This window comes from Lepisosteus oculatus, chromosome 7 (assembly GCF_040954835.1).
Source record: "Lepisosteus oculatus isolate fLepOcu1 chromosome 7, fLepOcu1.hap2, whole genome shotgun sequence".
In the NCBI taxonomy this organism is placed as follows: domain Eukaryota; kingdom Metazoa; phylum Chordata; class Actinopteri; order Semionotiformes; family Lepisosteidae; genus Lepisosteus; species Lepisosteus oculatus.
The window spans coordinates 37,513,068-37,657,246 of NC_090702.1; the positions used below are offsets into that span (position 1 = coordinate 37,513,068).

Consider the following 144,179-nt stretch of genomic DNA (forward strand, 5'->3'; position numbering starts at 1 on the left):
GGTTCCAGAGGCTTCCATTTTACTTGTTTGTTTTTGTTGTATTTTATCTGAAAGGATTTGTACAGGTGTGAGTAAATGTAACACAGTCTTGTTTTTTGGAAGGTAGTTGTTTATTGCAAAAATGATTTTCCTTGAACTTGAACTTGATTGTTAGAAAACAAGTGTATGCTGCGATATGCTATAATAATTACAGACTAACAGATATATTTTTAAATAAGACATCCAGGAAGGCACTGTGGCACAGTGGATAGCATTGCTACCTCACAGCATTGCTGCACTGGGTTCAATTCCTGAGGTGCCACAAGTGTGGTGTTTGTATGTTCTTTCAATTTTCACATGGGTTTTATCTCACAGTTAAAATACATTAAAATAACCTAACAGATTAATTGGCTTCTGGGGAAAACTGGTCCTTATATGTGTGTTTGTGTCTGTGCCCTGCAATGAACTGGCACTCACGGACACTGGGTGTATCCTGACTTGCTTGCTCCCGTTGCTTGCTGGTATAGGTTCTATCTTCCCCATTACCTTGTATTTGATAAAGCAGTTAAAAATTTGATGGATGGACAAATAATGCAATCTTGCATTCTGCTACAGCATGTTATTGGTTGTTCCTATTTCATGAGAGTGTAAGCTCCGAGTGAAGCACCACAAATCACAAAATGTAACTCCATGTCATCATCTTAACACTTGTACATTGAAGTGTGGTACTGTATGTCACAGTCTTGTGGACAGAACCCACTGCAGGCTCCTGTATGTACCAGTTGTCCCCTTTTGATGAAGCATGTGCAGTCCACAGTTTAGTCACTCATTCTTCAGAACCATTCAGTAGCACGCTCACTTTAATACTTCCACTCTTCAAATCAACCTTTCCATCACACTTTCGGTTTTATTAGACCCTCTCTGACACACAAAATACAAGTCTCTCTGCTTGTGGTAAAAGACAGGACCTGAAAGACCACACGTGAGTTATCTAGACTCTTTACAGTCCATTCTAAAAACTCAATCTCTTCTACTCCTGCCGGATGTTAAATTGTCCTCCTGGTTTCCAATATACAGTATATCATTTTTAATTAATCCAGGACAGTGGCCAATTATCCACAGAGCCAATCAAACATGCTCTTTTTCACCTGTGGAATGGTTTCACACTGAATGTCAGTTACACTGTGTGTCTTTAATTTTCACTTCAATAGGTTCCTTTAAATTAACAAAATCCCTACATTCATAGAGGGGTATGAAAAATTCTGGGAGGTACTGAATATTTTTGTTCTGATTGGACACTTGGTAGTAACTTATAGTAAGTCAATTTTAAAATTGTTATCTGAAAAACTAAAAAAAAATGCAAATTCCATTGCAGAGCACATTGGCTCATGTGCCAGAGCTCATCCTGGTTACTAGTAGGACTGGTCAGCAGCTTTGTGGAGTGGTGTGGGGTGAACCACTTGGAACTGAATGTTACAAAGACAAAGGAACTGGTGGTAGATTTCAGGAGGAAAAAGGTCAAACCTACTCCTGTCTACATCCATGGGAGTGGCGTGGAGATGGTGGACTCGTACAAGTACCTGGGAGTGCACATCGACGATAGACTGGAATGGTCTAAGAACATCGAGGCCATCTATAAGAACGGACAGAGCCGACTTTACTTCTTGAGGAGGCTCAGGTCCTTCAATGTGTGTAGTAAGATGCTACACATGTTTTATCAGTCGGTGGTAGCGAGTGCCATTTTCTACGCAGTGGTGTGCTGGGGCTCTGGGATTAGAGCAGTAGATTCCCAAAGGCTGATCAAGCTCATCAGGAGAGCGAGCTCTGTCATTGGGTCTGACCTGGACCCCTTGGAGGTAGTGGCAGAGAGGAGAATGATGTCCAAACTAGAGGCCATCATGGACAACTTCTCCCATCCCCTCTATGACAGGCTTGCAGGAATGAAGAGCACGTTCAGCAATAGACTGATTCATCCACGGTGCGACAGGGAGCGCTACAGGAGGTCATTCTTGCCGTCTGCCATAAGACTGTACAACGCATCCACCTTGCGTCTTGGCAGAGGCAACAGCGACAGTGACCTGTTTCTGGACTAAACGCTTATACACATCTACTGCTACATCTGTTCTCTTTCTTTTTTTTTTTCTTTTTCCCGTTTACAACCACTTTTGTGCAATATATGCCAGGGACCTGTGCAATACATTTATATTTATATTTATATCTATGGTTACATCTATATTTATATTCATACGTGTGATATGATTTTCTGTGTACTGTTCTGTTCTAGTTTCCTCTTGTCTGTCCGGACTGTGAGTAACTCTTGTATTGTATTGTATGTATTGTGCTATTAGTATATAATTCGTTACACTGTGGCTGTGTTGTGTGTGTTAAGCTGCTGTTGCACTGCAGTTTCCCTCACGGGATCAATAAAGTATCTATCTATCTAGTAATAAGTGTTCTGAGGGACTGTGAATCCTCCAATGGATGGGACGCCATTGTATTACAGGATTACCTCCAGCAATGCTGGTCTTCACTCATACGGATGATGATAGAATCTGAGGTTTTTAGATGTGTCTAACTGTCACTTATTTAAAGTCTTGTTTCTTTGTAAATCTATAGTTCTCATCACAGCGTCAGATGTTAACATGGAATTAAGTATTTCAAGTACATCAACACAGCTTCTTTATATTGTGTAATGTGGTTTTTAAAGGAGAAAAAGTTAAAGGGGAACTGCAGTCCCACTTTCTTAGACTGGTTATTAAATTAATTGACGGTATCGCAGAATTTTACAAATTCCGAATTAAGCATGAAATCATAATTTTTGTGAAAGTACAGGATAGTCACTATGTTGTCGAAAACCCTTGGTCTCAACAGGGGTGAGAACAAGAGTTTGGATGTGATGTGAAGTGGCCCTTCCTCTTATTAGTCACTGTCTCTGTCTAATGTAATGCAATGTGCAAGCAGATAGGTACTGGTTGTGCTGCAGACATTTCCCAATGGAAATGTTCCAACGTGATCTGCATGCAGAGTTAACAAGTAATTTGATTTTCCTTGAGAGGTACTACCTCTACTCTTTTTGAGAAATGCATTGGAATTTTTAATGACCACGGTTTTATATCTCATCAGAAATACAGCGCCTTTTTACAGTATAGTGTCCCTCTCACTATACTGGGGCATTGGAACCCACCCAGACTATAGGTTGAGCACTCCCTACTGCTCCCACTAACACTACTTCCAGCAACAAAGCAACAACATTCGTTTTTCCCAGGAAATCTCCCATTCAGGTACTGACCAAGCTCACACCTGCTTAGCTTCAATGGGTTGCCAGTTATGAGTTGCAGGGTGACATGGCTGATGGTACATTCTCAATTGTTGCCACATTCTGAACAGAAAAATATGAAGCTGCACAATCTTGGACATTTTTGTCTTTTTTGTGATGTAAATTGGAGGCTTTACATGTTACTGTGTACATTTTACTTTCATTGTGGTATGAAATGCACTCACCAATGCCAATTCTTTCTAACCCCAAAACATAAAATAGTGTTGCAGTTCCCCTTTAAGTGTGTCAGTGATAAAAAACGTTGTAGGACAGGATGCAGGATTTCCTAATGTTTTTCAGAACAAACATTGTTAGTAATAAGTTATTTATGTGTCTTTGTAATTATGATGAGAATAATAAGACACACCCCAAAAGATTTTCGTATTGTAATCATACACACTTCTTGGAAAAGGCTAACTGACAAGTTTTAATAAAGAAACTAGGCAGAGTAAAATCATTGTTATGTAAAGAAACTTTAGAAATGAAAATATCTAGAAAAATCTAGAGGAGGGATGACAATCGTGACAGAAGACTTATCTCATATTCTTCATCAGTTTTATGATCTATTGCCTTTAGATAGACGTTTTCATTGTCTATAGTGTGTCTACAAAATTTAGCTTTGTTCCAAAGGCCAGCAGGCACATAAAACAATGACTGCAAAGAACTTTTATCAATAATGATTGCTTTAATATAGTGACATCTCTACAAATGTACACGTACATAAATACTTTCTTAAATGTATAAAGAATTCACTATTATTTTATTTTGCAGTATAGGACAATGCAAAATTACACTGTTACATTTGTAATCATTTCATTGGACTCTTGCTGTTAATGTTTTTTTTTTCTTGGACATGTTGTTACTATTTTTTTGTTTTCTAGTTTTATTTAGAACATGTTGTATATGCACTCCATGGAGTTTAAATTACTCCCCTTAGGGATGAATAAAGTATTTGGAATTGTGTTGAATCTATTATAATCGAATTGACATCTTGTACAGAACAGAGCCCCACCATACTGAGGCATTGTTTTCTTGGAAATTCTGGTGTAGAGTAAAAAGAGTTCCATCTACTGACTAATCAACACTACTTGCAGCAGCAACCAGGTTTTCCTAAGAGGTCACCCTACAGAGCATTCCCAGCCTTAACTTCTGAGATTTTACAAGATCAGGCTACAAGATACTAGTGCTTTTGCCAGGATCCTCACTATCTTCAAGTGCTTCTTATCCCATACTGTATAAACCATGAAATCTGCAAATGCACACTCAGGTTACTTACCATTTTGCCACAAACTCTGGAAATATATTCCACATGATGGTAGGAAGTTTGAAAGAAAGTTTGAAGGTTGAAAGACAGTGGTTTTCAATAGAAAATAATACAGCAATGTAAGCTGTATAATAATTAAACAAAATCTGTTAGGTGAATAAAGGTTTATAGGATGCAATTAATTAAATGGGAATTGTTTTCAGTCTTGTTAGTTCTTAACTCTATAGTGTTCTAACAAATGTATGATAAAAATAAGTGATAATATTATTGGCAATTATTTACTTGAATTTACAGTGCCCTCTAGATTTATTAACAACCCCAATGAAACAGGCATCATAAAAAAGAAAATAAGAAGGACTGGAAATTTTGCATTGCTTATACAAAATATATATAATGTAATTTTATCAGAATTGTATATGGTAAAGTCATATTTATTGTAAATGTTGTTCATTGAAATACCTGAAAACATGGAGATGACATTTATTTATTTATGTACAGCACCACTGACCTCTTCAGTTTACAATTAGTTCAACTCCAGAATTTCAAAGTTTCCCTCAGAGACTAGGGACTTGAGGGGAGGAGGCGGGAGCTGTGCAGCAGTCTGCATCCCTTGGTGTTGGACTATCCCCATGACCTCTCCTCTTTTACCTCAGGTTCAACCTTTCCTGCAATTTTCCTCCATTTCACCAAGTAACAACCCTCAGTCAGAGGATGGCTGCTTTTTCTACCTTCTTAACTTTACTTGCTCTGTGACTAGCCCTGGCGTGATGATAAAGGCAATAAAATGGTCAGCAAGTCAACTAGTCTCCCCAACCTGTCCTTCCTAAGACCACTGCCACCAAAATGTGTTGTAATAGTTAAAATGACAACAGCGGAGAGGAGAAAAGAATAAAGTGGAAGAACAAGTTACATCCATCCATCCTTGTGTTAGTAGGTGGTTAACTCTTGCAGCAAAAATACAGTAGATATGTACAGTATACTGTATGAATCACTCCTTTTAGTGAATATTTTTAAGTGTTTGTTTAAAGAGGAATCTCTCTCAAACACCTCTTTTTACATTTTACATGCACTCCTCCATCCCATCTCCACCTTCCAGCTATCTCTTGGTTAAGTCCAGTCTCTGAAGGGGGGTCCAAGTATTTTCATCCAAGTCTCTTTGTCCTCTTAACCAAGCAGGTTAAACCAAAACTTGGTATACTTAAATATTTAATATATATTTACAACACAACATGTCAGGGAAATACTGTATATACTGTATAGCACTTTTTTTTTTGAAGCACAAACTTAAAATAAAGTTTTAAAGTAGATTTTGTTGGTGATAGTGCTCTGTAGTGAAGTTAAGAACAAAAGCATAGCTATAGTTTTGGTCAGCTTAATTTTTTTGTTTTGTTAGTGTAAAAGGAAAAATAAAACAAGGTACAGGATGCAGGATTTCCTGGTCTATATTTGTAGATAATTAAATACCTAAAAAAAGGTGTGCTCACAGAACACAAGGAAATTCACGCTTCATTTATTTAGTATTAATTAAAAAAGTATAAGTGGAAAAAAGAGAGATACAGGAGTATTACAAGAACAAAATACAAAGAAACAAAAAAATAAAGTGCATATCACAACATTCAACAAAAGATAATACAAACAAACCTGCACATAAGAAAATCAAAAAGTATTTCAGGATCTTCCTCAGACAAAAAGGGAACATAAAAATGTGTTTTTGTAATTTATGAATCATGTGCTTTTAATTATAAACAATTTGTCTAATGTAATGATGGATTACATATTAAATTTCTGAAGACTAAAAATGAATGAATATTAAAATTGGAAATATGTTACATATTCTAATACCCATTTAATAATAATAATAATAATAATAATAATAATAATAATAATAATAATAATAATAATAATAAAATACTTAATCAGAGTATTAATTTGAGTGTTCTGGAGAAGTAAATTAAACCAGACAGAAAATCAGAATAAATTAGGAAAAGAACATTCAAGGATGAGTCATATAAATCTAAAATGAGATGAGAATCAAGTGACACCTGATTTAATTGATCCCTGTCAAAAATTGGTCTTTGATGTGTCACAAAAAGCAAAACAAAGAACAGATGATCATTACAAAAGCCATGAGACCATTGAGAAAAATAAAAGTGCCAGTAAAAGAACTGTCCTATATGATTCAAACTCTATAGAACCTGGTTGCAACTTCTAAAACGTATATCTCTACATCTTCCCATAGGTAACATTACAATGCACACAAATATTACTTTCAGTAAGAATGAGGAAATTAATCTATTATGAAGAAATGTATTGGTAGTATCTATTGCATCCATAAGAATGATTTAATTTAAGATATCTTTTTTATTATACTTAAAAATGGTATGAAATGGTTATAACGTTAAAGTAAACACCTACATGACAATTGCTGAAGTGTGCTTAGGCTAAAATGTCTTCCTTCTGTTTGTAGCAACTAAATTATTGGTTTTTCTTATTCCCACTTGTATATATCAAACATGACTAATTTGTTAAATAAGATTTTACATGTCACATGTTCATGCAGTGCCACGTGAAAGGTGTGTCTGTAAGTAAAATGCACTTTGATGTGATAAGTCTATGGTCTACCAATCTTAGTTCCTCATATTATTTAAAACAGGTGAAAATCAGAATATAAAAGTGTTACAGTGCTTCATTTGACTGCTAACAACTGATGGCTTTGTCAGTGCTGTTCATCTAAGAAGATGAAGCTGCTTTCAGAGCTAACCCTTGTGGCTGTGCTATTTCTGCTGTCAGGTACTGTACTGTATGTCACCAAATGATTTAAACATAACTTGCCAAGTAATAAAAACATAAGTTATTGAATAATGTCTTAAATATTAATAATAATTTTGAATTTAACTTTGTTGTGATGTATTTTAAGAATTTAGATTATGAAACTAGTGTGTGCTTTTTTATATTCTACAGTGTATGAATAAGGTGTCTGCACCAGCACAACATTGCAGTACATCTTGTGATGCTCTAATCTATCAGTCTTCTTTTGCATGTTTTTGATTAAATCACTTTGATGTCTCTAAACAGAAATACTAATTATTTTTTATGTGTGATGTTTGATGTGTTTGATGTTCAATAAATTCATGACCAATATGTTAAATTTACAACAACATCATAAAATGGCCTATTACTGTTCCTCATTGGGCATTACATGCTTTCTTCTGTGTGTTCTATTAAGGTGTTTATTAATAATTTCACATTAGAGATTATAGATTGATTTTGTATCACAACACTGTCAACCTGCCATCACCCTGCTAAATTATCTGAACATGGGATATTTATTAAGGAATTTAAGGAAATGTAATTTAACCAAGGTATTAAATAAGGAAAACAATTACTGCTTCCTACCATGTTCATTTTTGCATTTTTTTTGTTTAGTACTCTGTCAATTGGCATTTACCTATCAGCCATATGAAATAATAATGCTGTATATTTTCATTCCTATTGACAGAACTGTTGTTTCTGCTTGAGTGTTTGTCTTTAATGTGTTTTGGCATCAATATGTTTTGATTTATTCTTGTCTTTAGGCAAAACCTCTTCTGCCAGTGGCGTATATTCAGGTAATTATTTTAAAATATTAATTATCAAGTTCAAGTTCAATACTTTATTGCCATAACAACTAGTTGCATGGGATTTGGTTGGGTGAGTTCATACAACATAAAGCCAATAACAGACAGCATCCAATCAGCACATCTTCATAAAACACCCTAAACACATGCCTTCTAATTATGTTAGAAAGTCACATGAATTTCCCAAATATACGATTGCTCATCAACAATTGATTGTGGAATTCAGAAATGGGAATAAAAGGAAAACAAATGTTTTCATATAGTATTATAGAGAGTATATGTTACCAACATTAATAAGTACAAAACTGGCATTAATAATTTACTATGGAAAGTGAAAAGTATAACTTAATTATAATAACACTAGATATCTTATAGATTTCTAACACTTTTCCATGGTCTTTTTATATATTGTATATCACCTTTATACAGTTCAAACCTTACTGATCTATCACCATCATTTGTAACTGTTACTAAAATTAACATTTTTTATAGAAATATTAAATCTTCTAGTACATGGGTTTAATAAATCACATTCTGAAGGTTTAAGTTAAATTAATCACCTACAAAAGACCTGAGGTAAGTGTTAAGTAACCAATAAAGGGAACAACTGGTTACCCCAAATACCCTAGTGTTTGTCCAACTAAATTAAATAACCAATTGATTTATTAATTGATATATTCAAGAAAAATCTTGAGAATTAAATAAATCTTTCATATGTTATATCTTACAATCTTACAGTTTTTTCCTTACCAGTATTATCACATATTTAAGGTTTATTGTCTACATTTGTAGTCTAAAGTAAAAAAATATTCATCGCTGTGTCAAAATTTAAATGCTCTTGTTACTTGATAACCATTGTATAACAGATCATGACTTTAACTGTATGCTGAGCAGTTTATAAATTAGATTAAAATTCTGGATATTTAACAATTATGAAACATCCATAAACCTTCTGAGATTAAACATTTCCCTTAAATGAAGAAAAAATAATATTAATAACTTCAGTGAATAACACAGGTCTTCAGAGAGCGAATGCATGATATTTGTCTCAATGTAATTATCACAAGGAACAATTAAACTTTCACTCACACACAATTTAGCGACACCAAGTGACCTAGACATCTTGTGTTTGGACTGTGGAATGAAACACTCAAGAGCCACGCAAAACAGGGAGAATATACAAACTCCACACACAAGGGATCCAGGCTGGAATCAAATCATGAAAGATAAAGGAAATGTCCAGAAATCCCAGTTTCCTATGTAAAATGGTTTAAAATAATCATTGACTACAGATCAAGGGTCTACAACCTTGGTCATGTGGAGCTACATAGTTTTATGGGTCTCGTTCCAGATAAGGTTCTCATTCTATAACTGAGCTCATCATTAATTTTAATGTGATCCCATGTCCTTGATTTAAGATTTATATAAAACCTGTTGACTAAGGCTCTTCAACAAGAGAGTAGGAGACCCTGCTCTGGATTGTATACTATTTAAATTCCATTAAATAAGATTATTTCATGAATAACCATCAACAAGGATTATCCATCAATGAGGATCAACTGAAAAATAAATTAAATTGTATGAATTAAGAAAGTTAATAAACTAAATTACAATTTATGAAAGCAATTACATAGAAAGCATTCATTTATGATGGAGCACATTATCATGCTCAATTTCGTTGTGAAATATTAGGTATATTACAGTACATTATGTAATGAATTAATTAATACTTTTGTTTCCTTGTAGATGTATGCAAAACATTTGGTAGTGGAATCATTCAAACTTTCAATGGCACCTATTTCCACGTGAAATCAACTTGCCAGTTTACTTTCAGCAAACAGGGTACAGACTATGACATACAAATACAAAGAGATGAAGATGGCTTTCTGGCGAAAGTGATCATTTTTCTTAATAATATAGAAACCATTTTGGAAAAAGGTCAAATAAATGTTGAAGGGAAAAAGTAAGTGCTATTTAAAATATTTTAACTTTATTTGTGGAAGGAAAATTATTGTGGAAATTACATAACATATAATAATATTAAGATTTAATATAGTCCTGGAATACAGTGGTGTTCACAAGCAATGGCTAGTGACCATATTAAATCAGGAGACAAAATACTATGATTAATACAGACAGGGTGCCCAGAAGGTTAACTGTGCAATTATTTTTTACAATGTATTATTTTGTATTTATAATTTATCCTCCCTTTCGACGAAGTCTTGTGTGTCCAGCAGTGCTCTTAGGCGCTATTGTTCCTCTAACGGTAGATCATAGCACTTCAAAGTTCAATATAAATAATGCTGAGACAGAACAGTATCCAGAGATGCCAGGAGAGGGAATGTGTAGGCTCCCAATTCAACATGGACAGTTCACCCTGAAGCCAGAGCCCAACCTAAAAGAGTGGAGCAGTGGCTAAGGATCTACAACTGTGAGTGGAAAGTTGCTGGTTCGAATACCATGGCCAACAGAGGAATCCTACTCCATTGGGCCCCTGACCAAGGCCCTTAACCCTGACTGCTCCAGGGGCACTGTACAATGGCTGACCCTGTGCTCTGACCCCAGGCTTCTCTCTCTGTCTGTGTCTCATGGACAAAAGCTGGGGTATATGAAAAGATGAATTCTAATGCAAGAAATTGTATAGGGCTAATAAAGAAACATTATCATTATTAAACATTAAAAATAAATTTGCTTTTTATTCAAACTTCTTGATATATTTGATTTTATTATTTGAATGTTTCCATTTATAGTGTTAATCTTCCTTATGATCACAAATATCTACATATCCATGAGTATGGCATCTACACTCAGCTGGAGAGCAGAACAAAAAAGCTGTCACTCTTTTGGTATGATGAGGGTGGTTATATCAGCTCACTTTGGGTAAGATATGATATTTTCATTATTTGTTTTATAAATACTTTTTTGTTTAAAAATATTAAATAACATTGTTGTGATATATAATAGTGTTAGTAAATTAAATCATATTGATAAAAAACAGAAGTAATGGGATTGCAAGTATGACTAGTATGGTAATGGAAATACATTATAGCAAAACTTATTTATTCTTCATCCTAGCGTTTATCCCACATCAGCAGGGTCCGCTTGTCGGCACACCCGTCTCCATTTGGTGGTTTGAACCAAATCTTTGAGCTGACGTTGCCATTAAATGCGCCATAGAATACTCCAACCGGCATGTCACTCAGCCTGCCGTTACTTATTTCTTATTTCTTTTAAAATAGTAATTAAAATTGTGATCTTGTTAAGCACTGTTAGTGACAGTTCATGTCATTTCCTCACACAATCGCTGCTATTAAACAGTCTAAAGTCTGTCTAAACATATCCATTCCACAGCACAATTTAGGCAAGTATAATCCTGTTGTATCCATTCTGCGCAACCAATGGCAGATTTTGAATACAATTTTAAAACTGATCAACCATACTAGACGATCCAGATTTTAGTATAAGGTTTTATATCTTGTCAATATGAGTAAATGTATGTATTGTCAATATGACTAATTTTCAAAATTAAAACACAAAAATAAAATTTTGGAAACACAATTTGAGTGCAGAACACTTGAACTCAACACAGGTTTTTTAATAAATTGATTACTGGTTAATTTTCATAAACACAACAACTAAATAAAACAACAAAAAAATCATCTTTTCAGATAATTACTGCTATATATGATTTACCAGTTTCAGTAGCTACTGTAGATAGAGTGCTGCTCTATCTATATAGCATTGAGACAGGCCAGGATCCAATTATGTCAGTAGAGGGAATATGAAGGCTTCTAGTCCAAAACCAAAATCTTTTAAGCTGCAGTCAGACTAGCCAAGCAGTTTCTTCTGCTTCAAGAACCCAGGGCTGGAGTTATCATTTAATAAAGGTATTACTGCAGGTGAGAGCAGGGAAAACCCTGTTTATAGTATTGAACTGAGAAGAAGAAACTTCTTTCCAAAATTTAACCACATCTGGAAGCTCTCAAAGCATGTGTAAATAAGGTGTCCGTAGTGTTCCATTAACAAATCTGACATCCTTCCATCTCACCAAGATCATTCTTATTAACAATGTCTCCTGCAATGAAATTCCACTTATTTTTCCATGTGGGAAATTGAAAAGGGATTTTCTTGTATGCAAGGGCTGCCCCTAGCTTTTGGGGGGTCTTAGGCAAGATCCTGGAAAGGGGCCCCTCCAGATTAAAATTTGGGCATACACTACTATTATCAGCTCCCATCCCAAGCTCAATTGGCTATTTAGAAGAATTAAATACATGAATTAAAAAAAGTCATTTAATAATAGCTTTGAAAAACACATAATAAATAACGTACAAACAGGAACAATAGGTACACATTTTAAAAAGATAACATATTGTACCATTGAATGTAATAACATGATACATGAATCTGTTTGCTTCCAGTAAAACACCTCAAGCAGTCTTACGTGTGTAGGTAGTAAATATGGCTTTTCTACTGTTTGCATGGATCTGATCAACTCAAAACCAAATGAAATATAAATGCATTATTACAGTAATTTGATCTGGCATACCTCTGTTTTGAGATCACTTGTCTTACTTTTCTTTTCTGTGCTTCCTTTTTTGCAGTCCCCATAGGTACGTCATTTTGGAGGACAATGTGTGTTAACCAGTTGCAGCTACATAATTTAAATTTTAAACCATAATAACATAGTTTGCAATGCTAGTAAAAGGTCACTTGCAATGTTTCAATACATGATACAGTAGATTAATAAAATAAATCATCACAACATTTACTACTTTCTGAAATTAAACAATTCAGTATAGCAGCAGCTGCAGTTGCACTGATCTTGTCATCTTACAGTGAAGATGAAAGTCATTTACTACACTGAAAACACTTATTATTATAATATTATAATTTATAAATAACAAACTTTATCAATTAAGATTAGCACAGCAGCAACAGAAAGAGCAACTGGTCAAAATTTTTATTTCACATTTCTGAAAGTACCTAAAAATAAAAATGTTTTGTTGCACAGTTTTTGAGGGGGTCTATCTGGTGGCCTTGGAGCCCTAGGCAGTTGCCTAGTTCGCCTAAACCAAAGGTTGGGCCAGCTTGTACGAACTGAATGATTGTGGAAAATAGGAGAATGAGCATGTCTTCAAACTTCAACCTGCATTGAGCTCCCAGATTTGGTTGTTTTGGAAACAGCTTTCTTCTTTTCAGTCCAATACTATGAGTTTCAGAATTAAAGACAGAGCTCACAAAACCAGTACAAATGAAATTTTAAAGTCTGCAGAGCAAATTTACTTGCAGATCTTTCATTCTGGCAAATTTGATTAATGATTACTTTCCTATATGCATTCAGAAATTTGAGTATGCAGTTTATCACAGTACCCTAAAGAGGTAGAAAAAGAAATCAAAGAACTAAAAGCAAACAACATCTATTTTTATTATGGAGATATGAGGGAACTAGGAAAACTGAAGATAACTCAAGAGGAACTGAAGAGAACTAGGACAATTTGTCCATCTTTTAATTTAGTGATGGGACTCCCCCATCAGGGGTCCAGAAATTTTAATAAGCAGGTTGTTGTCATGTCAATTCACTCAAGGAAAAATAAAGCCCAATATATCTTTTGTCTCAATATATTGGATTTTATTTTTGCTCTTCCACTTTCAGAATTTTGGTCTTTTATTTCATTAAAAGTGATGATGTTTAATTTTTAATTCTGTGCTGTTGCAAGTGCTTATGGAACATTTCAGTGATATGTCTTCAAATTATAGCAGCTCATACCATTTAGGTTGTACAGTAATATAGTCCTTTCCAGATACTAGTTGTCTTCTTCATTCAGATTGTTTTTTAACCAAAACACACACTGTACTGCACTTCTCACAGTAAAATACACAATATGCTCTCTCCAACAAATCTGATTGTCACATGCCATGCTGAATACTGTACATAATTATCCAAATAACTATTTCACAAGGAAAAACAACACCCAAGAATAAAAAGTATTTAAGAATGGCTGAGGGGCATCCCCTAGGCCATCGAGTGAGGAGGCTAGGACCCCCTCACGCAGTGAAGCTTGGGGGGATGGAGGAAGAATGCATTATAATATTATTCCTTTCCTACACAACAATCTGTGGGTTTAATTTAATTTCATGTTATAAATAGAATAGATATTTTATATATGACTGTGCATGCAATTAAATTAATATAAAATTATATTAAATTAATATGCATTATATCAGTAACATAATGTTTAAAGATTGTTTTTCTAACTGTGACAGTTGGAACTAGATGAAGAACGTCGTAAGGAGTCAGTTGGTTTGTGTGGCAGCTATGAACTTCCAGGTAAGACTTCCTTTTTTCCAAAACCATCACCACATTTTAGCCACTGTTATATGCTTTGCTTTTGCATTCTAATGTAATAAGAAATATATTTTCCAAATTAGATGACAGCAAGAAATTGATTTCTGAATATCAGATTTCTAATGGAAACCAATGTGAAACCAAGGATGAAAACACAGAATGTAACGAAGAGGTAAATATTTTTTTATAATTTAATTTCTTGATTTTTTATGTTAAGCAAATTCACAGAAAACAATCAGAAGTACAGGGCAATTAATCCACATGTGAAAATGATTTAACACAGCAAACGGTTTATGACTGGAAACCCTACTGTAAGAACAAAAAAGAATACAGTAACAAGAGTAAAACAACCATGATAAAGGCTATTTATAACTCAGTATACGTAGAATGCTCTTTTACATACTGGGGAAGATATAAGTATAGGGTAGTTCAGACCTGTATTTCCATTACATTCCATTGCAAGTCTGCTCCAGCATATGAGCACCTGGGTCTAATGATTTTCTGTCAATTACGTTGATTTTACATTTTCACCATTTCTTTTATCTTTTTGTCAGCATTGTCAAGACGTTATATCAGAATATTTCATGGATTGTGTGGATAACCCTGATACCTTTATTGATCTTTGTGCAACCAATGCTTGTGGCTACAAAAACAAAACCAAGTTTGAATGTTCACTTTATGAAGAATTAACACAAATTTGTATCAAGGAAAATATATATTTAAGTACATACACAGGGTGTGGTGAGTAATTAATTTTTCCATTACGTTCCCTTTAATTTAATCACCAAAAATATAAACTGTATCTTTTCTGTCAAGTAAATCAGACATGGAAATCATTTTATACCGTATTTTTAAAATACCTTTAAAAATCCATTAACATACACACCTACAGTATGGTGTGTAATACAGATGTTTGTCCAATAATCCTTCTAGAGCTAGTTAAGAACAGCACGCAAAATGTAACGATATTCTTTAACTGGTCAAAGTGTCAATACAAAATTTTACGCAACGTATACAAGGAACATTACTTTTATCATCCATGCTCCAAAAGCATTGTTGCTTTCTTTTTGAACAGAATGTACTGTGGATAGATATTGTTAAAAATGGGTGGTTATGAAAATGGAAAATACCAGGATATGACCTTGCGGATTAGTCAATAATAAAATAAACAGTTAATAAATAATAAAATTAACAGTTAAAAAATAATACAATAGCGGTTGGTATAGTTAGAGGCATGTGAAATCTTTGTTCTCGGGCACAGATTTGGTGAAAAGAGTAATAATCTTGGTTAAAAACATATTTATTAACAATGACAATACAAACATTACACTGCATGAAACATAAACAAACAACACACAAGTTACTGTATTTACAAATTTAAAAATAAAGTTTTCCAGAGACCTAAGATTGTAATCACCCAGAAAACTCCAGACTGTGGTTTTCTGGGTTAATTAGAGATAAGCTGCCTTCTAAATAAAATAGAATGCAATACAACCTGCAGTTAAATCTCTCTCTGCATACCTGGATGCCACAAAACAAAGGGGAGCCTATCTTCTTTCTTTTAAAAATGCACACTGAGGCAGGAAAGGACATCTTTACCAAAAGTGTTATTGACTTAAGAAATATAAGTTCTCGAAAACACAGAAGCTCTCCCTAGCAAGGTTCAAAAGACTCCACTTGAGTTTTGCCTGGAGCAAGCTACAACTCCACCTCTCCTCTCTCTTGTGGTTTGACCTTCTTTTCCTCCTTTTCCTCCTCTTTCCTCGGTCATGATGTGATCTTATATTGTGTCTTTCTGGATTGCTGATTGACACTTAATAATTTACACAGACTTAATTATCTAAGGTAAACCAAGATAAACTATGATTGCTTTTGATCACAGGATGTGGACCCACTACATCTCAGCACACATCCCATCTGCTTTAAAAGTGGAAATGTTTACACTGCTAGGTGTTACACACTTGACCTAAACTTTTTCAAACACTAGCCACCAATAGCTCTAACAGTATGAACAAACATTTGGCTAAATATATCATTAGACGTCCTCAAGAACTCAGTGTGCAGTGAATTGTCCCCTACTGGGTTTTGAACACCATCTCACAGGCACCTCTGAGCCCTAAACCAAACAGTAATATGGTCACCTTAGACATCCCTTGTCTTCTGAGATTTCCAGAAGTTGTAATTATACAAAACACAATACAGTGTCTAAGGGGAAGACTATTATGCAGAAATACTATATATTCTGTAGTCTGTTAAAAGACCAGACTTTTAATTGAAATCCAAACTAGAGGAACATTAAGATTAAGCAAAATAGGTCTTACAAAATGATAGTATTGATGATTTGCAGAGTAGACATTTCAGGTGGTTCCTTTTATAAAAAAAAATCTGAAATGTAAGTATGCAATCTATCCTAATACCCTAAAGGGAGAGCAAAGTAAAAGTCAAGACAGGTTCAATGAATGCTAGAATTGGTATGTCAAGAACCATCTCTTAGCTCAGTGTGTGTGGGACATGGACATTTCCTGTAAAGGCAAGCTCTGTGGCTAAGGATCTGCGCCTGTGACTGGAAGGTTGCTGGTTCAAATTCCACGGCTGGCAGAGGAATCCTACTCCGTTGGGCCCCTGAACAAGGCCCTTAACCCTAACTGCTCCAGGGGTGTCGTACAATGGCAGACCCTATGCTCTGACCCCAAGCTTCTCTCTGTGTCTGTGTCTCCATGGAGAAAAACCTGGCGTATGTGAAAAGATGAATTCCTAATGCAAGAAATTGTATAGGGCTAATAAAGAAACATTATAATTATTATGTCTGCAGGAGAAAGACTAGTAAATGAAGATTGCAGAAGCATTATATATTTTACTCAATCATAATGAGTGTCCATTCTGTGTGGGATCTGACACAATGTTCCGCTCTAATAGAAGGAATATGTACTAATATCTACAAAGGGTTCTTTGCTTTAGTGTCTCAAAAATATGTTGATTAGTTTTATAATTTTGGGGTATAATTGTGCTGTAGATCTAAAACATACGTACAGTAGCTTCATTTGGTTAATTTATAAATAGGATAATTAGGTTTTAAAGACTACGTATTCTGATTTGCCCTATAAATTGAGATTTCTTTTTAGGTTATTGAGATTAAACAGAGATTATTTCAAAACTGGAAATTAGAATAAAAAAACCGAAGCCATTATACATGCCAGGCAGTGTCACACACACACACACACACACACACACACACACACACACACTGTACGTACAGTATAAAATGCCCCTCTGACTATTTCAAGATTACCCAGAGAGCTTCATAGGTTTCTAGCCATGCATCTGTTGCATACAATGTACTGCCATCTACTGTGCATAGGCAGAACTGGCCAATTGTTTCAAAAACATGTCAGAACAGTGAGGAACAAAGATATTTCCAAGCTAATAGTTCACCATATAACCTCTCCCGGAGATGATTAAATTATCTTCTTGCCTTTGTACTGAAAGACATCAGAAGCCAAGATAACCCATACACCTGGATCACACACCCCCTTTTCTCAATAATACACAAATTATTTTTAGAATAATCTAATAATCTCTCCATTACTCTCCATTTACAGACATCAGTTTTTCATACTCCTCTAAATCTCCATTTGTCTAGACACTCTTACCTGATGCACCTATTCTCACTCGCTCTTTTATTTCAGAAAGAAGGTACAGCTATTGTTGTATCTTCGTTTCAGCAGATGTCTAAAAAGATAATTAATTCATAAAATGAATGTTATATACAAGATTGTAACATTGTAGAAGAACATTTTATAGCTGAGAAAAAATAAGGCTCATAAGCTATCCCTGTAGGATAAACAAGTAACTTTATTAAATCCATCATAAATATTTATTTACAGGGGTCATTTTCTTGATTTTATCATCACCCAGTTTTGAAGAGTCCTTGTACATACAGTAGATCTTGTTGGACAGTATAGGTCTCTCTTAAGATATCTGAGTAACAATATAAAACCTTTGCTTTTTGTTCTTAAATACAGGTGAACCAACTTGTTCTGGAGATCTAATATTCACCAAATCTGGAAAAGCCTTCATGGAAACTTGTTCTAACCCTAGTACACCATCTAATGTACCTTTTACAAAGACTTGTACATGCCCAACTGGTAAGCTGTTTTGTATTAATACTACAGGATTGGCCTCATATTTTCTTGAATCTTGGTCAATGTCACAATGTCACAATGTCCAAAACAGACAATATCCCACTAGACCCCAATTACCAAACAAATATACCAAAATAATGCAGTCCAACAGTTCTGTCCTCTCTCAAGTGCCTTTGGTAGCTTTAATTCATCTTCTCTATCATATCTCACTGCTAGTTGTGACTGTCCTGAACAACATGGTCCCTTATGCGTACCCCTACCTTGATTTCAATGTGTCCAATCTCAGGTAGGGGGGGAGGAAGATGATGCTGGAGCCTTTCTCAGCTGCTATTTGTAGAGTGCCTGGTGTCAGTCATCTACTGGGTCCAATACTGTGATCCGTTCCACAACCGTCCTTTCTTCCTAAAGATTCCAGTTCTGTGTGACTGGGGCTTTTTCAAGCCTTCTTTACAAAGGCTCTTGATTCTTCCCCCAAGGAGTAAAAATGTCCTTCTGATACTTTGTGTGAGGAGAACCAGCTGCAAAGGCTCCTTTAGGAAATGGCAATATGCAGATGATCAGGTGTAATGACCCACTGTTCCAAAACATCCTTCCACTACCCCCACCTCAATTAAAGGCACAAAACTTCTTAAACATCTTCCAGTTTTATCCCCAGATGATGTGGTAATTGCCTGGCATCTGTGCTAAGAGGGCCTTTGATCAGGACAGGAAACACAGAGGTTGTCACAGGACCATCAATGAAATTGAACATCCATATAACTCTCATGCCCTAACACCCACCTTTTTCATTCTGTGCCACTAACACCAGAAAAAAATACATGTGTATACAGCAGCTGGCATATTTACTGCATCATAAACTGAATGAAACTGTATTTTGTTATGTTGATGTTTTATGAGTTGAAGGTCTGCATTAATTACTGAAGAAAGTATTCCCCAGATGAGGATTTTCAATCTTATAACCTGTATTGTTTCTTATGAATGCAATCTGTAACAGATTTGAGGGTGTTCTGAGTTTATGTCTGTGGTTGTGTCTAATTGGACAGAAAACATCCCCACTTCTCTTACTTCACCTGCAATACTTTCTTTTATCGTTTTCTTTTACCACATTATATAAATAACAACATTTAATTAAATCAAGGTCGACAAAGACTCCTGGCAGTGTATATATTTCCTTACCTTCACATTCTGTGCTATATCTACTAGATCTGCTAGATCAAACTCAGCAAAAATCTCTGACTCTCCCTCAGTGCTTTGCTTTTTCTAATCTCAAATCCTGTGCCAACCATCACCCCAGCTGCAAAATCATCACCAGAACTACGGGAAAATAGATTAATTAGCCTTGGACATTTTGTGGTAGTACACTTAAATGAAATTTGATTGTTTTTCTGATTTGTTTGGTTTACTTCTTAAGTGTCTTTGCATTTATGTTCTAAGACAAATATAATTAATTCAGCAATTAATTTCCTCTATGTTAGAAATATAAAGTAACATACTGCCACAACATGGGCATATGACTTCAGTGGTTGATTTGTACCAGGCCAAATAAATGTGAGTTGGTTAGGAAGAAGTTTGGTGGGACAAGGTTATGTAAATGAATGATCTATACAAATTGTTAGTAAAATATTTTAGTATGAGGATTACAGGATTACGTTTGACTGTAATGACATTTGTAGTTTAACCACATCTGTTTTGCTCAAACTTTCCAATAGTCAGACTAATCAGTTAACTGATTGTGTAAATAATTAAATCAGCTGGATAAAAAGTCAAACAGGCATCTGTGACATTGATGTTCAGATTTTGGGCACACCTGTTTAACTGGGTTATTGTTATATAAATATAATGCAGAAACTACAGTATAACGAATGAGAAGGAACCATTTTATTTTTTGCTTATTTAGTTGCTTGTAGCTGAACTAGTCTATTGGGCTAACTTTGTCTGTACTTTACAAAAGATTGTAAAAACCTGAATCAATTTGTGTACTATCCTCCTCATTTAAAACCTAAAGAGTCACTTCAATTTAACCTGTATGTGTATGACTTTCCTGTAGTATGTGGAATTGGTCACTTTGAACTATTTCCAGTGATCCTTTTACAGTAGTTACATGTATCAAAACATTATTTGTGATTATAATGTTATAATTTGAATTTTTAACATTATAGGCAAAGTTCTTAATGATCATGTAGGAAAAAAACAGTGTGTGAAACTGGAAGACTGTCCTTGTGTATTTGCTGGAAAGGTGTATCAAGCTGGTTACAACCTTGCAACAAAGTGCCAGAAATGGTGAGTTTCATATAGGAACTAAATAATTGAAATGGTGCACATCTGTTTTTAAGATCTACTATATTTCTCCATTTAACTCTTTAAATGATTAAATATTGTTTCTTCACAGTGTTTGCAAAGATGGGAAATGGGATTGCTCTCAGAAAAACTGCCCTTCAAGATGTAAAATTGAGGGCATTTTCGTGACTACATTTGATGGCAAAGACTACAGAATTCCAGGACCATGCAAATATTTTGTTGCTCAGGTAGTTAAAATTATTTCCCATTTTTTTAAGCTTTATAGAAATCAACATAATATTGAATTTATATTTGAATGTATATTACAGGATGTTTTTACATGATGTCGAATATGTGGATTTCTAATCATCCCCTTTTATTCCGACCTTTACATGATCATCCTACTCCTTTTGGGGTCCATGTTCCTTGAATGTCAGCCACTGCTGCCCTTCCCCCCACACTTTATCCTCTCAGACCAGGATCTGACCTGTGTCCAATCCTCAGCTCAACCAGCAAGTTACTCTTCTTTATCTCACACTTCAAATGTTTGATAGACCTATTTCATGACGGATGTTCACAGAGGTTTTCTAAACAGTCCCCTTGTTTCTCCTCCTTCATCTGTATAACACATTGGCCCTTAGAAGCTGCTACTTGCACATTATCTGAAGAAAAGCATTAGATAATTGACTTATCCACACCTAATAATTCTTCTCTTCCTAGCATTAACAGTCAGATTTCCATCTTGGATTGTTCCCTTCACTATGGCACCATTAAGCATGCTACTTCTCTCGTAGATCAAAAACTACAGTATGCCTCTTGACACCAATCTTTGGCATGTCTTTGGTGTATGCTGGTGAAGTAAATCTTATTAAACACTAAACACCATGAGGCCCTTTGTTGAATCCTGCTGAACAACAACAGGCTTTGATTTCTTCTTCTTTTAATCCTCTTTTGTTCCAGTTATTTTGAATTTCAGTGATTCTCTAATCCATAATCTTGGAGAAAGTATATTACTCCAGTGATATAGATAGTATATTAACAAGGTCTGCAGTCAATGACTATTTAAGACTGTGGCTTCCACCAGGGGTGCTTAGCCATCATAACATAATGCTCTAGTACTATTCAGAAGAAAGTCTTAATGTCATACACTATTCAGTAGAATATAATATCATGCAGTTTAGAAGAATAGGCTATTGGTACAAAATTATTCAGGGTATCAACATTTGCGTGACTAATTGAGGATTTCTTACCATTTTTTTGGTTTGCAGATGTCCTTTTTATTGCTAAGCAGCAAAGTTAAGATGATTCTTTTCCTCAAATCTCACTTTTAAGTTCTACATCATTAGAAAGGTGCACAACACTTTAAACATGGAGTTTTAGTTCCACTTAATGAAATACTATTTGTATTTTATGTGTAGTATCTTATTGAATTTCGCCTTAGTTTAAAATATGAATAGTATTGGAGATAAATCTGCTCAAAATCTCAATGTTTCAGGAAATGGACTGAAGGTGCCAAGGGCATCTTTGGAAAGCATGCAGTTAAACACTATAGCAAAAGTTAAGCAATAAATAAACACATCAACAACAATGTAAAAATATAAAAATAAGTAATAAAGAACAGGTCAATACCAATTACTGCATTATTGTTGAATACATTTCAATGCACTGGAATTTAGATTACAGTAATGAGGGAACTGTATACTGTATGTTTAAGATTTGATGGTGCTTTGTTTACATATTTCTGTGCTGGAATTTGAATGTTTGATTAAACTTTTAGGCCTTACTCTCAGTCACAATGACACTGATAAAAACAACAATCAAATATAAGATATTATTTTAAATTGATAAAATGCCTTTCTTTTTATATTCTATTTACTTACAGGGGCTTAATTGGACTCTTGCTGTTGAGTTTTCTAAAAAACAAATCTATTTAAGCAGTGTTAAACTTGAAATTAACAAGGTAAGATTTTGTTTAATTATGATACAAGTCTGTACTGAGAAGCATTGCAATTGCAATAAATAAGTATTGTAACCAATAGCATGTTAATACCTTTTTATAAATATGTATTGCATGTATGTATATTATTAAGAATTTATGCATATACTGTATGTACGGTGTGAGAAACAAGGTATACAGTATGTCTGTATATGTCTACTGTATATTGAACAGCAGCTACAGTCATGAATATCTAATCTCGTACACAAATCAAAATAATTGTATTTCCATACACAAATACAGAAGGACATTACCACTTTTGTTGCATGTGACTATTCACATTATTTAAATGAATGATTACAAATCTCGTTAATCTCATTTTAGTTCTAAAACTTATTTTAGAAAAGTTTTAGAGCCTGGCTAATCCTGGATTTAAGAACAGTACAATAAGGTACCAAAAACACTGATCTATACTATTTTTAACAATCTGTCTATTGTGTTGTTACATCCATAGTGTAGTTGACATAAATATTGGTACAGTGTTAACCTACACCACATACATTTCTGAAAGGTTTACTTGATACTTCAAAATTCTTCAAAATTGCAGGAACTCTATGAATTCTCCATATCAGACAAGAACAATCTTGAAAAATATGAATTTTACAAATCAGGTGAGTTTACAATAGCACGATGATATAATATGGTTAATATTTTAATAAATCTGAGTTTCTGATACACAGTCTACAGCCATTTATTGTAGGAATTCTCTTGAGATTTACTACATTGTAATACAGTTTGTGGAGTATAAATAATAATAAAACTTTATATTATTTATTGCCTTTAAAACTTTTTTAACAAAGCACTTTACAGTGAGAAAAAGTACTAACAGTATTTCAATATTTCATGGATTCATTATATTTTATTAAAACTAATGATTGTTATTATTCTGCTGTACAAAAATATTAGACAATTTGTATTGCGCCTTTCTTTTCATTTTTTTTTCTTAATGCAGAAACAGCTTTCTGTGATGAAATCTGAAATGTTTGTCCATTTTGTTTAAACCATCAGTCAATACAAATACACCTGAAATTTGAAGGAAGGAAAATGGCCTTTAAGAGTCATTGATATTTAGTCAGTTTGCTTTAATCAGTAAATGTGTATTTTCAATGTTTTAAAATTTGTATCTTCTGTTTGGAATGTTTTATTGATCTGTGCATAATATATATATATATTTACATATGTCTTAGAACATCTGAAAACTTTCCGACAGTCTTCAATGTACATTCAAGTAGAGACATCTTTCGGGTTGAAGATGCAAATTCAGGTGTCTCCTTTAATGCAGCTGTACCTAACATTACCCGAAAAACTCAAAGGGGCAACGAATGGTATGAAATATACATACTGTATATAGAACATTAAAGAGAATCAAATATGTCAAATGATTGTCCTAAGAGCTCTGTTTTTTTTATTTCATGAAATTAAAAATTATTAAAGTTAATAAGTTAATAAAGTTTTTAAGTTATTAAAAATTAATTTCTGAGTATGTTCAGTAAAAAAGAACATTTCCTTTCCTGCAGATATAAAGACACTACCATCACTAAGAAATGTCTTCTCAGTCTTTTAACAAAACAAATAAAGACACACTTCATTAACATTTTACCAAAATCTAACCTATGTTGTAATAAATACATTACAAATACATGTTAAACATATAATAAATGTTGTATTTGCTGCTAGTTTCAGATATGAAAACTTATATTTCTATTCTTACATGTTTATTTTATCAGGTCTATGTGGGAACTATGATGATGACATTAAAAATGAATTTACTGCAAGCAATCATATTATTGAGAATTCAGCTGATGAATTTGCGAATTCCTGGGTGGCAGGAACCTGTGAAGACAAGATACCAACGATCTGCACCAATACACCAAATGGTAATACCATCCTACATTTACAAGAATAACTGAACTTAGTTGGGCAGTTGTCTGTTTGTGGTCAGTCAAATATTATTTTATATATTGTTAAAATGTAACAGTTTATTTGATTTGATTCAGGACAAACATGTCTGTTGTATACAGTATGTAGAGTTTTCCAGCTTTTGGAAGGTCAACAGAAATTACACTGGTGTATTCTCTACTTAAAAATAGAGTCAATTTGAAAGATTCTTTCTCTACATTCTCACACACTTACCTTACTAATATGTGTGGTTATACAAGTACATTATCTAGTGTTACAGACTATAATTTATTAATATAATCACCAATAGTTTTTACAGGTAACTTCTTCAAGATTAGCTCTCCTCCCTTTTGTTAAATTATACTATTTATTCTTGTTACTTGTGAGTAATACTTTAGGTTGAATAGATGCCTAATATATTTTTTAATAATGAAAATATGAAAAAAGAAAGGTGAAACAGCAAATGAAAATAATATAGAAATAGATGTTTTTAAAAGTAAGAAAAGTAATAACAATATTGATAAAAGGATAATAGAATGGGATCATAACACACTAGGATAGCAGGTAAAGAAAAAGGATGGAAATATACGTAAAAATAGTACAGAGGTAGATAAGACTTAGAACACCATACACCTAAAGAGGTTGCTACTGGTTTCTGATACCCCTGTATGCTGCAGAAGCAAATCAATGGATTGTAACATGTGCTGACTCTATCAGGTTGGATTTTTCAAGCAGCATATTTATTTAAGTCACATTTGTGATGAATAAAACAAAAGATTTTGAGATGTGTGTAATTGATTGACATCAGTACTATAAACATTTCAGTCAATATGCATACAGAATCTATGAACAAGTAACCTGAAGAAGGCTCCACGGCCGAAATGCTGTGTTTTCTTTCTTCTCTTTTCAGCATTGAATAAACCTATTACTTGTTCCTTTGCAGCCTACACATGCTGACACAGCTACCCACCTGAACTATATAGTATCTATGACTGTCTCATTACTAAAATATAATGGAATTCTTATCTTATATACTTTTTATTTTATGCAACAGACTTATATGGAAAAAAAAACTGTGACTATATCAAGGACCCTACAGGGCCATTTGCTAAGTGCCATGATTATGTGCAGTATGACAACTATATCAGGGTGAGTTTTTTTTTTCTTTACACTCTTTTAAGACAATGAAGTAACCTAGCAGGTATTCTGAACAGGAAATATCACAATTCAAATATCTAGTAAGTGATTGATCCTTTCTGCCAGGAACCCAAAAGGAACAGTGGCTATTGCATCAGCATTCACCTACAAAGGTCTTAGAGTCACTTAAACATAACAAACAGAAGATATTGGTGAGGAATACATTAGTAGGTGTGCAGCTTTGCAAGAAGAAAGGCAGGACAAAAGTGGAAGAGTGTCCCTATTCAAAACTAGCATATAAGCAAAAAAAAAATAATTTAGATAAATATTTTTTTAGAATCAATTTATCTGGTGACTTGTTTCTATATTTAAACAAGGTGACTGGTTACCACTGTGCTAAGTAGTACTTTTTTCCTCAGCCTGGACCCCAGTTAAATATGGTAGCTGTGGTGCACAGTGGCGCATTTTTCGTTTTCCCTTTTTGTTCTTATTTTTACGCTTTTTTGTGTTATTTTCAGTTCTTGTTAACCTTACACCAGTACTTCTGTCCCTTAGTATGGGCGTCGACTAAATACCGGTGCTTGCTGCAGCTTCTCCCATTCCCATATTGTTACACATGGCGCCCAACATAGGGCCTCAGTTGAAGAGGTTAGCAAACCTCTTGCGAAGTGTATTCTCACGATGGCTGCTTCAGCATTCAGGTCTGTTTCTCTAGGCTGGATCCCGCTGTTTCAAGCTGTCCCTTCTCTCCCCCCCGGTGTTCTGGGCTGTTTCAAGAGGTTCCATGCTGGCCCGAGTGGTTTCAATGGTCCCCGACCCCACTGTTCCAAGCAGTTCCCCTTTTTCTGTCCAGTCTAGACCCGGATTTCATAAGACGTTTTTATTAATTTGGCCTGGACCCAGCAGTAAGGTGGCGTTCGTTAGCTTTTTTCTATTTCCCGAAAGAGATGATTTTTCCCCTCCCTGCTCTTCCACACTGGACTCTGTTGAATAGGGTAAGCCCAGCCTGGATGCCATGGTGAACAGCGGTGCATTTTTCTTTTTCCGTTTTTATTCTTGTTTTTGCCCTTTTTTGTGTTACACACACCGGTGCTTCTGTCCCTCAGTAGGGCGTCAACAAAACACTGGTGCTCTCCATGGCTCCTCCCACTGCCATATCGTTACAATCATTAATTGTTTGTTTTTTATATTTCCCTATATTATGATTCCTTACATTGTGTAGACAATGAAAATGATGTCAACACAGACATCTAAAGCTTTTTTAATAAGCATCTTCAAGAATCTCAGTGTTTCCTATATAACCTGACTAGTTTACTAACTGTACTGTAATATTCCCATGTGACAACATAATGTAAGTTTATGGGTAGAGGCAGGGATGTGAATGAGGTGTCACAGAGAGTTATAGAATAAAGTGTTTGTTCTTGAGCAACACATTGTTGTCCTGCATGCTTTGTTCATACACAAAGCATGTAAAATAAAACAAAATATATACCAGAACCTAGATTTAGATTATTGATAAAGTTTACAAGCAGCAGTAATCCTAATATACACCACTTTTGTGTCTACTAATTATGTCAAGACAATTTAAGCATTTAACTCCTAACTGTACTTTAAGGCTTCTATCAGTTAACAACAAGGTTATGGATCCCGGGTTCACACTTGCTGAATACCATCTGAGAATAAATTATGAGAACCTTAAGGACCCTCCTGAAAATCCGAATATACAGTACTTGGTAAACCTAAATAAATCACTGAAGATGCTAAACTTGCATCCTCTATCCTGTATATCTGTCTAGAAGTTCACCTCTGTCTTCTTCTAGATAATGACTAAAAATAGTCAAAATAGACCAAATGGGATTCTTGGGAGAGTGCTGGATGAAATCATTGGATCTATATGGGCTACCGATTGAGCTACAGTACACAGTAGTCCTTATCCATTTCATTATAGGATAAATGTTCTTATGGAACAAAGCAAAGTTTTATACATTAAAAGATAAAAAATGTAGTTCTACATGACATAAGGCATTAATAAATAACATGCATCATTTGTTTTTCAGACCTGTGAAGAAAGTGTGTGTCATTGTGCTGAAAATGTTCAAGATTGCTTGTGTACTGCTCTTGGTAACTATGCCAAAGCTTGTGCTGCCCAGGGAATAATTGTGGAAGACTGGAGAAAAGATGATTGCAGTATGTTCAATTCTTTGTTATTAATTTTAATAAACAATAACCTGATTCAATACCATAACAAGGACTAATTACCATTAAAAATCACCTATTACTGGGATGCATAAAATCACCATTGTTATTTAACTTATTTGATAGGGAGCTAGTCATCATATTATATCTTACTGTATATCTCTTGTGGTATTGTTTAATATTTCAGTTGTGTCATGTCCCAAGAACCAAAAATTTGAATACATCATGACAGCCTGCAATCGTACCTGCCGTTCCCTCTCTGTGTACGACTTTACGTGTGAAATCAAAGACGACCCTGTGGAGGGGTGTGGATGTTCAGAAGGCTCCCACATGGACAATGAACAGACCTGTACATCAACATTTCAATGTCCGTGTTACCATGGAAATGACATTTATAAGCGGGGGACTTTTGATATCGCTGGATATCAATCCTGGTGAGTCTCTTCACAGGGAGAGAAAGTCAGATTTTAAATTTGTGTTGCACCTCTTAAGAGACTTTGAGAAATATTTCTTTGTGTAATATGTTAATGACAGATATACAATATTTTAACACAGCTTAAAAAAATATGATTTTATGACAAAAACACTAAGCACTTTAATTATTAAACTATTTATAAATCTATAGCACATGATACCGTAAAAGCAAAACAAATTAAGTTCCTTTTTTTCCCAATCATTAATGTGAAGGCAATCTTTCTGTCACCAGTGTATCAAATTGTCCCTTTAGTATAAAAACTCTTTGCAGAGACTTTCAATTGTGCATTTTTGTATTTATTTATATAACTCTATTGTCCATCTGTAAAGGTGGAATTTTGTCTTTGGATTCACCCTAATAAAACTACAAAAAATAAATAACACTCAACATAAATGAAATACACCTTAAGAACAAACAATAGTCCAAAACATGCAACAATACATACAATACGCATAATACTGTACAGTAAACAATACATCTCACTCTGCCCATGTATTACACTATATTGATACAGCTTCATACAGCATACAGTCACTTACAAGAACTGAGTTTAACACACCAATTGCACAGGGAACAAATTATTTCTTGTATATATTTTTCTTGGCCATAGGCAATTAAAACGCCTCCCAGAAGGCAACAGTTGAAAATGGGAGAGAAGATGGCGGGAGAGGGAGGGGTCATCAAAGACAAGCTGAGCTATTCTTTGAACTGAAATATAATATACCGTAGCTCTTTAGGTTGTTTCTGTGGTTGACCAATTATTTGGACCATACCATGCCTTTGAAAGGGTTTTGTACAGAGACCATATAAATATAATTGTATCCAGTGAGCTTTGAAAATATGCTTACATTTATCAGTAGTATTAATATATTTAATACTTACTGTACATATGTGCTAGAAATCTAATGCTAATTTTAAATGTAATTTCAGCAATTGTGAAGATGGGATACTTGACTGCAGTCCTAAACAAAGTAAGATGTAATTCAAGTTAAAATAAAATTACTGCAAAGTTAAAAATAAAAAAAACATATTTAAACATCATCCATCCATTTTAACTGCTTTATCCAGCATAGGATCACAGGGGAGCTAGAGCCTAATCCACAAAGCAACAAGCACAAGGCAAGATGTACACTGGATGGGACACCAGTCCCTTTCGGGGCACACACAGATAAACACACACACTTACTCTGTACTAGGCCAGTTTTTCCTAGAAGCTAAATAACCAGTTAGCCTTCAGACTAAGCCAAGAAACCTGAACAAGTTGAAGAAACCTATGCAAATATATTCAATAGCTCTTGAGATAGCATGCCAGGAATTCAAAATGCCAGAATGCAAACCACAATTGAACTTCATATTTTATCAAATCAAATCATATTGAACAATATCTTGTCTTGTATAATATAATATTGTTATTTTTTAAACCAGTTGATGACCAATGATTGTACTGATAAAACAGCAGAGTGTGATTGTTAAATGTAGTAAGTTGTCTACTTGATACTCGGTCAGTATTTCTAAATTTGGTTGAGTAGGTTTCCTTTGATGTTGAGATAAAATGATAGTCATAAAAAATACTTTAAATTTCGATTAAAAACTCTATGCAGATGATACAGCATGTTAAAATAATTAGAATAATACAAGTAAGCCTAAACTAAAATACAAACTAAATTCATTTGACATATGTGTAACCAATAAAGTAGCACAGGATGTTAATGAACTCATAATCCTAAATGTTAATCTAACTTGTTCTTAAGAATAATACAGTATAAGATGTAAAATGCAAACTTCATTTTCCGATAAGCTCATGGATTGTAACAATATCTATCATTGTAAGACAAACTTTGTTCATGAAAGTCAAGTCTTTCTCCTAGTCAGGTTAAATGTTCCATATATTGCAATACTGAATATATATCAATGCATGTTATGTATTTTATACTTTCTACTGTTATTTCTTGCAGATTGTACAAAGGAGAAAATATTTGTTTACTGTGCTCATTCTTCTGTAAGCACAAGTCAAAAGACATGTGATAGTTTAAATCTGCCAAAGGTAAGTTCTGGTAAAGCCAAATTAGGTGGTGAAACAGTGAAGTTCTTTTGGACTATGTTTTCACATGCTTAAGTGTCAACTGAGGTAGAGAGCTTGTTTGCAGTCGCTAAAAACTTAGGGTTCTCAACTTAGGTAAGATGAGCGTTGAGGCTTGAGAGAAACATTTTGAATAATCTTTTATTCAAATGAAACAAAACACGTGCGCCTTAGCTCTATAGCTGATGGCATGGTACTGGGATGAATGAAGGGGAGTCACTTGACAATGTAATGCAAGGCTCTTAATTTGAAGCTCAGGTGGTGCTCATGAGAGACATTCTCACGTGACAATCAGGGAAAGAGAAATAATTTAGATGGGTGCCTTAGTGGTGTTAGTGGCTCTCCAGTAGTGAAAAGGTGAAGTTTCCTTCCACTGTGTCACAGTGGGGATGATTCATTTTAATTGTTTTCTATTTTACTATCAGTGGAATATTAACATACTGTATGATGCTGCTGTGCTAACTGTGCTGGGAACTGCACAGTTAGCACACAGTCAGGGGAACGTTAAGCACTGCTGCGTGCAAAAATGTACTGGGTTGTGCTGAAAGTATACAGTACATACTGGATACTGAAAGTATACATACTTAGCTGCAGGCTGTGCAATGGCAGGAGAGTTGGGAACGTTGAGAACACAGGTGGTGTGGTGCTGCAACGAGCTCTGGACTCCTTGAAGTAGTAGAGCTCTGAGACAGGTAGAGACGATAGTTCAGATCTTTGGTTGAGAAGGCTGGGGTCAAAGCTGGTGAATCCTGTAGTGTGCTCTCACGAGGCACCAGTTCTGTAGGGGTTTGGGCATTTACTGGGACAATTATTAATTGTGGCAGTAAATCACAAAATGATTCTTTTAATGGCCTTAGAATTCAACCATGCGATATAACTCAAACAACGCACACACACACAGGTACTAATACACGAGGATACATTTATTAATAAATAGAATATGCATGTAACCCTAACAGATCTTATCGTGAGGGTTAGCAGAATACAAAAGATATATATTCATTCAGTTACAAAGAGTTACATTTACCAAGAGGACATATGTTCGGTATATCATTCATTTAGACCGTTTCGTAATTGAACTTGGTTACAATTTCTACACTAGATACTCGAAACAAGTACATAACTCTTAGGAATTAAATTGATATCAACTGGTTGGGATAACAATTGAATTCTCGAGCTGTAATGGAGTGAAGTTGAATACTCATTCAATCTCTGGGGATTCAGATCTCCTGCAGGCACAAAGAAACAGTTGCAGGCTTCTTGCTGTCCAGTCTGCACTCTCTGGCTCCGTGCCAGGCTTTGCTCGGTGCGGCTTGAGAAATTCCTGCTGCACTGCTCTCTGAAGACCGGCTAGTTAGTGTTGGCTTTAACTAGCGAAGTTTGTGCACAGGAGAAAAGTGACCGTGGGTCCCAGTGGGTCAGGAAGAAGACCGGTACGTTCCTGATGAAGCGCTAGTTCTGAATACTGATTCAGCTGTCCACAGTTCCGACCTGTTCACGAGGCGTGTTGCTGATACTAACCTCGGGTGGATCCTTTGGTTACGCGTGGCAACCTCCGCTCTCGACTCTTAGAACAAAGCAAAGTTCTGGCCTTTGGACACACTGGCCGTTACGTGGTAGTCCGGGCTGAGTCTGAGGATGTTCAGGAGGAGTGCTGCGATAATGTCCTGCGCTTCCTAGCTGTTCTGGCCTGGGGCCGTCCTGCCCTGGAATTCTCTTTCCTTTTTGGAATTCTGTTATGCCTGCTTTTACCTGGAGGAACTTCAGCTTGTTCATTGGCTGAAAGTTTCATGGGCATCAGAGACCCACCTGGGTTATTCTGCCCTACCAGTTTCTGATTGGCTGATGATGAGTAACCATGCCCTCTGACCTTGGGGTTGTAAAGCACTTGGATGAGGCTCTCCCTTGGAATCTTGCAGACTTTTAGGCGCCAATGGATGACCATTGATCATGAGCCAGGCTTAGCTAAGTGCATCCCCATTTGGGAGCTGTCCCTTATCAAAAGAAAACATCTTTAAATCAGCCTGCATGAATAGCTTCTCTGTGGCTGCACCACAGAGATGTCGAGAGAGATAGGGCCTTACTGGCAAGGGAGCAGAAAACGTAATTCCTGTATTTTAATAAGCCTTGCCGCTACAATCCAAAAGCACAAAGGGAATATCCTATAAAACAAGGTTGAAGCAAACCAGGGTCCAAGCTGAGATAAACAATGTGGAGATACCAAGACAAGGATTTATCCGGGAATGAGGTTGAAACAAAGCAAAGGTCAGGAATCCAACATAGTAAAATAGGACAGAGAAAGAAAAACAAGATAGAGACTCTGAGAAAACAAGCTCAAGATACCCAGGGACGGAACTTGATCACAGAGCCATGATCAGCATCAGAGTCCTTAACATCCCTGTATCACCTGAATCAGGTGAGTTCAAAACAGTCTCCAGGTGATTCATATCTCCTGTCAAATTGTTGTTCATGGCAACTGAACATGTAGGTGGGTAGAGCAGTGGCTGGCTGCCAAAGTGCACATTGCCAAAGAGATCGGTGTGAGCATGACATTTATCAAATACATTATATATATATATGATATATAGTGGTCCTGCTGGCACATAATGCCCGCTGTACTTAAGTGGTGAACTGGGTTACTTCAACTATCACTTTAGCTTAGCATTACGTTGCACAGTATGAAACATTCTGAGATCTCATTAAATTTGTATCATACATTTTTATTGCAGTGATAAAAAATTAAAAGTAGTATATTTTAATATTGTTCTCTTTTCTAGCACACCAGCGAAGAATGTCAGAGTGGCTGTTACTGTCCAGAAGGAAAATATGAAGACCATAATGGAAATTGTGTTCCTCATGAAGACTGCACGTGTACATATAGTGGTCAAGTGTACAAACCTGGAGAAAAATTAAATTTACACTGTCAAAAGTGGTAAGTATAAAACAGAGTATCATAGGTGGAACTGAAAACTGTAAGCTGAGTTGCCAAAATCTACAATGCAGGGCTCATTCTCACATACAGTATATAACTTATTGCATTACAGCATTTGTCAAGATGGAAAGTGGATCTGCGTTGTTAATGATTGCTCTGGTAAATGCCAAGTTTATGGAGATGGACACTATCAGACCTTTGATTTAAAATCGTACAGATTTGATGGGAATTGTGAATATACTCTTGTGGAGGTAAGTTAATGAGCTCAAGACATTTATAACTTGGGGTATCTGTTGTATGTAGTGAACCACATAAGAATGTCTTTGAGATTTGCTCTTTAAACAAAGACAATGTTCAGAATTAAGATTTAGTTTTGATGTGAGTTTTCTATACTTCTTTGATGCACAGATGAGTTTGCTTATCCTTCTATGTCTTTTCGTTTCAGGATGACTGTGGTAATGGGAATGGAACTTTTGAAATCAAGGCAGAGAGTGTTCCCTGCTGTGATGAGGCTCTGACATGTTCTCGGGCTATTGTACTTGATATCAAGGTGTCAACAACTGATTTATTTATTTTCAGCCCTTAGTCTCTACTATTTTTAATTTGTAACTTAAATATGTTTCTTTTAATTTCAACAGGATCAAGTTACTTTAAAATTAAGTGACATGAATGTGACCATAAACTCACAAAATCCAAACTCCTGTGAGATTGAGCCCGTATACTCAGTTCACACAGTGGGGCTTTACATAATTATCACAGTTCCTAAACTTGGAATTACCTTGGTGTGGGACAAACATACCAGAGTCACCATCCTTCTGGCATCTAAGTGGATTGTAAGTGTGTTTTCCTTACTGAAAATCCATTGTTTTATAAAAAGGTTTTTTGTTATTTTGCTGGTGAAACATCATCAGTAACGTGGTAGAAACATTTCAATCACTATTTAAAAAATGCCAGTTTATGAAAACATGATTAGTGTTATTTGAAGATACCAGAGTATTTTATTGTCATATGACATGGTTTCTGAAAGATCAAAGTTTAGTCTTCAAAAATATCAGTTATAAATGATAGTTTGATTTTTATTGAATGTTAATGTATTTATAGTTATGATGTTAATGATTTTGACTTGCATCACTCTTCCTTCCTTTTTTAACTTGTTCTTTCTTTTTAATACAAAAATGTGAAAACTAAATATGGAAATCTGCTTGAAATTATAATTAAATCATAGATCCAAATAGTAATTTTAAATTGACCATTACAAACTATTAATATGTATTTTCATATGGGTCACTTCAATCTATATTTAATATTAAAATAGTGACAACTACAAATACTTATTTTTCCCCTTTTCACATTAATTATTATTGTTTGATTTGCAGAATGAAGTGTGTGGTCTCTGTGGAAACTTTGACTCAAATGCAAAAAATGACCTCCAGACCAGATCAAAGCTCTCAGTGACGAAAGAACTAGAATTTGGTAACAGCTGGAAAACATCTGGTGCCGCTTGTTCTGATACAGTGAATGAGACATTCCCCTGTGAGAGACACTCTTATTGTTTCACATGGGCTGAAAGGAGATGCAGAATGATTCTAGAGAAAACATTTGAAAAATGTCATAGCAAGGTACTGTAAAATAATGCATACATGTTTGTTTAACTGGGGTATAAGTACTACATTATATATATATACATTATATATACACAGTATAAAGAATATTAATATTGGTCAAGATGAAAGTGGTTCATATACTGAATGAAACACCTGTCCATTTAATTGAATTAAGGGTAATATGTTGTTCATAATCCATTAATGTATTCAAGATTTTTTTTAATTTTTGAAATTAACTGTTTGAATGCATATAATTTACCAGATCTCCAAACAAAACATTTCCAAAATAGAAAAGGTGAAACTGCTAACTGCAAGCATGAAAAATACCTAAGGAATTGGCAATGATTATTGGGGTATACTTGGAAATTTATTTTCTGGGATATTCAAACAAGTCATTTGTGCTTGTTTGAAAGTGACAGTAGATTTTCTTTTTCATTTAATGTACCTTGTGCAGAGAGATCTGTGCAACTTTTGAGGATTCAATCACTTGTCAATATTGTGCAAATGTATTACTGTATATAACATCTCTACCAGAGAAGTTTATTTCAGCGACTGAAACATCTTCAGTGTTTGGAAGTTTATCTTTCTTAAATTATAACTGTGAAAATTGCTTTTAACAAAGTCTTTGTCTTCATACTTTATTGTCCTATGTGTTGAAGGCAGAGGAACAAAATTACTTTATCCAACACATCATGAACATTTATAAGAGTTTCAGAACTATCTAGACAGGTTAAACCATTAAGTATATCTGTCCAACAGAGACTTAACTGCTTCCTACTTTCTTCATACAGTAAAATAAATATATATTGTACTGTTTAACCCAGAAAATTCATATTGTAGGAACAGAAATTTAATCTTTATCCAATATACTGCATAAGACGAAATCAGAGGGGGGCCCAAACCAGAAGGGGGTACGCCCTCTTAGATTGACTATGGTACAGTATCTTCTCAAAGCACCTGGAAACTATTTTGAGACTGAAATCACTATGCCCCCTATATTCACACTTATGAGATTAACGCCCATTGCATTCTCTAGGTATCTGGGCGTTTTGAACAAGGAGCCCTCTATTTTTAACAGGTTTGAGATCTTTATCAACTCAAGTTCTTAGTAATTCCACAGCAACTCAAACACTCCAGTGGCTATCAATGAAAACGAGGTATATTACTTCCTACAGCTTGGTGTGAGGTGTTCCATATAGCTGTCCTCATCTGTCATCTTCAGATGAGTGAGCCATGTGAAATTGTAGGACAACCAGCTGCTTAGTGTTTTGTGAATACTATTGCATCTCATTTTCTAAACAAAGGGCTAAAAATAAATTAAAGTTAAAAATAAACAATGAACTAAAATTAGGGGGCATGAATGGAGTCTAGAGAAAGATTTTTTAGACAAAAATTGTACTGCTCTTAATAGGGAGAGGTATTCTCACAGACAAATTGTAAAGAGAGACAATATTTCATACACTATCAGTGAAATACTTGGAAGCACTCTTTATTAAGATGCTAATGAAAAGAACTGTGATCAATAAGAACTAGGCACATAAGAATTATAAGGAAAAACAATTAGCAATATTATAGCCCTACTCAACATTTATGAACATTTTCCAACGTTTGAGCATTACTGTAGTATTTGCAGTATGGCAATTTTACTAACATACAGTACATATCCAAATCTGTCTTCACCTTTTTATCTGTTAAATTCAGGTGGACCCCAAGTACTATTATGAGGTGTGTGTGCAAGAGTCATGTTCTTGTGAGTTTGAAGGCAAATTCCTGGGATTTTGCACAACTGTGGCTGCGTATGCTGAAGCATGCAGTGAGAAGGGTGTCTGCATCCAGTGGAGAACCCCTGACTTGTGCCGTATGTCTCAGCTATTTCAGTTTTTTGTCTAAGATTATCTACTTATTAAAATATAAGTAGCAAAGTTTGTCTTAAACATAGAATGTATAGTACATGATACTAGTAGCAAAAGATATCTACTTATGTTTATTCATTTTAAACTGTTTCAAAATCAAATGCTGTTTCACGTCGTCGTGATATTATGAATTTGTCTACAAAAGCTGTCCTCTTAAGCTCCATTCTTCTAGGAATTAAACTGATTTATAAAGAAGTAAAAAACAACACTTAAAGTCTTTTTATTTAAATTGATGTAGAAATATCCTTTTATGTTTAATTTCTAGATATATGAAAATGCTTTGTTCTATTTTTCTAGCTGTATATTGTGATTATTATAATAACCCTGGAGAATGTAGCTGGCATTATGATCCTTGTGGTAAAGTGAAAACATGTGGAAAAAACAATAAGTTCACTGGAAAGCTTGAAGGTAAGAGTGACACTTCCAATTTTCTTTCAGTTACACGTCCGGGCTGCCTCTTTTCTGCTAAGTTTTCAGCTTACTTTTTATTTTTAGTTATTTTTTTAGTTTTCTTTCACTAGTTCTTTGGATGAGCCATAAAACTGGGGTCCTGACTCTCTGTGGTCATTAACAATTCCAGAGCATTTCTCAAAAAGAGTAGGGGTGAAACCCTGGCATCCTGGCCAAAATTCCTATTGACCCTTACAAGTCATGGCCTCCTAATAATCCCCATCTATTAATTGGCTTCATTACTCTGTTCTCCTCCCCATTAATAGCTGATGTGTGGGGAGTGTTCTGGCGCACTATGGCTGCCATTGCCATTGCCATCTGGATGCTAGTGGTGGTGGAGGGGAGTCCCCATTGCCTGTAAAGCGCTTTGAGTGGAGTGTCCAGAAAAGCGCTATACTGTATAATGTGTAAGCAATTATTATTATTATAGTATGATTCTTATGCTTATATATGTTGATAATCTGCAGTTATTTGAGAAATTCATTTTTAGAAAGGTTATAAGGAAGGGCATTCTGCCTACAGCATCTAGCCTGTTTTGTAGTTAGTAGTTAAATGATTGGTTACATTAGTTAGCATTACTGCCTCACAGCGCTGCGGCCCTGGGTTCAATTACAGATCAAAGGCCCTATCTGTGTGGAGTTTGTATGTTCTCCCCTTATTCACGTGGGTTTCCTCTGGGTATTCCAGTTTATGGTTAGGCTTCTAGGAAAATAAGCCCTTGGTGTGAGTGTGTACAGTACATGTCTCTGTTTGTGTCTGTGTGTGCCCTATGATGGACTGGCATCCCAAGCAGTGTACAATTCTACCTGTTGCTTGACGGCTCCCCAGTGGCAATGAATTGGAAGAAGTGGTTAGAAAATGAATGGATGGATGATCCAAAAATCTCACAGCCATTTTTTAAAGGGGGATTACCTTCAGGAACATGGCTGGGAAACTTGTTCCAGACTCTTCAAACTTTGTGTGATGTAGTGCATCTTGTTCTGTGTTTGGAATACTTTTTCTACTCTCCATTTGTGTCCCTGTCCTCTGATTCATCTCTTTGTATTATCTAAATCCTAAATTAATCATATCTCTAGATAGTTCAGGTGGGTAGCTGCGTCAGCATGCGTAGGCTGCAAAGGAACAAGTAATAGGTTTATTCCATGCTGAAAAAAAGAAGAAAGAGAACACAACGTTTCGGCCGTGGAGCCTTCTTCAGGTGTGAGAGAGACAGGGCAGTAGGCAAACTGCCCTGTCTCTCTCACACCTGAAGAAGGCTCCACGGCCGAAACGTTGTGTTCTCTTTCTTCTTTTTTTCAGCATGGAATAAACCTATTACTTATATCTCTAGATAGGTTGCATCATCAGAAAATGTGTCCAATATGTTACAGATAATGCACTCTGTATAATGTTAGTGTTTAAAAGACAGCAGTAGGGTCAGAACTAAACTCTAAAAAATGTTTACAATGCTCAACTGAAAAACTTTCTGTTGCTCAAAGTGTTTACCCACAAAATATTTTAGATATTTTCTCAATGTCTTAAAATGCTAAGGAGAATATTTTATAAATGTTTTCTATTAATAGTTCAATTCTTTGGAAAGCAAGTTTTTTTTTTAAGACAAGGATCATTACAGGAAATGTTTCTTTAATAAGCTTGAGTTTATATTTCACTAGATGTTTTGATGTACTGCATCATGATGTAGTACTATGATGCACATTTATTCATGGAAGTAAAGTTTAACTGAAATATATATATATAAATGCATTTGTTGACTGTTTCTACTGTATATATTTCTATGTAGGCTGTTATCCAAGGTGTCCAGATGACACACCATATTTTGATGAAAACACAATGAAATGTACTACTTTGGGAGACTGCAGTTGTTTTTACAATGAAAACATAATTGAACCTAATCAAACCATGAAAATCTGTGGTCAGACATGGTAAGTACATTGTACCATAGTTCAAATAAGCAGCTGTGTCAGCATGTGTAGGCTGCAAGGGAACAAGTAAAGGTTTATTCCATGCTGAAAAGAGAAGAAAAGAAATATCGTTTCAGTTGTGGAGTTGTGGAGAGAGGAATATTTTAATAAATTGGAATAAACTTTACTTATTACATTGTAATGTAATCACTGCCGTACATTGCATTTGTGGGCCAGTAGTTTGCATGTTTTCAGAATTTCCCAAATCAATGCCTCAGTATTGCAACAAGAAGACACCGTTCTCCCAACTGGAGAAGACTCTCAATAACCACACTAAGGTACAACATTTTTTCCTTAGGAAACTAATCATCTGGAATGCTCTCTGGCTACAACTCCCATTATATCCAACTAGAGAGTTATTCACCTCCTCACCTCAGAAGCTTTTTAACCTATAGTGGTTCCTTGAAGCTGCCTGTTTTATAGTGGATTTCATTTCCACAGACAGCTATAGGGTCTGTAATCCTCAAAACTCAAACCACCTCCAGGATTTACACTAACATTACACTATAACACTCTTATAGGGGTTACAATCACAACCCTCTTTCAAGGTAGGGGAGATTCAACGCAGTCTCCCTCTTTCTTATTAACAAATAACCTAAGCTTTAAACTGTTATTTAATCTTAATTGGTAATGAATCCTGATTAACCTAATCTCAATAGCTGATCCTGTTTTAGCATTTCTTGTTTACACTTAATTGGTATATCAATGACTGCACTAATATCTTTTTAAAGAACACTAAAATTGTGACCTTAATAAACCTTGTCTTGTTAAATAACCTTAAATCCTTTAAAATGTGAAAATCACTCATAATAATTTATTAATATTCAGTGAACATTCATTTGATAGAAGGACCAAGACTTGCTGGGTGATACACCAAATGTACTGTATTTTATTAGAGGACTGAATTATGTCTTATACATTTTTAATATTACTGTCCCACTGAAATTCAAGCTCTGTTTTAGGAGATAAATGAACTATATATTAAAGAGAGGTTGGAGAAAACCTGCAAAAGCATGATTATCTTTCTGTATTTACTCTACTATGGCAATTAAAGTAACTCTAAGATGCATGTCTTGCTCCAGTGGGAAAAGTGGGAGTTCTCAAGTGGAATACTTGCAGTCACTTGTTTACACTGAGAGAACCATGTAAAAGATATTATGATAGAGAATGAGAGAGAAAACATCATTAATAGTAGGCTTAGGTTCACAGAGCATATTAAGGTGTAGGGTAAAGTGTCAGTCCTTCTTTAGGACTTTCTAAAATTCCTCAATATAACAGCAAAAAACAACAAATACAGTCCAGAGTAAGATAAGAAACTTACCAGGATAAGGTTTTCTACTGAGCAAATCACTTCTTACAATATATAGCCACGTATTAATACAGGTAACATACACATTTCTCTCAATTATTAGAATAATTGATTAGAATTAGTCATTAGAATAATGGGTTAATTTGGGCAACCTTGTCCCCTTTAATGGTCAGGAACTTTGTGAGTTTGGTGTACACCATACAGAATGGTGGAAACATGTCTTGCCATGTTCAAAAGAGATTTCAGAGGACCTCAGATAAAGAGTAGTTGATGCTCATTAAGACTAGGGAGGAATACAAAACCAATTCTTAACATTTGGGGGCTCTATCGATCCATTGTCCCAGAAATACTGTATACAGTACAAATGGGAAATATTCAAGGTCACTGATCATTCTTGAAGATGTCACTAAGAGCAATTCAGAAAATCACCCTAGACGTCACCTAGAATTACATCTAAGGACCTCTCTCACTGCAGATAATGTTGATGTTCGTCCCTTGATTAAGAAAATACTGAATACAAGTGGTTTACATAGAAACAATGCCAGAACAAAAAATGTTGCCCATCTAAAGTTCTCCAAAGTGCGCCTGGACAAACCCAGTGGACATAAAGTACTGGAAGAATGGAAAGATGACTTCAAAGTTTAAATTTTTGGCCACAATGAGAAACATTTTGTGTGGAGAAAACCAAACAAAAAATACCCTTGCAACAAGAGAAGGCATTCCAGCCATCGAGTATGGAGGTGGGAGTATTAAGGTTTGGGGCTGCTTTGCTGCCTCACAACTGGGGTGGTTTGCCAGCAGTGACGAATCCATTAATTTGGTATGGTCATCATTCAATTATGGATGAAAATCTCAGGCCATTGATTTGTCAACTGAATCTGCATACTAGTAGATCTACAAGAAAATGGCTAAAGAAGAATAAGGTTCAGATTCTGGATTGGCCAAAACAAAGTACAGACCTAAACCCCATTGAAATGTGAGCTGAAGTGAGCTGTTTGTGCATGGAAAACCTTAAATGTCACTAACTTGAAGCAGTTCTGCAAGGAAGAAAGGTTCAAAATTCCTAAAAGCTGATATGAAAGACTGATAACAGTTACAGGAGACATTTACATACTTATTTACACACAGATATTTACTGTTGGATTACTGGTTCAATAAATAATTCAAATATGTATTTGTTTTACATAATAATCAAATTATCTTCATCTTAAAGATTTAATTTTAAGTCTAAAATATGCAAGAATACAAAACAACCTAGAAGTTCATTTTCTCAGTTCTGTAGAATCCTGTTTAATCATTTGGATGCATTTAAATAGAAACAGTCTATACAACAAAATACTGTTTGCTTCATCTAAGCTTTAAAAATAGAAAGAAAAAAGAAATGTTACTTTATCAAAGAAAATCCTTTCATTGTAACAAAACAAAAAGGAACTGTTGCGTGGCAAACGTAGGAATATACGTAGATGTAGACTTTTTAATAGAACATTTGTGCATTTACTCAAGCTAAATATACATGCTTGATGTGGTCCTGTGTATTTTCTCAGTTCATGCTAATATTGACCTGCCTCATTCTCTGTTACCTGTTTACTGGATTTATATAGAGCATATTAGTTTGCTATTTTTTGTTAGTATGCTCTACTTTTCCAAGCTTTAATATAAATGCATTTATTATCATATTTGAGATTTATCAATCACTTCATTCTTGTCATTTCAAAAGCAAATAAACTACCACAGATTAATCAATAATTTTGTTAACTCATCTCTAAAAATAGCACAAAAAAGGTATATTTTTCTTAATTTTCTCATTTATTTTTCCTTGATGTTATAAATCTACAAAAACTACAAAATCTACAAAAATATGTCGGGCACACTGGATTAAATATTTATTACTAATGACACATCGCAAACTAAACAACACACAACATAAACATACCTCATACAAATTATACTATTTGCGAAACAGGTGTCTCAAAGGCCTAAGTCCTGAACAACCAGAAAAAACCCAGACACCTACCAAAGTTTGAATCCTTTATAACACCTAACAGACCAAAAAAATAGAGATAAACCTGCCATCTGCACTAAACAGAATACAACTTAGACTTAAATCTCTCTATATATAAATGTGGGGATGCTGCTAAAATGAATAGGGAACCTACAGGTATCTCTCTATTCTAAAACTGCTTTCACTAACCTAGAGAGATCATTTTTAACCTAAGGGGTTTTCTATATAGTAAATTAGTTTCTTAAAAACAACAGAATGTCAAGCTCATTTACCAGGGTTCAAATACTTAACCTGGATCTGATCTTAAAATCTGATCAGAACAAGGATAAACCAGACAATTCCATTTAACAGTTTATCTCCAGTACCAGTACAAGTCAGTAAACATTTCAGTTACTTTCTTGCTTTGAAGCTCCTGAAAACTACAAATGTTAATTGTGTCCCTTTCGTGAGAGACCTCAATAGGCACTTCCAATAACCTTAAGAATATATTAATATAAGACGCCTTCATTTTTTGTTTTTCTGAGATTGATTAATATGTCTATTTTATGTCTACAGTTATTGCCTGAATGGAACACTCAATTGCAGTAAGTAAAAAACAAGTTTTAACTAAAACAATAGAGGTCTTCTCAATTATTTTTTAAAACACAGTTTTAATCAAAATCTCAGAAAACAGTTAAACAGCAAAAATCATATTTGAGATTTTCAAAAGCACTATGCGCCTCCCACAAAGTGATCTGTTGTTTTACTGCTGTTGCTCTACTGTTTACTTTATATGGAAGCCCATTTCCGCCAGGGAGTAAAAAAAAAAGCGCTATAGTATCTCAGAATTCCGATTCAGTAACTCAGAAGTTGGACATAGTAACTCAGAATTCTGACTTATTATCTCAGAATTACGAGTTAGTAACTCAGAATTCCGACTTTATATCTCAGAATTGCGACTTCGAAATAGCCCATATTTAATTGTCTGTCCTTTTGTTATTGTAACGAATTCGGGTTCTAGGGCTTGTGCCCTCGCCGCTCCCACCCTAGTTCGTGCCTCACTGCATTATCTCGAACCCAGGTCTTGAGAATGTAGTCCCAGCCTCCCAGGGTTGTTGTCACACCCTCCACAGCTGGAAGGTACTCCTGCTCTGTCCTGTTCCTAGTTTCCATGTGCTTTCCTTGTACTTCTGGTGTGTCTTGTCTCTGGGGCTTTATATTTCCGGGTTTCTCCTTCCTCCTCGCTCGGCATTGGGATCGTTTGTCAAGAGGCTCGCCTCACCTGGTTGCCCTACATCCACTACCCGAGGTCTTATGTCTTACCCCGACTCCACCCAATACTTTGAGCCCAGACGAACCCTCTCATTTGCTCCGTTCCTACCGCTACGCATAGGGTCCTCCTGTCTCGCCGGTCTCTCTCCACGGCTAATTCCTGGGTTCTGTAACAGTTGTGTTTCACTATATATTATAAACCCATGCATAATTACATCAAAAGTAAAAAAAATAATAGATACTATATGTGTACAGAATTTTTATTTTGCCTTCTAAATGAGAAATCATACTGAAAAACTGATGTATCCACTCAGATTGCACAGCAAACGTCTGAATGGCAAATACACCACAGCATACCGCAATATCACTCAGCACACAAATTTAACATGACTGGCTGATGAAAATCGATAAGGTGGTACCTGTGGTGCATTAGATGTTAGTAAAATTATTGCTTCATTTAATCTGTTTACTACTGTACTTCTTTAAATCTACTTAATGTGGAATATTAATATGGAATCTCTTCTTTCTCTTTTAACTTTAATTTTACATTTTTCTTTTACAATAATATTGTGAAGCTCTTTACAAACCTTTCTTTTTATCTCATTCTTTTGTCATCCTTCATGGCATAGGTCAGCCCTCAAGTATAAACTGTGTTGTCATCTCTTGTGTAATGCCATCTTTCCTAGTTTTTATCTTGTTCCCTGTGCCAGCAGGCATCCTAATGTGAGCGCAGTGATAGTGTCACGATTGTAGTCCCTCCTCCTTAAGGGCGCTCCGGTTCTTCCTGGTTTGTGTCATTCCCCGCACCGGTCTCCTGTTCCCTGTCCACCTTAAAAGCCAGGCACTGACGTTAATCTGGGCTCTGCATCTGATCTCCGTATCGTGCAAGTCCGGGATCTGGAAGCGCCTGGTCCCATTAAGGTTTTAATCTCTGTTCCTGTTCCCCTTCTGCCGGTTCCGATCCGGTTCATGTTTTTTAATCCCTTGTTGGATGGATCACCCGGCCATGGATTTATTCTTGTGTTTTTGGATTACCCTCTGGATTACTTTTGGATTGTTTGCCGCGGACTCACTCCCCTGGACACCTGCACACTTTGGACACGCTCCCCCTGTTTTCATCCCCGTATTCCTGCATGATCTTTTTCCTAGTGTTTCTTCACTTTTCCCTGGATCGTGTCGAAATAGGGAAGGGTCAGAAAGAACTGTTCATTACAGAAAGCTGTCCTACTTTCAGCTAGTGTGCTTTCTAGAATAATATTGTCCACATCTTTTTTCACATATTTCATTTTCCGCACCTAAAACTTCCCGTTCCAGTGCTACCATTTAGTTTGCCATAATGTTCTGCCTTACTGAACTACAGTACACCTCTTTAAAAATGTGGTTTGCTTGACAATCATGATTTGGTCATTTCCACAGGTCTTGGGGTCCTAATTTGAATTTTAGCAAGCAACTTTGGTTTAGGAAGGGATCTTGCTTCCATATTAAAAAACTACCTTTTCTGTTGTTGTAAATGAGATGCATTTTTGACATCAGCATGAAATTATTAATCCATGCTGCTTATTCATAGTCTTCCTACTTTGATATATATCCACAGAATTTATCTCCAAAAACAGATGCCTTTAGCTTGGTTCTGAAAGTAGTTATCAAAGGATTATTAGTGATATAGTGTCTAACTTGTTTTTTGAGGCCCCTGGAGCCCCTAAACCTTGTTCTCTCAGACAAGTGGATTAAAACCAGATCAACCAAAAAAATGTCACAATTCTCATGCAGTATATAATATATAAATACATATGAGTTTCACCTCACAGATAAGAACCCAATGACCCCACTCATGGGAAAATGAGGAAGTGTAAGCAGACTCTTCCGAACATCCCACTTTTTTCTCCACTTGCCCTTTCCTGTGTCCCCAGTAAGAAAGCTGCATACTGGAGGTTCAGAACCGATTAGAGGAGAGGCATGCTTCTCATACCTTGTTGACTTATGTCATATTATCCCAGGTGGTGAGCATTGTGTGCCACTGCTTAGGGAATCGAGTCACAGTTGGACAGTGACTTGACTCAGGCTTGGTCCCACGAGAACAGACCACAACCTGCAGTTTGAAAAACAAATTTCAGGAGGCCTCAGAAAAAAAAAATGGTTAGAAAAGGTCTTCAAAATCTGCACATATATAATAAAGATCACATGCTAAGCTTTGTTTGTCCATTTTAAATGTAGAAATGAATAAAAGCATCAAAACTGATAATCTTCCCATACTGATTTTATACCAATTGATAAAAAGCAGCATTACTGTAACAGTCAAACCTGAAATCTGTTTCTAAATTTGATCTAAATATGAAGTAGGATAAAAACTATTATGATTTATAAACATTTTTGGATTGAACAGACTAACATGGGAAAATAAAACAGCAGGAGGGCTAACATACCCTTGCCCATACTCTCTCCAGCCCCTATTATAAGTATTTTTTTTCTATAGATTTTCTTTCCAAATGAGTAACAGTAGAAAATAAAAGTTAAAAAGAACAGTTAAAGCACTTAGGAGTTGAAATACCCCTTAGTGATTTCTGTTATCACTGACATTTGAAAATAGTAATCCAAGGTCAGTCCAAGGGAACAAATCTAGGAAAGACAAGTTAGGGAAGACATCCACCATAGAATCACACCATATAATCATATATGTTCTTGAGTGGTAAATTTTCACGCGGCTTTAACAATAAACAGAAATCTGTTGTTTTCTATTTCCCCAGAGTTAAAGCCTCTGGAATATAAAACTAGTCTTTTTACCCCCCCATTTAAAGGAATGGCCTGAATATTTCTTAATAGTGCGGTACTGAATTAAAGGTCTAAGAAGGTATAAAATAACAATTGTTAACCAAAGGGATTCATAAGATGTTAAAAATTGTAGCTAACACAGCTAAAGGCATGCTATATTGTGCTATCAATATGTGGGAACTGTCACATCAATGTTTATTATTTCAGATGCAACTCCACCATAGAACTTTAATGTTTTAAAAGAATAGTATAAACCTTATATTTATTACAATACATATTTTCATTACTTATATTTTGGTGTGTCTTAATTGATATTTTGTTTCTGAACCTAATGGTGTTAACTGTACTTCTTTTATTACTTGCTAGTATTTACAACAACACCAACAACAACAACAACAACAACAACAACAGGTGATTATTAATACCACATAATTTGTACAGAAAATACAAGTGTAGGTTTTACTACTGTAAAATGTATTTGAAAATTATGAAACAGTATTTTTTCCCCAAAATATAGTTAGTATTAAAAAAGAATGACAAATTCTCTGTTAAATACCAAATTCTATGTTTTTCTGAAAAAAAAAAGATTAATATTTTCACATATTTTCACTACATATATTTTGGTGTGTTAATTGATATTTTGTTTCTGAACTTAATGGTGTTAACTGTACTTCTTTTATTCTTTGTTAGTATTTTCAACAACACCACCAACAACAACATCAACAACAGGTGATTATTAATACCACATAATTTGTACAGAAAATACAAGTGTAGGTTTTACTACTGTAAAATGTATTTGAAAATTGTGAAACAGTATTTGTTTCCCAAAATATAGTTAGTATTAAATAAGAGTGAAAAATTCTCTGTTAAATACGAAGTTCTACGTTTTTCTGAAAAAAAAAATCATATTTTCACTACTTATATTTTGGTGTGTCTTAATTGATATTTTGTTTCTGAACGTAATGGTGTTAACTGTACTTCTTTTATTCTTTGCTAGTATTTACAACAACACCAACAACACCAACAGGTAATTATTAATACCACATAATACAAGTGTAGGTTTTACTACTAGGTTCTAGTGTGCTTTCTAGAATAATATTGTCCACTTCTTTTTTCAACTATTTCATTTTCTGCCCCTAAAACTCCCTGTTCCCACGCTACTAATTAGTTTGCCTTAATGTTCCACCATATTGCACTACATCTAGCTACATCTTAACTGTACTTATTTTATTCTTTGCTAGTATCTACAACAACACCAACAACATCAACAACAACGAGATCAACAACAGGTAATTATGAATACCACATAATTTGTACAGAAAAGTGTAGGTTTTACTACTGTAAAATGTATTTTAAAATTATGAAACAACAGTATTTGTTTCCCAAAATATAGTTAGTATTAAATAAGATTGAAAATATCTGTGTTAAATACCAAATTCTATGTTTTTCTGAAAGAAAAAAAAGATTCCTGGTGATTAGGTGCTCAACTCTTTTGTCATAGGGAAAGGGGACTATGTCTGATTACGTTCCTCTGTAAGCTGACATCTACTACAGTTATTATTCTGTTGCCTTTACAAAATGTATCTTCACCGTGAAGAATTGCATTAGGATATCACCAATCCTTGTAGACACAGCTTAACCAGGTGCAGTCTTCAGTGAGACAGGACAAGATCAATGACACAGTTCTAGGGTTTTATTGAATATAAACCTACCCTTTCACTTGAACTGGTCAGTGAAATCAGAGGCTTTTCATTTCCCTCCCTTTCCTCTGGAGAAGAAATGGAAGGCTGAAGGATTTTGAACCAATACTTTGAAAGAACTAGTTCAGGACTGGTCTTACAGGACAGGATAAAGTTTATCACTTTCTTGCAGATTGGACTAGGTTTTTATGTATCATGGTGTTCAGGCACAGGGTAAACTCCTATGAAGACAGGGACATTCTCTTTGATTTGTGGATGCTGTAGTCCCAGCCTATGAGATGGACTGTATTCCCGTTCTGAGGAGGGTCATGGCATTGTTTTTGAGAGGTGTGGTGATGTGTTTGGCCCTATTTAGAATTGCCTCAAAATTGTAGATGTGTGTGTCACAAGGTTTTATTGCCTGCGTGTTGTTAATTCAGTCATTAGGGTTGCACAGCCATTTGAACCTTGTGAATGATGAGGTTGTCTGTTGTTACTTCATTGTTGTGTCCTTTAAAAAACTTTGTTATACTGTATATTTTCCCAGTGTTTTCATGAGACTTCCTTCAAAGGAAAGGGAAATATTAGTTTACATGTGTAACTCTAGACTTCCGAAAGCAGAGAAAGCCCTTTGTGAATGTAGTAAAAACATCTGATGACATCTAATACAAATTCATTCCCAGGGGTGGCCACATACTGTAGCAACAATAAATCCTACTTTTAGTGGTTGTTCAGGAAGTCATTTTCTATATACTACATATGAAGAACATGCAAGAGGGAAATGGAATAACTTTGTTCTATTACCCCTGACATTTCATTGGTCCAACCTTTTCACATTTTAACGTGTAAGGTGGTTTACGGTCTTTTTAACTATGGAAAATGTGTCTGGTTTTTATGTATCCTGTGAATTTAAGTCAGAAGTATACATAAGAACATAAGAAAGCCTACAAACAAGAGGAGGCCGTTAGGTCTGTCTAGCCTGTTTGGAGTTATCAACTAATCAATCCAAGCATTTCATCCAGCCATTTCTTATGAGAAGCTAGGGTATTAGCTTCACCAGAACAGTGTGGCTGAGTACCGTACTCCCATGTTTCCACACCCCTTTGTGTGAAGAAGTGTCTCCTGCTATTGGTTTTAAGTTCACCTTTTCACTTTGCATCCTCTGGATTGTGTTTCACTATATATTATAAACCTATGGATTATTACATCAATGGTGAAACTTGTAATAGATAATTGTACAAAAGTTTTGTTTTGCCTTCTAAATGAGAAATCATACTGAAATACTGATGTAGCCACTCAGAATGCACAGGAAAAGTTTTTTCCAGTGGCAAACACACCATAGCATACCGCAGCACACAAATTTAACTTGACTGGCAGATGAAAATCGATAAGGTGGTACCTCTGGTGCATTAGATGTCAGTTAAAATGATTGCTTCATTTAGTCTGCTCTACTACTGTGCTTCTTTAAATCTACGCAATATAAAATATTAATATGGAATCATGTAACTAATTTTCCATGTTTATGTATTTGCTTTGCATAAAATAGTACATAGTTTTCAAAGCAGGAAGCGGCTCATTCTCAACTTTTAAATGCACATGTTGAAAGACAGGCTGGATCTTTAAATATTTTTTGAATTGCCCAGTTATTTCAAAAGGATACAATGAGGAACTGCTTAGATTATATCTTCAGTTTAAAAATATATATTGACACAACTATGAAATATATGACATGCTTTATGCCTTACTTTAGAAAATTTAATTGTGTGTTAATATGTTTATGTTCCCTTTTTAAGGCTAAAACAGCAAGTCCTGTGGTTTTTGGAGACAGATTTAATTTTCTTGATCACACAAATGCACAGAAAATACTGGTATTCATGTTTTTTCTGCTGTAATCCTCTCATCCAGTAATTCAGTGCCTGAACTATCCAGACTGTGTTACTAATGGTCAGGTTACTTGTACGTGATTATCATAAATATAAGGTGTTATATCCTGGGAATAGCAGCGCTACTACTTTTAATGGACAAACCGACACAGTTTTATTGTTTGTGTTTTTTGTAGGGGGGCATCTTCACAGAACTAATTCCCAACTGCATATAATTTGATCTTGTTGTGTGAAACTGAAAATCCAGACTTTTGTCAATATATTTACTAAATGTAATCTGGTTCAGTAATCTCACTTTGTGAAATAATCCTCACTGAATCGTTTTACCCTCTTAACACAACACCCACTGGGCACATTGTGATCTCACACACAGGTGAGAAATAGGGATAAAAACGTCAGTTTTTAAATATGTATCTTTTGTAAATGTTAATACAATGTCAAATGTATTGCATTTCTATTTTTTATTGCCTAATATTTATACCTTTCATCATACTGTGGCAGTTGTTGTGATATGGCACATTACACCTCAAGCAGTCAAGAGTGACTGCATCTCTACCTCGAAAAGAGAGGAGATATTTGTTTTGTGATAGGCAGACTAACTAAAAAAACATCATACCCTGGCTACAAACATACACATATTAATTACTTTAAGTTTCATTGCTAATTGTTCCTTGTATTACTAAAAGTACATTTAATGTTACACTGACGACAAACAAGCCACAAGCAAACCTCCGTATTGATAATAAAATAATATTGTAGCGTATTGCAGGTTCTTTCTCAGAACTAAAGAACAGTGGAGACGCGATTAACCAAGCACTGGCTTTATTTTACAACCACACCAAAACCAAACACAGGATCTACACACACATGAGGAGACTGACGAACACGTACACACATTTAGGGTGGTAATTACCTAACAACACACTCTACTTTTACAGGACTACACAGGGCACTAGAATTACTAGGACATTATTTACACAGGCAGGGTCAGCCGCTGGTCATCGTGCTGACCCTCAGACTCTTCCCGGCTACCACTCCCAGCATGCCCAGCGGTACTACGAGCGCCTAGGGGCGCTTCCTCCTCACCACCAGGCGAGGGCGTTACACTGCCCCCACCTGAAGCGTCTGGCGTCTCGCCGACGTCGAACACCCCCCTCAGGCTGTACTCGTATTCGGCCAACTGCTGCGGAACCCTGCGTGAGCGGCCGCTGCGCCGCGGTGACGGCTGGCGATCCACGGACGCCCCACTATCGGCCGGCTCCGGCCCCGGCTGCTCCTCTGGAGCCTCCCCACACGGCTCCTCCTCCCGGGCCCGGTAGGGGGCCAGGCGGTCTTGGTGCAGGACCACCACTCTCCCCCGTGTTCGCAACCGGACACGGTAGCAGACCTCGCCCACCACCCCGAGTACCTCAGCGGGCCCCTCCCACGACGGCGCCAGCTTAGGACTGAGGCCTTTGCGGCGCCGCGGGTTGTACACCCAAACCGAGTCCCCGGGCTGGAAGGCAGGCCCCCTGCAGCGCAGGTCGTAGTACCGCTTCTGCCGGACCCCCGCCTGTGTCAGGTGGGTCCGTGCAAAGCTGTGCACCCGCTGCATCCGCTGCCGCAGGTCCCACTCGTAGTCCGGTCCAGCCGGCGGTGCCGACCCGTCTCCGGGCGGCGGGCCGAAGACCAGGTCCACCGGTGTTCGCATTTCCCGGCCCAGCATGAGCGAGGCCGGGGTGCACCCGGTGGATTCCTGGACCGCGGTCCTGTACGCCCAGAGCGCAAGGGGGAGGTGGCGGTCCCAGTCCCGTTGGTGCCGGGACACCAGGGTGGCCAGCTGGGTGGCGAGCGTCCGATTAAACCGCTCTACCAACCCGTCGCTCTGGGGATGCAGCGGGGTGGTCCGCGTCTTAGTAATCCCCAGGCGCTGGCACACCCTGGCGAAGACCTGGGACTCGAAGTTACGCCCCTGGTCACTGTGTAACTCCTCCGGCACCCCCAGCCTGGCAAACATCCCCTCCAGCAGTGCATCGGCCACCGTGGGGGCACTCTGGTCCGGGAGGGCGTAGGCCTCCGGCCACTTCGTAAAGTAATCCATAGCCACCAAGACGTAGCGGTTCCCGGCCTCGGTGCGCGGAAACGGGCCCAAAACGTCCACTCCCACCCGCTCCATAGGAGCCCCCACCTGGTGTTGTTGGAGGGGGGCCCGAGAGCGCTCGGGGGGACCCTTCTGCGCCACGCACACCGCACACGTTCGGCAGTACCGATCCACGTCCCGGTGGCAAAGACCCCAATAAAAATGGCCTCGGAGACGCTGCAGGGTTTTTTTACCGCCGAAGTGCCCCACACCCGGTTGGCCGTGCACCGCTCGGAGCACCGCCCCGCGGAGCGACCGAGGCACCACTAGCTGCCACCGTACCTCGCCACTGGAGGGTACCCGCCACCCCCGGCGCAGCACCCCGTCCTTTACCTCCAAGGCCTCCCACAGGGCGCAGAGGGCCTTGACGGACTTCGGGTGCGGGGCGAGCTCCTCTCGTGTAGGCCGCACTCCTGCTGCCCTCCAGCGGAGCACCGGGCCCACGTCAGGATCAGCTGCCTGACGCTGCGCCAGGTCTGGCAGGCCCACCCCCAGCGGCCCCTCCCGGGCCGTGGCCGCGGCGCTCACCCCCGCCACGGTGCGGACAGCCTCCTCACGCTGCTCCCGCCGGGCGCAGTGATGGCAGTCCGCGGCCTCGCAGGGGCGTCGCGAGAGAGCGTCGGCATTGAGATGGCGAGACCCCGCACGGTGCACGACAGTGAAGTCGTACTCCTGCAGGATCTCTATCCATCGCGCCATCTGTCCCTCTGGCTCCTTAAAGTGGAGCAGCCAGGTGAGGGACGCATGGTCGGTCCTCAACCGGAACCGGGTCCCGAACAGGTACGGCCTGAAATGGTGGACCGCCGCCATCACCGCCAGCAGCTCGCGACGGGTCACGCAGTAGTTCCGCTCAGGCCTAGTCAGAGCCCGACTGTAGTAAGCCACTACGCGCTCCCCATCCGGCCCCTCCTGCGCCAACACCGCCCCCACCCCCGAGTCACTCGCGTCGGTGTCGAGAATATACGGCAACCGCGGGTCGGGGTAGGCCAGCACGGGGGCCCCCACCAGAGCTTCGCGCAACCGGCCAAAGGCAGTCTCACAGCCCGAGTCCCAGTCAAAACGGCGGCCCTTGTCGGTGAGGCGGTGCAGCGGGGCGGCGATGCTGGCAAAGTCCCGGACGAACCTCCGATAGTACGAGGCCAACCCCAGAAAGCTGCGGAGCTCCGCGACGGTGCGTGGAGTCGGCCAGCCCCTCACTGCAGCGACCTTACCTGGGTCCGTAGCCACCCCTCGCGGTCCAACAACATGTCCCAGGAAGGTCACCTCCCGCCGCAGGAGCTCGCACTTGCGGGGGTTGAGCCTCAGGCCAGCACGGCGGATGCAGGCCAGCACCGCCTGGAGGTTCGTCAAGGCCTGGTCGAAACTCCGTGCATGAACCAGCAGATCGTCCAGATATAACACGCACTGGTTCCGCGGGACCGATGCCAGCACCCTCTCCATCAGCCTCTCGAACGTCGCCGGGGCATTGCACAGGCCAAAAGGCATGACAGTAAACTGCCAGAGGCCCTGGCCGATGGAAAAGGCCGTCTTCGGGCGAGCATCGGGAGCAAGCGGTACCTGCCAGTAGCCGCAGCGGAGGTCCAGGGAGCTGAACCAGGTCGACCCGGTGATGTAGTCCAGGGCGTCATCTATCCTCGGCAGGGGGTAGGAATCTTTCCGGGTGACCTCATTCAGCTTGCGGTAGTTGACGCAGAACCTCCACGAGCCGTCTTTTTTTTTAACCAGTACGGCTGGCGCCGACCACGGGCTCGCGGAGGGCTCAATCACCCCCGCTGCGGCCATCTCCCGGATCTTTTCCTCGGCGGCGGTCCGCTTGGCGTGGACCATGCGTCCTGGTGGGATGCGGATGGGCCGAGCGTCGCCGGTGTTGATCTCGTGTTGGACCAGGGCAGTGCGGGTGCAGTCCTCATCCCTCGCCGCAAAGAGGTCTTCGTTCTGGGCGAGTAGCTCCTGGAGCCGCTGCCGCTGGTCCTGATCGAGGCCCTCGCAGCTCCGCTGGAAGAGGTCCTCAACGGCACGCTTCGCTTCCACGCAACGCTCGGCCCCCGCCGCCGCCTTGTCTGGCCCCCCGGCCGACTCAGGGGCAGGATCCGGCACGCTCGCTCCCCGGCTCGCAGGCCTGGTCTGCCCCGGCGACTGACGCCGCCGCCGCCGCCGCTGCCTCTTGTTCCCCCGGCTCTGGCAAGCCCGCGTCCCTCGGCCTTCGCCGGACCTGCCCTCCACCAGGTGCAGTCGCTCCCCCTGCCACACCAACTCCTGCCGGTCCAAGTCCAACCTGGCCCCCACTCGCTGCAGTAGGTCCAGCCCCAGAATGCAGTCCTCCTGGATGGGTGCAAGGTAGCAGGGGTGGCGCACCGTCGCTGCACCCAGACGGAAGGCAAGCACCCGTTTCCCCCGGACTGCAGCGAGCTGTCCCGTCACGGTCCTCAGCCGCAGGCTGGAGGCCTCCCATCCTGGGGGGTTGGTGCCCTCGGTGTCGGGGAGAACGCCCGGCCGAAGTAGGGTCACTGATGAACCGGTGTCGAGTAGGGCCAGGCAGGGTTGGTCCTCAATCCGGCAGTGGAGGTACAGGCCCCGGCTACAGCCGACTCGCCCCACGGTGGCGTGAGGGGCGCCGGTTTTTACAGCGCTCTCCGGAGCGGGGGTTGAGGTGTTCAAGGGCGGCCTTCCCCGCGCTGAGCCGCCCCGTTCCCGTTTCCCGACGCCGATCGAGCGAGGTTCGGGTGCCCGGCAGAACCGGGCTCGGTGTCCTCTTTTCCCGCAGCGGTCGCAAATCAGCGTGCGGGGCTGTTCCGCGGCGGTCGCTGCACGGGCTGGCTCCTCTTCCCCCTCGCTGGATTCCTCCGTCGCCGCCTCGGTCAGCCGGCAGGGCGCACTGCATCTGCTGGCGCTGCCAGTCACCCCGAACACTACCTCAGCCCGTGTAGCAAGGGCCAAGGCCTGCTCCAGCGATGTTGGCGCGGCCAGCTGCACGTGGCGCCGCAGCTCCTCGGGCGAGAGGGCCTTGAGAAAGGCCTGGAGAGCCATCTCCCGCTGCGCCTCCCGGGGGAAAGTTGGGTATCCTCTGCGGGCGAGGAACATGACATCCGCGGCGACCGGGCCCAGTCGCTCTCCTGGTCGGCGCCGCCGCAGGGCCAGCCTCTCCCGCATCAAGTCCGGCGCCTCCTCTACACCGAAGCGCAGCTGGAGGGCTGCTGCCAGCGCCGTGTAGTCGCCTCTGTCCTCCTCCGGGACGTCCAGGAGCACCTGGCAGGCCGCTCCTTCCAGCGCCGCCGCTAGGTGGCCGGCCATCTCTGCCCGGCTCCAGCCATTCGTCCGGGCCGCGAGCTGGAACTGCGCCTCATAGGTCTCCCAAGGCGCCTCACCATCGTAGCGACCTGGTCGCACCCGCGCCGATGGGTGTGGGAATCGCTGATCGGCTCCGGCAGGGAGGGCATCCTCTCTCCGGGGCGGCCGCCCCAATTCTACTGGCGGGACCACTACTGGGTAGCCCTGGTAAGGGCTGTGGCCACCTGTCGCACCCAGGAGTTGCTCAGGCTCCCTATGTGCGCCGCCGATGGGTTCTGCGTCTTCCAGCGTCAGCCGGCGCTTTATGGAATCGGGTAGTGTCTGCCACGAGTTGTTCATTCTGCCCGCTTCTGACACCAATGTAGCGTATTGCAGGTTCTTTCTCAGAACTAAAGAACAGTGGAGACGCGATTAACCAAGCACTGGCTTTATTTTACAACCACACCAAAACCAAACACAGGATCTACACACACATGAGGAGACTGACGAACACGTACACACATTTAGGGTGGTAATTACCTAACAACACACTCTACTTTTACAGGACTACACAGGGCACTAGAATTACTAGGACATTATTTACACAGGCAGGGTCAGCCGCTGGTCATCGTGCTGACCCTCAGACTCTTCCCGGCTACCACTCCCAGCATGCCCAGCGGTACTACGAGCGCCTAGGGGCGCTTCCTCCTCACCACCAGGCGAGGGCGTTACAATATAATCATTACCCTTAAAAAACATTTGTTGTCAATTACATAAGCAAGTACATGAGAGGTGTAGTATTTCAAAGAAAGTATTTGTCATATCATATCTTTCCTAATTTTTTTTGGGAAAAGTGGATGGCACAAAGGCACCTGGCAGTTTATGTGACTTATGTAGTGCTTATTTGTTAAGGTTGGAGTAGGGTAATGTCATATAGTGTAGCACTGTGCTTTAAGGGAGGTATGTTTAGTAAAAGGCATGGGTTTAATTGTTTGAATTCTTAACATGAGTTGAAATAGATAGGCTACACACAACACAGTTCCCCCATAATGCCAAGTCTGGGTGACATGCAAATTTGCATAAGGGTATTGTGAGACAATTAATATTGTTACAAATGGGGGGTTCCGAAAATGGTGAAAATCAGGAATTGACCAAGCAGTTTAGTCAAGAAGTAAAATAAATATTCATAACCCCCAACAAGTGATTTCTCCAGAATACCCGAGCGGCTGGTAGAATTACAACCACATGAATAATAATAATAATTCCTTACACTTATATGGCACTTTCCTGGACACTCCACTGAAAGTGCTTTATAGGTAATGGGGACTCCCCTCCACCACCAATGTGCAGCAACAGCACCAGTACGCTCACCACACATCAGCTAACAGTGGGGAGGAGAACAGAGTGATGAAACCAATTTTTATAGATGGGGATTATAAGGAGGCCATGATTGATAAAGGCCAATGGGAAATTGGTGGGATATTGGGGTAATACCCCTTCTCTTTTTGAGAAACACTCTGGGATTTTATATGACCAGAGAGTGTCAGGACCTCAGTTTTACGTCTCATCCAAAGGATGGCGCCTTTTTAGAGTATAGTGTCCCCGTCACTATACTGGGGCATTAGGACCTACACAGATCACAGGGTGAGCACCTCTTGCTGGCCCCACTAACACCTCTTCCAGTAGCAACCTTAGTTTTTCCCAGGAGGTCTCCCATCCAGGTACTGACTAGGCCCATACCTGCTTAGCTTCAGTGGGCTGCCAGTTGTGAGTTGCAGGGTGATATGGCTGCTGGTTATACTAATTCAGGTACACTTGGTTAAACAAATATTTACTATAATGACAACAAAACATGCAACACACAATTTACTCTACGTACAGTATTTACAGTACAGAAAAGACGTTTCAGAGGCCTAACATTCTTACCATCCAGAAAACCCCCAGAATTCTACTAAGTATTGTGGAAGAAAACACAGTCTTCACTTGGGTTATGAGATTGTCTAACAGAGATCTTTTATTCAATCAGCTGAAGGGTAGCATAGCACAGAGTCAGGGTTTCCCCTGGCTCCTACTAAATATGCTCGCTCAACTGTACTTACACTTTTCCTTTTATACCGTACATGTAGATGAGACTTTTATATATCAAAGAAATACACAAGGCAGAGGACACTTACAGAAGTCTTTCAAACACAAACAAAGAGGACAGGAACATTCCATTTGGCATTCTGCAATCTCTCTGATAAAACACACAAGTGTGAAACATCACAGGCTTTAGTCACAGAGAGAGTTGTTTTAAGTGCAAACAGAAAACCTCTCCTGCGCATAGTCACAGTCTAGACCCTTTTCAAGAGTTCACCTCACTCAGTATTCCACAGTATGAAACTCTTAATTAATGCCTACAGAGGCCAAATAAGAGATAAAATGCCTTCTAAATAAATGTGATACAATCAATTTAATTCAAGGTGCTTTATTAGCATGACCGATGAGTACAATCAGTGTTGCCAAAGTAAATATAATAAAATAATGAAAATTCACATGAAACAAAACAAAAAATAAAAGTAAAATAAAATCTACAGCCATATTACAGCCATTTACAACAATGACATATTATAAAATATTTACATATACTGTAGAAAGAAGGAGCATTATTGGGAGACAGACTCACTGTTCCTCAGGCTGTGACAGAAGATCACATACTGGTCTGCCAGTTCCATTGAGTTCCCTCCTCCCTCTCCCAGTATGATTGGGACCCATTGTGATTCTGGCAGGTGTGGGAACTCTGGGATTAGATTTCTGAATTTAGGGAAGAATGTTTCTCTAATCCCAGAGTATCTGTCACAGTGCAGTAGGAAGTGCACTTCTGACTCGATTTCTCCCCGCTGGCAGTGGGAGCACAGCCTGTCCTCTCTGGGCAGCCAGGTCTGCCTGTATCGCCCAGTTTCTATGGCCAGGCTGTGGTCCCTGAGCCTGTACTTCGTCAGGGTCTGTTTGTTGTTGTTGTTTTTTGTTGTAGACAATACTTTAATACTCTTTTCTGTATGATTATCAATAGTGGGTACTGGCCTAATTCGGCTCTGCACGCATTGTAAGGTGTTTTTCTCTGCACACGGAGGTTGTTTCTACAGATCTCCATGTGGAGAGTTTCTGTGGGGTGTTTGTCCCATTGAGTGTAATCCTGGTCTGTGAGGGGACCCCACACTTCACTGCCATATAGGGCAATGGGTTGGATTACACTTTCAAATATTTGGAGCCAGATTCTTGTTGGTGGATTGATGTTGAAGAGCCTCCTTCTTATTGCGTAGAATGCTCTGAGTGCCTTCTCCCTCAGTGCCTTCACTGCTAGATCAAAACTCCCAGATGAGCTGATGGTGAGACCGAGATATGTGTAATTGGATGAGTGCTCCAATATGTTGTTGTTGGGTGTGAATTTGTACCTGTTTCCCTTGTTTCCCTGAGGTCTGGCTTTGTTCTGGAAAACCATAACTCTGGTCTTGTCCAGATTGACTGTCAGTGCCCAGGTCTGACAGTACTGCTCCAGCAGTGCCAGGTTCTGCTGTAGCCCCTATTCTGTGGGCGACAGCAGGACCAGGTCATCTGCATAGAACAGGAACTTGATTTCTGTGTCGTGTAGTGTGAGACCAGGAGCTGCAGACTGTTCCAACATTCATGCTAATTCTTTGATATAGATATTGAACAGTGTTGGGCTCAGGCTGCAGCCCTGTCTCACCCTATGGCCTTGGGTGAAGAATTTGGTCCTTTTGTTTCCAATTTTCACCGCACATTTGCTCTCTGAATACATTGATTTAATGATGTCGTACACTTTGCCCCCTATGCCACTTTGGGGTAGTTTGTAAAACAATCTTTAATGCCAAATCGAGTCAAATGCTTTTTTGAAATCGACAAAGCAGGCAAAAAATTTTCCTTTGTGTTTTTGGTGGACAATCTCTCTCTCTGCATCCCGAATTCAACAAAATAAATGGGAGCCTATCTCCCTATACTAAAAATGCACCCCAAGCAGGAAAGATGTTTCTAATCAAGCTATCTTTACCCAGGAAACCCAAGGTCCCTAAAAACTCATAATAGCAAGCTCTCTCTAGCAAGGTTCAAATACTTAGCTCCAGTCAGGCTTTGTTTGGATGATCATAAAGCAGGAACTCTCTCTCCTGGTGCAAGCTTCGGGTTCCAACTCCTCTCTCCTTTCTGTTCTTGTCCTGCTCTTCTCGCTTCTTGTTGTCTCCTTCCTTGTTCTTAATGTGATCTTATATTGTGTGTTTCCGTACTGCTCATTGACAATCATTAACCCACAACTTACCTAGGTATACCAATGTAAACTTTACAATGATTTCTGATTAATGGACCCCTACATCTCAACAAACATTCTCTCTGCTTTGAAGCTAGAAGTGTTCACTTTGCCAAGTGTCACAATCTTTATTTAAAATATGAGACACTTCTCAGTCACCTAAACCTGTAACAATATAATAATGTGTGATTGAAAAGGGTAACATTTATATAAAATGTAAATTATATTCTACTTAATATGTCATATATTCACAGGGCTCCAGATAATATAAACCTTGAAGAACAGTCCCTTTCTCTGTATCCTCTTCCACTAATTAACTGATCAACATTAAGGGGTGTATAGAAACAATCACCTCCAACAATTCACACACACACAAAAAACTGTTCTAATACTGTGTATATGCTTTGATTCTAATGCTGAATCTAATTACCTTTTCTATAGGGAGTACAACTTTTTCAGTTGTTACAGGTAATTATATCCCATACACTTTATTTTTCATTGAAATAATTTTAAATGCACAATTTTAAATACACCAACAAAAGCGACATTATAAAGTTTTGTTATGACATACTGTATACTATAAGGAAGTAGTTTCTAAGCAGCTTCAATTTTGCTCCATACAGTATTATATTTAAATATTTTATGTTGATTTTAAAAGCACAATTTAAAACTTTGATTTAAAAAGTTAAAATGTGCAAAAGGCAAGTTTAAGGTATTGAACTCTGTATGAGAATTCATTCTGTTTTCATGAAAGAATTTTAAGACAGTTTTAACAACCTAAAATAGATTGTGAGAAGCAAGCTGATGGGGAAGGGGAAACTTTTATTTCAGAATGAGATGATGTCCTGTAATCATATAATGATATCCTATCATAATATTATTTTCAATCGTTTTTGAATAATTTTCAAAATTATTAAAATCATTTTGAAGTAGATAAAAAAAATTAAAACTTGCTAAAGAGGAATTAATTTAAAGTGCAAATTGCACTTTAAACCTTTTGTAATTTGATACAGTAAGTAAATATTGGCAGTATTGCAAGATACGAATAATGAAATAGAAAACATTAGAATTATATTTTTGTAATAATTATATTTTGTAGTTATAATTACCAGGAACAATAACATGTGCAACAATTTAATTATATTTAATTGTTATAGATTCTTTATCATTTGAAAAAAATGCTTTTGACTCATCAAAACAACCTGTGACTCCAAATTGGATAGATATGTGATTAAACTGGCAATTCCTAAATCAAAATATAAAATAACAATCTTAACAAGAATTTTATTTATAAAGTTTCAGTTGTAGTTATGACATTTTCATTTTCATTTACAGGTCCTAATGTCACCACTACAGGTATTTAAGGTTGCTTATTTACTCATTCCTGCAACTATATGAAAACATACTCTAAATGCAAGATGAATGAATCTTTCATCCACATTTCTGGAACAATATTTCTGCAGAAAATTGAAATTGCCTTTCATTGCATAAACAAAAAACAAAAATGTAGTGCTGCACACTGAACATTAAAACCGTGGAAGTTATTTTTCTAGTGGGTTATCTACAGTATGCTGTTATCCATGGGGTTATTGTGGGGTTTTCTAGTGGGGTTGCTGGTTATAAAGTATACTGACTTGTTAACAGTACATAATATGTGAATATTTACATTTTTATATTACATATTTGTTTTATATTAACAAATTCTATATGGGTATGGGACTATCCTTGGGCTATGAAACTTTAGTTTTAGATATCTGAAAAAAAAAAAAAATTTTAAATATTAGTCATATGAAAACAAGACATGAAAAAAAGTTCCACTTATTTTTTTTTTTATCTTCCCGATCTGTAGTCAGCAATTATCTGTGATCATTAAACCAGAACTCAGACTAGAAAAAGAAGAGTTAATTGTCTTCAACAAGTACGCGATAACATCAGCAGTAGGTCAGGGGAAGCTCTCATTGACTATCCTGCAGGCACCTGGAAGGTGTTTCAAACTTAAAATACAGTACCAGCCCTACACACAATAAGAGTTTGATCAGCTGTGTCTCCCCTCCTGGGGAATCCGGGATACACAGATTAAGAACAGAGCCCAATTATGAGCCAGTGATGTTAGAAATATAGAAACAAACCTGCTTAACAGATAGGCACATTTAAACTGGAAGTGTCACAAAAATAAAATAACAGATCATTCTTTCTCTTATGGTTGCTTTTTAATAACACTGCTGTAAGGCATGCTTGCCACAAAATGCCTTAGAGTGTTTCATGCTATTTCAAGATTGGATTTTACATTCAATTTAAATAACGAAAACACACTTGTTCTTACCTCACAATTCCAACTTCATCTTCTTTGCAAACTGTAAATTTTAATTTTAATTTAGCTAATAGTATTATTCTTCTTGCACAACTAAAATGTTTAATTAAGAAATGTAGCTTTAATAATAAGAGACAATCAAAAATAATATACATTTCATTTAGTCATAGCGCACTAACTACATTTTTTTATTTAAAGCTTCAAAGATTACTTCTCAAATCGGTAAGCTTATTTTCTATTTGTCTTCTCTAGGTGAAAGTAAAAAGTCCAAAAACATATCTGTAATATACTGTATACAGAGTTTTGCTCTTGTGAAGGACTTAACAATCATTAATACTAAAGTTTTCTAGAATATATTAGTAAGTGATGGGGTATAATATCCTACATTTATTAAATACAAAGTTAAATTAAAATTGTGCACTGCATGCAGCTCTGCAACATTTTCACCATGGACTTTTTCATAGTTACTGTATATGTCTTTCAGACATGTTCTCTGATATCCATGACTTGATCGCTCCATTCAGGTGTGATTAATTCATGTGATTTAATCTTCATGGATACTTAGATACTTGGAACATTGATAAATCCATGTTATCTCATGCACTTTGAGAAATTCTAAATAGTAAAAGAACATGAACATTATGAAAGTTCACCTGAAAAAATGTATTTTGTATTTTGTGTCTTAGAGGAGAACATATCTGAATGATTCCAAAAATATCCAATCTTTGTAGTGCTTATCAAAAACAACCTAGCCAAAACCAACAGGAACAAATACCTTTTAGACAGTACCTACTTGAGAAAGTGCAGGAGGTTCTGAAAAAAGTAACATTATCTTTTACTGTATGTAGAAGACATTTGAAATCAGTAGGAAACATTTTTTTCCAGCAGGGAATACACAGTCTTAGTAATTCTGTATCTGTCACACACTCAAACGAAAGCATTTTCTTCTGTGGTGATGCTGTCAGGTAAAGATCTGTTGTTATTATTACCCATTCTAGGTCAGTTTCACAGATGTAAATGTTATGAGAAAGAAGACAAAGTTTGGAATCAAATCAGAAATAAATTTCCTCAAATAATTCAATTTCAATTCAGATAGAAATATTTTACTAGTTATTTCTTTTCATAGTACACCAAAAGAACAAAAATGAAAAAATAAAATCAATGTATTCTGATCCATACGTGTGTGAACAAATTGTGATGTATATGATTGTCCTTAGCATCATAATTCAGCATGATGTTTAATGGTTACAAAAATATATGTTGTTTCTTTCCTTGGGAAGTTTAGTGTATGGGAATTATGGGGATTTTTTCATGTATTATAATTATTTTGTTTTTGAAATAAATAATAATGTTAACTATTTCTTTTATTTAATAGTAAATACAACAACAAGAAGAACAACAACCACAATAACATCAACAACTCCAACAACAACCACAAGCACAACAACATCAACAACTCCAACAACAGCCACATCAACAACTACACCAACATCAACCACAATTACATCAACAACTCCAACAACAGCTACATCAACAACTACACCAACATCAACCACAATTACATCAACAACTCCAACAACAGCCACATCAACAACAACTCCAACATCAACCACAATAACACCAACAACTCCAACAACAACAACCACAATTACATCAACAACAACTCCAACAACAGTCACATCAACTACACCAACATCAACCACAATTACATCAACAACTTCAACAACAACCACAACATCAACAACTACACCAACATCAACCACAATAACATCAACAACTCCAACAACAGCCACATTAACAACTACACCAACATCAACCACAATTACATCAACAACTCCAACAACAGCCACATCAACAACTACACCAACATCAACCACAACAACATCAACAACTCCAACAACCACAACATCAACAACTACTCCAACATCAACCACAATTACATCAACAACCACAACATCAACTACACCAACATCAACCACAATAACATCAACAACTCCAACAACAACCACAAGCACAACAACATCAACAACTCCAACAACAACCACAACATCAATAACTACACCAACATTAACCACAATTACATCAACAACAACTACAACAACAACCACAACATCAACAACTACACCAACATCAACCACAAATACATCAACAACTCCAACAACAACCACAAGCACAACAAAATCAACAACCACCACAAACACAACATCAGCTACACCAACATCAACCACAAGTACATCAACAACAACTCCAACAACAACCACAACATCAACAACGACACCAACATCAACCACAAATACATCAACAACAACTCCAACAACAACCACAAGCACAATAACATCAACAACCACCACAAGCACAACCACATCAACAACTACACCAACATCAACCACAATAACATCAACAACAACTCCTACAACAACCACAACATCAGCTACACCAACATCAACCACAATAATATCAACAACTCCAACAACAACCACAACATCAACCACAATTACATCAACAACAACTCCAACAAAAACTCCAACAACTCCAACAACAACATCAACAACTACACCAACATCAACCACAAGCACAGCATCAACAACAACTCCAACAACAACCACAAGATCAACAACTGCATCAACATCAACCACAATTACATCAACAACAACTCCAACAACAACCACATCAACTACACCAACATCAACCACAATTACATCAACAACAACTTCAACAACAACAACCACAACATCAACAACTACACCAACATCAACCACAATTACATCAACAACAGCTCCAACAACCACAAGCACAACAACATCAACAACCACCCCAAGCACAACAACCACAAGAACAACATCAACAACAACTCCAACAACAACCACAACATCAACAACTACACCAACATCATCAACCACAATTACATCAACAACAACCACATCAACAACTACACCAACATCAACCACAATTACATCAACAACAGCTCCAACAACCACAAGCACAACAACATCAACAACCACCCCAAGCACAACAACCACAAGAACAACATCAACAACAACTCCAACAACACTCACAACATCAACAACTACACCAACATCAACCACAATAACATCAACAACAACTCCAACAACAACCACAACATCAACAACTACACCAACATCAACCACAATTACATCAACAACAACCACAACATCAACTACACCAACATCAACCTTAGTAACATCAACATCTCCAACATCAACCACAAGCACAACAACCACATCAACAACTACACCAACATCAACCGCAATAACATCAACAACTCCAACATCAACCACAATAACACCAACAACTCCAACAACAACCACAAGCACAACAACATCAACAACAACCACAACATCAACAACTACACCAACATCAACCACAATTACATCAACAACAACTTCAACAACAACCACAACATTAACAACTACACCAACATCAACCACAATTACATCAACAACTCCAACAACAACCACAAGCACAACAACATCAACAACAACTCCAACAACAACCACAACAACCACAAGCACAACAACTCCAACATCAACAACTACACCAACATCAACCACAAATACATCAACAACAACTTCAACAACCACAAGCACAACAAAATCAACAACCACCACAAACACAACATCAGCTACACCAACATCAACCACAAATACATCAACAACAACTCCAACAACAACCACAACATCAACAACTACACCAACATCAACAACTCCAACAACAACCACAACAACCACAAGCACAACAACTACACCAACATCAACCACAATAACATCAACAACAACTCCAACAACCACCACAAGCACAACAACATCAACAACTACACCAACATCAACCACAATAACATCAACAACAACTCCAACAACCACCACAACCACATCAACAACTACACCAACATCAACCACAATTACATCAACAACAGCTCCAACAACCACAAGCACAACAACATCAACAACCACCCCAAGCACAACAACCACAAGAACAACATCAACAACAACTCCAACAACAACCACAACATCAACAACTACACCAACATCAACCACAATTACATCAACAACAACCACAACATCAACTACACCAACATCAACCTTAGTAACATCAACATCTCCAATATCAACCACAAACACAACAACCACATCAACAACTACACCAACATCAACCGCAATAACATCAACAACTCCAACATCAACCACAATAACACCAACAACTCCAACAACAAGCACAAGCACAACAACATCAACAACAACCACAACATCAACAACTACACCAACATCAACCACAATTACATCAACGACAACTCCAACAACAAACACAACAGGTAATGTAAGATGCTAACATCCTTCAGTGTCTAATGGTGTTGTGTCACTATTTTTAAAATCATATCAATTTTGAGACAGATCTAATATTTATGTTGGTATACAATGCATGCGATGAAATACTCTCATATTTTTACATTGACTAAATTTCATTAAAGCAAAAGAGTACACTATTTTTTCATAAACTCTTTTTTCCTTTCATTAGAAATTCTCATTTTTAACATTTCTGGCTTTCTAATTACATTTTTTAAATGTGTGTTCAGGTCTAATAGTATTAATATATGCTCCAAATACATTATGATATCTTCAGTAGCTCTGTGAAACTAAATTGATGTGGAGCATGCAAGAACACAACCATATTTTAATTTAGATATATAAAACATTAATTCTTATGTGAAGGATGAGTTGTACAGGTCATTCTGCTTCTGATTTAACAAATCAGTCTAGACACACCCTTCACATTCCAATAGCTGTTAGACAGATGGTACTCCTCCATGGAGTCCAGGAGCTTCTGAAAAAGACGTAATAATATCGTTAAATGGAGACAGGTAAAATCACTAGGAAATAATTATTTTTATACATGGATCTATAATTTGATAACAGTCACACTATTGAATGTAATGTTCTTCAATGGTGACACTATCACATTTTACAGTTTTAGTTATTTTTACAGTTTAGTTGTTTCCGTAAACATTCTGAATTACAGTATAATCCAAAATATTGCAGCTTAATATTTTTTCATTGCATGTTTTTTTGCTAAAAATCATTCAGTACTGTATATTTCCAAAATGCATTTTAAACATTTTTTATTATTTCCACAATTATTATTCTACTTTGACAAACAATTTTGTTAATTCAAATGCACAATTTACACAGCACAGTGATGGAATGGTTAGTATTGCTGCCATGTAGCACTGGGGGTCTGGGTTCAGTGTGCTATCTGTTTGGAGTTTGTATGTTCACATTGAGTTCATGTGGATCTTCCCCAAGTGGTCTAGTTTTTTCCCACAATCCAAAAGCTTACAGGTAGGTTAATTGTCATGTGGGAATATTGGACCTGGTGTGAATGTGTGTGTGTTTGTGTGCCCTATGATTAACTGGTGTCCTGTCCAGGGTGTACCCCACCTTACACACATTACTGGTTGAGATAGACTCCAGCACCCCAACACTGAATTTGACAAAGTGGTTTGAAAATGAATGGATGTAAAAATTGCAAAACCCATCTTAGATTGAATATATAAAAAAGCCTTCTTTCTTGCAATTGCAATTGCAAATGACTTGCCTCTTGAGGCTGCTGAACAGCATTTAAATTGCTTTTAAATTACCACAGTGGGGATTCAATATGTGATTATTAGTTAATTGGCTAAGGGTATAAAAAATTCACAGTTTCACATGGATGAAGTTCAGCTTTTGTTTACTATAGGGGTGTGCAGAGTAAAAGTTGTGTTGCATTCTTTTTTTAGTTTTGTTCTTCTATTTGTTCTGTTATGGTCTGAAAAGATCTAAAATAGTCTTCAGGCGTTCACATTCACCTAAATAGTCTTCAGGTGATCACATTTAGATCAGACCGAAAGTGAATACACTGTGTGACCATAACAGCAATCGAAGAAGAAAAGGTACAAGCTGCCGCCTGGATAATTCCCCTGTATTCTCAGCTCAAGAGGGAGCCTTGTTTAATCTGTTTCTCTTCAGCCTGCCTTGGTATCAGCAAGTTACCACCCTCCCCATTTTCAAGAGCGGAGGGGAGAGCTCTTGACAATGAGGGGGGTTGTACTGTACTTTTTATCTTAGTTTTTGTACATGGAGACTTTGTGCCTGCTCTGATAGTGTAAGGGCCAGTCATAATAAGTTATCCTTAATTCCCATTTCTAAGTTTCAGTGTCAGTGTAAAATTAAAATATCACAATCATGTAACATCATGTGTTTTAGTTTTTCAAGAGTATCAAGCAATGAAAGACAAATCTTTTTTTTTCCATTCACCATTCCACTCAGTTTCTTTCACTGCAGATCTTTATGTGCTAAAGTATGTTTTGATGCTGCTTTTCAGGTTTTCTTTTCACTTTTAAAACTCTCTTTCTCAGAGATCCTATATATCCCATAATACGTAGATCCCAAACATGACAAATGAGGGAGAGGAGGAGAGAGTGAATATAGATGACGTGAATATAGAAGTTCTAAGCAAATTCTTTTGTTGATGCCAGTCAGTGCCAGCCAATGATGATGCTTCTCCTCCAACTAACATATGTGACAAGACAACTAGTTTAATTTGTTATAACTATTATAAGCCAGAATTGCATTAAGACTATCAAATGAGAATTTGCTGTTGATATGATACTAGTTCTACTAACCCTTCCTACATATATCCTTCTACACCAGAACCATGTTATTGTGAAGATCCATTTTTGAAGAAGAAATGGAATTGTGATGCAACCTGGAATGAGAGCTGTTATAACTACACTTGTTTTAATAAAACCATTATAAAACAACCATACTCATGCCCCAAAACTGTGAAACCTGTGTGCCCCAGAAACTCAGAACCTAAGAAGATCACTGATGGCTGTTGTGAGACATGGGATTGTGATTGTGAGTATAAAGAATATTAAGCTTATACAGCTCATAGGACATAAGAAACAGATAAGTTCAAACACTATGTGTCATGTATTATATTCTTTCATTTCTTCATGGTTTTCTACATTTTCTTTAAGGTCTATGTGAAGTTTATGGAGACCCTCACTATGTGACATTTAGTGGAACTCAATACACCTTCCTGGAAAACTGTACTTATACCCTAGTCGAGGAGAAGATTCCAAAATATAATTTTTCTGTTGCAGTAGACAACTATTACTGTATTTCAGGAAGCAGGGCATCTTGTGCTAAAGGGATTATATTAAGATATGAAGGAAATACTGTGGCTCTAACCATACTAAACAAAGTCATTGTGGTAAGTAATTTAGACAAAAAATAGATTTTTATTACGAATTTAAGAGTGTTTTGGTGGTGGGGTTTTAAGACAATTTAAAGAAGGTCTGGTTTTCTGTTGAATTTTAAGTAAAAGTATAATTTACGTGACTGACAAAATTACTTCTGTAATGTATGATGTGGGCACCTTTGGGACAATGGTGAGCTTTGCTGCCTTGCAGTGTTGGGTCTCTGGACCCAAATCCTGGGGTGCTATCTGCAAAGAGTTTATATGTGCTCCAGTCTCCTCCCACAGTCCAAAGAGATACTTGGAGGTTAATTGGCATCCAGGGTGAGTGTGTGTGTTTGTGTCTTTGTACATCCTGCGATGGACTGGCAATTTTTCCATGGTGTATCCTGCCTTTTGTCTGTTGCTTGTCGGGATAGGTTCCAACTTTCCTGCAACTATTAACTGGATGAAGTACTTCGAAAATGGATGATGTACAGTATGATGTTGAAGCACTTTTTTGACTGGAGGTTAACCTGTTTGAGCCAAAATGATTAAATTTCAGAAATCTAATTGTAAAACAGTGTACAGTAGATCACTTAATTATCTTTGTTTAGCATGGCCTTAAAAAAATACTGAGACTATAAACCTTCCCTGTATGACTTCTAATTTGCTGACATTCACAAAAATAATGTATAATTATTCATATGTTGCCTTACTATTTTTATTTATATGTTGCCTTTTTATTTTCCAGTCTACATTTAACAAAGCTACTGTGAAACCTCCGTACGAATCCAATGGAATAAGACTTCTGACAACAGGAAACATAGTTATTATTTTTATTGACAAGATTAGATCAACAGTATCACTAACTCCACGCAACAGGGTCGAAGTGAAAGTAGCAATGCAGTATTTTAAAAACAATACACAAGGACAATGTGGTATGTACAATATACACAAAAAAGATTTGTTGACCACTTGCTATGATTCACTGCTGTGCATGATCTATAACAAATATCATTAGTACTCATAATGATTTTGCAATTTCTTAATTTAGATTTCTTAATGAACTTACACAAATTCTTATTAGGTGAATATACAGTACTAATTAATATTACACTTGAGCACATCAGTGAAGAAAAGTGCACTAAAAAGTAAATGAGTAATTATCAGTAATTGAAAATCTGACATCTACTCCAGCCAAATGTATGAAATAAAATAATTGAGTTTATTTATCTACACAGGATACGCACTGACATTGTTTTCTTCATTTTCAAGGTGTGTGTGGTGGAAGCTCCTGTGTACGTCGACATGGTGAAACAGAGAGTGATTCCTGCTGTGATAAGACTGCTTATGACTGGCTGTACGATGATCCTCAGAAACCCTATTGTAAATCTGCTCCCCAAAACATATCCTGTACGACACCTTCACCTCAACCTCCTCCAACTATTTGTTCCCCACCTGAAAACACATGTGAAATACTTAATCATGAGTAAGTTTGAAAATTGAAGCTTACTGAAACTTATTTTAGACTACTTATGAAGACTCAGTTCAGTTAAGTTTATTGTCATATGCACAAGCGCAATGAAATGCTTATTGCATGTATGCTCCAATACAAAGACATTAAGGAAACACCAAAACCATAGACACAGAACAGCACCAGCAACAACAACAAGTTAAATAACATACATCTTAGAAAATAAAACATCAGTGTGAGCCAGTGGTAGAGGTAGAGCTCAGTAATCTGACAGCTTGTGGGAAGAAACTGTCTCTGAATCTGGACGTATGTGCCTTTATGCTCCTATAATGCTTACCGGGGGAAGGAGGGAGAAAAAATGAGAAACCAGGATGACTGGTATCTTCAGCGATACTTCCAGCCTTCCTGAGACAGGGAGTTGTAAAAATGTCTGAAATAGGGGGGAGCTGTACTCCAATGGACTGGGCTGACATGATCACCCCCTGTAACACTTCCCGGTCAGACAACGCTGACGACTGACTGACTCTTCTTTGTTCTAATACTTACATTAAAAATAATTTTATCAATCTGATTATTTTAGAATCTTCAATGAATGTCAAAGGAAAGTGAACCTAAGAATGTATGAAGAAAGCTGCATATTTGACTTTTGTCAGTCAGAAAATATAACCATTATCTGCTCCTCACTTGAACAAGCAGCAAAACGTTGTAAGGACAGAAATATCTGTGTGGACTGGAGAGGCCTTACTAAAGGAGTCTGTGGTAAGAATATTGTAAATTTTATTTTTAAGAAAAAACTTTACTCAGTTTTTGATCCATAGAAATAACCGTCTGTCTGTGTTGTGATCTCTGTTGGAACATAACACATGTTTAGAGAGAGTTATTAGGATTTGGCAAGTTAAATATTATAGACAGTGGTTAGTATTTGTCAATTTGTAACATTTTGGGATAGTTAACAATAATTTGTGTGTAGCTCTCTGAACCCAAGCTTTAGCAATGATTAGCTGTCTCAAAATGATAAATAGATAAATAAAACTAAATTTGTAATACTTCTGTAGTTTCACCTCAATGTAACCTGCCAGAACCAAGATTTTGTCAGGTCAATGTGACAGGGACTGTAAAGAAAATACTGTAGGCACTGAATCATAACAGATATGAATGGTATAAGTCTTATTAGCCTTATTATTTCCTTCATATTTTCTAAATATCTACAGTAAGGAGGCAAAGATTGTGCCAATATTGACTAAGTGCCCAAATATCTCAGTGCAACAGCTGACTGCTCAAAAGGAATAAAATCATGACTGAAGACCACTGATTTATAGTAATGCTTTTCATATGTTATGGGTTAATTTTAATGTTATTGGCATGCAAATTAAGATATCTGAAATAAAGCATTAAAATTCAAATAAAAACAAAAGAGGTATGGCCATTGTTTCCTTGTTAGTCATTTGGCAAACTCAGCAGAATTCATCATACTGTATATAAGAACATAAATAGTTAAAAACAAAAGGATATTCAGCCTATTTCATACCTTCGGTTACTCATAGGTTGGTCTATTATCTCTAACATTTAAAATTTATCATGGGATGACTTGGTAGAATAATATAATTTAAAGTGTCTCAGACACTCAGATTGTGCATCAGCAAATTGCCACTGTGAAGTGACTCCATACCACAATGTGATTTGTCACAGTGCACAAAGAGTCTTTATTGGCCAAAGAAGACTGATATGTGGGGAGTGTGGTACATTAAATGTAAGTGAAAACATTAGCTTCATTTAATCTATTGTCCATGTTTTTTAAATTCACTTAATATGGAATATTAATATGGAATGATATACCGCATAATTTTGTTTCAGTGGTAAAATTCTCATCTGTCACCTGGAAGTTCTGGGTTTGATTCCCAATACAAGTTGTACTTTTAACAAATAAATACTCTTTCTCTAATGATATAATACATAATATGGATACTATATTGACATTTTATTATTTTTATATATATAGTATGTTAAATATAAAAATAATATCAAATATAGATTAATAACATGAATGAACATGAATGAGTTAGCAAATGTGCAAATACTGTAAAAACCAGTGCTACTAGTCAGACCAACAATCTCCTGGATTCTTGGAGAGAGTAAGGGAATTTAAACATGTCATTAAACAGAAATAACAAATCAGGTTTTCATTTGTATATTTGCCTTTAAATGCTAATCATTAAAGCCACTATGTATAATATATTTTTTAGGATTAGAATCTAAAATAACAAAGTGGCATTAAAATGACAATAAAGTACAAGCATTTAAAATTAGTAATGTTATGAAACAATGTGTTCACATCTCCCTCCTCTGCGTTCCCCCTTTTGAGGACAAGGAGGCTGAGAATTTCAGTGAATCAGTTCATGCTGTAGTTTACGTTATACTTTACCTGACCATTATGTTCTTAATCATGAACATACATTTGCAGATTTACACAGTTTAAACTAGAAAAGCAGGATTCAGTACAACAAATAAAGCAATAAAAACAGTGAGATCTGGTGGTAAATTAATTATTGATTTTTAGGTTTATGCTTCCTCACACATCAAGGACAATAAATGGGGTGTGGAGTTTTTTCTTGGACTGTGAGCTTACAGTATGTTAATGTAAACTAAGGAGGTTAGTCCTAGGACAGCTTGTGAGCTCCGCTTTTCACTGTGACAACATACATATGTTTTAACTTAAACAATATTTCTCCAAGATTGTTAGCTCTGTGCAACAGCATTGTGGTGTCATGAGGAAAAAAATATAAAAAAATAAACTTACATGTAGGATTAGGACTTTTTCTCATCTTATTAGGACTTAATTAACTCCTATACTTACTTTTTATTCTCCTCTTGTATATGGCAGGCTTCATAAAGGACATCTGCCCAGTATGTAACATAAAGCTTTGTTATTATGTCAAGTGGTTACTTTTCAAAAGTATTTTTCATACGAACACAATTGCTATTGTTTCTAACAATTGTAATATCAACATTTTGCAATGAAATATGTCATGCATGTATCTTGGTATAGTGTAACCAACATGCATTGTATCATTTGTTATCTCCAAAAATAGGTGGTGTATTTCTTTAAGAGAAATGTGTTAGCTGTATTTGGTTGGTTGCCCTGGTTTGCAGCAGTGATACATTTAGTGACGCTGAAAGGAGCATCATAAATACAGTACATTAGTAGAGGAGCACATGTATTAGAATACCATATTCTTCTCAGATGACTGAAGAGTTTTGCACTTAAGTTGCTTTGTCAAATTGCTAGAGTTCCAGCTTTCATTTTTTTTGTCTGCAATCTTAGCATCATTGTTTTATGTTAGTGTCACTGACACCTCATATATAAAAAAAATGATATGCCGGTGCTGAGAACTACTTTAATAACAGCCAATGGTCCATGAGAAAATTTGGTTTCTTGGTTGATTTACATTATAAAAACACCTTTGCAAAGTTCTGAGTTCAGAGTAGGGAAAAGATCGGACAATGGTGACTTTATAATAAATCTAATGCATATTTGTATATATTCTTGGCATAATGGAATATATTATTGCATATTTTAAGTAACATTGTTACTTAAATTAGCATTAAGACAAGATATAAATTATTTGAATGTATATGTAAACCATTCATTCAATCACAACAGACTATAAAATGAACTACTTTTAGTATATGCCACTGAATAATCTTGGTTTGTGAAATAGTTCCAGGGTGTCACGTTTGTTACAGTAACTCTATGAAGGTTCATCTGTGTTACTGCTACTTTTATCAATAATATTAATTTAATCTTTAACGTACTGTAAAATGTACGATGGACTGGCGCCCCATCCAGGTTGTACCTTGCCTTGCGCTCGTTGCTTGCTAGAGCAACTCCAGCCGGGTAGACTCCTCATTCCCGCGTTACCATATGGTATAAAGTGGTTTGGCAAATGACATGACATGACATACTGTAATATATGAAATTAATAAAAATGTTAATATAGTATACATATTGTTTTATAAGAGAAAGAGTCTTTATTATCCCCAAGGGCAGTTTGTTAAAAGGTTAACCTGAACATTTGCTGGGAATCAAACCAAAATGCATAGATGGATGGAAAAGTGTAGTGTAAATAAATTAGATTAAAATTAGATCTAGAAAGTGAGTCATTATACCTGCTTGCTTAGCAAAAACATTTTAAAATGTTACACAGTAATACACTGTACTCATAAGAAAATGTTGGACATGGCTTCTTTGTCTTGTCTCTCAAAATGAACTAAATACACAGACTGATATTTGCATCAAGGTTTAGAACCCAAGTCCAGCCTTTTATAAAATATCAAGACTTGTGAAGCCATTTCTTATAAATTACAATACCAAAACTGCTCTCTAAACTAATGCTAAACCAGAACCTTTATTCCTCTTCTAAATAATGCACCAAAATACAACAAACGTGTTTCATTTGCCTGGTGGATCAAGTTTCTGTTCAACAATGAGATGCACCAAAGCCATAGTTTGGCCCGTAAAAAGGTGAGATCCACCAATAGGATATGTTTTCATTGTATGGGTAAGAGAGAGGGAACCTCCAGCAAGCAGATCTCTTGGACCAATCCTTCACCTGTTACTTGTATTTAATCACGATTTTGAACATGTTTCATGGGTTGTCTTCTTATCTGTAACTGTATAAAGAGTGGTTTCGTTATCCTTTCTTGGAATAACCCAGTTTATTTCTGGTGTTGCACAACCTAAAGTTGGTATAGAAATCTAAGAACACAAGTCAGCATGTGGCCTACTGTACCCTGGCCCACAGTTCTTGTCATACAGACCTGACTAACAGAACTGACCTGTAATGACTAATTGAATAGTGTTCTGAATGTTCAGCAGCTGTTAAATAATCTTTATGCAGTAAATATAAAGTACATAATAAGCCTTATAAGGTATAACGTTGTGTGAATGTACTATTTTATACACAGTAATCCATGCCCAGAGTGTTTTTATTTTTTTAATAATTGCATGGAATTCAACAAAAGTATAATTTAAAAAAATGTGTTTTTGTGCAAATGAATGTATTAATTATTCATACATAGAAGAAACAATAAGCAATAACTAAATATATGGCAATAACCAAATATATGCATAGCCCCTATTTCCAAATAGTTTAATTTAGTTAAATTAACCTTTATTTATTGGATTTATTATAATATTAGTATGTTCTAATAAGCATTTTTTTGTTTCAGATCTTAAATGCCCAAATGGAACAGTTTTCCATGAATGTCGCAATACAACGGATGGTTATTGTCAAGGAACGTAAGTACATCAGTTGTTTGTGTCAAAATTACCTTTGCAAATATAGGCAGGGATTCAATTAAGGAATTAAGATAACTCCAAAGGACACACGTTCAAGACCAGCACAAGTATGTCATTGGACCCCAGTTGCCAAATCCAAATGTCACAGAGGAAAAGACTAGCAACATTATTTTATGGAATCAGATTCAGTTGATAACCTGTGATGCCTCTTCATGCCACAGTGAACAAACAATGAAGTTCCAGGCATCCTCCTCAGTCCCAGCATCCTGAACAATGTGTCCTGAAGTACCCAAAACTGGACTTGGAGAAATACTGGTGGGGGGGGGGGGGGGGGATAACGATGCTGGGTTCTTCTTCTGATGCTCCCAGTCCCTGGTGTCAAATTTTGAGCCCTTCTGGGTTTTCTGAAGCCTTCTTAACAAGGGTCTTGACTCCTCTAGGGGAAATGCAGTGAACCTGTGATGTTTTGGGTGTGGACAGGGATAACTGCCCAGGGATTGTTCAGCAAATGGCAGTATACAAATAACCAGGTGTAACCATGCATTGTTTAATCACACCTTGTTTCTAGGACCTTCTGTTTTGATAACAGGCACATTCAAACCTGTTTAGCAACCCCAACATGTCAACTTCTGAGTGGTGTGGTAAGTGCCCAGTGTCTGTGCTAAGAAGGCCTTTGATCAGAAGAAGAAGCTCAGACAATAAGGTGTAAAACTACACTAGGGTGTTGTTGGCCCATCAACAAAATTTAAATTCCGTAATACAGTCCAGGCCAAGATTCCCATTGGCCCTTACCAAACATCCCTCCTAATAATCCCCATCTATGAATTGGCTTCATTACTCTGCTCGCCTCCCCACTGATAGCTGATGTGTGGTGAGCGTTCTGGCGCACTATGGCTGCCATCACATCATCCAGGTGGATGCTGCACATTGGTGATGGTGGAGAGGAGTCCCCATTACTTGTAAAGCACTTTCAGTGGAGTATCCAGAAAAGTGCTATATAGGTGTAAGCAATTATCATTATTGTTATTAAAATCAATGCAGCCCACACCTGGTTCCCCACACCCGTTTTTTCACTCTGTGATACTAGCTGCTGAATCATCAGGTATAAGCATGCTCTTACAGTAAGTGTTTTATACTTAATATTAACTGTAATAATAATTACAGTGAATTGCAAAAGTATTTACAACAATGTACACATTTGTTGAAATACAAATGTATTTAAAGTGATTTTTTTCATTTAAGTTTTAATAAAAATGTTCAAACTGAACAGTTGTGATTAGGAAATTAAATTAAATTAAATGAAATTAAAGAAAAATCCAAACTTTAAATATGTTTATTACATGAGGAATCCCTACCTGAGTAATATGTTTTTAAATTACATGTGGTACATTATGTGAATTATTTTGGAAAATTCTCTAAAAATGTTGCACAACAAAATGGTGATTTTAATTATGCAGACATGCTTAAAATCTATCAGTTTGGTTAGGGATTATTCATGGAAAATAATTTTCAAACAATCAAGTGCTCATTATTTAGTTACTTAATTTCAAAGACATTAAAACAAACATACATTGGAGATAGCAGGCTAGAAGGTTCTGGAAAAAAATGGTTGAAGGTTACCATATAATGTACTAAATATACCTGCGTTACCTGTTTAAGTGAAATGTCAGCATTTATCTAAGATATTATTAAATTCAACCTCAAACATCTTTTTGATACTCTAGATTTGACTTGGCTGGAGAGAACAGAGGTCGCAGATACAAGTAAAGGTTTATTCCATGTTGAAAAGAAAAGAAAGGAAACACAACGTTTCAGCTGTGAAGACTTCTTCGGGTGTGAGCGAAGAAGGCTCCACAGTTGAAAAGTTGTGTTTCCTTTCTTCTCTTTTCAGCAAGGAATAAACCTTTACTTGTTCCTTTGCAGCCTACGCATGCTGACGCAGCTACCTACTTGAACTACTAGAGGTCACAGGTTATATGTTATTTGATATAAAATGCCACATAGTCTAATTAGCATTACTGCCATGTTGCTTACATTTTTCATTTAATCTTAAATATACTCTGTTTCTAGAGAACGTAAATCTGGGGAGTATCTGAAAGAATTCGTATCTGGATGTTTCTGCCCTGACAATATGCTTCGTGCAGAAAAACATAAAGACATTTATGTTTCAGACTGTTCCAGTAAGTGGATTATTAAACCAAATAATTACATTATCATCTACTCTTTTGCAGTGTCTTATTAATTTCAGAATGGCTTTGCTTATTGTAAGACTTCACACAGAGAAAAATGCCTCAAATGCAGCCATCTATAAATACCATGTTAAACTTCAGGTACTGTCATAGAACACTTATTGAGATAAGCTTCACTGTCAGAAGTTAATTTTTTTACTTGTCTCTATTACTGTGAAATTACTGTAGGAAAATGCAAGGAAGTAAAACATGACTTCCTCCATTTATATTGGTGCAAAGAATACATCACTTCAGATTTACATTTTTATCTAGTTGTCAGTAAATACTGAAACTGAGGGGAGATATACATACATTACAACATCATACATATTTTGTCAACAAAAATCTTTCAGACTTAAGATACACAATTACTTGTTTTGTCACGGACGTCCAAAGGGACTAACCGTGGGGAGTAGGAGAGCAGAAAAAGACCCATATGCGTAGCGGCGAGACGGGAAAAAGGCCCGGGCTCATTAGTGCAAAGAGTTCAGGAATGCTGTATAGAAACCAATGCCCTCAAGGAGCGGACGTGGGGCGCCCTGGTGCTAGGCGGGTCTCAGGACATTCGAACGTCAATGCTGAGCCCGGACAGAGTGCAAGACCCGGAAATATATAGCCCAAGGGAAAGAGAGGGACAGGAAGGACAGCAGACCGGAAACTAGGGAAAGGACAGAGAAGGAGCGCCCTCTGGCTGCAGAGGCGTGACATGTTTAAAACAATAACTGATATATAAATCAAATGTTGACTAGTTAAATGCACCTTTTGACAATTACATTTGCTAGAAAAAGGTCAGGACAAACTGATTACTTTAGGTAATAATACATGTCAAATATCTGTATCTTTAATGAATTCTGCTCAGTTGTGTGGCTATGAATAGGTTTTCTAGAGATGAGAAAACAGCAATCACAGTTTTTTGTTAAACATGGAAAATGTTGACAATCTTAGACACGCTAAATATCTTTTGATTGAAAAAAGGTGACTTGTAGAGATTAATGTTTTCAAGAATGATGGTAGTGCATAAATTGGTCCACTTTGATTAAGGTGTAGAAAGTGCTGCATATGACATGTTATCAGGATAATGTGAAAATCTATACTGAGGTAGTTAAGTGTAATTTGAAATTGAGGATTTCTTTGTTCCTTGAGGCAATCATAATACATTTTTTCCTATTTTTCAGACTGTAAAGGACCTCTTGGAGAACCTAAAAAGGTGAGACCGCTACATTTAATTAAAAGTTACTGAAAACCATGCATTCAATATATTTAATAATAATAATAATAATAATAATAATAATAATAATAATAATTGCTTACACTTAAATAGCACTTTTCTGGACACTCCACTCAAAGCGCTTTACAGGTAATGGGGACTCCCCTCCACCACCACCAATGTGCAGCATCCACCAAGATGATGCGATGGCAGCCATAGTGCGCCAGAACGCTCACCACACATCAGCTATCAGTGGGGAGGAGAGCAGAGTAATGAAGCCAATTCATAGAGGGGGATTATTAGGAGGCCATGATTGGTAGGGGCCAATGGGAAATTTGGCCAGGACGCCGGGGTTACACCCCTTCTCTTTTCGAGAAACGCCTTGGGATTTTTAAGGACCGCAGGGAGTCAGGACCTCGGTTTTACGTCTCATCCAAAGGACGGATTAATATAAATATAAATATAAATATTTATAAGTAAGAACCACTATATGATGCAGGGAAAGTTCTTTTATGATTTGATTCAAATCACTTCAATTAGATTCAAAATTGATTATTTTGTAGAGAAATTTGCAGACAAATATAAATCCAAAACGACAATACAACACAACAACCAACAACCATCATAAACAAAGAGTTCAGGACATCACACATTTTAGGCATGTACAAAAATATTTCACATGATTCTAAAATGAAATTGCAGAGGGATCAAACAATTTCCTACAGATGCAGCCATTCAAAACGAGCAGGGAATGCTGTAGTATAACGCGTCCTTTCGTGTCATACACTGTATCGTATGCTCATTAGAATATGTTAATATTATCCGGAATCACCTTGTAAAACTGTCAGGTGGAGCTAATAAAGTTTAACCTCTCATATATATCACTGCTGAGGGACAATCTTTATCCAATTAAAGTATATACTCTATATACTTTTAATTTTAAACTGTGTATTACAGCATGTTAATCATGAAACATTAAAAAGTTAGTATATTTTAGAAAAGCAAGATTGCTCAGTTGGACAAAAGTACACAACCTACCACCTTTATCATAAATATTTTAATTATGCAGAAATATTTTATGCATCAATGTATTTACCGAAGATATTACTAACAGTATTAATAATGAATGACCTTGGACAAGCTGTAAGATCAAAGTATTACCCTGGTCCACCTACTTTGTAACTGTCTTTGTAAACAAAAATACTATTTTTTCATTGACAAGTTTTGAGAATCTCCGATTCCCCATGCCTTTCACATGCTCATAAACAATATTAATTTAGGAACATAAACGTATCATGTAAACTGTATATGGCTGGTATTGGTATTTTAAAGAAAAAATACACACCAGTATTCCACTTTCTCCCTAAACATTTTAAGCATCAAAGTCTTACATGTGGTTATTTTGGAAACATTTTTTCGTGCAAATTAACCTTATCATTCTTCAGAGATTTCTTTGTCACAGACATTTACCTAAGTGGTCTCTGTTTTTTAACTTCTGAAGAGTAATTGATAAATTGGCTTGTGAAGCACTGTATTGTGAACAGTCCTACCCAACAGAGATCTTGCAATGGATAATAAGTTCTACAATACAAGTACTATATAAGTGTCATACCCAAGCCAGGACCCACTCATGTCCTGCTATTGTCAGGGGCAACATTCCCAGGAGCTCTCAACCTGCCACTTAAACTAGTTCAGGACACTTTTCAATTATGCCAACTATCAGGCTCCAATCAACAATTGGGGTTGTGATATAGTTCTCAATCACATTATTTAGACGCCTTATTTAAGTCACCTTGAACCTCTATATCATTGCTCCGTCATTAAAGCCTCAACACCAGAGTGAGCGTTTGCATCTCTCTTGCTAGCAAACTACTACCTTCTATTCTTTTTTTTCCTGCTCAACAATTCAGTGAAATCCTCCTTAATCTATTTTCCCTTTTTTGTCATTTTGATATTTTTTCCTGGCCTTTTTCGTTTTTTCCTTTTTTGAATCATTTTTTACAGAGCCAACCTCTTTTCTCTTTGTTTCTATAGACAGATCTTTACATACTGTCTTCCACCTGCCTGCATCAAATCCTCTTTATAATTTCTGATCTTCCCATTCACAGCTTCTGTTATAACAATCACCAGCTTATCAGAAGCTGCAGCATAACAACAAGTCTATGTTTTGGAGTGTAACTGTTAAAATCTCTCAAAATTAATTTAGGTAATATCCAAAATGGTTTCACATGCTTTTTTTCCCACATAAACTTTAGGAGAAAGCAAACAATTATTGTACATCACAAAGGAGACAGAAGGGATACAGAGAGACACTAAACAATTCAATATACACTATCTCTAATAACCATATGTAACAATGCAGGAGTGGGAGGAGTCACGGCAAACACCAGTAAAAGTCAGCTCCACATTTGAGGGGGTGAAGGCACTAGTGCGAGGTCAGCACAAACCAAAAAAAAAATAAAAAAAGAAAAAGCAGACCGCTTTGCACAGCGGTATTCAGTCTGGACTATATCTAGGGAGGTCCAGTCTAGGGGAAAAAGAGAGACTGCTTGAAACAGCTGTATCCAGTCTGGATTATCCCGATTTAGCAGGGTCCAGCCTGGAAGAAAAAGAGCAAGGCCAAAAACAAAAGAAAACTCAACCTGCCCCAGTGCTGCATCACAGCAGGACAGGAGAAAAGTAAAAGAAAATAAAAAGAATCAAAACCGCAGCTTCAACGTTCTCTTCACAACCCCCTCAGGGAATGTCACTGGAATGTTCCTCTTCCTCTTCCTCTTCCTCTTCCTCTTCCTCTTCCTCTTCCTCTTCCCCCCGTTGCAGGAAGTCTCTGAACTGGAATCCTGTTTGCTCATCCCTCCAGGATGCTCAGTGTGTTCTTAAAAGGCCTTCACAGCTACAGCTCATCCACAATTAGGCAGGTCAGCTGTGGTTGCTAAGGCAACACATCTCCCTTAATTCAGGGCTCCGCCTTCACACTGAACACACCCTGTGTACTGCCACACATAGTTTGGCACCAACAGTTGACAGCATTTAATTGTTGCCATTTGCAATTTAGTTATTCAAGGTATATTTAGTTATAATCACTTGTACAGTATCAGCTTAGATTTGATTTTAAGTATCCAGACCAGTAGCATTCAAATGTTTTTTATACCACATAAACTCTGTCATTTGAAAAACATTAACCATAACAAATCCCCTGGAATTTTGGATGAACCATATTGACAATGGGTTATGTCACCATCTTACATATTCTACACATACATTTATATTCTACCTAGGGAGATTGCTGTTTAATTAAGTACCTATTATTTTGCACTTGACCCTGTCATCAAGTCTTGAACTAGGTTATTTTTACACCTTATAAACTGAAGTATTATCTATAGTAATTCACAATATAAATGTATTTAACAACAACAATAATAATAATAATAATAATAATAATAATTGCTTACACCTATATAGAGCTTTTCTGGACACTCCACTCAAAGCGCTTTACAGGTAATGGGGACTCCCCTCCACCACCACCAATGTGCAGCCCCCACCTGGATGATGCAATGCCAGAATGCTCACCACACATCAGCTATTAGTGGGGAGGGGAGCAGAGTAATGAGTAGGTTACACCCCTACTCTTTTCAAGAAACACCCTGGGATTTTATAACCACAGAGAGTCAGGACCTTGGTTTAACATCTTATCCCATCTCTCTACTGGGGGTGAGTGCCCCCTGCTGACCCCACTAACACCTCTTCCAGCAACAACCTTAGTTTTTCCCAGGAGGTCTTCCATCCAGGTACTGACCAGGCTCACACCTGCTTAGCTTCAGTGGGTTGCCAGTTGTGAGTTGCAGAGTGATATGGCTGAGGTCCATTCTATAAGGTCAATTAAATCCCACTGTACCATGCACTAGAGTAGGGATTATAACCACAAATTAAGCAATTCCTCACTTCTCTACCTAATCTGCTGTCTATAAAGCTGCTGTGTGATTGTAATAATTATTGTCTTTATATCACTTGCTTCACTTGACACTTATTATACCCTTTCCTTGCCTTTTAGACTGGTGAGACCTGGGAAACCAACTGTCATATCTGTACCTGTAGCAACATCACAAATACAGAAGAATGTACACCTAAAGAAATTAAATCACCTCCAGCCTGCAAAGACAATGAAATATTGGTGACATACAATGCTACTGGCTGCTGCCAGATGCAGTACTGTGGTAAGTATTGTGAACATTGTTAAAATGTAATGCAGAAAAGTTTACTGATAGTGTGACATAGGCAGGCTATCATTTTTTACAAATGCTTACAATTAATGTTTTGACAATTATCTGCTCTTTGGCCTGTCATGCCTATGTCCCCAGTCTGTTTGTGCTGCTATAGTATGTGTCTGGTTCCTATACAAGGGGATGTAGCAGTAGAAGCAGGACACTAGGCAGATAAAATACAGAGCGCCATTGCATACAGTATGTGTATCTTGACAAAAAGCATAATATTCCATTTCTTGTCTGGAGAATACTACAATTAACACAGAGCTTGTTAGCACCACCTAAAGCTTGTCATTTAAAAGACACTGTAATATTGCGTGTAAAAGAGAATTACAATAAAGTACAGTTAAAATGCATCCAATAAACTTAATCCCCAAAATTCAATCAATTATCTGTTTAAATTCTTTGTAGTTGAGAAGACTTGTGAGTATGGAGGAGTCAAATATAAGGTACAGCATTGAGTTACATAAAACTTATTTTCATTCATATGTAAAAGATGCTTTGTATTGCCTTTTGTGTGACTTTAAACTGATAATGAATTAATTAAACAGGTATATTAAAAATCACCCACTGTAAAAAGCAACATTTTACATTATCAGTCATAAACTGTTATTTCAACGTTACACTACTATTTGTAAATTCTGTCAATCATGTTTTGCGTTAAACCATTTCAAATACAGTATATCCAACTGTATTTATTCAAATTGATTTGGCAGAAAATGACAAATGGACAAAGGAGTTTCTATAAAAAATAATATCCCTCTGAAAAGTTGTAATAGCTTATATAAAATGCTTAATAGACATTATTCATTATTCCCTAAATATAGGTTGGAGATGAATGGAAAGATTATTCTCAACCATGTAATTCTTACGTCTGCGAAAAGTCTGGTATTACTACGAAAACAAAAATGTGCCCAGCACAAAACTGCTCTGAGGTAATAAACTTCATAATCCTTCTCTTAAAATGGCTTTCAAATAAGAGTATGGGATGTATTAATGAATTTGTTTGTTTCTAGGAACAACGAATTTTGGATAGTGACAAGTGCTGCTACATGTGTAAGTTGAGACTGATGAACGGTTGCATAAGTAATAAAGCAAAAACAAAATGAGATAAATACATATTACACATTACCTGCATTAACAATTGTACTCTTGTTATAGGCAATGGAACATGTTATCCAAAGAAGTCCACTGTGGAGGTAACTGTTGATAACTGCATCGGTCAGGTGGAAATGACTTCATGTGAAGGCCATTGTGAATCTCAGCCTCAGTAAGCAACTGCTTTTACTTTTGCTTCAAACAGAACGCTGTGTTTAGCCATATTCAAAACCAGGTCAATCTGAATTGATATCAAACACATTTAATAATACAAGTATTTTGTTGAATATAAGAGAAGAAACCAATGCAACTTTTTATAGTTGGGGAAGTGCATTCAATTCATACAGTATCTGTATCTGTTTAAAATTCCATAAAATATTTCAGTATAAAAATGTTTATGGTCATTCTTTTTAAAACCTAGATACTGAACAAGAAAATGAAATTTCTTCCGAATATCTATTGTTCTGCATTAGAAAATTCTATGATAGATTGAGTATTATTAAATATTAATTTTATCTGAAAGAAAAATGGTAAAAAGCTTTGGGCCTATTATGCACAACATAGACCATACAGTTTGTAGAACCTTTTAAATCACAGTACAGTGAAACCCTCTACATACAGTATTTAAGTTTCTGTTGTTAATAATTTTAATAGCATTTCATGCTAGGAGGTAGAAAGTACAGTACCATGACACTTGAATTTATTATAATCGGCTGATTTTTAGTATTTGTGTAAAGGCAACATTTCCTACATTACCATTTGCAATATTCTTTGATTTCAATATTATATTTTATGTCATCATCTAACAGACAATTTCTGCTTAAGCAACATACCATATCCAATATACCAGTAGCTCCAACAACACAGAAATTATGTAATATGTCATGTATAACTGGTCATTTAAAGATGTGTATAGACCAGTCACTAAAGGTGGGGGATAGTATTGCATGTTATTTGATTTGCTCATTGTACCGTCTTAGCTCTATCCCGATTCCTTATCAAACCACCATGTCCAGATTCACAGCAGCACAGACCCAGGACTTGTTTTTGGTGGATAAGGAATGGGTATGGAAAATCAATTTAATGTAAATTTATCAGTAATGTAAAAAGCAGTTATGCATAGTTTAAAGAATGCCAAAATTTAAATGACAGTGGATTTGACATTTAGCAGTAGCCCATATTCTTTCTTACATCCTCAAAAGCTAGGATCTTATTCTCAGTAGGTCTTATAACAGTGGCTTCCTTGCAGTTCATGTGTTGTATTCTGTTATAATGGGAGGTGAAAAAGTTAATCATTTTATTTATCTCTTTTCAATATAGGTTGGAAAGTGTTGGAGGTATTTTCAGAATGAAGCAAACATGTCACTGTTGTCTTGAAACTAGCATCCAAACAAGAAATGCAACTCTGAATTGTGATCTTAATACTCCTAAATTGTATAGCTACAAGTATATAACTGGTTGTAAGTGTTTAGCTTGTACTTAGAGTACATCCACGTCATAATACAACTTCTGAAATAATGATTTTCCATATGCTTCAACTTTAAATTTACAAGTTTTCTAAATGGGTTTCTAGTGGTTTATTTTTCTAGAATTGTATATTTCCTACTATAACTTGATTACAGTACATTTAATATGCAAATCTTAAAAAATGGAATAGGTAAATTCACTGTAATTTTCAGTCTGTCAATACATTTTATCAACAGCTTTCACCTATATGTAATTCATACAAAAAGTTTGACTGTTCTTGTACTCTGGGATAATTGTAATGAATAATTTGTTCATTTAAAAGCTAAAGGTTCATTAACTTGTTCAAAACACACTTGAACATTTATTCAGGTGTTGTTTAAATTTGTTCTATTGGATCTTTAAATCACAAACACCCTCATGGAGAATCTATTTTAGTTGAACTACTGTATAACTATTTCTTTCAAAATTAAAATAAAATATTTTATTGCATCATTTACCGTGTCTGTACAGTATATTGAAGTTAGTGCATTCAATTGCTGGAAAGCATTAAGGTCAATCTATACTACAGTTATAAACAATCTTTTTAAGATGACATTAACACATTTGTTTTAACTTTTATTTGTGATTTTGTTCATAAATGTGTTGGAAAACTAATATTTTTCTGATTTGGGGAAAAAAATAGAGATGAAAATGTTTGTGTTTTGTTATGAGCCATAAAAGTACCTTTTAAGAACACAAGAAAATAAGAAAATTATTGAAAGAGTTAGATTTAACCCATATAACTTTTTAATAGTTGAATTTTAATGCTGTTCATACTTGTATGTACTTGACGCAAAACACCCATCATTTTCATTATTACTGTGATGTTTTGGGAGAGAGACAATTCTATCCTCAGTTCCTTCTCAGCAGCGAGAAGATCATTAGAAAGAAAGTGTTACGCCTACGCAGATTATAGTTCTCAGCTCTCTGTCTCCTTGGATACTGGTCACATTCGCACAAGAAGCTCAACACCACCCAGATTGGGCAGGCTGTCCCAACCACTTGCTGTTCGCTAACCTTGATTAGTGCTGTATTTAAGCCCTGCAGCGCAGTGTCATCCACTCTCTATCCTGATCTGCGAGTTCCGTTTTCCAGTCCTGTTCTGCTTCCTTTCTCTTCCCGGTGCTGGCAGTCTTGTTTAGTTTCCAGTCACCCACCAGATGACTCTGGCCAATAGTCTGTTCTTCCTGAGCAGCTTTGAAGCAGCTTTGAAGCCTTCTGTCAGTCCTCACCTAGGAGGCTTCAGGTGCTTCTGCCAGGTCACATCTCTACAATTGCATCAGCCTGTTTTGTACTTCATTTTCTACCTTTCAAATAAACTAGAATGGGTATTGCTCCTATCTGGATTGCCTCTTGGATAGGTTTTATTAATATTCAATAAATACATAGCTATTACTTCAATGCCCATCTAATCAACTTCAACATACACAATATTGAGGTTCACCTTCCCTTTTTAAACTTTCCATAGTTAAATACTCTGCACACTCTACCATTTTGAAACAATTACAGCAATCCTGTTTCACTGCATATTATGAAAAATTCCTAAAAATACCAAATTACTACCATTATTTTTTTACAGTTCTGAGCTACAGTAGTAATGAATAAAGGATGTATATTTTCTCTTAAAAATGTAGCCTATCATTTATAGAGAAAAGGCCTATTATTTCACTTAGAATTAAAGTGATATTGGTCTTTGTGACCCTGGACCAAGCAGCCTGTTGCCTGTCACAGGAATGTAGTGAAAGCACCCCCTCTCTGTGATTTGACCTAGTGGTTGACCTAGTGGTCTTTGGGTGTGAGAATGTGTTTAGAATGTGTTTCATTAACAAATCAGTAGAGAACACAACAATCAAGGCGTAGGAGTGCCGTTTTGTTCTTGTTTTGGAATAGTAGAGTAGTGTAGGAGGGAGGGTCTTCTTAGGGTAAAGCTTCGCATTTCTACCAAAGCTAGAATGAAAAGAAGCTGACCAATTTCTTTAAATGGGCCAAATTAAGGGAGTTTCAATGTCTTTATGGACACAACTGGAGCAGTGTATAGTCTACTGCCTAATGTCTCAAATGAAATAGTAAAAAAAAATGTCAAAGAAACTCAAAGTTTCCATTAAAACGTTAATTTTACTTGGACTAAGAATACATTCACCACATTTATTAACATTTAGGATCAGTGATTCTCTAACACTTACCCTAGACCTATAGATAGGGGTGCTGAAATATCTTTTGCATTTTAGGTATTCCTTAGTTCTCTGAATGTTTTTCAGCAACAACTCAGTAGAGAAAAGAACAATCAAGGTGAAAAATTGCTATTTCATTCTTATTCGAGACTCATTGGTACTCTTTTTGCTTGGATACTCATTTTATGTTCTTCATAGTTTCACAGTTTTCCCATATTCTCTACATTTTTTATAATTGACTTTACTGTACTTTGAGAGATATATAATGCCTTGGAAATTTTCTTACACCATTCCTCTAATAATTGGTGCTTTTCAATACACCTGTCTCTGATTTATTTTGATTTACTGTTGAGACTTCTTAAAGGAGGGAATTTTCTAATAGATTTTATGTATTGAATGTTGTGGGGAGCAAAATAAAAGTTTTAATTGATTTCTCTGTTCTTAGAGTGCATTTTAACTCAGTATACCTAACCTGACCAATTTCCATTTCCCAGATAGCTCTAGATCTGATTCTTTTTTTTTTAATGTGAACTGGTATTTTGTCTAGATTGAATATTAATATATAAGATCTGTGCTTTGTTTGCCCCACTTAGTGAAGGTGGATTTGGATCTGTTTATCGTGCCATATATAACAATTAAGAAGTTGTTGTCAAAATATTTAACAAGCACTCATTAGAAATGTATCTCCATAGACTGATGAAACAGGTAAAAAAGGATCTTCCAGTTTCAGCTTGTAACTGATTAAATGTTCACCACTAGGTGGAGCAAAAGAGTAAAAACAAAATTTGGACTAATATTAGTAAAACTAATATGGACTAATTTTGGATTTTTTCATTTATTTTTTGTTTGTCAAAAATTTAACTAGCATTTGATAGTGGACAAAACAGAAATCTTTATCAACTTAACTAACATTAGTGAATGACATGATTTACAGTATTCTGACTTTTTCACTCAGTACCCTTAGATAGTTCACCAGAAATATTACCAGTTTCTAGGCTCTGTTTTTTTTCTCTAATGTTTACATATTATTAATAAAACTTAATTCAAAATATGGAAAAGAAAATACTGATTAGTACTGTAGAAATCTAAACATTTTACATAATCTTTATGGAAGGCTTACCAAATTTTAAAAAAAAAGTTTATTGATTACAAGCATGTAGTTTTTGAATGCAACAGTTCTCTTTGTAATCAGAGTACAAACGTAAATTATACAACTGACTAAAAATAATTGTAATGTATTTATGTATCATACTGTACATTACATTGAAGTATTTACCTGAAAATATACAGAGATTAACTTTATTTAAGTTATTATGCTTCACCTCAAGATGGTGTCAACCAATTTATTTTGGTTGAAAATAAGCATCACTCACACCATCTGATGGAAGATAATTTTCCTATAAAAAAGTTAAACCAAAGATTATTGGAAACTAAACATGAAAATTGTTTAAAAATACTATTTTAGAAGTGTGCATCACACAAGCAGCTGGGTACCTATACTGAAATTCAGATTGGCTTTCCCTAATTGACTATGTTATTGTTGTTTTGAGCTTCTTTGGAGCTGGCACTTAATTTGCAGATTTGCAGTCAATTTAATTATTCATTAATTATGTCATTAGTGTAGTGTCAAACAAATGACAAAGTTCAGGTGTCTGTGAAGCAGAAGTCTCTTTATTCATGTGCATATGGAAGTCCGGCTCGCAACCACCATACTTAAAAAAATAAGTAGCTGAAGATGGTCCTTTATACCTTAAAACACAAAGAGTTACTATGACATATTCTAAACAAATGATAAAACAGCAACACCTGCCAATTAATTATATCTGAGTTGCAGACTAGATAACAGTCCTTTTCATATTCTGGGCATACAGCCAGCTTACCAAATAGATGCCCCTTATCTTGGTGACCAAGGACAGGCAACATCTTTATATATATATATTTGAGCACAAAGCCTACGTCAAGCCACTAGACTGCATAGTTTGCAAAAACATACAAAAACAAGAAAATTATATTATTATCTCACTTCCTGGGCATCTCTCTTATCTTCTTCATAAGTATTAACAACTTCACTGAGAGAGTGTGCACTGTGTATTTTAGGTGAATGAAATAATTCAATATAGTCTAGATGTGCCCAGTTAAAATATTCTACAGATGCAGCCATTCAAATTTCTGCAAAGTTCTGGATCCCGAGATGAAGTTAAACAGATGAGTTTTATTGCATGCAAGGAACAATAAAACCAAAGTCTTGTTCCCTCAAAGAAGACAAAACCGAAGTATTGTTCAAAGTGCTAGTAAAAAACATCCAGTTTATATAGCCCTTTTCTGCCACTTCTGATGTAGCTCAGTACTATGGTAATGGGGAGAGGTCAAGGTGTTCGGCCAGTTTACAGACTTTGGCCAAAGGGTCAGTGTTAGATTACCTTCCCTGGGAGGTTTCCTAGCTGGCATCTGGAATCCTTATCAGTTGTCCCCCTTTCCTGCCATAACTCTAGCCTCTTACTTAGAAGTCCAGTCCTCATGCAGAAAGGAATCAGTTAACCCCTTCTTCACATCTTGTATCTTTCTTCAGTAGTTTAAATACAAATACACACCAGTATGTCACTTTCTTCATAAACTCATAAACATTTAAAGCATCAAAGTCTTTCATTCGGTTACTTTACTGTGGTAAGTTTTGGAAAAGTTTTTATGTGCTCCTCCTGTCTATATTACTGTAAGTTTATATACTTTATAAAAAGTTATCGCAGTAAAAAAACTATACTTTTTAGAATTTGATTAATAGGGAATATTATATGGAATCGCATAAAGTATCAAAAAAAATTAATAACGATATTTAAGGATTTAATTATATTCATATAGCTCAAATTATTATCTTAGTACACTTTCTTTGTAAATATCTGTAAACATCATTCACCCGCGATTATTTGTAAACATTTTGCCTGCACTTTTCAGCAATACTGTAGCTTAAGTTGTTAAGCGGCACATTGGTGTGATGGGTTTGGTGTGTGACTCACATGCTGGAGGTTGGGGGTAAAAGCTCAGCTCTTGGCATAAGTTTTCTTTTAACAAATAAACATTTCTTTGAAAAACTAAAATAGTACATATTATTTACACTATATTGAATTTGTTGGTATTTCTAAATATCATAACATGTTCAAAGTTAAATGATTTATTGATAACAACCAATAATTTCAAACTGCTAGTATTTTAACATTATATTTTGTTCAGGGTGATTTGTCACTGTTTTCACAACCTTCAATTTATTAAATGTCTATTTTTGAGATAGGGTGTCCCAGACCTCTGTTTAACTTCTGAAACACCCTCTGTATTCCCTGTTTTAACCTTTTGTATGAATGCAAAAGTACTTGCATACTTTTTAGAATTTGATTAATAGGGAATGTAGTAAGGAACCACATATCTAAAGATATTAATAATGATATTTTAGGATTTAATTATATTCAGGTGGGTAGCTGTGTCAGCATGCGTAGGCTGCAAAGGAACAAGTAATGGGTTTATTTCATGCTGAAAAGAAAAGAAAGAAATGTTGTTTCCTTTCTTCTCTTTTCAGCATGGAATAAACCTATTACTTGTTCCTTTAATTATATTCATATAGCTCCAATTATTACCGTAGTCCACTTTCTTTGTAAACTTCTGCATCAATAAGACTCATTCACTCACTGATTACATGGAAACATTTTGCCTGCCCTTTTCAGCTATAGCCTAAGCTGCCGAGCAGCTTGTTGGTATAATGGCTTCAGTGTGTGACTCACATTCTGGAAGATGGGTGGGGTTTGAATCCTCCTCAGGGGACGAGTTCTCCTTTAACAACTACGCATTTAAAGTAGTTAAGATTATGTACATTAAATTGGCATTTTATTTTTATATATCACAACGTGTTCAATAAATAATTATCAAAACATAAAAATATTTCATTATCTGGTACGATGGGCAACTGATTCTTTTAAATTGAAAGAATAAAAAATAAAAAAATAAGGTCCCTACCTAAAATTGCATGATTTTAAAATCCATGAAAGAATGGGGTTAGATAGTTACAGTATTTATGGGTTTAGATAGTTATTGACACTTTTTATGCATGATCATCTTAGAATCGTTGTGTAAGATGTATATTTAACTTTTTAACTAAACATTTAAAACATTTTGATTTTGTAAATGCAACACGCATATCGTACAGACAAAATTCTATTCCTTCTCAACTCTTCCTGATGTGTGAAGCAATCAGCAATCAGCAGGTTGTCAAACCACCCACCAGACCTGAGAGGAGGTGTGGAGTTCAGCAGTACATCAAGAGACCGTATTGCAGGTTTACGCTGAACGTGTCCATCTGCCTTTAAAATTTAAGAATGGAACGTAAATAATTTCTTTTAACAATTCTTTTTAATTTCATTTAATATAGCTTTCTCATCAATCAGTTTTATATTTGAAACCACCATTAAACAAAGCAGGGGCTTATTGTACTTTCTAATGACTTTTGGAAAGATTACACATTTTAATCGTGTTTTAAAAATAAATTTTAGAAAAGTTTCATCTGTACAGTTATTACAGGCTATTTTCAATTGTATTTCTGAATGTTATGTCAAACTTAGTTCATTATTTTATATATATCTAAATAAAGAACTGTGTCGGGTTTATAAAGTATTATCAATAATTAGTATTAAAATTTGCACTTTTGCTAAATTTGATAAATTGTTGCACTTCCACATCTTGTAAAAACATTAACTTACAAGACTGTGTTCAAACATACATTAAATCTGACTATCAGAAAATAATTAAAATACATACTTATAAAATAAAAAATGAAGGCAAAATCTTATTTAAAATTAGACCAGGGTTCACTTTTTTCCTGTCTCTCCATACTCTCTCACACCCTGCGATTCGGACACAGAATGGTTAAAAATGGGGACAGGTCAGGAAGGCAGAGGGTAAGGGGAAGGGAGAGGTGAAGGCAGAGGGTAAGGGGAAGGGGGAGGCATCTTCCCACCTCTCTGACTAAAGAAAGTGTCAAAGACAAATGGCTTAAGTGACATACAGAGCCGAAAATGTTTGGTGTGGTCTTCTCCGCTTCAAGGTACACTCCATGTGGAAGAATTTTCACCTCGAATGTTTGCCCACCAGCTAACATGCAGAAACAAACTGAATACAAAATGTACTTGCAAGAAAAGTGATTACAAACATTTTGAAAAAAACGTGCTTGCTTTATACTGTTATACTGTACAGTGTATTAAAATTAACACTCTATGAGTGAGTAACACTCTACACTGTGAGCAACGCTCTCCACTAAACTCCTTTCCCAAAATTTAAGGGGGGCAAAGTCATGTAGCTGATTCACAGCTGGATACAATTTTATCTTACCTCGTGAAAGCAAAAATGTAGACATTTGCCAACATATTTACTAAAATTATCCATGTCAGTAATCACACTGCGTTAATCTCACTGTGCACCCCAGTGCTCACTCAATGTTCACACTCCCAGTAAAATAAAAAAAAACAGCTTTCCACATTATCACCTCACACCAGGGGGGAAGGAAAAGTGCCAGCAGTAATTTATTTCACCCTCCATCATGCTGCCCAACTCCCCTGGACAGACAAAGTTGATTAAAACTCATTCAAAAGGGTGCGGTGTGTTAACACAAACTGCTTAAAAGAGCTGCTTGTAAAAGCAAGGTGACTTTCTGCTAATTTTAATGAAGCTAAAAGTAAAGACAGATTTTAAATTTATCAAAATCAGCTACTTTACAAGCAGTACACGACTTACAAGCAGTACAAACTCAATAAAGGTTCATTTTTTATAATTCTGAAATTTGAACAATATGCCTCAGGGACTCATTATAGTATTGTAGCTAATACGGTTCACACAGGAAAATCTAAATACCCCTCTCCCTACAGCCGGGTCTCGCCTCCCACTGTTCCAAAGCTGTATGGTTTCAAAGTATGTGTGAAATATTTTTTCTTACTCCAGTTATTAATCCATTCTATTTTTACTCATCCGGCTATGTAAAAAAAATATATAAAGCCAAAAGGATCGCTGTAAAAGTCAAATTCCAAGCTGAAAAGACAAGACTAAACATGTCTGCTTTAAGTCTTCAGTTCACAACTCGTCCATGGTCATTCATTATTAATATTCTCACAAACAGCCGGTATACAGATGGTACAAGCCGGGTGCAGCGCGGTGACAGTACAGCCCTCTGCTCCCCTGCACATAACAGGGCTGCTGGCCGCTGGTGCTGAAGGAGGTCTTCTGTAGTTCAGCTGACAAAACCTCTGTTAAGCAACACGGGAGACCTGGGTTCGAGCCCATGTGGTGAAGGGTCTAGGGCAGGAGCAGCGAGGGCACAAGCCCAAGAATCTGAATTTATTATGATATTATTAATAATAAATTCCATATTGCATTTAAATTTGAATATTTTTACAAATATAAGAGGCGATACACAATGTGTAAAAATAACCCTTTTCCCTACTTTAAAGAATTCCATGAAGAAATCATAAATCACGAAACCATCACACTCACACCGTAGCCAACAACAAGGTATAATAGATGACTATTTTTATATATTTTGCTATGTAAGAAACGAAGTAGTTCTCTGTTTGGGCTTTGAACCGCCTGAGTGCAGCACACTACATGACAGTCCATTGCCTATTACCACTATAAGGACAATAATATATTTATTTTTTAAAACGAACGTCAAATGGTCCCAAAATGTCCCTTTGTGAAATTTTAGATGCTTATTTCCACAACTCCATATTAATATTACTATCGAGAGGTATTAAATCAGTCCAACTTTTTTTTTTACAATAACAGCAAGTGGTGTTCTTACCACGTATTCTTAGAAAAGGATAAAATGTTATAACTTTTTTATGTAGTACAGTATATAAGCTTTATAATGTTAGAACAACCATGTTAAAATCACAACTCAAGTTACAAACTTTGATACATAAAATATTTATGTTTAATTAAAATATTTACAGTATGAAAAAGGTGGAAGGTTGTGTACTTTTGTCCAACTAGGCAATCTTGCTTTGATAAAATATACCTACTTTTAAATCAGTTTAATGTTTAACATCCTGTAATACACAGTATAAAATTATTAAAAGTCTTCAATTTAAACAGTATTCAATTTAAATTCTGTAATTGGCAAAAGATTGTCCCTTTAGCACTGACCGGGATTCGAAACTGGGCGGTTTCTGCCTAAAGCCACAAATGCTGCACATGAGACATTAAGCTCAGCTCACCAAAGCCCATCTCCACCTGGTGGTTCTACAAGGTATTTCAGTCTAATAAAAAACGTGCTACTTTGCGGTTCATTGCGGATTGTCCACCGCGTTTTAGTACAGCATACATTGCGTATTTTGAATGGCTGTGGGTATCTTTGTGAGTAGCACTAATTGAAGTTGTTAGTTCAAAAGACAGACAAAGTATCAAAAAGAATGTGGTCAAAATACTGTACAATATCACTGAGCTAATGAGCTCCAATTAAAGGGGAACCGATACCGTGCTCCAGTCCAAAGACCTATACTGGTAGGATAATTGGCATCTTGGAAATTTAGTGCTGGTGCGAGTGTGTGTTTATGTCTCTATGTGCTCTAAGTGTAAGCTCCAGTGTAAGGTAATGTTGCCTATATGGGTCCTTTGGGATCTCCCTCTTCAAAAGGGTAAAAAAGGGATAGCTCAGCCAAAAAGCACATTTGTGCAAGATATTTAATCCAGACACAACCAAAACTCACCAGTTTGTGTAAATAAGAAAACTATATAACAACAATTGACAGAACTTCACTAAATTACACAGAAAACACTACTCTATCACATGTCATTGTTCTACCACTAAGGAGCTGGTGGACTCCTTTCTACTGGAAGTCTCTCCCACTTTGGACAATACAAATAAGGTCTAAAATAATTAACACCTAAATACACAGAGAACAAATCATAACAGAATCATATTTCATAACAGAAAATATATACCTATTTACATAATTAATTACATAATTATTAGAGAACACTTGTTGTAACTGTGTTTTGAAACAATATACAATTTATATTAAATTCAGAAATGGTTACTTCCATTTGTGGTAACGTGCACTTCCACTTCCAATTGGTTACTTCTGCAGGGGTTTTGTGCATTTACTGGGATGATTATTAGCTGTAGCAGTAAGTCACAAAATGATTATTTGATGGCTATTAGAAAACCGACCTTGCGGAATAACTAAGCAATGCACACACACGGATACTAATAGACACCAATACATTTATTAATACATAAAATGTGCATATAAACATAAAAAATCTTATAGTGAGGGTTAGCAGAATACAAAACATATATATTCAATAATGAAGAGTTACAAATACTAAGAGAGACATACATTCAGTATACCATTAATTTATACCATTTCGTTAATGAGCTTTGATTACAACTTCTACACTAGATACTCAAAAGCAAGTACGTCACTCATAGGAATTAAATTGATATCAACTGCGGTTGAGGTAACAATTGAATTCTCGAGCTGTAATGCTGTATGTTGAATACTCATCCAATCTTTGTAGATTCAAATCTCCCGCTGACACAAAGGAACAGTGTCAGGCTGTTGCTGCGTCCAATTGTCGTCCACTTTGGCATTCGAGACCCACGTGGGGTTACCCTGCCCTACCAGTCCCTGATTGGCTGATTAAGGTGCGAGGATGAGTAACCATGCTTTCTGACCTTAGGATTGTAAACCTTGGGATGAGACTTTCCCTTGGAATCTCCCAGACAGTAAGGCGCCAAAGATGACCATTTATTAGGGTAGCTGAAGAATCTCCACCTTGGGAGTTGTTCCTTATCAAGAAAGTCTATCAGCTAGAAAAACACCTTAAATCTGAACCAAATGGAATTGCCTCTCTGTGTCCAGCACCACTAAGATGAGGGAGAGAAAGACTGAAAAGGGAGCAGTAAACTTAATTCCTGTATTATTAATAAGCCTTGCCACTACACTTCCATTTTGCACAATTTAATCCAAATGTATGTCTAATTTATTAACTTTATGAGCATTACAATATTGGGACTAAAAAGAAACTTACATTTGAGAAAGATTAGAGGTTTATGTTGACACATTACTTTCCATTTGTAAATAATAGAGGGAAGACCTTGGAAAAACGTTTTTTTTTATTTATAGCTAAACGCACACAATTAAAATAAAACAAAGTCAGTCATTGCATCTCTTTGTGACTCTTTTGGTCAAAGCAAAAAAACTGCTAATATTCAAGATAATTTAACCAAGAGTAATGTTATGCCATATCATTCTGCAACTCAAAAGCAGGTGTGAGCTGGATGGGAGACCTGGGAAAAACAAAGGTTGCTGCTGGAAGGCTGTAGGTATTAGCGGAGCCAGTAGGGGGCACTCACCCCGTGGTCTCTGTGGGCCCGAATACCCCAGTATAGTGATGGGGACACCACACTGTAAAAAGGTGCCGTCCTTCGGATGAGATGTAAAACCAAGGTCCTGTCTCTCTGTGGTCATTAAAAAAATCTTAGGGCGTTTCTCAAAAAGATTAGGGGTGTGTCCTGGCCAAATTTCCCTTTGGCATTTACCAATCATGGCCTCCTAATAATCCCCATCTATGAATTGTTTCATCACTCTGTTCTCCTACCCACTGATAGCTGGTGTGTGGTGAGTGTAGTGTGTGAACTACGGCTGCTGTCACATCATCCAGGTGGATGCTGCACATTGGTGGTGGAGGGGAGTCCCTACTACCTGTAAAGCACTTTGAGTGGACTGTCCAGAAAAGTGCCATATAAGTGTAAGGAATTATTATTATTTTTATTATTATTAACAATAATAATAATATTAATAATAATAATAATAATTATTATTATTATAATAATGCAAAATGAATTCCTTGACAGAAAAATTATATCAGACATAGGCAGATAAAAGGAACCAAAACTTTCTGTCACCAGCAGAGAAGATTCAGCTGTCATAAGTGGTCCTGTAAAACAATCAAGTGGAATCTGTATGTAGGCACTTCAGTAAAAGAACACATGAGTCACTTTTTGATGTGAAACTGTTGGTGGGTTGTAGAAGCTGACTTCCTGAGAGCTTACATAAAAACAGCTTGCTGAAATTCTTATATTGAAAGCCTAATAGCTTCTAAATGATCAAAAGGTCTTAATTGTCTCGTCTTGTTATGCCTACATTATAATGAGATTCTACCTGCTTAACAAGAGTGAAGTATTTGTAAAATGATGCTCACCAGAATTTTTAAGATTTAGATTTCAATATGGCATAAAACACTATTAACTTTCTACAATGGTGAAATAGAAAAATTTAACTGTTGAAGACTATAACATTTATGTCAGTAAGTGTAGATTACAAATAATAAATTAAGTTTATAAAAAACGTTCAGGGGGGATGAAAACAGCCAAGTTCAATCAGCTTTATATGTTTGTAATTCTTAATCCTGATGTAGTTCCCTCACCTAAACTTTATAAATATTATATTTAATCCTATTCACCCCCTTACATTTGTTTTTTGCATCCTTCCTTTCCCCATCTCCACCTCTGCAGCTGCCCCTTGGTCACTCCTCACTCTGCCTGGGGTTCCTAGACTCCTTGGCTTATAGTCTGGTTTAATTCTTGGGTGTTCTTATTCCTAGTGAAATACTTTTTTTGGTTGACAGAACTCAAAAACGGCATGCTAAAATAACAGGATGTTTATTTATATTTATTTATCAAATGCAGATTCTTGGATGTTTCAAACAGTATTGGGGGAATAGTTCACTAAAAGTAGTGAGTAAATTGGTTCTTTATTTTTTGTAGCCTTGCCATGTGTGAGTATCAATTTCCGAGCCAAAATGGTAGCTGTTATCACTACTTTCTTTAGAAAAAGTGAATTGTTCTAAGATGATTCCATTCATTCCATTCCCTTTTCCATTACTGCCTTTGTTGTCCACAATCCATGCAGTTCCTTATACTTTTCTAAAGCTTGGCTTTACTAATGCCCTAAATACAAAGTATACTGTAATTTATAACCTAAATGCAAACAATGTAATGTAATTGTAAAATGTTTTTTTTTTGGATTTTCAAATATTTTTTTTATAATAATGCAAGACCAGACACCCTCTCTCAAAAAATAATCTATTGGTCATTTGACACATTACAGGTTCTGCAGTGATGTACATGAGATTTATCAACACTTAAAGTTAAGGCATGTCCCTCAATGATGTTATCAAAAGCCTAAAGGCACCAAAGCTTTAATTGGCCCTGGTCAACAAAACTCAACACTCTCTCCAGTGGAGCTAAATCAATACTGTGCCACTGCAAAGTCCGGGCCTGATCCTTAATTATCAGAGCTATGCCAGCGAATAAAGGAAAACTTACCGCAATCAATTATACCTGACTTTAGGACATGAATTTTTTCATCTTTATTAGCTGTTTATGTTGCAAAATGCGATTAAAAGTTGATTTTAAATGTGTAGTTAAACTATGTCTTTGTCAATTGTTGATGTATGCTTTGATGTCATACTGGAATTACCATTTACAGCAAAGGTTGAGCTTCTTGGCAGACAAAATATGGTTTCTGACCAAAATATCCTAGTACATATTATCATTTATGATTTCTCCTATCTTGACTCCAGGACCCATACTGTTTATGCAAAACAACCCCAAATCATACTGAATAATAAGACACAAAATAAACCCCCTTTAAACCATTTAATCCTTATATTGCTCTTCCAACAGCCCAGCCAAACAGCAGCTGCCAACAACCACAGCTGACCTTTTACAGGCCTCTATATAGCCCAGAGGCTTACATTCCACTTCCAAAGATCCAAATGTTACTGTGGACTTAGTGTAACTGTAGAATGTAGACTTAACTGTTACACTGTAGATTTCCATCTCAATTTGTACAGGTGTGAATAAATGTGAAACTCCTGTTTTGTCTAAATAAAAAATTATTTAGGTCAAATACATATTTTGTGAAATGCTATTTTACGTACAGGCTAACCTTATTAGACTTGTTTTAAGTTAAACACATTATCCTATATAAACCGCCTCATCATCAAAGATCCCCAGATATCCCAATTCTATCTCCTTCCCAAAGTCCACAAACCCGACACTCCTGGACGCCCCATTGTCTCAGCATGCAATTGTCCAACCACACTCATCTCTGCTTTTCTCGACCACCGTAGGAGACCTCTGGTTGAAATGCTTCCCTCATATATCAAGGATATTAACCATGCCATCCACCTTTTCAATGATTTCCAATTTTAAGGTTCAGAATGCTACATTTTTACCATGGATATCACATCTCTCTACAACATCATTCCTCACAATGATGGTCTCACAGCCCTCAAGTACAGTATGTTCCTAAAAAGGAATAAAAAAGTCATTTGATTTAAATAGCTTTGGCAAAATCTGTGGATACTTTGCCCTTGAGCTGTGAAGCTTTTAGATTCTTTAGGTCCTTTAACTGTAGGAGCACCCATCATTTAAAAGATTTTAAAAACTACAGCTTTCATAAAAATGTGAGAGTATCTTCATGCATTCTTCTTCATAGCACTTTACACTTAGTTTAAACTATTGAGTGAACAAGGTTTAATACAGACAGCAAGGGGCAGTTCTTTAGCTGGTTGTGGGTCAACTTCAACATCTGTCCTACAGTGTTTTTGATCATTTTACTTGGGCTTCTTTAAAAAAAGCAGGATAAGGTCCTCAGATTAATATATTATCAACTATTACATTAGCTAGATTGAGTGAATGGCCTCCTGTTGTTTGTAACCCTTCTAATGGTTTTAGATTCCAGGCACTATCGATAAGTAAACAGCCACCCCATACTGCACAGCATAGCACAATAGCTATGTTTGAAAATCAAGAAAACACTAAAGAAAAGTACATCTTTTTTCAGGATAACTCCCCTCACAAAGAAAGCTAAGTAACAGTTTCAATATGCCCAAAAACAGTATGTCTTGCATAAGTGTTAACTTTCAGAACCAATGTGAAACTGAAATAAAACACAGGAAACCCATTAATTATTGGAAGCACCCCCCATCCCAGTGTAATGCCTGTCCAATGGAGCTATCTACCAGAAATAATAAAACATTGTGGAAGGGATTCACATTAGAAATCATGATGGTGAAAGATAAGAGGGCCTGCTTAGTGTATAAAACACTTACTTGCAGCATTGTGGGTACTGTGGTTTAAATGTTATTGTCTTGTGAACAGCATTCCCCTATTCATAGGGGTGAATAGTGCCACATTAAATAAAAGCACGAGAAAGAGATTCAGAACGCAGTCTTCTGTGTAAAAAAATCGGTTTTAACATCATGGGAGCTGTTTTTAAAAAGCTGCTGAGTAAAGAATATTTTAATTTTCCTGCTGTCAGCAGTATTGTTTATATAGTTGACCCTTACCTGAATGAAAACAGGACATAAAGAAAGGGTTTAAGATATAAAACAAAGCTTTATTCCTGTGCTTACAGTCTGGGTAATTGGAGGCTGCACTGTTATGCTTCATATGGTGATATACGGGTTTTTTCACATGAAGACGTATTGAGCAGTATTTCTCGCGTTGTGAACATGTGTTCACAGCGGTCCCCCCAGGTTCCATTTAGTGCGTAATTACACATCGATGAAATACCGGACGTTTTAAAAAAGACAATTAGCTCACTGATAGTTTTATGTGGAGGCTGTGAAAATTTTCACAAGTCATGGTTTTTAAAATGCGTTTGATAGATACTTTATTGATCCCATGAGGGAAATTGCAGTGCAACAGCAGCTTAACACACACAACACAGCCCCACTGTAACGAATTATATAATAATAGTAAAATACATACAATACAATACAATACAATACAAGAGTTACTCACAGTCTGGACACACAAAAAACAAACTAGAACAGAACAGTACACAGAAAAATCGTATCACACATATGAATATAAATATAGATGTAAATATAGATATGGAAGTAAATATAGATATAAATGTATTGCACAGGTCCCTGGTGTATATTGCACAAAAAATGGTTGTAAACGTGAAAAAGAAAAAGAAAGAGAACAGATGTAGCAGTAGATGTGTAGATGCGTTTAGTCCAGAAACAGGTCACTGTCGATGTTGCCTCTGCCAAGACGCAAGGTGGATGCGTTGTACAGTCTCATGGCAGAAGGCAAGAATGACCTCCTGTAGCGCTCCCTGTCGCATCGTGGATGAATCAGTCTATTGCTGAATGTGCTCTTCATTCCTGCAAGCCTGTCATAGAGGGGATGGGAGAAGTTGTCCATGATGGCCTCTAGTTTGGACATCATTCTCCTCTCAGCCACTACCTCCAGGGGGTTCAGGCCAGACCCAATGACAGAGCTTGCTCTCCTGATGATCTTGTTCAGCCTTTTAGAATCCACTGCTCTAATCTCAGAGCCCCAGCACACCACTGCGTAGAAAATGGCACTCGCTACCACCGACTGATAGAACATATGTAGCATCTTACTACACACATTGAAGGACCTGAGCCTCCTCAAGAAGTAAAGTCGGCTCTGTCCCTTCTTATAGATGGCCTCGATGTTCTTAGACCATTCCAGTCTATCGTCGATGTGCACTCCCAGGTACTTGTACGAGTCCACCATCTCCACGCCACTCTCATGGATGTAGACGGGAGTAGGTTGGACCTTTTTCCTCCTGAAATCTACCACCAGTTCCTTTGTCTTTGTTACATTCAGTTCCAAGTGGTTCACCCCACACCACTCCACAAAGCTGCTGACCAATCCTCTGTACTCCTCCTCCTGCTCACCCTTGATACATCCCACAATTGCAGAGTCATCTGAGAACTTCTGCAGGTGGCCTGACTTTGAGTTGTATATAAAGTCCGAAGTATAGACGGTGAAGAAAGAGTATGGAGAAAGAACTGTCCCTTGAGGTGCCCCTGTGTTACTCACTACCTGTTCAGACACACAGTTCTGAAGTCTCAAAGACTGTGGTCTGCCTGTCAGGTAGTCAGTGATCCACAAGGTCGTGGAGGGATCGACTTGCATCTCCTCCAGCTTCCTCCTTAGAAGTAAGGGCTGGATGGTATTGAAGGCACTGGAGAAGTCGAAAAACATGATCCTTACAGTGTTGCCAGCCCTGTCCAGCTGTGAGTAGGCCCTTTGCAGCATGTAGATGATCGCATCCTCCACACCAACACTGGGCTGGTAGGAAAACTGTAGGGTGTCCAGTGATGAGCTGACCAGGGGTCTCAGGTGGGATAAGAACTCTGGGACAGATGTTATCTGGTCCTGTGGCTTTACCCTCATGCAGCCTCTTCAGCTCCTTCTTCACCTGGTCAGCTGTGATGGTCAGCCTGGCCTGGGGGATGGTGCTCATAGTGCTTTCAGTGCTGCAGGTGTTAATGGTGGAGGTGTTGGAGAGTGGCAGCTGTGGGGGATGGGTGGGTGAGTAGCTGTCGGGGTTGTAGCTGTAGGCGGCCATGTTTGTGGGGGGATGGAGGAGGTGTTGGGCAGTCACAGCTGTGAAGGGTTAGGGAGCGTGTGGCTGTGGGGGGATGGGTGTTGAGCCACAGAGGACCCAGAGTCAAACCTGTTAAAGAACTGGTTCAACTCGTTGGCCATCTCCAGGTTCCCCTCTGTTGCACCCCCAGCCTGTTTGAAGCCAGAGATCTCTCTCATGCAGCTCCATACATCCCTCACCCTATTCCTTTGCAGCTTGTCCTCTACCTTCCTCCTGTAGGCGTCCTTGCTCTCTCTTAAATTCTGCCTTAGCTCCGTCTGTACACGCTTGACCTCTTCCTTATCTCCCCTCCTAAAGGCTCTCTTCTTGTCATTCAGAAGAGCCTTCAGGTCGCTGGTGATCCAGGGTTTGTTATTGGAAAAGCAGTGTACGTCTTTGGTGGGGATGGTGTTGTCTACGCAGAAGTTAATGTAGTCAGTGACACAGTCCACCATGCTGTCTATGCTGTCCCCATGTGGTTTGCACAGCACATCCCAGTCGGTGGCCTCCAAAGCACCACGTAGATCCTCCATAGCCTCCTGAGACCATCTACTCACAGTCCTCATGGTCACAGGTTGGCGCTGGACAATAGGCTTTGTAAGAAACCGGTTCAGGGACGCCAAATATGTAATCATAGTGGCTCTCTGAAGGCACCAGTTCTGTAGGGTTTGGGCGTTTACTGAGACAATTATTAATTGTAGCAGTAAATCACAAAGTTGATTCTTTTGATGGCTTTAGAATCCAACCATGCGACATAACTCAAACAACGCGCACACACAGGTACTAATACACGAGGATACATTTATTAATACATAGAATATGCATGTAAACCTAACAGATCTTATCGAGAGGGTTATCAGAATACAAAAGATATATATTCATTCAGTTACAAAGTGTTACACATATCAAGAGGACATACGTTCAGTATATCATTCATTAAGACCGTTTCATAAATGAACTTGGTTACAACTTCTACATTAGATACTCAAACAAGTACATAACTCTTAGGAATTAAATTGATATCAACTGGTTTGGATAACAATTGAATTCTCGCGCTGTAATGCATTGAAGTTGAATACTCATCCAATTTTTGGGGATTCAGATCTCCTGCAGGCACAAAGAAACAGATGCTCTCTGACCGGCTAGTTAGTGTTGGCTTTAACTAGCAAAGTTTGTGCACAGGAGAAAAGATGACTGTGGGTCCCAGCAAGTCAGGAAGAGGACCGGTTCGTCCCTGATGAAGAGCTAGTTCTGAATAGTGATTCGGCTGTCCACAGTTCTGACCTGTTCACGAGGCCTGCTGCTGGTTACTCTCTGGCAACCTCCACTCTAGACTCTTAGAACAAAGGAAAGTTCTGGCACTCGGACACACTGGCCGTTCCGTGGTTGTCTGGGCTGAGTCTCAAGATGGTCAGGAGGCGCGCTGCGAGAATGTCCTGCCCTTGGGAGCCTTCTGCTCCTGGGCCGTCCTGCCCTGGAATTCTCCTTTGAATTCCCTTTAGAACAGTCCACAGAATCCTCTTCAGAATCTTACTGAATCTTACTGAATCTCACTCTTGTTGAATCTGAATCTTGTTGAATCACACAGGCTCTCTGTGTTGCCTGTTTTTACCTGGAGGAACTTCAGCTCATTGATTGGCTGAAAGTTCCATGGGCATCAGAGTCCCACGTGGGTTACTCGGCCCTACCAGTCCCTGATTGGTTGATCAAGGTGAGATATGAGTCACTTACTCCTGACACTTAGGAATGCAGTCCAGATGTCCAACTGGCACTCCCTAGACAGATAGGCGCCAATGGATGACCATTGATCATGATAGCCAGGCTTAGCTAAGTGCATCCCCCTTTGGGAGCTGTCTTTTATCAAAGGAACCCTAAATCAGCTTGCATGGTTTCTCTGTGGCTGCACCACAGAGATGAACAAAGAAATGAGGCCTAATTTGGGAAAGCTCAGAAACACTAAATTCTGCTTTATTAATAAGCCTCACCGCTACAGCTTGTATAGTGGTGTAAGCAAGACAAGGTTGTGATCTGTTCTGCCAAGGGGGGGAAGGGCTGTGGAACTATATGCATCCTTAGCATTGGCATATAATAAGTCCAGTGTTTTGTTTTCTCTGGTCAGGCACTTAACAAACTGGTGGAAAGTAGGCAGGGTGGTGGAAATAGATACGTGGTTAAAGTCCCCTGAAATAGCTATAAAAACGCTTGGGTGCTTTGTTTGTAGCCTGGCTGTGACTATGTTTATGACGTCACACGCTACCTCTGCATTTGTCGTAGGTGGTATGTAAACAACAACAAAGATGGCACATGTAAACTCCCGCGGCAGATAGTACGGACGCAGTCCTATGGCTACCAGTTCGATGTCCGGGTTACAGACGCGCTCCTTAACATGAGTATGTCCAGGATTACACCATCTGTTGTTGACAAGCACCGCGAGCCCCCCTCCTTTCCTCTTACCGCTCTCGGTGTTCCTGTCCGCCCGCACCATCTGAAAGCCGCCGATGGTAACGCTCGAGTCCAGAATAAGTCCCTGCAGCCACGTCTCGGTGAAACACGATACTGCATTCACGATACTCCTTCTGGCTTCTCACCAATGCTCCCAGTTCGTCCATCTTGTTCGCTAAGGACCTCACATTTCCCATGATGATCGAAGGAAGGTAGGGTTTAAATCTCCTTCTCTTCGCCTTTCGCGTCGCACCAGCCCTACAGCCTCGGCTTCTCCTCCTCAGCTCCTCCGGCACCGAAGAGAGAGATGGCTTCTCTCCAATGAGTAGAGCCGGACGCGCTAGGGCGATCAGCTGGTCCCGCGTGTAGACAATGCCTCTGTGGCTATCGGCATTGCAACCCGATAGCCACAGAGGTCCGAGTATCAGAGAAAACAAGAAAAGGTTTCTCAGCTTCCTAGCATCCATCATGTTGTGATCGCAAATATAGTTGCCGGCAAAGGTATGAAGAAAAAACACTAACACACTAGCATTAACTAACTGAAAGAAACAAAAAGACAACAAAAACACACAGAGCTGCTGTAGCAGGCTGCCACTAATACGGCGCCATCTTGATATATCTTGGTTTATTTATCTATTTGGTTTGAAGGTTTTCTGTGTTTCCCTTGTGAAGATATGAACAAAAGAATATTCGAGCGTGGTCAAAAAATGGCTTCAAAATTATATAGTGAAGGCTGTGAAAAGAGTCACAATGTACTTTGTAGACACAACAAGTGTTTTCGTAACTCTCGAGGTTTTTCGAGGTTTCATGAGCTGGCTGTGACAAAAAATAAATAAAAAACGGTTTAACAACTGTAGTGGAAATCTAATGAGTTAATTGATTCTTAAAAATGTAGAGAGCTTTGCAAAAAAATATATTGGTGCTTTTAGATAATATTTCAAGGATATAACTGCTATGCTACAGTACGTGCAGAATTTTAGAAAACAGTTCGTCAACAAAGTACACTGTTTAGGTTAGTTTAGAAGACAATGTACCAAAACAATATATGCTGTCTGGGTCATTAGAATTAGCTGAAAGTAACTGATAAGCTTTGAATAACAAATCTAGTTTTTCTTCTCTCGCTCTATGATGTAATCTGTTTTCTCTTAGAGAAAGGGAAAGTTTTAGAAGGGACCAAGTGCTGAACTTTTTTACAGCGCAACGTCTTATAAAAACCCTGTACTGCTTGTAACAAATTGAGTCTCTGGTTGCACTTGGCGAAGTGGCAGCAGGGCTCCCAATATTGCAATATTGAAATAAAGACCTTACTCAGGTGAGAACTCTCTCTTGTGGCTTCCTTGATAGTTATATTTCCATGACACAACTCTTAAGCATACTGTCGTTTTTGTTAACAACTTTATCAGTGAAAAGACCAAGGGCACTTTTCCTCCTCCCCTACATTCTCAGAGTAGAATAGGTGTACCTTCCAATAAAAGACAGTCCCCCTTCCCCCCACGGAGGTTTTCACTGCCTATTATTTGATTAGCTATTCAGAGGGAATAGTGGTAATGTCACCGCGCTTGCAAGCATGCTCTTTGGATAACACGATTCCATATTATATTCCCTATTAATCAAATTCTAAAAGTATGTTTTTGTTTACTCCGATAGCGAGCGTATTTGCAGAAAAGGTTAAAACTATCACTTTTCTCACAAAGTATATAAATAATACGGTCAGAAGGAGAACGTAAAAATGTTTCCAAAATAATAATTAAATTCTGAAAAGTATGAGTTACTTTTACTGTGATAACAAGCACAAGTATTCATGGAAAATGGTAATCACTTAACTTCTAATGTTTTGTGACTCGTTGCTATTAATAAATGACTTAGCTTCGAACATGTTGTGACATTTAGAAATATAAAAAATGACAATATATTGTCTATAATATTTGCTATTTTAGTTTTTCAAAGAAATGTTTATCTGTTAAAAGAAAACTCCTAGCAATTGCTGGACTTGAACACCTGATCTCATGCTTATAAGTCAGTCACTTAAGCTATCACACCACAGATGCAGTGACATAGCATAGTGGTGAAACAGTCATACACATATCAATAGAAAGTCTTATACTACTGTTTGTGCAACAGAACATGAATATAATTATATCATTATTAATTTCTTTAGATATGCGATTCCATATTATATTCCCTTTTAATCAAATTCTAAAAGTATGCTTTTGTTTACTCTGACAACAAGCATATTCGCAGAAAAGGTTAAAACGATCAATTTTCACAAAGTATATAAACATACAGTAATATGGTCAGAGGGAGCATGTCAAAATGTTTCCGAAATAACCACATGTAAGACTTTGATGCTTCAAATGTTTAAGGAGAAATGGAATACTGGTGTGTATTTTTTCTCTAAAGAAATTAATAAGATATAATTATATTCGTGTACTGCGACAGTGCTGTTTCACCTCTGTCTTCATGTGACTCTATTCAAAAGGCATTAAGCAAAGAGGGGATGAGAAGAGTGACAAACTAGTATACAGTACAGTACTTTAGATCTTTTTTCCTGAACCAGGGAAAATCTGATCATGTTTCTCTATAACAATAATAAAAAACATTGCCACACCCCGACTGTTAAACCAACGCATTAGCACGTCAAAGCCCATTGAGGAGCCTGCATCTGCATCTACACAAACGCACAGTGCTTGATCCACCACCCCCAACTTTAGTGTGTATTGCGGAATTGGTTCTCACACTAAATACTTTCTCATTTAATAACCTTTTTTATCAGCAGGTTAGTGGAGTTGCCATGGGCACTAGGATGGGACCTAGCTATGGCAATATTTTTGTCGGCTGTGTAGAAGAATCCTCCTTATCTTCCTGTACTGGCTTTGTCCCTGACCTCTACAAGTGATATATCGATGACTGCGTTGGTGCTGCTACATGCTCTAATGACCAGCTAGAGCACTTCCTGCATCAATTCACTAACTCTCACATGTTCCTCAAATATACAGTTAACACATCTTCCTCCACTCTTCTGTTTCTAGACATATATTTATCTGTTACCCATCCACGACTCTCATCCTCAGTCTATTAAAAACCCACAGATTCACTCACTTATCTCCTGTACAGCTCTTTTCAACCCACTCACACCAAAAACTCTCTCTCCTTTTCACAGTTCCTCAGGTTATGTTGACTCTGCAGTGACGACATGGATTTCAAGAACCAAGCTCTCAAAATGTATTATTTTTTTATCAACAGAGGATACCCCACTTATGTTATTGATAGGGCCCTCACCTGGGCCAAAAACAGCCTTCAGCTCATCAAGCCCCTGGTCTCACAACTGCATTCCTTTGGTGCTTCCCTACCACTCTGAAGAAGATATGCAGTATGAATAAAGAGACTTCTGCTTCACAGACACCTGAATTTTGTCTTTTGTTTGACACTACAACTCTAACACACTTTCTATCCCCAGGACCATTATTAACAACTACTCCATTTTACAGGGCGATCCCTCCATCGGTACCATTTTTTCTAACCACCCAATCATCTCATACTGCCAACCACCCAATCTACGTAAACTTCTGGTTCACAGCTCCCTTGACCGCACTCGACAATCATCCCCACCAGGCAACTTCCCCTGCAACAGATCTTGTTGGATCACCTGCAAAGGTGCTAATAACACGCTCATTCAGGGCCCTCAGGTCAATTCCAGATCACCCAGAAGACATCCTGTACCTCCAGCAACCTCATTTAGTGTATCTCTTGCAAAAAATGCCCAGCTATCTACTTTGGGGAAACCGGAAGGAGACTAGGAGACCGCTTCAGAAAACATGTTCGGGCTATGAAGATTGAAGATTTCTCCAAGCCCATAGTTTCTCATTTCACATCAGAAGGCCATGATCACACTGATCTCTCTGTCTTTGTTCTCAACATTTATCAATTCCCATTGCAGAAAAACAACAGAAATGAAACTCTGCCTGAAACTACGTTCACTCCATCCCCCTTCTCTCAATGACCGACTTTTTTTTGTGTAACCTTCTCTATTCTCTTGCAGGTTTTGACTTCACACCTTTCTTCACCCTTCTGCACTTTGCACTTTGCACTTCCTGAGTAGACTCTCTGCCTCTCTGCCCCTCCTGCCTCCTCCCCTCTTCTAGCTTTTTCTTCTGTGCTATTTAATCTGTGCTGTCTGTCCTGTCTTTCTCACACCTGAAGAAGGCTTCAAAGCCGAAACTTTGTGTTTTCTCTCTTCTCTTTTCAGCATGGAATAAACCTATTACTTGTCGCTTTGCAGACTACGCATGCTGAAACAGCTACCCACCTGAACTACTATCCTATATGTTTTGCTATATAACATTTCTTGCTCTTATTTTTTCAGGTCTATGATTTCTTCTGGGTGCACTGTATATCTTTAGTAATTCAGTAATTTATGGTAATTAGAAGCTAAATGTGCTGGGCCATGTGGAAATGTTTCTGTAATACTAAAGAACAAGTGAATTCCATACCAAAGCACAGTGGCTCATGTGCCAGAGCTCATCCTGGGTAATGTAACATTAAGACCTGAGAATCTATGAGTGCCCCTCTTGATAGGATGCCATTCTATCACAGGGGTCCCCCCCAAAAATGTTGACTTCTACTTATATAGATTATAATAGAATTAGAAGTTTTTAGATTTATTTAATTAATAGTCACTTATCTTGAATTCATGTTACCAATTAAATGTATAGTTCTTGTCAGATAATGTCAGATACCTTGAGGTTTATTTTTTAATATACCAATATGGAATAAGTCTTTCAGTACATCAAGAGATCTTTTGTTTATCTTAGCATTGTGTTATATAGTTGTTTTAAGATAAAACAAAGTTAAATCTGTTGGTGATAATTGTGAAACAATTGTTATACAGGATGCAGGATTTCCTGGTCTTTTGGCACAGACATTGCTAGTAATAACTCATGAATGTTTCAGGTATGATTATAATAAGAAGATCCACCCCAGAAGATGTCCATATTATAATCTTAATATACTGTAAATATAACAAAGTAAACTGGGTAGAGTAAATAACAGTTAAGCAAATACTGAAAAAGAGATCACTTACGACACAGTAGGAAAATCAACAGAATGAGTGTGAAATGTACTGGGAGCTGATTCAGGGCACATCTTAGGAATGTGAAATTTAGAAATACCACTCTGGGAGATTGAAAGAGACCAGGTCACCCAGACAAAGCCCACACAAGCGGGGGGTGAACAAGCATACTGTACTCATACACAATTCACAACAGGCATCAAGTGACAGCAGATGATCATAAACACCAAGTGATCTACTTATGAAGTACTCTCAGAATAATGAGAATGAATATGTCCTGATAAGGACGTTCTATTGCTTTTAACATTTTAATAATATTAATACAGTACCATTCATGGTCTCCTTGAGGTTTTAAATTACATATCTTCAAGCTTTCACTTGGTAAGTTCGTAACATACACATATTCTACTTTTAACATTCATTTGCACACAATTCCAATAAAAAAGAAATAAGGTTTGAGCATTCTGTTGCAGCAACAGTTTAACATTTCAAGTATTTATACTTCTGTATTATACTTTTTGAAATATACAATATGTTAAAAAAGATGCCAAAAGAAAATTAAAAGAGCCTAACAAACTGATGTATAATTATTATTTATGTGAATCCAGTGAAAATATATTATAATATATGGTTTTACTGAGTTTAAGCACATTTTTGCTTTGATCTAAACATGATGCCCTGACCATATGAAAGGCTGAACTTCTCAATGTTTGGAATACTTTTTCGCTGTGGCCAATAAATGTTTCTTTGTACAGTATGTGTGTATCTTTGTTGTTAGATGATAGCCAGACTGTCACGCCCTCTGCAGCCAGAGGGCGCTCCTTCTCTGTCCTGTCCCTAGTTTCTGGTCTGTTGTCCTTCCTGTCCCTCTCTTTCCCTTGGGCTATATATTTCCGGGTCTTGCACTCTGTCCTCGCTCAGCATTGACGTTCAGATGTCCTGAGACCCGCCTAACACCAGGGCGCCACACGTCAGCTCCCTGAGGGCATAGGTTTCTATACGGCATTCCTGAACTCTTTGCACTAATGAGCCCGGGCCTTTTTCCCGTCTCGCCGCTATGCATATGGGTCTTTTTCCGCTCTCCTGTTCCCCACGGTTAGTCCCTTTGGATGTCCATGATACAGACATTGACTTTTTTTAAATTGAATCCTTTATTTAACCAGATACCTCTCATTAACAATGACAACCAATTATATCCCAGGGAATTTGCTGACATAATTTGACTGAAGTACGTTGCTCAAGAGGTGCTGCAGCAGGTGTGTGAAGATTTTAACCCCTGTCTCTCTAGAACCTCTAACCCTAATCATTCCTCAGTGTTGCTGCATGAACTACTGTACATCAAAACACTTCCAGATTTAACAAGCTTTTTACTTCATTACTTACTGTATACCACAGCACGAACTTTGACCGGAAGGATGTTAAGAAACATAATCTACTGCATGTGAATTACTCCTCACCTAAATTAAACTCCACACTGGTGTTTAAGAAGTTGTAATTAAAAAAAAATTAAAACATTTGAGCATATCACACCAGTCTTAGCATCTCTGCTTTGGCTGCCAGTGAAAGTCCAGAGTGAAAAATCCAGAATACTATTAGTAACATCTTAGGTGCAGAATAGTTCATCAACAAATTACAGGATCCTTTCTTGCCATTCACTTCTCCATGCTTTCATTGATTTATATTGTTGTTATGTTACAGTATCTCATTGTTGTTTAGAGACTGGAAATTCGTGTGAGCAACCTGAGAATTCTTTGCAAGTAAACAGATTTGACCCACCCTCGTAAAGCAGGAGAATCCAGATCCTGAAGACTGCAAGGTAAACATTAATTAAATTTGAATATGTGTATGGACGTCAATTTAAATTAAATGGTCTGGATGAGAACTTATATTTATTTTATTTATGCATCAAGGACGTTTCTCCTGTACAGCTTAAAGCTTTAAATTATAGAAATGATGTCCACTAGACTGCAAATTAGTCCAACTAAAAATATCACAAAATGTTTTAAATATTACAGTTAATTCAATTGCAAAATTATAATGCCTGGAGAACCACTTGAGTGCAATATGTTTTGTGATGTGTTATAAATGTTACATGTTGGTATGTGTTATACATGTGCAATAGAGTGATGTGCAATGTTTTTCTTATTTTTTGTAATAGAATAAAGGGCTATGTTTTTCTTTTCTTCTTTTTTTGTTTGCATTCTATTTAAATGTACAGGAATGCTGTGTGTCCATAAAAAAATCACTTAGGGAACAATAAAATCTTATCTTATCTTATCTTACCTTATCTTATCTTATGTATTTGTCAGAAAAACCATGTCTAATTATCATTCTATTTAGATAAATAAGGTCTATTTATCATTCTGCAGAAAACAAAGATGCACCTCTCCTTATTTTCCCCTCTTTAAAAATCATTTTTACTTTTACTGTCACAGCATGTTTTGTTTATAATATTAATTAAAGAAACATCTTGTTTAACTTTGTCCTCTATTGAGTTTAGTGGCTGTTGACCTGGGACAACGAAAGTTACAATTGATATTTAATCTGTAAATAACTTTCAAATTGGAGAAAAAAAAACTTAAATGTTGTTTTTACAATGTGCATATCATAAATATACAAAATTACAATTATTTAAATTATTTCAAATGCATTTTATATAAATTTACTATTTTTATCTCTTTCGAGTCGTGTTTTACTGAAAGTACTAAAAGTCATGCTAAAAGCTGTTCCTCCCTTGCACCAGTCCGGAAAACCCGAGCACAAGTATAGCTTCTGTGGTTTCCATCAGTAGAGTACATATTAACATTGCATCTGATCTCATATGAAAGCATAATGAGTTACATGGGTGCTACTTGTTTATTGGAGTTCTTGTATTTCTATGAAAACGAAATGTTTGGAATGATTCACATCAATAAAGATGAAAGAGCTGGCCTCAGGAAAGTAACACTTGGGCTTAAGCGACTCTACCAATAGTAAACATCCTTCTTCTGCTTTACTTTTGTGCTCTAGGAGCTCTGCAGCTAGATCATGATGTGATAAGTCTACACAGAAAGAGCTGGCTCAACTTTCCTTTCCCTGCTTTGTCCGTCTGCTCTCCGGCTGGTTTCGGAGCTCTGCAGCTAGACTATGGTGTGATAACAAAGAAATGCATTTCAAAATAACACCTTTTCCTTTTTTCATAGCAAGAGTTAACTGGTTCATCAGAAACACTTTATTTTATCGCCATAGAGAATATGAAGTTTCCTTGTGCTTTTCTCGACTTGTATTTAGGTGTTTCCTGGCCCTAAACCATCTGCACTTAAAATAATCATAAATATTGGAGTTATGGATTTAGAGACCCGAAAATATTTTCGGCGGGTATAAGTTAAAGCACCTTAACCTTTGTTACCACGGACTTTGTTACAAAAATATGTTTAATGAGCATCCTGTCAATAACCTATTGAAGTGATTTCTCTTCAAATGTGCGGAATAGGTCCTTTATTTTATTTTGTACAGCAGACCAGGTCAAATGAGCTATCTTTATTTTTATAAATATACTCCAAATGTTAATATGTAAATATTTTATTAACAACACACAATCTGAAATAATTTTATGTAACTAAAACTTCTGAAAACATGTTTTTTATAATCTTTATATTTAAGTAGTCAAACAAAGTTAAACTAATTAAAATTGTCATCTTTAATGCAAAGCAGTTGCACCTCTTTTATAAAACTGTTTTACCTGCCATGAACACATTTAGTTTCTAATATCAATTAACGGAACTCACTGTATAGCTTTTTCCTCTTCTGTTTGTTTAATTACCTGTTGACCTGGGACAAAAATGTGAAAATTTTAAAATTGGAAAAATACTTAAAAAACCTAGTCCTATTCCATAATGTATTTTTAGTCTGGTGCAACGACCCCTGGCAACAGCAGCATTCCCACGAGCACTCAACCTGCCATTCAAGCTAGGTTGGTACATCTCTCAATTAAACATTCAATCTTTCAGTCAGGCCACCGACCTAGTTCCCAATCACACTAATCACCTCACTGTTCAGAACGCCAAATCTTTACTCCGTCATTAGAGCTAAACCTTGCGAATCTGGTGATCACATTCCTCTTATAGTCAAGTTTATTACTTCGTTCTCTTATCTTACTACTCCTATTCTTTGATCCTGAAACATTTTCTATATATTTTTTTTTAATCATTCTAGGAAAAAATTTGGGATCATTCTAGATTTTACCAACCCTATTACGTCAAATGTGAAAAATGGTAAGAAAACAAAAACATTTTATGAGTTTTAGTTGTTAAGAACAAATGGACGTAAGAAAGTTTGCGAACTAGAGTAGGCTTTTTAGCCTATCTTGCTCATATGCCTACATTGCCTTGACTTATAATGTACAATTTGTGCTATATACCTCTCAATAATTACTTTTATATTGCTTTCCTATACCGTCTTGATGAAGACATAGAAGAATCCAGATTAGTTTCATACATACTGTAGCTTCTTACCCATCAGAATTACCCATTATTTAAGCATAGTTCTACCGCCTGCTTGGATAATATTGATTTTGTCAACATTGAATTTTGTTTTTATGTGTGTGCCCAAACCAGGATTGAAGCCATCAAGAAATCCTTCACAACAGTTATTCTGATGGGTAACACTTATTTGATGTATCTTATAATGCTGAAAAAATGCCATAAGTGTCCTAAAAGTAGTTTTCTCTCATAATTAGATAATATATAAAATATAAAATAGTCACCGATAATGTCATGTGCCAAACCAGGTTATGTGAAGAATCATGTATTTCTCTGCTGAAGAAAAATTCTAGTTACATTTCAACGTAACTGAATAACTATATGCAACTTGTCAACTGTTAAGAAAATATGATACATACTGTATGTACATAGCAAACCTCACCTTGAAATAGCAAATATAATTGTTTAAAGAGCTCGTTTACCAAGGGATGAGTATATGTTGTTCAGAACACATACTGAAAAAGTTACACATACTGAAAAAGCTTTTAACAAATAGTACATCTATCCATTTTGTTAACTGCAGTACAGGGAGTCGGAGCCTAGTTTTTATTGTATTTTTATTTCTAGTATAGACCGAGTGATATTTTTGCAAGCTGAAAAATTGGTATATACTGTATATGTTTTATTAGTTTACTATTCTGTAAATTATTTTATGGAATTTTTCTGGGGGAAAGATGTATCTAAAAGAGTCTGCCATTATTAATGTTTTTGGATCACATACTACAACTGATATTTTTTGTAAATGCATTTAGATGTATACTATTACTTTTTAATACTGTTAGTGCGACAACATGTAAAAAGGGACCATTTTATTGAATGTGCATATTTTTCCTTCCTTACAGATTTAAAATCTAAAAGAAAATTGAGTTGTATAGAACTAACAGAATGCAACTTATTTACATGTTCAATTTAATTTAAACATATGTATAAAACCTGAAATAATTATGAGTAATCTGGAAGTGTTGTTCTCTTAAAGAGCTTATGCGTTTTAATATATATATACTGTATATAATTTTGTTTCCTATTTTTCGTGTTTTTTATATTTATGCATTAATAAAAATAATTACATTAATTTCTGTAATTTCTCTATGTAGTATATCATTGTGAACATTTAATATAAATCTGTTCCAAAGCCATGAGGCTTCTGCCCCAACAAGGAATCTACAATAATAGCAGGCTTGTTGGAAGCATCATTATACTTATGGCTGTCTAAAAGGTCTTCTGATACTCTCTAATATTAATTTATATAGTAGGTTTTATTTATTGGTAAATATTCAGAAATGTCTAATTTTAAAAATACTGAAGTTATTTCTAAGTTATATTTATTTATCAAATGCAGATTCTTGGATGTTTCAAACAGTATTGGGGGAATAGTTCACTAAAAGTAGTGAGTAAATTGGTTCTTTATTTTTTGTAGCTTTGCCATGTGTGAGTATCAATTTCCGAGCCAAAATGGTAGCTGTTGTCACTACTTTCTTTAGAAAAAGTGAATTGTTCTAATATGATTCCATTCCATTCCATTCCCTTTTCCATTATTGCCTTCATTGTCCACAATCTATGCAATTCCTTATAATTTTCTGAGGCTTGGCTTACCTAATGCCCTTAATACAAAGTATGCTGTAATTTATAACCTAAATGCAAACAATGTACTGTAATTGTAAAATGTATTTTTTTTTAATTTGGAGTTTCAAATATTTTTTTTATAATAATGCAAGACCAGACACCCTCTCTCAAAAAATAATCTATTGGTCATTTGACACATTACAGGTTATACACTGATATACATGAGATTTATCAACACTTGAAGTTAAGGCATGTCCCTCAATGATGTCATCACAATCCTAAAGGCAACAAAGATTTAATTGGCCCTGGTCAACAGAACCCAACACTATCTCCGGTGGAGCTAAATCAATACTGTGCCACTGCAAAGTCCGGGCCTGATCCTTAATTATCAGAGCTATGCCAGTGAATAAAGGAATACTTGCCACAATCAATTATACCTGACTTTATTAGCTGTTTATGTTGCAAAATGCTATTAAAAGTTGATTTTAAATGTGTAGTTAAACTATGTCTTTGTCAATTGTTGATGTATGCTTTGATGTCATACTGGAATTAACATTTACAGCAAAGGTTGAAAATATGAAAAAATATGGTTTCTGACCAAAATATCCTAGTACATTTAATCATTTATGATTTCTCCTGTCTTGTCTCCAGGCTACATACTGTATATGCAAAACAACCCCAAATCATACTGAATAAAAAGGTCCAGAATTCAAAATTTCTACCGTGGATATCACATCTCTCTACAACATCATTCCCCACAATGATGGTCTTACCGCCCTCAAGTACAGTATGTTCCTAAAAAGGAATAAAAAAGTAATTTGATTTAAATAGCTTTGGCAAAATCTATGGATACTTTGCCCTTGAGCTGTGACACTTTTAGATTCTTTGGGTCCTTTAACTGAAGGACCCATCATTTAAAAGATTTAAAAAACTATAGCTTTCATAAAAATGTGAGAGTATCTTCATGCATTCTCCTTCATAGCACTTTACACTTAGTTTAAACTACAGAGTGAACAAGGTTTAATATGTAACCTAATATGTAACCTACAGAGAAGGTTTAATATAGACAGCAAGGGGCAGTTCTTTAGCCGGTTGTGGGTCAACTTCAACATCTGTCCTACAGTGTTTTTGATCATTTTACCTGGGCTTCTTTAAAAAAAGCAGGATAAGGTCCTCAGATTAATATATTATCAACTATTACATTAGCTAGATTGAGTGAATGGCCTCCTGTTGTTTGTAACCCTTCTAATGGTTTTAGATTCCAGGCACTATCGATAAGTAAACAGCCACCCCATACTGCACAGCATAGCACAATAGCTATGTTTAAAAATCAAGAAAACACTAAAGAAAAGTACATCTTTTCTCAGGATAACTCCCCTCACAAAGAAAGCTAAGTAACAGTTTCAATATGCCCCCAAAACAGTATGTCTTGCATAAGTGTTAACTTTCAGAACCAATGTGAAACTGAAATAAAACACAGGAAACCCAGAAATTACTGGAAGCACCTCCCATCCCAGTGTAATGCCTGTCCAATGGAGCTATCTACCAGAAATAATAAAACATTATGGAAGGGATTCACATTAGAAATCATGATGGTGAAAGATAAGAGGGCCTGCTTAGTGTATAAAACATTTACTTGCAGCATTGTGGGTACTGTGGTTTAAATGTTATTGTCTTGTGAACAGCATTCCCCTATTCATAGGAGTGCATAGTGCCACATTAAATAAAAGCACGAGAAAAAGAGATTCAGAACGCAGTCCTCTGTGTAAAAAAATAGTTTGAACATCATGGGAGCTGTTTGTAATAAGCTGCTGAGTAAAGAATATTTGAATTTTCCTGCTGTCAGCAGTATTGTGTATATAGTTGACCCTTACCTGAATGAAAACAGGACATAAAGAAAGGGTTTCAGAAATCAAACAAAGCTTTATTCCCGTGCTTACAGTCTGGGTAATTGGAGGCTGCGCTGTTATGCTTCCTATTGTGATATACGGGTTTTTCACAAGAAGCCGTATTGAGCAGTATTTCTTGCGTTGTGAACATGTGTACACAGCGGTCCCCCTGGGTTCCAGTTAGTGCGTAATTAAGCATCTTAATTAAACCGGGAGGTTTAAAAAAAGAGAATTAGCACACTGATAGTTTTATGTGGAGGCTGTGAAAATTTTCACAAGTTTGAAGGTTTTCTGTGTTTCCGTTGCGAAGATATTAACAAAAGAATATTCGAGCATGGTAAAAAAATGGCTTCAACATGACATACCGAAGGCTGTGAAAACAGTCACAATGTACTTTGTACACACAGCAAGTGTTTTCGTAACTCTAGGAGGTTTCGTGAAAAAGTTACAGGCGTGCCAAAATCATGGCACCGCACCTCCTAATTCGTTTTACACTAAGGGAAGACGGGAGAATGTGATTGTACTGTATCTGTACGGAATGTGTGTTGCATTTTCAAAATTAAAGTGTTTAAAATGTAGAATTCAAAAGTAGAAACAAAAACTTGCAGCTTTATCAAAGATTCTAAGATGATCACGAGGAAGTGTATTGCATGTCTAATGGTCTAACCCCATTTTAATTAAAATCGCAAACGCGTGTTTAATTAATTGTCTTGATTGATTCACAATCTGAAAATGCAATGTAAATTGTTATCTTTGCCTTCTAAGTCCCTTAATTAACTTTAAACATAGCTTTCTCACCATTTAGTTTTATTTTTATACCATCGTTAAACAAAGCAGGAGAGTATAGTACTTCCTCATGGGATCAAACGTGGAAATCTTCACCCTTCTGCACTTTGCACTTCCTGAGTAGACTCTCTGCCTCTCTGCCTCTCTGCCCCTCCTGCCTCCTCCCTTCTTCTAGCTTTTTCTTCTGTGCTATTTAATCTGTGCTGTCTGTCCTGTCTTTCTCACACCTGAAGAAGGCTTCAAAGCCGAAACTTTGTGTTTTCTCTCTTCTCTTTTCAGCATGGAATAAACCTATTACTTGTCCCTTTGCAGACTACGCATGCTGACACAGCTACCCACCTGAACTACTATCCTATATGTTTTGCTATATAACATTTTTTGCTCTTATTTTTTCAGGTCTATGATTTCTTCTGGGTGCACTGTATATCTTTAGTAATTCAGTAATTTATGGTAATTAGAAGCTAAATGTGCTGGGCCATGTGGAAATGTTTCTGTAATACTAAAGAACAAGTGAATTCCATACCAAAGCACAGTGGCTCGTGTGCCAGAGCTCATCCTTGGTAATGTAACATTAAGACCTGAGAATCTAGGAGTTCCCCTCTTGATAGGATGCCATTCTATCACAGGGGTCCCCCCCAAAAATGCTGACTTCTACTTATATAGATTATAATAGAATTAGAAGTTTTTAGATGTATTTAATTAATAGTCACATATCTTGAATTCATGTTACTAATTAAATGTATAGTTCTTGTCAGATAATGTCAGATACCTTGAGGTTTATTTTTTAATATACCAACATGGAATAAGTCTTTCAGTACATCACGAGATCTTTTGTTTATCTTAGCATTGTGTAATATAGTTATTTTAGGATAAAACAAAGTTAAATGTGTTGGTGATAACTTTGAAACAATTGTAATACAGGATGCAGGATTTCCTGGTCTTTTTGGCACAGGCATTGCTAGTAATAACTCATGAATGTTTCAGGTATGATTATAATATGAAGATCCAACCCAAAAGATTTCCATATTATAATCATAATATACTGTAAATATAACAAAGTAAACTGGGTAGAGTAAATAACAGTTAAGTAAATACTGACAAAGAGATCACTTACGACACAGTAGGAAAATCAACAGAATGAGTGTGAAATGTACTGGGAGCTGATTCAGGGTACATCTTAGGAATGTGAAATTTAGAAATACCACTCTGGGAGATTGAAAGAGACCAGGTCACCCAGACAAAGCCCACACAAGCAGGGGGTGAAAAAGCATACTGTACTCATACACAATTCACAACAGGCATCAAGTGACAGCAGATGATCATAAACACCAAGTGATCTACTTATGAAGTACTCTCAGAATAATGAGAATGAATATGTCCTGATAAGGACGTTCTATTGCTTTTAACATTGTAATAATATTAATACAGTACCATTCATGGTCTCCTTGAGGTTTTAAATTACATATCTTCAAGCTTTCACTTGGTAAGTTAGTAACATACACATATCCTACTTTTAACATTCATTTAATAATAATAATAATAATTGCTTACACTTATATAGCGCTTTTTCTGGACACTCCACTCAAAGCGCTTTACAGGTAATGGGGACTCCCCTCCACCACCACCAATGTGCAGCATCCACCTGGATGATGCGACGGCAGCCATAGTGCGCCAGAACGCTCACCACACATCAGCTATCAGTGGGGAGGAGAGCAGAGTAATGAAGCCAATTCACAGAGGGGGATTGTTAGGAGGCCATGATTGATAACAGCCGATGGGGAAATTTGGCCAGGATGCCGGGGTTACACCCCTACTCTTTTCGAGAAACACCCTGGGATTTTTTAATGACCACAGAGAGTCAGGACCTCGGTTTTACGTCTCATCCGAAGGAATTTTTATTGGAATTTGCAGACAATTCCAATAAAAAAGAAATAAGGTTTGAGCATTCTGTTGCAGCAACAGTTTAACATTTCAAGTTTTTATACTTCTGTATTATACTTTTTGAAATATACAATATGTTAAAAAAGATGCCAAAAGAAAATTAAAAGAGCCTAACAAACTGATGTATAATAATTATTTATGTGAATACACTGAAAATATATTATAATATATGGTTTTACTGAGTGTATATGCACATCCTTATATACAGTTTAAGCACATTTTTGCTTTGATCTAAACATGATGCCTTGACGATATGAAAGGCTGAACTTTTCAATGTCTGGAATACTTTTTCGCTGTGGCTAATAAATGTTTCTTTGTACAATATGTGTGTATCTTTGTTGTTAGACGATAACCAGACATTGACTATTTTTAAATTGAATCCTTTATTTAACCAGATACCTCTCATTAACAATGACAACCAATTATATCCCAGGGAATTTGCTGAAATAATTTGACTGAAGTACTTTGCTCAAGAGGTACTGCAGCAGGTGTGTGAAGATTTTAACCCCTGTCTCTCTAGAACCTCTGGTGACCCTCTAGCCCTAATCACTCCTCAGTGTTGCTGCCAGAACTACTGTACATCAAAAGACTTCCAGATTTAATTAGCTTTTTACTTCATTACTTACTGTATACCACAGCACAAACTATGACCGGAAGGATGTTAAGAAACATAATCTACTGCATGTGAATTGCTCCTCACCTAAATTAAACTCCACACTGGTGTTAAAAGAAGTTGTAATTTTAACACAATTGAAAACATTTGAGCATATCACACCAGTCTTAGCATCTCTGCTTTGGCTGCCAGTGAAAATCCAGAGTGAAAAATCCAGGATACTATTAGTAACATCTAAGGTGCAGAATAGTTTATCAACAAATTATAGGATCCTCTCTTGCCATTCACTTCTCCATGCTTTCATTGATTTTTTATTGTTGTTATGTTATTTCATTGTTGCTTAGAGACTGGAAATTCGTGTGAGCAGCCTGAGAATTCTTTGCAAGTAAACAGATTTGACCCGCCCACTTAAAGCAGGAGAATCCAGATCCTGAAGACCGCAAGGTAAACATTAATTAAATGTGAAGATGTGTATGGATGTCAATTCAAATTAAATGGTCTTGATGAGAACTCATATTTATTTTATTTATGCATCAAGCACCTTTCTCCTGTATAGCTTAAAGCTTTAAATTATAGAAATGATGTCCACTAGACTGCAGATGTGTACAACTAAAAATATCACAAAATGTTTTAAATATTACAGTTAATTCAATTGCAAAATTATAATGCCTGGAGAACCACTTGACTGCAATATGTTTTGTGATGTGTTATAAATGTTACGTGTTGGTATGTGTTATACATGTGCAATAGAGTGATGTGCAATGTTTTTCTTTTCTTCTTCTTTTTTTTGGTTTGCATTCTATTTAAATGTACAGGAATGCTGTGTGTCCATAAAAAAATTCCCTCAAGGAACAATAAAATCTTATCTTATGTATTTGTCAGAAAAACCCTGTCTAATTATCATTCTATTTAGATAAATAATGTCTATTTATCATTCTGCAGTAAAACAAGATGCACCTCTCCTTATTTTCCCCACTTTAAAATTCATTTTTACTTTTACTGTCATAGCATGTTTTGTTTATAATATTAAACAAGATGTTTAAAAGAAACATATTATTTAACTTTGTCCTCTATTGAGTTTAGTGGCTGTTGACCTGGGACAACGAACATTACAATTGATATTTAATCTGTAACTAACTTTCAAATTGGAGGAAAAAAAACTTAAATGTTGTTTTCACAATGTGCATATCATAAATATTCAACATTATGAAGATGAAAGAGCTGGCCTCAGGAAAGTAACACTTGGGCTTAAGCGAATCTACCGATAGTAAACATCCTTCTTCTGCTTTACTTTTGTGGTGACGCTTTTACTTTTGTGCTCTAGGAGCTCTGCAGCTAGATCGTGATGTGATAAGTCTACACAGAAAGAGCTGGCTCAACTTTCCTTTCCCTGCTTTGCCTGTGTGCTCTACAGCTGGTTGCGGAGCTCTGCAGCTAGACTATGGTGTGATAACAAAGAAATGACTTTCAAAATAGCACATTTTATTTTTTTCATAGCAAGAGTTTACTGGTTCATCAGAAACACTTTGTTTTACTGCCATAGAGAATATGAAGTTTCCTTGTGCTTTTCTCAACTATTTTGGAGTTTCCTGGCCCTAAACCATCTGCACTTAAAATAATCATAAATATTGGAGTTATAGATTTAGAGACCCGAAAATATTTTCGTCGGGTACAAGTTAAAGCACCTTAACCTTTGTTACCACTGACTGTCTTATAAAAATCTGTTTAATGAGCATCCTGTCAACCTATTGAAGTGATTTTGTCTTCAAATGTGCGGAATAGGTCGTTTATTTTATTTTGTACAGCACACCAGGTCAAATGAGCTATCTTTATTTTTATAAATATACTCCATATTTTAATATGTAAATATTTTATTAACAACACACAATCTGAAATAATTTTATGTTACTAAAACTTCTGAAAATATGTTTTTTTATAATCTTTATATTTAAGTAGTCAATCAAAGTTAAACTAATTAAAATTGTCATCATTAATGCAAAGCAGTTACACCTCTTTTATAAAACTGTTTTACCTGCCATTTAGTTTCTAATATCAATTAACGGAACTCACTGTATAGCTCTTTCCTCTTCTGTTTGTTTAATTACCTGTTGACCTGGGACAAAAACGGGAAAATTTAAAATTGGAGAAATACTTAAAAAACCTAGTCCTATTCCATAATGTATTTTTAGTCTGATGTAACAACCCCTGGCAACAGCAGCATTCCCACGAGCACTCAACCTGTCATTCAAACTAGGTTGGTACATCTTTCAATTAAACCTTCAATCTTTCAATCAGGCTACCGATCTAGTTCCCAATCACACTAATCACCTTACTGTTCAGAACGCCAAATCTTTACTCCGTCATTAGAGCTAAACCTTGCGAATCTGATCACATTGATCACATTCCTCTTATAGTCAAGTTTATTACTTCGTTCTCTTATCTTACTACTCCTATTCTTTGATCCTGAAACATTTTCTCTATTTTTATTTTTGAGGATCATTCTAGTAGAAACTTTGGGATCATTCTAGATTTTACCAACCCTATTACGTCAAATGTGAAAAATGGTAAGAAAACCAAAACATTTTTTGAGTTTTAGTTGTTAAGAACAAATGGACGTAAGAAAGTTTGTCAACTAGAGTAGGCTATTTAGCCTATCTTGCTCATATGCCTACATTGTCTTGACTTATAATGTACAATTTGTGCTATATACATCTCAATAATTACTTTTATATTGCTTTCCTATACCGTCTTGATGGAGACATAGAAGAATCCAGATAAGTTTCATACATACTGTAGCTTCTTACCCATCAGAATTACCCATTATTTAAGCATAGTTCTACTGCCTGCTTGGATCATATTGATTTTGTCAACGCTGAATTTTGTTTTTATGTGTGTGCCCAAACCAGGATTGAAGCCATCAAGAAATCCTTCACAACAGTTATTCTGATGGGTAACACTTATTTGATGTATCTTTTAATTCTGAAAAAAGTGTCCTAAAAGTAGTGTTCTCTCATAATTACATAATATATAAAATATAAAATACTCTAAAATACAGAATTTGTCCGAGGGAAAGATGTATCTAAAGGAGTGTGCCAATTATAATGTTTTTGGATCACATACAGTGCTAAAACTGATATTTTTTATAAATGCTGTATATGTGAGGTACTATATATTATAATTCATGTGCACATAAAACACATATCCACTGAACTATGAAATAAACAACCATCAACCCATTTTCTAACCGCTTCTTCCAATCACAGGTCACAGGTGAGCTGGAGCCTATCCCAACAAGCAACAGGCTTAAGGTAGTATATTTTTGGACTGTGTGAGGAAACTGAAGCATAGAAGAAACCCACTTGAACATGGGAGAACATACAAAGTCCACTCAGACAGGAACCCAGGTCCAGAAATAAGCCCAGTTCCTGGTGCTGCAAGGCAGCAATGTTAATCACGTACTATACTTAAATACCCCTATGAACATTCACAAAGCTTTTTATTCTTGGGTGTTGTTATTCCTCATGAACTGAAAACTAAGTCAGAAGAGCAATGTAGTTAGAATTTTTATTTACATTTAAAGAAGATTGTATTGCAAGAGATTTTTTAGTTAAGATTTTGATCAATTATGCATTCATGATAATCAATGTGTCTGATGTAATAATTGATTAAACATCAAATTTATTAAGACTGAAATTGAATACATATGAAAATTTTAAAAAATGTTTCTCAATCTAACTCCCATCTATGACACACAGTATTATTTATTAAAAAACTTAATTTAAATGAATTTAACTGTCTACCAGATGTAAAATACAAATTAAAACAGATGGAAAATCAGAATAAACATGAAAATAACATTTAAGGACATGCTATACAAGGCTAAAATGAAATGAGAATCAAATGTCTCCTGACTTAATTGATGCCTGATAAAAAGGATGCTTAATATCTGACATGTCTGTATCAAGAAAAATATTGGTTTTTATTTTTCCCACTTGTACTGTATACTGTATATCGAATGTAAAATTTGTTGAATCAGATTTTACATATCATTTGAGTGCTCAAATATAAGAAACAGTACAATCCATGCTATTTGTCCATAAAATATACTAAATAATACCTTTCTAATATTTTGTATCACATTCCCATAAAAAGACACTATAGAGTACAAAATGTGGATACTCATACTATGCCACATGAAAGATGCATGTGTAAATAAAATGCACTTGGACGTGACACGTTTGTGGTCTACCACTCTTACTTCCTCATATTATTTAAAACAGGTGACTATCAGAATATAAGACAGTGTTACAGGGCTACCATTCCCAGTTAACAACTGATGGTTTGTCAGTGTTGTTCATCTAACAACATGAAGCTGCTTTCAGTGCTAACCCTTGGGGCTGTGCTTCTTCTGCTGTCAGGTATGTCACCTTAGACAAGTCAAGAAATGTAAAATGATATACTTTAATTATAACTTACCAAATAATAAAACAACAAAAGATGTTGAATAAAGACTCAGATATTAAGCTGAATTTTGAATTTAGTTTTGTTGTCATGTAGTTTAAGAATTTCAATTATCAGACTTGAATGTGTACTTTTTTATTGTGTATAAAGAAGTTGTCAACTGCAGTACAACATGCATTATATCTTGTGATGCTCTAATTTTTCAGTCTTATTTTGCGTTTTCTTCTATTAAATCAGTCTGATGTCTCTAAACAGAAATATTACTCATTTTTAAAATGATACTCAATTGAGGCCCAGTCTTGCAAAATCACAACAGTATCATAAAAGTACAGAATATTTAACCTGTTCCTTATTAGGCAGAACATACTTGCTTCTGTGTGTTCATAAAGGTGGTTATTAACAGTTTCATGTTAAAGACTGTGGATTAATTTTGTATTGTAACACTGTTTACTAGCCATCACCCTGCTAGATTATCAGAGTCTGGTGTTTAAAGACAAAGACAGTATTACCTTTTGCTTTCTTGTTCTTTGTCATTTTTGTTCTTTATGTAAACAAAGATAGGTATATGATATATCTTTAATGCCCAACCAAAAGGGTAGAAATTGTAGAAAACTACAAAAAACATATAACACTCAACATAAAATAAATACACATTAAAAACAAACAACTGTCTTAGACATCTATAGTACGCATACAATAGGAAACAATAAATTAGCTGCATTTAATATGCCGATAGCACACAAACGAAGGATTTATTGTACACATTTTTCTTGGCCACAGGCATTCTAAAACACCTCCGTGACGGTAGCAGTTGAAAATAGAAATGAAGAGAGTGACGGGTCATCAATGATAAATTGAGCTTTCCTTTGACCTGCAATATAACATAGCTCTTTCAGCTGTTTCTGTGGTCAACCAATCATTTTAATAACAATCCTGGCCAAATTCCCTTAATATTGAGACTATCATACCACACCTTGATACCAAAAGTAAGGATGCTTTCTACTAACATTCTATAAACCCTCTCTAAAAGACTCACCCCAAATTCTTTCAACTTCCTGATCAAAAATATCCATTGGCTAGCCAAAACATGAGCGAAAATGTTTTTCACCCATCAGCAATATGAATTAACAATGCTGAAAAGCTGACATTCCTAACCATAGAACTATTTTAGCTACTTGATTGTCTGTCTTTAATGTATTTTTGCAGCAATATATTGATGTGATTTGTTCTTGTTTTTAGGCAACACCTCTTCTGGTCAATATGCCTGTGAACTGCCTCCAGGTAAATATTTTAATATTTTAATTATGTTAGAAATTACTGTGAATTTGCTGAATATGTGATTGTCCATGAACAATTGTGAAATTCAGAAATGGGAATAAAAGGAAAACAAATGTTTTTTATGAAGTATATATTTATGAAGTGTAGTATATGCTACAAGTATTAATATAATAAGCATTAATAATTAATAAAATATAGTAAAAAGGGTAAATTAATTATTATAAAACAGATGTTTAACAGATACATTTCTAATACTATCCATGATTTTTATATATATACGGTACATTTCCTGCACACAGCTTAAAGCTTAGTGTCTATGACCATTACTTGTACTTAATATTATTTTATTAAGCTCATTAAACTAATATATTTCTGATGGTAATATTTAATCATCTTACTAAATATTATACATGATAAACATTGTTTCCAATATTCTGTAAATGTGGTGTAAAGCCTTTTTGTATTTTATTATAAAAAATACAGAATCTTTATAGAAATTAAATCCCCCTTAAATAAAATATAATATAACATTTATAACTCCAGTGATTGAAGTGTAAGTCACAAGTCTACATGCTATTTGTCTCAGTGTAATTATCATGGAGAGTGGCAGTAAGTTTGGTAGAAAAGGAGCTAAAGAGGTTTCCAATATATAAATATACTGTAGTTTAAAAACCAGCCCAGTATCAAAGGAAATGAAGAAGATCCTATGAATAACCTATTAATAACCTATTAATTGCAATATGCTTATTTTTCAGATTCATTGCTATCTTCAGTACAATTTCATACACCTTTCTATTTTCAATAATATGTTTAATTTATTTGTGAAAAATTGGGTACAGTGATAAGTAGAAATCAATTTTGTTATATTGTTTCCTTATAGATGTATGCAAAACATTTGGAAGTGGATCTATCAAAACCTTCAATGGCTCCTATTTTTATGTGAAATCAACTTGCCCATTTACTTTCAGCAAAAAGGGTACAGACTATGACATACAAATACAAAGAGATGAGGATGGTATTCTGCTCAAAGTTATCATTTTTCTTAATGGTATAGTAACCACTTTGGAAAATGGTCAAATAAATGTTCAAGGGTCAAAGTAAGTGCTTTTTAAATTATTTTAACTTTATTAAGAAGGATATTTTGCAATTGTGTAAATTACATAAAATAATAATGTTGAGATTTGATAAAACAGAGATGTTCACAGACAATGGAGAGTGACCACATGGATAGTGGGAAACAAAGTGCTGTGATTATGACATGGGCCCCAGAGGTTTTACAATTATTTTTGTTCTTTCATATAATGTCCTTTTCTATTACAACTTTCTTGTGGAATGTATTTTTTCATCATGACTTATGGTTTCATCTTATTTAGTAGTAACATGTTTTTACTAGATGGATCAGTGGTTACCAACTTAGATCCTGGGGAACCCCTGAGGCCTGATGTTTTTCATTCGAACTGATTTATTAATCACGGGGGCTTAACAATGCCCTTTAACTGCATGTTTAGAACTTTATTAAAATTTCCACATGCAGTCATTGGTTTAGAAAAACATCTTAAAATGTATTGTTACAACAACTTCATGATAAATAACTTTGTGCAGCAGCACCACACCTAGTTTGTTAGGAGTGTTCTCCCTTATTCCTATCAAAACAGCTCTCAGAACAGGTTATTACTGGAGTCTGGTTGGTTGCATTTCAGCTCTTATACCATTTCAGCTCTGCATGACCATTTAAAAATTCTAAATTCTAAATTCTAAAGGAACAGGGGTGATACCAATTATGAATCCCACTCAGTCATTCAAGAGCTAATGAATTTAAAATATGCCTTACAAAGAAAAATTAAATATATTAATCTAAAACTTATTATTAAGAACAAATTTTAGATGGATCAAATTCAGGGCTGAAGGTCACAGCTTTTGCAGTTTTGATGAACATCAGGGATTTAATTGAGTCTTTTGTTTTTGTGATTACTTTTAAAGAAAGCTCTATTAAATTTAGTCATCTAAGTCTGTCAATGGAAATCCTATTGCTAATTTATGAGGAACAGTAATTGTGCTAATGTCAAACAAAAAAGAAGAATTACATATTGTGTACACACTAAGAAAGTACAATGATTTTCAACTGTTGAGTGCATTGTTTCAGTTCTAAATTCCCTACTTGACACTTGTAATACACTGCTTCAAATATGCATAAGTCAAATGTGAAAAAAAATATATTTCAGTTTTAATGTTGTCATATTATAAAGAGAATAGCTATCAGGACATTTAACTTTAGTGAGATAACAAAATGCACCAGTGCAAACATTTAATTTAAGTTCATTTAAGTTCTAATAAACGAATTACGATTTCAAGGATTCCTTTGTGATGTGACATATGAAATAGACATTGGATGTAATGAGGCTTGCATTTGGCCTTTAGCATTCACCAAACACAAAATGAAACAACAGATGATATTCTGAGTTTAGCATGCAAGTTATTTGTCGAATATGATCATTTACCAACAGAAAATAAAAAAACAAACAAATAATGCCATTGTTCAAAGCTAGTATCTCTATGATTCATTTTATTTATTGATTGTTATAGCAACTGTTAAGAAATGCACATTTTTAGACTCAGGAATTCATGAAGGACAAGGTTAATTCAGCCTTCATGTTTAGAAGTGTTTTATAATAAAAATAATTCCTTACACTTATGTGGACACAATACACTCACCACACATCAGCTATCAGTGGGTAGTAGAACAGAGTGTTGAAGCCAAGTGTCCCTGTCACTATACTGGACATTAGGATCCACACAGGCCACAGGGTGAGCACCCCCTGCTGGCTTCACTAACACCTCTTTCAGCAGCAGCCTTAGTTTTTCCCAGGAGGTCTCCCATCCAGGTACAACAACAAGATCACACATGGATTTTAATACCTTATAACATTCTTTGTGATCAAATTTAAATGAATCATTAAAAATATACAATAAAATGAAAAAAGTATAGAGTACTTCTCCCCTTAAAGTTCCCAACTAAGTACCCCTAAAATGCACTTACTGCCCTGTAACAGGGCAGCTGCATCTGGAGTGTCAGATAGGGGGTTAAGCCACCAGAGGGCGCCGATAGGGCTTGAGGGCTAGTTCAAGTTCAAGTTCAAGTTCAAGTTTATTGTCATTACACTCATATACATGGTATATGGTGTAACGAAATGCTATTTAGCTAGCTCTCGGACATAAGTAGTACAAAGAGAAAAAAACAACAACAACAACAACAATACAATTGTGTAGCAAAAGAAAGACAGAGACAACAGGCAGTGTGCAAAAAACAACAACAGACGATGTGCAAAAAAAACCAACAACAGGCAATGTGGAAAACAACAAAAAGGTAACAGGTTATGTGCAAAAATATCCATCAACAGAATAAGAGATGCTGGGAATTTAACAGTTTGATAGTGCAGGGGTAAAAACTGTCTCTGAGTCTGGTAGTCCGGGCCCGAATGCTCCGGTACCATTTTCCAGATGGTAGCAGATCATAAAGTCTGTAGCTGGGGTGTGTGGGGTCTTTGATTTTGCTTAGAGCTTTCCTCAAGCACCGACTGTCATAAATGTCCTGGATAGATGTGAGGGTAACCCCAGTGATGTACTGGGCAGTTTTCACCACCTGCTGTAGGGCTTTGCGGTCAGCAGCACTGCAGTTGCCATACCACACTGTGATGCAGCCTGTCAGTGTGCTTTCTGTGGTGCATCTGTAAAACATGTAAGACTGTAAGACATATCTTAGCCTTCTTCAACCGTCTTAGGAAGTACAGGCGCTGTTGCGCTTTCTTGATCAGACAGGTGGTGTTGAGAGACCATGTGAGGTCCTCTGTGATATGGACACCAAGGAATTTAAAGTTACTGACCCTTTCCACTTCAGTCCCGTTGATGTGGATAGGGGCATGTCCGGTTTGCAGTTTCCTGAAATCAACAATCAGCTCCTTGGTTTTGCTTACGTTGAGGGTGAGGTTGTTGTCATCACACCATGTTGTAAGGAGATTGACCTCCTCCCTGTAGGCCCTCTCATCATTGTCAGTGATCAGAGCTACAACTGCGGTGTCATCGGCAAACTTGATGATGGAGTTGGTGTTGTGTTTGGCCTTACAGTCGTGGGTATAGAGGGAGTAAAGCAATGGACTAAGCACACACCCCTGGGGGACCCCAGTGTTCAGAGTTAGTGTGCCGGAGGTGTGGTTTCCAAGCCTGACAGCCTGGGTCTGCCTGTCAGAAAGTCCCGAATCCAGTTGCAGAGGGTGGTGTTGAGACCCAGTGCACTGAGTTATTGACTAGTTTCTCTGGAACGATAGTGTTAAAAGCTGAGCTGAAGTTGATGAATAGTAGTCTTGTGTATGTGTTCTTTTTGTCCAGATGGGATAGGGCCGTGTGTGTGGCAATGGAGATTGCGTCATCTGTGGATCTGTTGGACCGGTAGGCAAACTGGTACGGGTCCACTGTGTTTGGGGTGGTGTCCTTAATGTGCTTCATGACCAGCCTCTCGAAGCACTTCATGATGACAGGTGTTAGTGCCACTGGTCAGTAGTCATTACTACTGACCAGTAGTCAAACCATGTCACTGTGGTTTTCTTTGGTGTTGGGATGATGGTGGTTGTCTTGAAGCAGGTGGGGTCTACGGCTTGGGCCAGAGACATGTTGAAAATGTCTGTGAATACACCCGCCAGTTAATTGGCGCAGGCTCTGAGGACGTGACTGGGTATGCAGTCCTGCAGCCTTGCGTGTGTTCACGTTTAGCAGAGATCTCCTAGACAGACTGACAGGGTAAGAAATGCATTAACAACACATAGGCACAAGGTTATTAGGGAACTGGCCTCACCTGTTAGAGGCCTATTTAGAGGTTGGCGAGTAAACTGTCCTAATTGATTCAGGGGAGTCAGACCCTCGTTGCCAAGTTTGATAGTGACTAGCAGGGTTCACAGGGAGGTAGAACCACACTCTCAGGAGGGCAGTGAGAGAGCAGGTCTCATGGTGATAAACTGTGCGAGCAAGCTCCTCACTGGCAGATGTATCAGTGAGACACAAGCAAAAGTAAGATCCTAACTGGCAGGTGTCAGTGAGATAACAGGTCTAGTGGTGAGACACCGAGGTGCCTACTGTACCTGTATCTAAAGTATATAAAACCTGGAAGGGGCAGGTACCAACATCAATCCCTGAAGTGACTGAGCAATGCTGTTCTAAGGGAGAGAACAAGGCTGTCCGATTAAAAGACTGATTCATAGGGTGAGACATCTGTCTGTGTCCACTCAGGTAGAGTGAAATATGTATGGAGCCTCAGGAGAAGCTAAATCTCAGGGGAGACAACTGGTTAGTAGTGAAAGTTGCCAAGATTATGTGTGAGACATCTAGGAGTAGGGAAATCAATCATATTGACATGTTGCGATCTCTTTTGTAACCATAAAATGTAAGTGATGTTTCTTTATGATCTATGCTCAAGCTTAAGTTGCATTCCAGACCTTCCAGCTTTGCTGTTAGTCTGCTGTTAGTTTGACATGTTAGTCTGCTGTTCACCCCAAAGAAAGTCCAATTTTAAAATAAGTCACTTGTTGTTCAAACGTCTTCGTATATACAGTATGTCTTATAATATATAAATAACGAATAATTTGAATATCTCCATTTACAGTGTTCATCTTCCTTATGACCACAAATATCTGCATATCCATAAGTACGGCATCTACACTAAACTGGAGAGCAGAATAATGAAGCTATCAGTCTTTTGGTATGATGAGGATGGATATATCAGTTCCCTTTGGGTAAGATATGATATTTTGATTATCTACTGGTACTCAGATCTCGATAAAAAGTTATTTAAACAAATTATTAAATACCATGATATAATTATTTTTGTTTTAATTGAAATTATTCCATATTGACAGAAAATACAGATGTTATGGGATTGCTAATATGTTAATGGAGAATCATGCATGCATCTCGCAAACCTTACTTATTTCATTTAAAATAGTTACAGATTAAAAACGTGATCTCATTAAGCACTAAAAGTGACAATAAATGTCATTTTCTCACACTAATGCTGCTATTAAACAATCTTAGAAACTTTTACAACAAGTTATAACATACCCATTCCACAGCACAATTTATGCAACTATTGTATAACCCTGCTGTATGCTTTCTGTGCATCCACTGGCATAATCTGAATACAATTTTCAAACTGGTCAGCCATAGAAGTACCCGATCTCCCAAATTTTAGTGTAATGTTTTATGTCTTGTCAATAACAGAAAATGTATAAATGCTTTCCATTTTTTGTTGTTTTTGTTTTGTTTTATTTTGTATCAATGAAAATCCAAAATACATAAGAGAAAATATTAAAAACGAGTACAGTTCAAGTACAGAATACATGTACACAGCAAAGAGATATTTTTATCAACTGATTTTTCCTTAATTTTCAAAAACATAACTAAAAAATAAAACATTCGACATTTCACTCCCTAGTTAAATGTTACTATACATGATTTTACCCACTTCAGTAGCTGCACAGAGAGCTCTCTTACAGACAGGCCAGGATATAACTATGTCAGGAGAGGAATCATAAAAGCTTCCAATGCAGAACCAAAATCTTTTATGTGGCAGTCAGACCATCCAAACAGATAAGTTTCAGCTACTTCAAGAGCCCAGGGCTGGAGTTACCATTTAATAAAGTTATTAGGTGACCATTTCTAAAACTTAACCACAACTGGGAGATTTCAAGGTATATAGTGCTCCATGGACAGATCTAACATCTTTCCATCTCACCAAGACCATTCTCATTAACAATGTCTCCTACAATGAGAATCCCCTTATTTCTCCAAAGTGGGATTGAGGAAAGGGAATTACTTGAATGAAATGTATGATTATAGAAAATAGGAGAATGGGTATGTCTGAGATTTTATTCATATTTTTACAAAGTGCAAAGTTATAATTAAGGATAGAATTATAGTAAATATAATTATATAGTTTATATTATAATATACAATGAGTTTCAGAAATAAACTAACCAACAGTACTCACAAAAGCAAATAGTACAAATGAAATGAAGTACACAGAGCTTTTACCATACCTGCAGATCATTCACTCTGGAGAATTTAATACATCATTATTTCCTTTGTATATGAGTTCATAAATTTGATTATGCAGTCTATCACATTAACCTAAAGAGTAGAAAAGGGAAAAAAAAACTAAAAAAGATTCAAGCAAACAACATCCACTTTTATCATGGAGACATGAGCCAGAAGAGAACTAGGAAAATGTGTCCATCTGTTAATGGCAGTATCTTTGTGATGGGACTCTCCCATCAGGGATCCAGCAATTTAATTTAAGCATGTTGTTGTCAGGGTAATTCAAACCAAGCAGTATGAATTGTTTTTTGTCTCAAAACATTGGGCTTTATTTTGCTTGATATTCATATTTTCACTTCCACTTGGAAGTGGCCTTTTTATATGGAATGTTAAGATTTTTTATTTGGAATTTTGTGCTGTTCCAAGTACAGTACTACTGCAATATTTCATCGAAATGTCCCTAAATCATAGCACAGATGCCGCCACTTAGAATGTGTGTTAATCCTCTTTTCCGCATTAGTAGAACCTCAGTGCAGCACGGTGTGTGCTTCACTGGTCAAAACCAATTGATATCTGGCACTTGTGATGTTAGATGTTAGTGAAACAATTGCTTCATCGAATGTTTCTCTACATTAAATCCACTTAATATTATATATTAATATGTAATTAAGTAACTAAAGACTGAAATTCAAGAAAACAACAGAAATACAGATGCAGCCATTCAAAATGAGCGGTAAAAGTAACCAACCCGCAGGGCACCGCAGGGCAAGTGATTGGCTGGCCAAAATGACCGACAGGGGCACTTGTGGTGCATTGGTTGGTAGTGAAAAGATTTAATCATTTAATGTCTTTACTGTGCACATTTCAATCCGCTTAGTTTTGAATATTTATATGGAATTTATAAAGGGAAATTTTAGTAGCTGAGCATAAAAAGAAGAGGAGCATAACGCATCTGAAGGTCATAAACGATATTAATTTTGGAACATAAACATACAGTATATAGCTGGTCTTGGTACTTTAAAGAAAAAAATACACACCAGTATTCCATTTCTACCTAAACATTTAAAGCTTCGAAGTCTTTAACTAACGTGATACTGGAGTCAACAAGCATACTTTTAGAATTTGATTAAAAGGGAATATAATATGGAATCGCGTATCTAAAGAATTTAATAACGGTATGATTATATCCGTGTACTGCGGCAGGACTGTGTAAGGCTGTTTCGCCTACCTGATCAGGCGAGCTGTCTTGTAGCCTACTGGTCTAGGTGCGTGACTACCAACTGGCAGGTTGTGTGTTCGAATCCAGCTGGTGCTGGACTTTTCTTTTAACAAACATTTCTTCGAAAAAATAGAATAGCGATATTATGGACAATCAATTGACTTTTATATTTCAAAATATCACAACATGATCAATATTTGCGATATTTTGAACATATCTTCCCTTCTGACAGCGGTTCCTGCTTCTAGTGTGTGTGTGTGCAACAGAGTAAATTTTTATAGAGAAATGGAGGCTGGACAGTATGCGTTACAATATAAACATTTATATTGATTTAAATCGTGTTCTGATTTAAATCGCAAACGCATGTTTAATTATGTGTTTTTTCATCATAATCAGGCTAATGCATTTCTATGCTTTCTGTATGAACCAGCTTAGAGGTTCATACAGAAAGACAGCTTGTGTTTAAATTGAGTTTAAGGTAATTTATGCTTCTAAAGTCATGGTCAGCATTTATTATTGTACTGTGCTGTAAACTTTTTCTGTGCCTAGTCACATTATTTTATAGCGTTTTTATTGCGTTATTAAATCCGGTGGCGCTGTGTGTTAGTTTCCTGACTCCCATGTCACATGGTCTGTGATTGAATCCCATGGAACTATGACTTTATTTTTTAACAAACATTTCTTTGAAAAAATGAAACGTTTCCCTTGGTCAGAGATTAAATAAAACCTCACTCGCACCAAACAAATTTATATTTCTAAATATCACAAAATACGTTCATTGTCTTCCAATCAAGTCGAGTTGACATTGGAAGCCTGCCACACCCAGACTGTTAAACCAACGCATTAGCACGTCAAAGCCCATTGAGGGTATTGAGCCACTATTGGCTTTAGTATTCCCCCCCTCTCCCCTCAATTCAATTCAATTCAATTCAAGGTGTTTTATTTGCATGACAAATGGGTACAAGCAGTGTTGGGTATGTATATTGTAACGCTTACGGCAGACAGGCACTGTGTAAGAGCCGGTGCACCAGAGCAGCGCACCGAGGGAGCGTCTGCATTTATAACTTAGTTTTTAAAATTAGTCAAGCAATATGAAGCATCTCCTTTTACTTTTAAGTCCCTTAAATACATTGAGCACAGCTTTCTCACCACTTAAGATTGCTTTTGATACCATCTTTACACAAAGCAGAAGGGAGATCTTAGTGCCTGAGCATAAAAAGAATAGGAGCATACTGCAACACGTGTGAAGTCCATAAACGATATTAATTTTGGAACTTAAACATACAGTATATGGCTGGTCTCGGTACTTTAAAGAAAACATACACACCAGTATTCCATTTCTCCCTAAACATTTTAAGCATCGAAGTCTTTAACTAATGCGATACCGGAGTCAACAAGCATACTTTTAGAATTTGATTAAAAGGGAATATAATATGGAATCGCGTATCTCAAGAAATTAATAACGATATAATTATATTCATGCTGCAAAAGAACTGCAACGGACATAAAAACTCCCTTGCTTTTAATAGAGCATTCCATAATTTCTAACTAAGAAAATGCCAGGTGGAAGGATTTGTGGACACTATTTTATACATTTTAGGAGTGTCCATAGGAAGGTATGTTCTAGAAAGAGTGAACTTCTGTTTTGCCATTATTTTTAATAGGGACTTTACATGTTTACACTTGGTGCTCCTACTAGAGGAGAGGATATGATTAATCTATGCTTATCACAGAAACTGAAACACATCTGGTTGGTGAGTCTACTGTGGGTAAAATGTTACTGGTACCGCATGTTGTAAAGCTCGGTATTTTCTCTCTTGGCCTGACTTTTTTTAATGTCTGAGTGTTAGAATCCATGTTGTTGCTGGTAAGGGAACGGTAGGTGCTGTGATTGACACAGTCAAAGCCTTGTACAGAGATACCATTGTAGCTGTTTGACAGTATTTTAGATGCCCTTAGTTAAAAGCATGGGAGGAAGTACTGCCAAGGGGAGGGGGGGGAGCAAGGATTTTTTCTTTGAGTTTGTGAGGTTATTTTTTGTTATATTGTGTTTCAGAAAGCAAGAAAATAAAATTTACTGTATGATAAAAAGAGAAAGAGCTGGAGTAGATCCTCAGATCAGTTTGCTACCAGTAATCAAACAAAAAAAATGGAAAGGATTGTCTCCTCCTGATTGGAACCTTTCTTACTGTCTTATAATTTATCAGGCTACCTTTTAATTTCCACTGAGAGAAGGAAGTCACTTGTCATGCAGCTATTTTATTCTTCATTGCACAATATGCTCTAAGTTAGCAAATGAAACATGAACACTTATTGAAATAAATCAAGAATACGATTAACATGAATGTATAAACATCCAAACTATACTTTATCACATTTAATTATTGTTTACATCTTCCGCCTGAGAACAGTCACCCGTTGCTACCCAACGCAGAAACACAGCCACTAACTAGCAAAGAGAGGACATTAGCTAGCCAATATGATAAAGAAATAAATGATTATTTTGTTTATTTCTTTTGCACATTTATTTGAGCATTTCCATCGATTGTACAAGCACTTGGAAACTGTCCAATCCCTAGTTCATCAAGCATTTACCGGTCTGGCGCCGGTCTGTGTCTTCTAGGATATAATGCCAGTGAACTCTTGTTTTTATGTCCACTATAACTACGCTGGGCAAACGTTCTGAGGTCAAATTCTTCCAGCACGGGGGCACCTTTAAAGCGGAGACGACGGCACCAACATTTTTTGGCGCGCCTTCTCTTTAAAGCCCTGGCCAAATATGAAGACAGTACGTACAGTTATAATTCAAACAGAATTAAAAACTACACATCCCAGTTACCATGGTGGTGCTTGTGATCATTGCGTTTAACCAACGAAACAGGGCGAAAAATCAGTCACATGACTGAGGCAGAGTTTCGAAAGCTTTACCCATCAGCAACAAAGCAAAATTTACACGATAGGCTACCTCAAACTGTCAGTTACACGACTGTGTATGTCGCTTAAGTCACTCCTATTTGGCATTTTAGTTATGGAGGCGAGAAGACGCCCCCCCCCCCCCCTCTCTGGGTGTCTGATTTGCCGCCATCTTTAACTGTTCGGTGTCCTAATCGGAGTAGCTACGCGTATGAAATAAAGTTAATCCCAACTACAAAACATATATTTTTGTGGTAAGAGGGCGCAAAACATCAGTATTTACTGCTATTAATTACTGTACGATTTATAGTTGAAATCTGAGCCTAGATATAAAGTTAGATATAAAGTTAAAATCTCGACAAAGCAATGTAGGAAATACAGAGAAAATAAATCCTTTCTGACATCTAAAATCAGTTTCGATCAAGGTCTCTAAAACGAACAAGAAAAAGAGGATTTTCGGAGGGCAATTACGCTGTGTTTATATAGAATAAGTGATTTATGAGCAATCTAATTTCTTGTTCGTTTAAAACAGTGAAATGTCAGCTGCAAAAGATCGCACCAGAAACAGCACTCTCTCTGACTGTCATAGATGTTCAGGAAAGGCTGAATGAAGTCATGTCAAGTACAATAATTCGGTGATCAATAATAACAGTTGTAGGACAGTATATAAGGAGGATAAGGATTTTGAAGTTGACTCGAAATCTGATAGGTAACCAGTGCAAGGACTTGAAAACAGGTGTAATGCATCCCTGATAGGATTCTTGCTGTCATATTCTGAACATATTGAAGATTGCTCAGTGTGGATTTAATTTCCCCAGTGAACAGGATGTGCATTTATTAATTCTAGAAAAAAAGCCTTTCTTGATTTCTCTAGTTCTTAGTTTCTCTAGTTCCCTTTAAAATAAACTATTATTCCACAATGCAGAGTATTACATGGCCAGTATTTACACATGATATTTGTGATTTAAAGAAATTAACACAAGCAGCTTTTGGAGATTTAAGTGTTGGCTGAGTTATTGCAGGATAAAAGACATCAGGTACTACTGTTGTATTTATGAAAAAGAAACAAAACAAAAAACATACTAACAACTGTGCCATCCTACTCCTTAGTTAATACATTTTATTATTCATAAACAGTTAACATTGTTAGCAAAATATTTTGAATTATATTTAACCCTATTTTTTCTTTAGTTTTGTATTTAACTTATTATATGATAGTCAGACTTAATGTATATTTGAACAATGAAAATATATTTTTACAAGATTTTACATTAAGCACTTAAAATTAATATGGTTAATAATAGTAAACTGTAACATGCTGTAACAAGATTGGTTAAACTGCGAAGAAAATGCTTTCAGAGAAAATGTTTCAGGTGTGAAGAACATAGATCTCCAATGCAATTTCAACCAAACCTGTTCCCACACACCCTGCCCCCACTACCATTAGAATATACACAAAGCACTGAAATCTTTCGAGCTAATGATCAGGTGACCCGAGAGAGAGCGAGAGAAACACCAAGGGGTGCGGAACCAGGGATCTATTTACATGGAAAACGGGCGATCTCCCCAGACTGTCCGCCCATTTTACTGTTACCTGGATACCTCTTTATTTAGAACTCACTAACACTGATTTTTAGTTTAGAAGGATTCAAGTAGGGTTTTAGATGAAAGGCAGCGACCTTAATCAAGCCCAAATCATAATTGAACCCATTCAGAGCCTACATTACATTTTAGCGTTTCATTCTGAGCAGAAGACCCTCACACCTGAAGAAGGGGGAGGTGTCTTTCGCTGGAAATCTCGCCTGCTTCTACTTTACAACCGGAGTGCTGGCTGTGACGAATTAAACCGGTTTCACATGTTTCAATCACAGACCATGTGACATGGGAGTCAGGAAACTAACACACAGCACCACCAGATTTGATAACGCTATAAAAACGCTATAAAATAATGTGACTAGGCACAGAACAAGTTTACAGCACAGTACAATAATAAATGCTGACCATGACTTTAGAAGCATAAATTGCCTTACACTCAATTTGAACACAAGCTGTCTTTAGCCCTCTAAGCTGGTTCATACAGAAATGTAGAGATCCAGGCTCAGAACACACAGCTTCATTAGCGAATACATATGCAGGACAACTAGAGAAGACGTTTTACAGAGGATGGATTTTTAGAAACATCCCATCAGTGACATCACTGAAGTCAACTCCTAGGTACTGTAACTGTCGTGTGGATAGTTTTCACTTGTTCTAGATAAAACTGAAAAAAAAAAACAACAACCCATAATGTACTTCTTTGCGGCTCTGTTTGCCCAAATCATATATTCACAACGTGAAATCTAGAAAATAATATTACGTAACCAAAATCCGCAATATGGAAACAGAACCTGTGTAATTATTGATAGATGATGTACTCGTAACATTTTTTCAAGACGAACTACAACATTTAAAAAATGACTTGTATGTACTTGATATCTCTAATCAATCCACGGGTCCCAGCACAAAACGAAACTAAACTAACGCATACTGTTTTGCGCTTCTTATTAGTTGCTCAAAAGTAATCTGACCGTATAAAATGCATAATATAAACCTAGAAATATATACGTTAGCAGTATTTAAGCACTGTAGTATCGGTGTTAAGACATACCTCTCAAACACTGTAAATCAAGTTAAAAATATCTCAAGACCGATTCTGGTCATAATGAAACCATGTTTCGTGTATATTTTCTTTAAAGTACCGAGACCAGCCATATACTGTATGTTTATGTTCCAAAATTAATATAGTTTATGGCCTTCACACGCGTTGCAGTATGCTCCTATTCTTTTTATGCTCAGCTACTAAGATTTCCCTTCAGTGGTAAAATTAGATATAAATATTCAATACTTAAACGAGCACAGTTAAGACATTAAATATACATAAACATACTGTATACAGTACAGTTTTCATACGGTAATATGTTTATGTTCCTAAATCAATCTCTTTTATGAGTATGTGAAAGGCATGGTGAATCGATTCTCAAAAATTACTGTACTTTGCATGATTGGAAACAAATGCGTGATTGCGAAATGCTGTGGTGTTACTTTTACAAAGACGGTCAATGAAAAAAAGAATGTTGACCAGGGCAATACTTTGAGTTTACACGTACAGCTTGTCCAAGGTCATTCATTATTAATACTATTAGTAATATCTTTGTTAAAGACTGATGGCCACAGCTCAAACATGAGAGGTTGAGCGTTATTAGCTCCACCTTGCGGAAATTCTGGATACTATTATTTTGCTTGTCGTATTATAGGAGAATTTACGGTAACTCGCGGTTTTTACCGGTAGCTTGCGGTAGACTGCATACAGCGTACCGCAAAATAATGCAGTATCGCCCGCGCATTTTTAAAGGCTGCATCTGTATAACATTGCTGATTGTCATAACTAATATTTATTCATTAATAGAAATATATTATACCTAATACACATACACTAGTTGGTACTGGTAGCAAAAAATAACATACACAATAGTATTCCAGCCTTCCTCATAAATATTTTATGCAAATATTTTTTCTGCATTTTGATTGCTGATTGCCTTATATTAAAGTGTTAACAACAAAGTTCCAAAAGTGTTGCTTTTATTCAGACATCTCCTCCAGTGTTTGAATGTAATGTAGAACGGGCTATCAATAAGGGATATGATACATTTATTTTAGAGGGATTTGTGTCGGTAACTGCAGAACTGAAAGACCAGACGTTTATACAAAATTTGAAGAATCTTTTATTCTTGCAAATATTTAGATTTTTCAGACCAGACTTCCTGTTATTACAGTGTACTGTTGTAAAGCATATAAATATATTGTATATTCAGTATCTAGTAGATAGCTGTGTCAGCATGTGTAGGCTGAAAAAGAACAAGTAAAGTTTTCAGGTGTCAGGGAGAGACCCTCATTCACACCTGAAGAATACTCCACATATTACATAGTGTAATAAACACAATAAAATTAATAAAA

The 144,179-nt window shown here is 36.8% G+C and overlaps 1 protein-coding gene across 1 annotated transcript; it reads left to right on the forward strand.

Annotated features, from left to right (window-relative positions):
* Window positions 1-9,912: 9,912 nt before the first annotated feature.
* Window positions 9,913-87,237, forward strand: LOC102690310 (mucin-2-like; the record flags this gene model as incomplete). The annotated part of the gene is made up of 47 exons (XM_069192471.1): window positions 9,913-10,139; window positions 10,927-11,056; window positions 14,441-14,504; window positions 14,606-14,694; window positions 15,077-15,263; window positions 18,545-18,667; window positions 20,824-20,944; window positions 21,054-21,189; window positions 22,824-22,901; window positions 23,485-23,548; window positions 24,125-24,262; window positions 24,665-24,814; window positions 25,891-25,985; window positions 28,031-28,160; window positions 28,357-28,603; window positions 29,575-29,615; window positions 30,600-30,688; window positions 33,502-33,656; window positions 33,769-33,907; window positions 34,102-34,206; window positions 34,295-34,489; window positions 35,033-35,275; window positions 36,962-37,118; window positions 37,471-37,581; window positions 39,404-39,545; window positions 43,451-43,479; window positions 47,282-47,326; window positions 47,913-47,942; window positions 48,157-48,204; window positions 60,605-60,631; window positions 61,499-61,519; window positions 62,673-62,696; window positions 63,850-66,804; window positions 69,179-69,385; window positions 69,508-69,743; window positions 70,462-70,648; window positions 70,986-71,199; window positions 71,765-71,943; window positions 76,414-76,483; window positions 78,554-78,663; window positions 79,887-79,918; window positions 83,970-84,132; window positions 84,592-84,629; window positions 85,008-85,115; window positions 85,197-85,236; window positions 85,342-85,450; window positions 86,599-87,237. Coding segments are annotated over 47 exons (8,391 nt in total), but the record flags the coding sequence as incomplete, so codon positions are not given.
* Between the last annotated feature and the right edge of the window lie 56,942 nt (window positions 87,238-144,179).